At 41.7% G+C, this 144179-nt stretch overlaps 4 protein-coding genes across 8 annotated transcripts; 2 read left to right on the top strand and 2 right to left on the bottom strand.

Moving 5' to 3' along the window:
- The first annotated feature begins 23100 nt into the window (after window positions 1–23100).
- Window positions 23101–45651, top strand: ncln (nicalin). 4 transcript variants are annotated; one of them, XM_061683259.1, is made up of 15 exons: window positions 23101–23376; window positions 25274–25464; window positions 29136–29280; window positions 29437–29531; window positions 29608–29688; window positions 29765–29868; window positions 32051–32139; window positions 32233–32372; window positions 34937–35115; window positions 39411–39498; window positions 39581–39619; window positions 39785–39945; window positions 42647–42700; window positions 43662–43740; window positions 43823–45651. In XM_061683259.1, exons 1-15 carry the CDS (start codon window positions 23202–23204, stop codon window positions 43883–43885), a joined length of 1683 nt encoding a protein of 560 aa, XP_061539243.1. In that variant the 5' UTR covers window positions 23101–23201; the 3' UTR covers window positions 43886–45651. The 4 variants fall into 4 exon arrangements, with proteins under 4 accessions (XP_061539243.1, XP_061539242.1, XP_061539241.1 ...); XM_061683258.1 differs by having other exon boundaries at window positions 39782–39945; XM_061683257.1 differs by having other exon boundaries at window positions 34937–35163; window positions 43823–45650.
- A 66-nt stretch (window positions 45652–45717) lies between these two features.
- On the bottom strand, window positions 45718–86436 carry cers1 (ceramide synthase 1). Of its 2 annotated transcripts, none has more exons than XM_061683260.1 (7): window positions 85487–86436; window positions 61435–61594; window positions 57818–57998; window positions 57571–57771; window positions 54337–54472; window positions 52000–52181; window positions 45718–49218 (listed from the first exon to the last, which is right to left on the bottom strand). In XM_061683260.1, the coding sequence occupies exons 1-7, from the start codon at window positions 85718–85720 to the stop codon at window positions 49176–49178; spliced, it is 1137 nt and encodes a 378-aa protein (XP_061539244.1). In that variant the 5' UTR covers window positions 85721–86436; the 3' UTR covers window positions 45718–49175. The 2 variants fall into 2 exon arrangements, with proteins under 2 accessions (XP_061539244.1, XP_061539245.1); XM_061683261.1 differs by having other exon boundaries at window positions 57571–57732.
- Window positions 86437–86657: 221 nt separating this feature from the next.
- Window positions 86658–98551, bottom strand: cope (COPI coat complex subunit epsilon). The gene is made up of 10 exons (XM_061684349.1): window positions 98430–98551; window positions 98200–98262; window positions 97993–98093; window positions 97553–97705; window positions 95099–95152; window positions 94176–94257; window positions 93893–94048; window positions 92464–92532; window positions 90931–91005; window positions 86658–87524 (listed from the first exon to the last, which is right to left on the bottom strand). Exons 1-10 carry the CDS (start codon window positions 98529–98531, stop codon window positions 87471–87473), a joined length of 909 nt encoding a protein of 302 aa, XP_061540333.1. The 5' UTR covers window positions 98532–98551; the 3' UTR covers window positions 86658–87470.
- A 5821-nt stretch (window positions 98552–104372) lies between these two features.
- Window positions 104373–138837, top strand: tnfaip8l1 (tumor necrosis factor, alpha-induced protein 8-like 1). Its single transcript, XM_061684441.1, has 3 exons — window positions 104373–104637; window positions 132081–132360; window positions 135194–138837. Exons 2-3 carry the CDS (start codon window positions 132089–132091, stop codon window positions 135480–135482), a joined length of 561 nt encoding a protein of 186 aa, XP_061540425.1. The 5' UTR covers window positions 104373–104637; window positions 132081–132088; the 3' UTR covers window positions 135483–138837.
- The last annotated feature ends 5342 nt before the right edge of the window (window positions 138838–144179 follow it).

The raw sequence follows: 144179 nt of genomic DNA, 5'->3' as shown, positions 1-144179 counted from the left end.
GTTGCTAAGTAACCCATGTTTTCTCAACAGATGTTAATATCATTGCTCAACTGCGGATATCACAAATCTTCACCAGACACCATATAAAATCCACGAGGGAGATCCAATACAAGAGATGTATTAAAAAAAAATCTCCCTTTTGGAAGATAACGCTGAGTTATGAATGACACTGTCGGTAAGGTATTTTTTTAAACAACTTATAGCTGTTGTAGTTTGCAGTGATGGTGAATTCCACTGCATCCAACTGAGAGCAGTCTCTAAGATTTTGACCCTCTTACGTAGCGAAATAGGGTCTGCCTTTAAAGTGAGTTTAAATAAAAGTTTCCATCCATCATTAGGGTCAGGGTTGAGCTGGAGCCTATCTCAGCTGACTGGGCGAGAGGCGGGGTAACACCCTGGACTGTTCACCAGCCAATTGAGGGCCCTTACAGACAAGCAACCATTCTCACACTCACAGTCGCACCTATTGGCAATTTAGAGTTCAAATAACCTTCCATACACGTTTTTGAAATGTGGGAGGAAGTCAGCGTTCCCCGATAAACTCACCCAAGCACAGGGAAAACATGAAAACCCCACACAGGAAGGCCAGACCCAAGATCTGAGCCTAAAACCTCAGAACAGTGAGATAGACATGCAAACCACTAGTTCTGTGCTGCTCTCCACTTATATTTTCTATTTTTGGCCGTATTTGCTCATTCAGACTTTGAAATATAAACCCCATTTCCAAAGAAGTTGGGATGTTCAGAATCAGAATCAGAATCATCTTTATTTGCCAAGTATGTCCAAAACACACAAGGAATTTGTTGTGTAAAATGTAAAGAAAAATGGAATACAATAATTGACAACCTACATTCAATTGAATACACTACAAAGACAAGAAATGTTCAAACTGATAAACGTTGTTTTTTTTTTTGCTAATATCTACTCATTTTGAATTTTATGTCAGCAAGACATTCCAAAAAAAGCTGGAACAGGGGCATGTTTACCAGTGTGTTACATCACTTTTCCTTTTAACAACACTCACTAAGCATTTGGGAAATGAGGACACTAATTGTTGAAACTCTGTAGGTAGAATTCTTCCCCATTCTTGCTTGATGAACAACTTCAGTTGCTCACAGGTTTAGGGTCTCCGTTGTTGTATTTTTATGGTTCATAATGTAGCATACATTTTCAATGGGAGACAGGTCTGCTGGCAGGCCAGTCTAGTACTCACACTCTCACAAAGCCACGCTGTTATAACGTGCAGAACGTAGCTTGACATTGTCTTGCTCAAATGAGCAGGGAAGCCCTTGAAAATAATGTTGCTTGGATGGCAGCATATGTTGCTCAAAAACCTGTATGTACCTTTCAGCATAATTGTGCCTTCACAGATGTCACAGAGGTTTTTCATGCCATGGACTCTAACACAGCCCCATACTAGCACAGATGCTGGCTTTTGAACTTTAAGCTGAAAACAATCCAGATGGTCCTTTTCCTCTTTGGCCAGGGAAACACAATGTCCATGATCTCCCCCCCAAAAAAAGACCACAGAACACTTTTCCACTTTGTGTCAGTCCATCTCAGCTGAGCTCAGCATAGTAGAGTTTTAACTTGCATTTGTAGATGTAGTGACAAACTGTGATAACTGACAGTGTTTTTCTGAAGTGTTCCTGAGCCCACGTGGCAATATCATTAACACAATGTTACCGTTTTTTAATACAGTGCCACCTGAGGGATCAAAGGTCACTGGCATTCATGTTGGTTTTTGGCTTTGCCGCTTACGTCCAGAGATTGTATATTTCTTTCTATTTTCATTGTATGTTTTTATCTCTGTAAAGCACTTTGTGTTGCATTTTAATGTATGAAAAGTGCTATATAGATACAATTTTATTTTAGTTAATTGAGTGACCAGACTTCAGAGTTTTTCGAGATATGAGCTGTCGTTCGGCCGATTTTTTTGCTTTGACTTAGAAGCAAAATATTGCGATACGAGAGCTCTATGGTGGCAATGAACTTAACTCACTTCACAACAAGTAGTAGTTTGGCAGATAGTAAAAAAAGACTACAAAATATTATCGTGGCTTACAGAGGAGCTGAGACCTGCTCGATGTACAGTATATCTGCATTATACTGCCCCCAGGTGGCCAAGACGCACACCCCCGAAGGAACAGCACAATAGCCATTGGACTAAAGCAAAAAAAATTGTCAAAAACTGTTAAATTTCTCGTAATTCTACTTGCTATTTTCTTATTACAAAAGTGCTTTTTTTTTTTGGGTGGGGTGGCTGGAATGGATGAATGACACTTCCATTCATTTCAACAGGGAAAGACGATTTGAGATACGAGTGTTTTGAGTCATGAGCGTGGTCAATTGAACTAGTGGTCAGTGTAACAAATTAAACTGGTATCAAGGCACCACTGTTAATTGGAAAGAAAAACAGTGCACCAACTGCACCGCCCACCTTGCCCCCTGATGTGCATGCTTACTGATGGTCGAGACGACCTACAAAAGATTGAATTTTTAACAGCATAGATAGTCAAAATGTTGGATGCAAGTAACACGCTGAAGTAGACAAACTGCCTGGTTGCATCGTTCCCTCTTCTAGGGTGGGCCTAAGATGGAGACTGTAGGGATGCCGTGCATAGTGCCAGGAAAAGAGGAAGCCTACGCACAGATGGGAGTGGGAACAGACACACGTACGCAGACACACATACACACAGACACACACCCACACAGTTGTGCACAAATTGGCATGCACTTTTCAGCTTTTCAACGCTGCGGAATTCACTGCCGTTCTGCACTATAAAGCGGTCATGCACAACAGCTACACCGGCACTGGTTTGATCTAATACTAGCTTGAAACCAAACACTTGGACACACATGGCAAATACAAATGAGTTCCAGAAGTTCGATGGCATGTGGCAGATGCCCAGTTGTCCTGCCCACATCCTGTTTCCACAGCTCGCCCCCTCCCAAAGGGCAGCAGCGTGACTGTAAAGGAAAAAACAGAGAGGTGAGACTTCTGCAGACATTTAAAAAAAAAAAAAAGTGCTTACTTTGAAAACATTACTTTATTGTTCCTTTTAGCTGGTGCACATGTAATATTGTTTTTTTTTTTTTTTTTTTTTACAAAGGTACATTGCTGACTCCGGGCCTATCATGCATACCATAGCATTTACATTTGTCATGTGTGTGGTAAACTTTACAAAATGCCATAGAAAACTTTGCTGGTTACACTTGAAAATTGCAGTGTAAATTAAACATTTTTTTATGGAGTGGATCTCTCGGTTAGAGTGACATAAGAATCAACATGACACACAGAGCCTCTGTGATCACTTTCTGTGGGAAGATTTCAGTGGCCCTGAAGTGAAAAACACAACAGCAAATAACTAATCACAACAACAAATAACTAAACACAACAGCAAATGAAAAAAACAAATAATAATTAAACTACCGGAAAAGGTAGGTACTGGTGGGGGTGATAAGACTGATTGCTGATCGGACGAACCTACAGGAAGAGGTACGTAGTCGTGGGGGAGATAAGACTCATCGTTGATTGCACGAGAGGGACGACGACGTCTGTGCAACCCAACCTCTTTCAAATGCGTTGTCAACATGCACATACTTATTTGAATGTTGTGATTACTCCTGAGTATATTTCTCCAGTATCACCCCTTAGGTATGTATAATGGGAACAAGCAAGACTGTGCGGATATGTACGTTAAGAAACGCCACTCCGCAGTCCTTAAAAGAGGGTGCTTTGTGGCTGCTGAGCAGGCCAGTGGTGCCCTAGGTGAGATTTTATATGATAGGGTTAGGGTTACACGGTGGAAGTGTGGGTTTGAACCCCAGTGTAGTCAAAGGCACAGGAAGTCTCGCCGTGGTTACGTAACCCAGAACACAATGTGTCAAGAGTTTGGTTTTGCAAGAAGAGTCAGGGGTTTTGCCAATGTAGCTTGAATTTTGGGATAAGTGTTTAAGGTATTGAGAAAATGTGTGGAGGTTTCAAGAAATGTGTTTTAGCAATTGAGAGAAACTGTTAAAAAAAAAAATAATAATAAAATAAAATAAAAAAAAACACCAGAGATGGAATAAACTCCTGGTCAAAGCATCCAATCAAGTCCTACCTCTCGCCCAATCAGCGATGAGCCTTATCTCCCCCACCAGTACCTACCTCTTCCAGCAGCTTAATTTTGTTTTGTTTTTTTCATTTGTGGTTGTGATTTTTAATTTGCTGTTGTGTTTATTTATTTGTTATTGTGATTATTTGTTGCTGTGTTTATTCATTTGATGTTGTAATTAGTTATTTGTTGTTGAGATTTTAAATCTGCCGTTGTGTTACTTATTTGCTGCACCGTAGAAAATAAATGCCGATATCCTCTTAAAACTCAGTAAGCCGTTCAATGTGTACTCTGTTGTGTGTTGCTGAGATGATGGATAAACTAGGTGGTCAATAGTTATACTCCATTTATTTAGTTCAGTTGTTTGAAATGTTCTGATTTCTGTGCAAAAGATTATGCAAAAACTACATAAGTGATTTTTTTTCAAAACTTTGTGGAAGAAAACTTTTACGGGGCCTAAAAAAGAACGGTTTATTTTGATTGGGTTCAGCTACAAATCAATCCATATCCAAAGTACAATTCTGGTTTATTTTCCTTTATTTTTTATTTTTTCGGGCCGCCTGGTTGTGTGTTATGTACACTACTGCCACCTACAGGAGTGGAACATTATTGGCGCTCTGAAGTGTACAGTACGACACAACTAAGCTCTGTTTAGGAGAAGAAAATGACAAACGAGTGTTTCATCCTGCTGTTTTCTGACATATTGCAGTCCAGTGGTACCTTATTTTGCAAGTTTAATTATTTTCCTCAACCAAACTTGTAACGGAATTTGCTTTTTAATTTATTGAAATGCCATTAATCTGTTCCAGCCCCTAAAAATAAACACCATATATTTTGGTTGAGTTTTTAATAAAGACAAATTGCGCTACATTGTACAAGATATAATAAAACATAATGAAAGAGAACACAAACTCCACAGAGGCGGGGCCGGGATTTAAATCCGGGTCCTCAGAACTGTGAGGCAGATGTGCTAACCAGTCGGTCACCGCATCATATCATATTTGTCCAAATAAATTATATCCATGTATTTAACTTTTGGTTGAAGACACCAGCCATTAAAAAAAAGAAAGGTTTAGAAAGTTTGGCTTCAAACAATCATGTCGGCAATCCTAGTTATGCTCGCTACCATAGCACACACAGGACTTCATTTCCACTGCGGTTTAGCTGAAGCTCACACATAACTCAAATTTTGCCTCGCGACACAAAGCAAAAAATTGACCAAGCGACGGCTTGTAAGTCGAAAAGTGACGTCATTCCGGTTGGCTGGTAACCACGTAGGTTGTTCAGCGTGAGTGTTACTGCTCCATGTTCTTTGAGAGTGTTTTCATTTTGTATTTGTCTGTTTGACTATTTTCCAGTTTAATAAATGGCTTTTTCACTTCACTCGAGCACCAGCATATCTGAACAATTTTTTTTTTAGCCCTCCCACATACTTTAAACACAAAACTTGAAATTAGTAAAACACAATTTTCTTTAACAAATTGTCGATGTATTTCATTTAAAAAAAAAAAAAAAAAAAAAAAATTGCAACCATAAAATCTTTGGAAATTACTGCATGTAGTTTAGTGTTTCCGATCATACATGTGCCTTTAAGAGGCGGGACCAGGTGGAGTGGACTTAAAGAAACCAGGGAACTAAATCCAAACAAAGTGACCAGACAACGAGGAACACCTGGACAAGACACAAGTGGCTGGAAGGAGCTGATAGGTTGACACAAGGTAGAGGTGAAACTAACGACATTATCGAAGGCCCAGTTCAATTTCATTGTGCCAGTGAGCCAAGGCGGCCCCCGAGGCCTTATGAATGTTATCCATTACACCTGTGCTTTTCATTCTATTACATTATATAAGTCTCGCTGCAGGAGCCAGCATCATTTAAAAAATAAATAAATCACTAAATATTACCATACTTTAAGTACCAGGGGCGGAAATATATATTAATAAATATAAATATATATAGTCAATATTGAGATAATTAAATACATTCATTCATTCATTCATTCATTTTCCGTACCGCTTAGCCTCACTAGAAACAGAAATAAAAAATATGGATCCCATTCATGTGATGCAGCGCAGATTTATATGTAATAACGACATCTGGCAGCGAGGGAGCTTGGGGAGGGCAAATAAAAGATGAAGGCTAAAAATAAGGGAAGTGGAAGAAGAGAGCAGTCGAGAGGGAATGGGACGGAGGTTGTGGAAGGGACACTCATGCATACGCACACGCACGCACGTATGTTACATGGCTCCAACAGGCGGTCAGGCCTGTGCGAGGGGCTCGCAGGGAAAAATCGCGGGGGACTAAGTGAACTCTTCCGGGGGGGAATTCTTGTGCCACATCTGGATCACACACACGTCAGCAAACGGCATCAAACGGGGCAATGGAGAAGAAGGGCCAGTTGGCAGGTGGCACAACAACGTTTAGATACACACTAACAGGACACTTCAGAAGGTACACCGTGCACCGTCTAATGGAGTGATTCCTGACCGACGAGGGATCAGCAGATGTGCCTTATCCAATTTCACTTAACTGGTCAAAATTATACATTTATTTACAACATGATTGATTACAAACGTGATTGATAATGTAGTAAATAATTTTTTTAAATTTTGATTTCAAAATGAGACCCTTTTTTTACATAATTGCCTCCTGTTTCCTTATTTCTCAAACAGTTCCAACTTCTTTTTCAAACCGTCCCATGAGGGCCATCACCTATTCTGATCCCCAAAATAAATAAACAGGAAATGCCCCCATATTCAACAGGAAGTTCCCCCAAATCAACAGGAAGTGCCCCAAATTGAACAGGAAGTGCCCCTAATGAACAGTAAGTGCCCCCAAATTCAACAGGAAGTACCCCAAAATGAACAGGAAGTGGCTATATTTGAACAGGAGGTGCCCTACAATGAACCCTCAGTAAACCAGAAGTAAACTATTCCAAATTTTTAAAAATAAAAACCCCAAATTAAGATTGTTTTGTATTTCCCTCGTTTCCACTTCTTCACTGATTCAAACTGTTCCAACTTTAAACTGTTCCTCTCATTCCACATCATTGAAATCATCCCCTATGGTTTAATATCATTCCAAATCATTCAAAAACATTTCACATCATACCTTATTATTCAATTTCATTCCACTTTATTCCATATCGCTGCATTTTATTCAACATCATTTTATATCATTTCATATCTTTTAATATCATTCAATAACCTTCCATAACATTTCACATCATTCCATATTATTCAACATCATTCCACATTATTAAATATCATTCCGTATTCTGTAAAATCGTTCAATATCATTCCATATGATTTCATTCAGCATTTCAGCAGTCACATGCAATTTCTCCAGAAATTGCAGTCGAGTTTATCTTATACAGCGCCTTTCATGAAACCTATACAAGGTCTTGTACGAATGAAATCCACAATTTCAAGGTGTCTTGCGGTTCGCTGACTTGAAATGGTCATGTTGTCATGTTAATGAAGAGAGAAGGGGAGAACATACAGGCTAGCTACAACAGACACTAAAATAGAAAGACAGACTGTCAGACTGGCAGAGAATTTAAAGACAGTTTTGCATATTAACAAGTTCAATAGTCTTTCGTCATTTCAAATCTTAATTTTGCTGATGTGAAAGCCAGAAGGAGAAAAGTGTGACCACAAACACATTTTGCAGTAGAATGACAATATTTTATCATTGGAGCATCCTGGCCAAAAGTCACATGTAGTCAAGGAGATATTTCAATGCAAGCATTTACACACAAAAAAAGAGATTTACATTTACAAGTAGTTTTGTAAACTATAATGCTCTACACGGTACATGATAAAGAGCAGCATATAAAGGAATGATTAATAAATGGGAAAAGCTGTCTCATTGATTTTATTGTCATAATAATAATAATAATAATTGATTTGTCGAGTTACGTTTATTTGTATCAAAGGGCTTCGCAGGCCGGCAGTTGAGAAAGATCGGCGACATCCCTGACCTAAACCCTGCAGTCATTATCATTATCTTTAGCTACCAAATTTGGTTTCTAATTTGAAATGAAAGGTAGGCGTTTAGTTGAGCTACATGACAGCCTGTGATAAGATAAATTGATAAAACAGTTTGTCATCAGTCAACAGTTTGTCTTCATATAGAAATTAACCACAGTATAAATCGATTCATTTCAGTCCTTAACAGTGAGATAAAGAGAAAGAGAATCAAACAAAACCAACAAAATATAAACTATATTGATCATTAGCATACAGTCACATCACTTCCTATCAAAGTATTATATACATGCATCTTCTCAACCGTGAGCTAATGGCTGAGCCTAATATTTGGCGCCGACACTGATCTCAATTACGATGGGTGCCCATTTTTTGGCTTCAGCACCTGCCCCTGAAAATGTCTGCGCACGCTCCTGACTATGATTTGCCCCATGGTGAAATAAACTTTGACACACCTGTTCTAGATGCTCATGGCATCTTCTCCCATTCCTCCTTAACAAGTGGCACAGTGAGAGCTCTCCAGCAAACAAAATCTTTGACATGACTATAAGATGTCACTTCTGACAGTGAGTGTAACCACCTGAGGCTCTTCTCATTTGATTAGAATGTTAATCCAGCAAACCACATTCAATAAAAACTCATTTTGCTGTTGAGATGACATTCATCACCACTGTGCCATTCCTACTGATGTATGTTGCAATATATGTCACATCAACATGTAGAATTGGCACTTGTTGAACTAATAACTTTGCTGTACCAAACACATGTTAGGACATCATGGGGGCCCACTTAGAGCAGAGACCTCCCAGTGTGCTCACCTAGCTTGTTAAAGATGTTGGATAACCTATCACTCACTCTAGACTACGAATAGAATACTTGACAACACTAAAACTGAGCGCTATCATCTTTGTATCGGAAGTATTCCCTCTTGTATTAATTTGGATGATATTTGTGTGTGCGTATCTATGAATTGCAGTACCAATACTTTTTTCAAGTAACAATTATCTGTACTTTCTACTCCTTACTTCATCAAAGTGGTTACTTTTTTCACCCTCCGCGGATGACAACACGATGTGTAAATAGACATAACTAAAGAGCGGTAAGAGATTTTGATTGCGCGTAACAGAATCCAAGAAGCAAGATATTCCCCATCCATGGCCTTAATAGAACTGTTTGATGATTGAACTTCAAGAATAACTTGCTCACTGAGACAGTTGGATCGATCATCGAATACTGTAGGTACAGTATGTGACTGTTTTGAACTTCCTCTTTTTCTTACCTCACAATTTCTTCACTTCCTGTGTGTCAGCGAGTGCAAATGACGAGCGCTGTATGTGCTAAGGAGGATGTGAGGACTATTTCCTGGTGCAGTGAAACCTCTGAAGTTGAACGCAATCTGTTCTGGTACATTCCCCTGACTGTGTCAGAAAAATGTTTCCCATAAGGAAAATGGAAAAATAATCTGTTGCAGGAATTAACTGACACCATCATAAAATCTTTCTTAACTGTCCAGGCATTGTTTCAAGTAAGATTTCAATATTCTTAGATCCATCCATTTTCTTTAGCGATTGTCCTCATTTGGATCGCGGGTGGGCTGGAGCCTATCCCTGCTGACTTTGGCCATGAGGCGGACTACACCTTGGACTGGTTGCCTGCCAATTGCAGGGCGGATTTTGACAATCATTCACACTCACATTCACACCGCAGGACAATTTAGGGTCTTCAATTCACTTAACCTGCATGTTTTTAGTAAATGAGAGGAAGAAAACCCACAAGCATGGGAAGAACATGCAAACTCCACCCAGGAATGTAAAACCCTGAATTGAACCCACAACATCAGAACTGTGAGGCAGATCTGGGAACCACTTAAGCACCATGTCGCCTGGTCATCAGTCCATTTAAAAAAAAAAAAATTTGTCTGTGAGCGACAACAAACCCCAATTCCAATGTAGTTGTAGTTGTAAAATGTAAATAAAAACACAATACAATGATTTGCAAATCCTTTTCAACCTATTTTTAATTGAATACAAAGACAATATATTTAATGTTCAAACTGATAAACTTTGTTTTTTTGTTGTTGCAAATATTCACTCATTTTCAATGTGATGTCAGCAACACATTCCCAAAAAGCTGGGACAGGGGCATGTTTACCAGTGTGTAGCATCACTGTTCCTTTTAACAATACTCAATACGCATTTGGGAACTGAGGGCCCTAATTGTTGAAGCTTTGTAGGTGGAATTCTTTCTCATTCTTGTTTGATGCACAACTTCAGTTGCACAAATTGTCTCGCCGTATTTTGCGCTTCATAATGCGCCACACGTTTTCAATGGGAGACAGGTCTGGACTGCTGGCAGGCCAGTCTAGTACTTGCACGCTTTTCCTTCCAAACCACACACTTGTATGTGGACACGTGCAGAATGTTTCTTGGCATTGTCTTGCTGAAATAAGCAGTGATGTCCCTGAAAAGAGGTTGCTTGGATGGCAGCATATTTTGCTCCAAAACCTGTATGTACCTTCCAGCATTAAGGGTGCCATGGGCACCAACACAAGATGGAGTTAACATCCCGTTCTGATGTGGTGTGAGGCAGCAACATCTATAGGGTGTAGGTCAGCACTGACGTGAGCCACATGTGGTGAGGAAACAGAAGCGGAGCAAATGCATTGCCGCCCTCCAGATGACTTCCTGAAGGTTGGACCCATCATAACCTCTTCTCCCTCCGCCTTCTCATACATCTGGCCAATATTTATATTCATAACAAGAGGGAATGATAGAAAATAACTGAGGCAGTTCTATAAGGCTGCTGCCTCCCATAATAAACTTCCACCAGGCGGGATGGATTGCAGACACCTCCACCAGCCTGCAGCGCTCTGCTCAGCATCATCAGCATCATCATTGGACTGGCTTTGCAAAATGGAACTTTCCTGCATCCATCTTATTTTGTTTATCTTTTTTTTTCACCAAATAATATGAAAGCATTTTTCTTCTGGAACTGTCTGGCTGTTTTTTCACAGGGAACACGGAGCGAACGAATGGCTGTCATTCAAACACCGTTGTATGATTGAATTGTTTTATATTATGGGTACCCTGGCAGATTTGATTGGCATGCACTGCTGGATAACACATACTGGTAAGCCCACAAGACATTTTATTAGGTATGCCTGCACAGTCTAAAGGAACTTAATGAAAAGTGCCTTAACCCTTTTAGCACCATAATAATAGATATATTTATTAGTTTCACAGCTTTCAGGGGCAGTTGGAAGGATTAAAATTGCACGAAGTAGCGAGGAGTTACGGTAATTTGAAATGCACATCACCAGTGATTCACGTCGTTTTAAAAGGGTTGAGGAATTCTACATCACTGCAAACTACAACCACAATAATCAACCTGATATTGTTAAACTAAGCGCCTTTAGAGAATGAATGCTGAGTGAGGATGTCACTGAAATGAACGAAATCAATCAAAGACTATCACGCTGTAGGACACATTACAGAGTATCATAGCTATCCCCAGATAGAATGCAAATAAACGGTAAGTGAGGAGCATAGCTATGACATTGGAGCAGTCTGATTGGATGCTCAGTGGAACTTCTAAGATTGAACACAATCCATTTTTGGACACAAACTGATTTGTTTGGCTTTGTACCAGTAATTCATTTTTTCCCCATAGGAAATAATGGAAACAAAAATAATCCATTCCATTCAAACTGTTGCCATTGTAAAACTGTGCAATGTTTTTTTTAAAATTTCATTTTAACATTCTTAGCAGTCAAGTTAACCACTGTTACAACTCAGCCTTAAATTCAATGACAAAGGTGTAAATCTGATGGTGATTCAGATTTCAGATGCAATTGTCACACAAGCGTCACTGGAAGTTAACCACTGGCATTGCATACATTTGTGTGACTTTAGAGGTGTATTTATTTTTTTCTTTTTGCCATAAATGTGGCAAAAAGAAAGGACTGGTACCAGTCCTCTCGAGAGGGGTTGGACTCTCTTCCACTCTGGAGTTGCCTACGGTGAGAGGCGCCGAGCAGGTGTGGGTATACTTATTGCCCCCCGGCTCGGCACCTGTACGTTGGGGTTCATCCCGGTGGACGAGAGGGTAGCCTCCCTCCGCCTTCGGGTGGGGGGACGGGTCCTGACTGTTGTTTGTGCCTATGCACCAAACAGGCACCAAACAGCAGTTCAGAGTACCCACCCTTTTTGGAGTCCTTGGAGGGGGTGCTGGAGAGCGCCCCCGCTGGGGACTCCATTGTTCTGTTGGGGGACTTCAATGCTCACGTGGGCAATGACAGTGAGACCTGGAAGGGCGTGATTGGGAGGAACGGCCCCCCCGATCAGACTCCGAGCGGTGTTCTGTTATTGGACTTCTGTGTTCGTCATGGATTGTCCATAACGAACACCATGTTCAAGCATAAGGGTGTCCACATGTGCACTTGGCACCAGGACACCCTAGGTCGCAGTTCGATGATCGACTTTGTGGTCGTGTCATCGGACTTGCGGCCGCATGTCTTGGACACTCGGGTGAAGAGAGGGGCGGAGCTGTCAACTGATCACCACCTGGTGGTGAGTTGGCTCCGATGGTGGGGGAAGATGCCAGTCCGACGTGGCAGGCCCAAACGTATTGTGAGGGTCTGCTGGGAACGTCTGGCAGAATCCCCTGTCAGAAGGAGTTTCAACTCCCACCTCCGACAGAACTTTGCTCATGTTCCGGGGGAGGCTGGAGACATCGAGTCCGAGTGGACCATGTTCCACGCCTCCATTGCTGAGGCGGCCGACCGGAGCTGTGGCCGTAAGGTGGTCGGTGCCTGTCGTGGCGGCAATCCCCGAACCCGTTGGTGGACACCAACGGTGAGGGATGCCGTCAAGCTGAAGAAGGAGTCCTATTGGGCCTTTTTGGCCTGTGGGACTCCTGAGGCAGCTGATGGGTACCGGGTGGCCAAGCGGAATGCAGCTCTGGTGGTCGCTGAAGCAAAAACTCGGGTATGGGAGGAGTTCGGTGAGGCCATGGAGAAAGACTTGGGACGGCTTCGAGGAAATTCTGGTCCACCATCCGACGTCTCAGGAGAGGAAAGCAGTGTACCACCAACACTGTGTATAGTGGGGATGGGGCGCTGCTGACCTCGACTCGGGACGTTGTGAGTCGGTGGGGAGAATACTTCGAAGACCTCCTCAATTCCACCGACACGCCTTCCCATGAGGAAGCAGAGTGTGGGTTCTCTGAGGCGGGCTCTCCTATCTCTGGGTTTGAGGTCACCGAGGTAGTTAAAAAGCTCCTCGGTGGCAGGGCCCCGGGGGTGGATGAGATTCGCCCGGAGTTCCTAAAGGCTCTGGATGTTGTGGGGCTGTCCTGGTTGACACGCCTCTGCAACATCGCGTGGACATCGGGGACAGTGCCTCTGGATTGGCAGACTGGGGTGGTGGTCCCCCTTTTTAAGAAGGGGGACCGGAGGGTGTGTTCCAACTACAGGGGGATCACACTGCTCAGCCTCCCTGGTAAGGTCTATTCAGGGGTGCTGGAGAGGAGGGTCCGTCGGGAAGTCGAATCTCAGATTCAGGAGGAGCAGTGTGGTTTTCGTCCGGGCTGTGGAACAGTGGACCAGCTCTACACCCTCGGCAGGGTCCTCGAGGGTGCATGGGAGTTCGCCCAACCAGTCTACATGTGTTTTGTGGACTTGGAGAAGGCGTTTGACCGTGTCCCTCGGGGAGTCCTGTGGAGGGTGCTTCAGGAGTATGGGGTACCGAACCCCCTGATACGGGCTGTTCGGTTCCTCTACGACCGGAGTCAGAGTTTGGTCCGCATATCCGGCAGTAAGTCGGACTCGTTCCCGGTGAGGGTTGGACTCCGCCAAGGCTGCCCTTTGTCGCCGATTCTGTTCATAACTTTTATGGACAGAATTTCTAGGCGCAGCCAAGGCGAAGAGGGTGTCCGGGTTGGTGGCCTCAGTATTGCATCTCTGCTTTTTGCTGATGATGTGGTTCTGTTGGCTTGTGAGCTCCAACTCTCACTGGAGCAGTTCGCAGCCGAGTGTGAAGCGGCTGGGATGAGAATCAGCACCTCCAAATCTGAGACCATGGTCCTCAGTCAGAAAAGGGTGGCATGCCCTCTGTGGGTCGGGGATGAGATCCTGCCCCAAGTGGAGGAGTTCAAGTATCTTGGGGTCTTGTTCACGAGTGAGGGAAGAATGGAACGGGAGATCGACAGACGGATCGGTGCAGCGTCTGCAGTGATGCGGACTTTGTATCGGTCCGTTGTGGTAAAGAAGGAGCTAAGCCGAAAAGCGAAGCTCTCAATTTACCGGTCGATCTTCGTTCCTACCCTCACCTATGGTCATGAGCTGTGGGTCGTGACCGAAAGAACAAGATCCCGGATACAAGCGACCGAAATGAGTTTCCTCCGCAGGGTGTCCGGGCTCTCCCTTAGAGATTGGGTGAGAAGTTCGGTCATCCGGGAGGATCTCAGAGTAGAGCCGCTGCTCCTCCGCATTGAGAGGAGCCAGATGAGGTGGCTGGGGCATCTGATTCGGATGCCTCCCGGACGCCTCCCTGGTGAAGTGTTCCGGGCACGTCCCACCGGGAGGAGACCCCGGGGACGACCCAGGACACGCTGGAGAGACTACGTCCTTCGGTTGGCCTGGGAACGCCTCGGGATCCCTCCGGAAGAGCTGGATGAAGTGGCTGGGGAGAGGGAAGTCTGGGCGTCCCTGCTAAAGCTACTGCCCCCGCGACCCGACCCGGATAAGCGGTAGAAAATGGATGGATGGATGGATGCCATAAATGTAATCAAATTCAAGGTTCTACAATTTCAGGGGCATTCAACTTTAGAGGTTCCACTGTGAGTGATTCAGGGCCAATCCCATGACATCATTGCAATATCTGGCGTTTGATCAGAGAGATTGATATTTCAGAACTGAAAGTGCACTCACATTCACAACTACAGGCAATTTAGAGTTTTCAATTAACCTACCATGCATGTTTTTTGGGATGTGGGAGGAAAACAGAGTACCTGGAGAAAACCTACGCAGGCACGGGGAGAACATGCAAACTCCACACAGGCGGTGCCGGATATGAACTGTGAGGCAGATGTGCCAACCAGTTGGCCACCGTGCCTACAACATTAAAAGTAAATCTAAACTATAATTGGAAGCTTTCATGTATTAAATTACTGTCGCTCGTCAAAGAAAGAAAGAACAGTACAGTGTTTTAAAAAGGCAGAATTGTTGACACGGCTCTTGTACTGAGGGCATTGTACACGTTTGTGAATGCGGCAACAGCCCGCAGCTAGTTAGCTTAGCTCAGCCTAATGACTGAAAACAGATGGAAGTGCTTGTCAAAAAACTCCCAAGAAGCACGTGTGAAGCTCAGAACAGCACACGCCAAAAAGAAGTGATGGCACACATCCTCACATTAAGCTCCCAAATACATTAAGCCCCCATCATAATTTGCTGGCATGTGAACTAACCAAAGATTGGCAGGCAATCAGTGAGCAATCAAGCCAATCAAGGCTGCAAACAAGCAAAAACAAACAGCGGGAGGGTGAGCGATGGCGGAACAGCGCTCCCGTCGGCCCCGCCTGACCTCGGGACATGGCGGGGCCCCCATGACAAATAAGCTCAATCACACTCAGCACACTTCCTACATCCAACTCCTCAACAAACGCTTCCATTCTCTCTATCCAGCTCCCATTTTTCTCTCCCCCTCCGAGCCCCCGCCCCAGTCCATCTGCCCGCCGGGCAGGAGGGAAGCATAGTAGGAGTTTTAATTGCCTTGCATTTCTATGAAGCCAACTTGATTACATTACTCGCTGCAGCCCACACTGCATTCTTGTAACCTGCTGCAATGTGTTGTCTTTATTCAGCCAGAGGGGAAGGAAAGAGAGTGAGGGAAAGGGAGCGAGAGGGCTAATATGAGTGAGAAGGTCAAAGGGAGCATAGATGGCCACTGTCAGGGGGGAAAACAAATTTACAGAATCCGAAGGCTCGTCCAGGCACTGGATGAGGCAAAGCTGAAGCAGAGCTCAGAGGCTGCAGTCATAACGTTCAAGCATCACTTACGGAGGAATGTGGAACCTTCTTCAACAAGCCACCACAAAGACTTTCATTTTTAAACAATCATATGTTATGCTTATGCTGTCAGGAGCAAGATGTCACTGCAGTATATGATGCTTCTGTTTCATCTATTTAGTGAACTCACACTCAGGTTGAAGAGAATATCAACATATGGATTATTATTTGGCGTATACAGTGGTGCCTTGAGATATGTGTCCATTCATTCCGTGACCATGCTCGTAACTCAAAACAGTCATATCTCAAATCATCGTTTCCCAGTAAAACAAATGGAAATGCCATTAATCTGTTCCGGCCGCCCCCCAAAAAAAATTGTAATAATAAAACTTCATTATTATTATTTTTAAATGTTGGTAATGTGTTTTTAATAAGGAAAATAGTAATCTAAAATATTGTACTTTATAAGAATATACAATAATGACATGGCAGAATGTAAAGAAATTAATGTTTTTGCCACTTTTTTTTTTGTTTGAACTCAATGGACATTGTGCTGCTCCTTCTGGTGTGTGTGTGTGTGTGTGTGTGTGTGTCTTGGCCACCTGGGGGCAGTATAATGCATCCATCCATCCATTTTATTTTATACTTCAATTGCACTGAAGTTCTCTTTATAGGCTTGGAGTGTTTTTTCATGAATGTGTTTAGCTGTCTGCCTAAAGATGTTGACATTTCAGCCTACAAGGACTCCTCTTCAAACTCAAGAGCGGAAACAAAGAAAGTTCTTTTAAGACCATTTCTTGAAGCTGAATTTGCCTTAATTTATGTGATTTTATAAAGATTGAATTTGAAGAATTATGATTGTTTTAGTTAAAGGGATATTGTTGGGCAATATTTGAATCTGCACATTCCCGTTCAATATTTTGGTCTATTTGACATTCATTCTCTGATTTCAAAATGAATAAATCAGAAGTAGTCGTAGTTTTATTTAGTGAATATTATTTGGAAGACTACTATTACTTAAGTCATATTATTCTAAAGTAAAATCACTCTTACTTGACTGCATCTTTTGGCTACTCTGCCTACCTCTGCCCATTACCTTTGTTCAGATATTGCATTTCTTATTCTGCTGCCTCCGTATGGTACTGTTCATTGCAAATCAACATGCGAAGAAACTGCCTCACCTCAGCCTCCTCGCCTTTGTCTTCCTGTCATGCCATTGCTTCATATGTACTGTCAACACACACCAATATGTCCCCATTCATGAATTTTCTCTATGTTCCGCCCACTAAATGTACAGTTCATAACACATGCCTGGCAGTCAGTCATTACATGTGCACCTCTTTCACAAGTTCCCACTCGGCTGGCCTTGCACAAACCCTCCTGCCATGGTTATCAAAGACTATACACTATGTACTCCAACTTGTGTAATGAAATTAAGAGATTTGAGAAATGAATACTTCCAGAGGGGAGAGCTAATTTGAAATGTAAAAGCAGTTAAGACAAGAAAAAAGGGGCGAGGGAGAGAGCGAGAGATGTGGGGAAAAGCAGTGGCTATAATGAGGGAGTATCTGTGGAATGTAAATATGAAGGCAGATGAGGCACGCCAACCTCCTCTGAGCATATTAACAAAGCTTAATGGAAGGACTGGCTCCAAGAGGCCTCGCCATCCATTATCTGACTGTTGTCCCGCGCAACCAGATATAAACTATATTCTCTTCTTCTCATTGTCTTATTTCCACTCGTAATACTGTCATGCATCCCGAAATCAAATGACTTCTTTATGTAAAGCGGACCCTCTAGTAGGCCCCTGGAAACATATCATTGTAAAAAGATGAGGAGGGATTTGTACAAGTGAAAAGCAGTCATCGTTTCACCAGAAAAACAACATCCATCATTATTAGCTTGTGTACGGAAATCACATCAATTCAGGAAAAATTTGATCTTCCCATGAAAGACGATAAATCAATTAAACACAGAGAGACAGGTAGGCACAGGTGCTCTTCATCCACGGATCAGTCGTTTTGATTGATTGTGTGTGCGTGTGTGTGTGTGTGTGTGTGTGCGTGCGTGGATATGCGCGCGTGTGTGGTTAAATGTCAACTCCCTCGTGTGACACAAAATGGAGATCAACGAGATGATGGAACGAACGGAACTGGCTTTAAACCTTCTATAGGGCACTCACTGAAAAGGATGGTTTAAATTTTAACTCTCAAAATGTATTGTAGGTGTGCTATGCCTTTTTTGTTTTTAAGCAACCACTACCATACAGGAGAAATATATAATATTTTGCCAAAAGTATTTGCTCAACTGCCTTGACTCAGATATTAATTAAAATGACATCCCAGTCTTAATCCATTGGGTTTAATATGACATCGGTCCACCCCCTTATAACATCTCAAACTCTTCTAGAAAGGCTTTCCACAAAGTTTAGGGGGTGTGTTTATGGTAATTTATGAAAAACAATTTCCAGAATCGCATTTTGTGAGGTTACTCACTGATGTTGGACGAAAAGGACGGGCTCTCAGTCTCTGCTCTATTTCATCCCTAAGTGTTCGATAGGATTGAAGTCAGGATTGTGCAGGCCAGTCAAGTTCATCCACATCAAACTCTCTCATCCATGTCTTTACTAACCTTGATTTGTGCACAGGAAGGGGCCATCTCCAAACTGTTCCCGCAAAGTTGGAAATGTCTAAAATATTAGCCCCTGAGCTCCAGTGAAAGGAACCCTGAATGCTTTGGCATGCCAAGAGATTTTGGTCAGTCAAACAGTTTGGGAATTACACTTTCCTCGTTCCAACATATCCGTGCACCAGTGCACAAAGCAAGGTCCATAAAGACATGAATGAGAGAATTGGGTATCGATGAACTTGACTGGCCTGCACAGATTCCTGCCTATAGATAGCCGATAGAACACCTTTGGGTTGATTTCAAGTGGACAGGCCTTCTCGTCCAACATCAGTGTGTGATCTCACAAATATTCTCCTGGAAGAACAGGCAAAAATTCCCATGAACTCACCCCTAAACCTTGTTGAAAGCCGTCCCACAAGAGTTGAAGCTGTTACAGCTGCAAAGGGATTTGCATTATGGATTTAGAATGGGATATCAACTTAAAATAATACTTGAGTCAAGGCAGGTGAGCGAATACCTTTGGCAATATAATGTGTGTGTGTGTGTGTGTATATGTATATATATATATATATATATATATCATCATCCATCCATTGTCTGAGCCGCTTATCCCCACAAGGGTCGCGGGAGCGCTGGAGCCTATCCCAGCTATCATCGGGCAGGAGGCGGGGTACACCCTGAACTGGTTGCCAGCCAATCGCAGGGCACATACAAACAAACAACCATTCGCACTCACATTCACACCTACGGAGCAATTTTAGAGTCTTCAATTAACCTACCATGCATGTTTTTGGGATGTGGGAGGAAACCGGAGAGCCTGGAGAAAACCCACGCAGGCACGGGGAGAACATGCAAACTCCACACAGGCGGGGCCGGGGTTGGAACCCCGGTCCTCAGAAGTGTGAGGCAGACACTCTAACCAGTCGTTCACCGTGCCGCCTATATTTATATATATTAAGAAGACATTTTTGGGTGTATTGATTTGATTTGGATTTGTCCTTGAGAATATTACCCCACCGTCACCCTCCTCATGTTGACGATTGGCTTTACAATGTACCACCACCTACCGTCCTTTGATTATATTTCCGTTCAAGCCAGCACAGCTACTCGATAAATTAATAATAATCATCATCATCATCATCATCATCTGAGCTAAAAAATATGACACATTACTTATGTGTATGTGATTTGTTTAATATTTGTATTACTATACAGAATAACACCCAAAGTAATTATATTTATCATGACTGGCAACATTTCCTGGGAGGTTCATGAGCATTCTAGTATAAATTATACGCTAATCAGTGTTTCTCAAATCCAGTTTGATACTTTAGTGAGTAGAAGTTTTCTATAAATCCACCTATCAACTATGAATAATGTTTTTTTTTTATTAAAACATACGTATATGCCCATCTATTTTATAAACCGCTTATCCTCATTAGGGTTGCGGGTATGCTGGAGCGTATCCCGGCTAACTGCCCGCGAGAAGCGGGGTAAGCCCCGAACTGGTTGCCAGCCAAACGCAGGGCACATGTAGACAAACAATCATTCGCACTCACATTCACAGGTACGGACAATTTAGTCTTCAATTAACCTACCATGCATTTTTTTGGGATGTGCTTCTTGCATTACATCTTCAGTATTGCGTGACATGAAGTGGTGTTTTAGCAACCTGCCACCGCAGTAATAAAATGACAACATCCTTCAAGAATCTAAGGGGTAATTTAAAACAAAAAAGAAGTGGGGTACTTAAAGAGGAATGCTACTGAAAAAAAATTGCTTACCGCTAGGCACTAGTTTGCTAATCTCTTGTTGAGCCGCCGCATTTACCCACGCATACACTGACTGAACCTTTTGTGTGGTCACACAGGGGATGTGTTTCTGTGTTCCGGGGGTCAGGAGTAATGGCTGCACCAGTTTCTTTGTTGGAAAGAAACGAGGAGCACATTAAACAGCCCGAGCATTGTGTTTCACTGTGGTGTGCACCAATAGCCACGACTCCGCATGGTATTCCTCCTGTGACAAAGGAATCTCCCAAAATCCCTCCAACCATCCATTTTCTACTGTGTGTGTCCTTATTGGGGTTGCAGGTGAGCTGGAGCCTAACTCAGCCAACTTTGGGATGAGAGGCGAGGTACACCCCGGACCGGTCACGAGTCAATCGCAAGGCACGTAGAGACAAAGGACCATTCACACTCACATTTTCACCTATGGACAATTTAGAGACTTCAGAGAACCATGTGAGACTTCACCTCAGTTTGCATCTCATTAGGGATGCACCGATACCACTTTTCCAGACCGAGTTTGAGTACTCGCCAATACAGAGTACCAATACCTGATGACACAATTGGGATGAAAAGGTGTACAGACAGACGTACACTATCGGTGCATCCAAAATGGATTAACATCATCATGGGTGATTGCAACGACAAATAGTGTGATGATACACAATACAATTGCAAAAGCGTTCCCGCTACATCTCCGTTATGTCAGATGTCTTCACAAGGGTGAGTACTTTTCCTTTAATTTCGCTTTATTTTATTTCAGTGGTGTCAAATGTATGGCCCGCGGGCCAAAACCAGCCTGACAGGGGGTCCAATCCTCCCCGTGGGGATAGAGAACATATTAACTGCAATTTTTCAATAACAGTAACTGCTAATTTTGTCCACACTAACGACCACTTAAATGACATTCTGAAATTGGCTGCTACTCAGGATTTGACACCTGATATTGATGCACTTGTGACAGTTAAAAGAGGTCAGGTTTCAGGAGCAAAGTAAGTCTACTTCATATAAAAATAAAACGCTGGGCCACCTCTGCACTGTGAAGAATACAGTTAAAATTAAATTAAAATTAAAATCAATACCTCCTGGAGAAATATTTTAAGACACTGAATATTGCAAAATGTTAAACAGCTTCATTTCAAAAGGGGTTAGTTAGTGTAGTGGAACACGCTCATGATTTTTTTCCATGCACTGCCACAACTTGTGTTTTTATGTTTACATTTACAAGGCAGGGGGATAACTGTACCCTCTTTCTGAATAGTTACTTGAACTTGTTAAGATTTCCAGATGGATGCAGAAATGTATGTAAATTTAAAATCAGTAGTTGTGGGATTGATATTTTCTGTCCTTCAGTTTTCTGGGGTTTTTCTGTCTTTATTCTGGAATGTGATTGATCAGCTCAGACGATTTCTCAATTGTGTGGAATTGCTACAATTGACAGTTTCAATGTGCCCCCCAAATTGGTTTTGTGCTTTGTTTTCCGCCTCTCCTCTCATCAACCTGCATGGATTACTCATACAACAGGAAACCATGACGCCAAGCTCTATTAAGTGGGATGGAAGGACATTATATCAGCATTTATCTCCCACTTAGTAGAGCAGCCTGAGGACAGACAGAGCAATGGAGAAGGAGAAAATGTGATTTCAACTCTTCCCAACCGGACTCGGGGTTTTGACTTTTATGACTTTCTTACTAGGCTATAAAACATGGGAAGATCTTGTCAGGTCACGAACAAATTCGCTTTGCTGTTCCCATGAACAGTGATCAAGATCATGCCAGATTGTCTGCACTCTGTGCACCACAAGACCATTTCTACTTTTCCCCCTACATTTGGCATGAAGCGATTGCATTTGATTGGATAAACTGACATCTGTGCCTTTGAGGCCAGGAGGCAGTCTGTCAATTTGTTTTATTTTGCAGGGAATAAAAAAAAAAGCATTCTTTGTTTACAGATTAATTATATCTGACATTCAATGCACCACCAGGCCAAACTGGCAACATCAGTCAGAATATAGCTGTACAGATGTGGAAGTTTCCTTGTTACAGCATTTCCGTAGCAAGTACTAAATAATAAATAAAACTATATTCCAATTTGCCACCGCTGTAGCCATACAACTAGAACAAAGAAAGTATTGTAGTGATAGTGAATATAAAATGTTGATGAATTAAAAACACCTGGTATGTATTTAGCATGCAAAAAAAACTGTTAATATGAATTGTATGTATGCATGATATTGCACATTGAATAATATTGATTTGTTATCCGTAAAAATTGACGTAAATTTACTTACAAGCATGGTCATGGAACCAATTAAACTCGTAAGTGAAGGTCCTAGTAATAGTCCATCCCTTTGTCACTTATATTGTGCAGTAGCGCCCCCAAGTGGCAAACACATGGTCATAGCGTGGACGGTTGAGGTTGTCCTGGATTATGCCTGAAGGACCTATTTCCCAATTGTTTTTTTTTTTTGTTTTTTTTTGTTTTTTTTACATTTAAAAAACTCTTATAAAAATTGGGATTTGTGTAGCTTACATTTTAATAGGTACAACATGCGATTCATTTTCAATTTGTGGCCCTAAATAGTGAATGCTCTTTGCCTGATGAAAATGTTCAAAGTCAGAGCTGTCAGACAACAAGCAGGACGGGGGACGACAATATTTCATTCCCATCTGTCAACCGATTGCTGTGGCCAAAATGTTCGAGGAGGCGAGCGAAGTGTTCGATAATATGTTCAAATCTTCCTTTCCCCTCACCTTCATCGTCTTCATCCCGGCGGTGCTCATCCTGGTGTCACCGCTCCCGGCCGAAGCAGCACATGAGTTCACTGTGTATCGCATGCAGCAGTACGACCTGCAGGGACAGCCCTACGGTAAATCCCACAATCTGCCTTTATACTCATTTAGGCCGCTGGAGTTGCATGTTTTTTCGACACGAGACGTACACCGACTTGGAGCTGAATGTACCCCTTCGTTAAGGTCAGGTGTCGTCTCAATTTAGCTTTGAAATGATGGCATGTTGTGGGTTAGCTAGTGGCTAATGTAGCGCGCGTTGCTAGTAGGGGAAGTTGGTAAAGTGTTTCTTAAGCAAGAACTTTGTTGTAATAATCACAACAAATGGAATTTCTAGTATAAAGCGCGATTTACGCTCTGGTTGAGTGACAACGTTGCGTGGAGAGTCTGGCAATGTTTAAACAAACTTATATTGTTCAATGACTTCATTCGACACAATATGCCTTTTATCTATCTATTAGTTTTAGTTTGTCCACATACCCGAACAATGTAATTAATATATGAAGCTTCTTCACTATTTATGTTGATCACGGTTGGCATTGGGTCATGAAACCTCTTAGCCAATGTGGCTAAACAATATAAACATCTCCCAGCCACACTTGCGTGTAGTTAGCCACAACATCACGTGTGTTTATGTGATTAAACCTTGTCTTCACCTATATTCGATTTTGATTCGCCAGCGTGGGCAGTATTCGCTTCGCGACATCCTTTTCAATTAGCCATTGGCAGGGGGGCACACGAACTCTGATGTTGATAGAGCTGGTAGCATAGTAACTCGTGGTTGGCACGTCTGCCTAACAGTTGTGAGGTTCAGAGTTTGAATCTCGGCTCTAGCTTTTCTGTGTTTCCTGTGTTTGCATGGTGGGGAGAACATCCCATGTTCCATGCTTTCATGCTTTCTTTAGAATACTCACCTGCCTTGAACTTCATGTGACTGAGAGCAAAGTAACCAGGAATACGAAAGCATGGAAATGACCTCAGTTATTTCTGGTTAGTGCGTATGAGCCTAAAATACTGAAATTCACAGGTCCAATAGTTTGGCTATTTAAGCTGTCATAAATTGAGTCTCTAACATGGATTTAGTAGAAAAGTGTCAATTTAATTAAAAACAAAAAACACCTTGGTTTTGTCATACGAGTGTCCAGAAAAGGTCTCCTCTGACAGCTACTTCTGTTTGACCCAGTTTTGTTTCCGCTTTGTCCATATATGGCTAAGACCATCCCTTTTCCTCTGAATGGTTGCCTTCGTGTAGAAGACAGACTTGTGAGAGCACATGTTTGTCATGTTGACAGCGCTGGCTCGGGAGCGGAAAGGTAGGCGGAGATCTTCCCAAGTGACGTAGATAGGCTCGAGAAATTGAAATGACCTGATTTCATGCCTCTCGGCAGAAAAACGTCTGGGCCTCAGGAATGTGTTGGACGATTTTAATTTATATTTTACGTTTACTGAGGGACCATAGAGACAATGTTATATCCCAAATACAAGAAAAAGTTGGTTTGGTAAAATATGGCACCTTTAACACATTCTCTACCAGACCTCTCGCCCAAAGTCAGCTGGGATAGGCTCCAGCTCACCCAGCCATGACTATGAGGAGAAGCGCTATAGAGAATGGATGAATGAGTACGTGGAACCAGTTCTTTTTAGGGTCGGCTGACTTTGGATGAATTGTGGAATACCCCTTGGACTGTATCCGACCTGGGCTGGCTCATATCGACAAACTCACACTCAATGGACGATTAAGAGTTTTCAATTATGTCAACGTGGAAGGTAGTCACAGTACCCGTAGAAAACCCACACAAGACCGGTAGAACATACAAAGTCCACACAGGAAAGCTGTGATTTGAACCCAGACCCTCAGAACTATGAAGTAGACATGTTAACAACTTGTGTCTTCAAGCTGCTGTTTTTCTTTCATTCAGGGTCTTTATTCATCAAAGATGGAACTTAACAACTAAACTTGTTTGTGGTTTTCCTCAGGTACCAGAAATGCCATCCTGAACACCGAAGCTCGTACTGTGGAGGCGGAGGTGCTAAGTCGCCGCTGTGTCATCATGCGGCTGGCGGACTTCTCCTATGACAAGTATCAGAAAGCCTTGCGCCAATCGGCGGGGGCTGTGGTCATCATCCTCCCCCAAAACATGTCCACTATGCCCCAGGACATAGTGCAGGTATTCACTTGTGCACATTGTGTCACATTAAGAAAAAAAGACTTTCAGCTTATTACCTTCTTAAAATAGCACTGTGGTAAATTGTAGTAAAAATGAGGCAGATTGCAAACTAGACCCTGTTTGCTATAATCTGTTGTTTTCACTTGCGTTTTTTCTTTTGACCTCCCAGTTGGTAGCCATTTTGCAAATATGCTGCATTTTTTTCCCCCCATAACTTCACTCTTCAGCTTCAATCGACAACCTATTTTACACAAAGGTCCTCTATGTTCTGGAATTGATCCTCCTGTGTCGCTTACCTGTAAATGGAATGCAGCGCAGGAGGATATTTCCACAACGGTGTCACTTTCACACAGTGACACAGTGTCCAGCAATTAGATAATTGGGCTGCATTTACACTGCAGGTCCAAAGGGCCAATTCCAATTTATTATCTGTGTCTATTCTTTTTTTGACTATTTACATATACAGTTCAAGTGACACATATCCGATAAGGCTGTGATTACACTGCGAAAAAAAATGCAACAATATAGCCTGAATATCTGATATTTTTCAGATTTTTTTTCCCACATATGGAAAAGGCCGGCGGCACGGTGGACGACTGGTTAGAACGTCAGCCTCACAGTTCTGAGGACCCGGGTTCAATCCCCGGAGTTTGTGTGGAGTTTGCATGTTCTCCCCGTGCCTGCGTGGGTTTTCTCCGGGCACTCCGGTTTCCTCCCACATCCCAAAAACATGCATTAATTGGAGACTCTAAATTGCCCGTAGGATTGACTGTGAGTGCGAATGGTAGTTTCTTTGTATGTGCCCTGCGATTGGCTGGCAACCAGTTCAGGGTGTACCCCGCCTCCTGCCCGATGACAGCTGGGATAGGCTCCAGCACGCCCGCGACCCTAGTGAGGAGAAGCGGCTCAGAAAATGGATGGATGGAAAAGGCCTTATTCTAATCTATCCATCCATCCATCCATTTTCTGAGCCGCTTTTCCTCACTAGGGTCGCGGGCGTGCTGGAGCCTATCCCAGCTGTCATCGGGCAGGAGGCGGGGTACACCCTGAGCTGGTTGCCAGCCAATCGCAGGGCACATAGGAGCAAACAACCATTCGCACTCACAGTCATGCCTACGGGCAATTTAGAGTCTCCAATTAATGCATGTTTTTGGGATGTGGGAGGAAACCGGAGTGCCTGGAGAAAACCCACGCAGGCACGGGGAGAACATGCAAACTCCACACAGGCGGGGCTGGGGATTGAACCCGGGTCCTCAGAACTGTGAGGCTGACGCTCTAACCAGTCGGCCACCGTGCCGCCTACTCTAGTCTAAGGATATCTAATTCTCAATGCTTTTTTTACACTCTACACGGCCAGGACTCATATCAGAATTGTACCACTTAGTCGTAATCCAGCCCAAGATGTGTGACAACGTCAGCACCAGTTTTTTGTGTGACATATAAACTTTTCACTTTCAGCACACAGTCGTCATCCCACTTTGCTTACAGTCTAATCTGGTATTACTTCCGTTGGGGAAGATAGATGTTGACTTTGCACCCACATTTGGTATTGTCGACATTTATACAGAATGTCCAAAATCCTGAAAAAGGGGCTATGAACTCAAGCGCAAGCTTATCCTGGTTGGCTTTTAGATGGCATACAGTCAAACAGTCGCCTTTCGGCAAAATTCGTCGTTTTGAACTGAGAATAGGCCATTTCCGTGACTCTTACCGACCTGATGAGTTTTTCTGAGGGGAGGAGGTAGTCGCGGTCGTTGTCATCATAGACTGTTTCGTACTCCTTCAGCGCTGGCAGCTAGAGCCATTCCACACATCCGTCATCCACACACACATGTAATTGTGAATATTACTCAGCGGCGGACCAATATGCTGGCGCATCGGCCTGAGGTTCCGCCTGTGCGCTCGGGACCGGCTTTGGATAAATCACAGGAGTTGACGAGACCAGAAAAAAACACTTCCGCCGCTTCCGCTGTTAACGGTACTTTTAGTCCATTACAATGATCTAAATGTCGGTCTCTACTTTTATTTATTAATTATAACTTATTTATCAACTATTTCGTGAGCGAGACTACGACTTAGACTTCCGCATCGGCGCTGTTTGCTCACAAATCTAACGACACAAGAAAGTCACATGACCTCACACAACATCTTCTATTGGGCTTGGGAAGGTCGTCGTTACCATGAAGGCAACGGTGCGCAACTCGTGTTTACATTTTGATGAACAAAAACAACAGCTTTCATTTATTGTAGTATTTGTCTCGCACTGTCTGCCTATACGTGGATATTTCAGCTCACTTATAACTTGAGAAAACACCGTGCAGTAAATTGCAGGTGTTTTGACTGTGCATACACACACACCCACACACAGCAACATCAGAATTGGCTGAAATTGCATTTTATTTTTTAATTTTTTTTTAAATTATTGATGTTCATGCTGTGGTTAAAAAAAATCTGAAGTTACTCACTATTTACTCAGTAATTGAGTAATAATTTCACTGTGTACTATTTACTCTTACACAAGTAATATTTTGGACGACTACCTTTTACTTTTATTTGAGTCACATTATTGTCAAGTAACTATTCTTACTTGAGTACAATATTTGGCTATCATTTATTGCTGCTCTTATGTTTAAGCAATATATTTGCACTCGTCTTTTGTATTTTTGCGTTGAGGTGCTGCGGGTCGTAGCCCTGGTTGTGATCCCAGTGGAACAGCAAAGCACACGTAATTTAGGCGACATCTGCTAGTCCATCTTGTATTAGGAAACGCGCCTACATTTATCTAATTAGTTTCCGGATGTTAACGTTAAATGTATTAAACGACAGAGCGATGTTAGGGATTACGTCACAACACAGAATGAACTAACTTCAAATTTAACAATGGCCAATAAAAAAGGAAAAATATTCTACTTAATATTTTCCTAGAGGATGCATTTTGGATTAGCCATTGGAGTTGGTAATAGTGAAAAATGAAGTGAAACAGACAATAATTGTAGTCAATTCTTTTCCAGAATGAGAGCGCTTAAAGAGGAGGATGCTATTCATGTGGCACAGCTTGAAGCTGGCATCAGGTCCGGGTGGAGATGGGCCTGGCTCAAGTTGGAGGCCAAAACAAAAAAGCAATGAGGCAAATGTAATTTTAATCCTAAATTGGTACATTAACATGTACTTGAGCTGCGTAAATAAATGTTTTTATGCGTGAAGAAAATGTTTATTTTGCCTGATTGTACTCTTCAGAGTCTTCCAGATTGCTTAATTTATGTTAATATCAAAAACATTTTCTGTGGGAGCCCGGGGAATCCCCCCGACAATGTTTTTTATTTTTTGTCACATTTTTCATGCCTTTGGTGTTTGCCTGAGATGGTGGTGCTAAAGAGCTTTTCACAGCAGATCCTCATCAAGTGCTTTTATGATACAGTATGACCACTCTGTTTTGAGGCTTTTTCTCACTCTGAAGCATTTGACAAAGAATATTACTTTGTACTGTCTTTGGTCATTCCAGATTATCACATTTGAGAATGTTGCATTTGTTGTGACTTCTTAAGATCTCACTGTCCATTACATTAGTCTCTGTTGAAAGCAAAATTTGTTTTTTCGAGTAATCCTATGGAAAAATGTTTTGGCAATCTTGATGTCTTTTGAAACTGTGTTTTTTTTTTTTTTTTTTGTAGCAATTCATGGAGCTGGAGCCGGAGATGTTGTCCACAGAGACCATCGTCCCGGTCTACTTTGCCATGGAGGATGACGAACTGCTGTCCATTTACACCCAAACCCTCACTTCCTCCTCCTCCCAGGGAGCCTTATCGGCAGCTGAAGGTGAAAACTCGTAGAGTCGAGGTTTTTCATTCTGCATCGCCCTTGAAAATGTTTGCATTGACAGAATACAAACACTCATTCCAGCAGCTAGACTTAGCTTGTAATCATAAACATAACACTCTCGAAGTCCTTTAACTTTTAGTTGTTATTCTGTAGTATTGCTGCATACCGCCACTGCCAATGGCTTCCAAATGGTCACTAGTGGTGCTCAGAGCAAAGCAATGAGTGACTGGGCCATCACCAGTCTGGAGGTGAGTGAGTGAACTGACACTAGCCTGCCTTGTTTCTTACTGGTGACCAATTAATACATGTGTTGTTATTCATCAGGGCCGCCTGACTGGTGTCGGTGGAGAGGACCCACCCACAATCGTGGTGGTGGCTCATTACGACTCCTTTGGAGTTGCTCCGGTATGTCCACCATTTTGGAAACATGTAATATTGCAAAAGGATATTACTCTAGCACATCCATCTGTACTGTGTGCAGTGGCTGTCGTATGGCGCCGATTCAAATGCAAGCGGAGTGTCTATGTTACTGGAGCTGGCCCGTCTCTTCTCGAAACTCTACACCTACAAGAGGACACATGCTGGGTGAGCACACACTAAAGCAGATGAAATGCACTCAGAGGATGCTTCATTAGGTACACTTGCGCGATCCACCGGTCTTTTTTAAACTTAGAACTTTTCAAAACGTTTGCTCCTATGAGGCCTATGCACACGCAACAGGAACAGCAGATAAAGTCATGGATTGCATAAAAAGACATGTTTTTTCCTGACTTTGACATGAAATCAGACTCAACTTTTCCTCTTATAGGTCAATTAGGGTTACCAAAATTATTTCTCTTTTCTAAATGCCAGAATAATGAGAGGTTTATTTTCAGACAACGAGAATAGAAAATACAGTCATGGCTAAAAGCATTGGCACGTTTTTAGCCATAAATGTATGTATTTTTATTTTAAAAAAATTTGTTTTAATTTGTATTACTTTGACATATTATTCATATTTTTACTAATTTATATTCTGGTTGTTCTTTTAAGTTATATTTAAAGTTGAGTTTTGATAGTTGAATAAATAAAGATTTTTTAAATAAATGAGTAATCGTGTTTATTAATCATGATTTCAATATCAATCAAAATGGTCGTGATTATTATTGTTTCCATAATCGCTCATCCCTTGTGTAGCGTCTCCTCCCTCCTTCACACTGGGGAGGCGCGCAACAGCTGCGACGCAAACCCAAACAAACATGTTAGATCAAATAGCCAATAGCACTCATTCATTCATTCATTCATGTTCCATGCCGCTTATTCTCATTAGGGTTGCGGGCGTGCTGGATCCTATCTCAACTGACTCTGGGCGAGAGGCGGGGTACACCCTGAACTGTTTGCCAGCCAATCGCAGGGTACATAGAAACAAATAACCGTTCGCACTCACATTCATACCTACGGACAATTTAGAGCCTTCAATCAACCTACCATGCATGTTTTTTAGATGTGGGAGGAAACCAGAGTAGCCAATAGCACTCACCATAAATAAATGTAAAAGTTTACAGCTAATCTATTTCATAGAGATTGGCAGTGATCGCAGATCTCACTCATGGATGATTGGTACCGGAATTGGCAGCATAGAACACTGATCGCAACACGCTTAATTATACATAGTGTACACAACATCAAGACACAACCTAAAGCATTGTTGTAATGTCAATGCTAAGTAAATATTGTAATCATTTTATAATAGATTTATTCTTTGAAGCATTATTATTAATTTGTGCAATTGCAATGCCTTGATTTTAGTGAGGTTTGTACGGAGTCATCGCCATTAATGCAACTGTACTAATAATTTCTTAAAGGGGCTTAAATAATACACTGTAAAGACGGCAAATACAAAATAATCAAAACTTAACATATTATATCATGAATATACGGGTCCAGTACAAATTCTGACGAGGCCACTGCAACTTGACTCACAGTGGCCTGACAGGGCCACCACTCAAAAAGGCTTGACGTCAGACCATGCTGGAGTTGCAATCAGGTCACCATTTAGTCTCCATTTCAGTGAGATCGGGGTCTAACATCCGTAGTTTGTCTGTTGGTGAGTAACACAAATACAGACGGACTGGTATAAATCATCTTTTCCATTTAGTCCTCTCTCTTGCTTCTCTTAATTTTAGCACCGCCTCTCGTCCCTCTTCATATCGCTTCCAGGATGCATTTCTCGCTGAAGGGCTACATGTTAGGGCGAAAGGGCCTCATGGTCATCCAATTGCACCGATATTCTCAGCAAAGAAAAAATATCAGAGCTAAATCGCTGTGGTATTGCAAACAGTTTTTAGCATGAGACAAAAAGAATGAGGGAGAAAGTTAATGGAGCTGTAGTGACGGGCTGCCCTGTTATTTCTTCATAATAAATTGTTTTAACTTATTTCTACATTATACTGTATTTATTGTTTATACACACACTAAACGCTTTGTCTACTACTATTTCAATTATATATATTTCAATTTGAAACATTGCTTCTTTTGGCGAACAGTCTTATAGGCATTATTTGACCTGTATTGTAAAATCCTGTTTCAGATGTTCATGCTCAATTTGTAGAGCATTGCCAAGTGACACTCTTGACACTTATTTTCTTGTCTGAATGGAACACATCACCGTCTGTTGTCCAATCAAAATCACTAATGCTCAGTTTATTTGTTCAACTAGGCAGTTGTATTTATTGTCCACCCTCTGCCTCTGTAAGAGTTCTTTTGAAGAATGCTCTTGTGTGTTCAGATACAACCTGCTGTTCTTTGTATCTGGTGGAGGAAAGTTCAACTACCAAGGCACCAAACGCTGGCTCGAAGACAATCTGGACCACACAGGTACACATCTCTGTCAACGCTTTGTTCTCTAATCCTCTTATATCTCCATCCGATCCACCTGCAAATGTATACTCCTTTTTCCTCTCTCTGTAGATTCCAGTCTTCTACAGGACAACGTGGCCTTCGTGTTGTGTCTTGACACTTTGGGAAATGGAGATGTTCTTCACCTACATGTGTCCAAACCTCCCAAAGAGGGAACGCCTCAGTATGCTTTGCTCAAGGAGCTGGAGACTGTAAGATGTCTCCCACCTTTATAAAAACACTAGTGTGCATTCACATTCACATACAGTGGGATGTATTTGAAGGTGTGAACCCTTTGGAATTTCTTAAAATTATGCATAAATTGGTCATAAAATGTGGTCTGATCATCTAAATCACAAGAATAAACAGAGTCTGCTTAAACTAATACTACACAAGCAATTATATTTTAATATTTTTATTGAAAGTAAGATGTAAACATGCACAGGGCAGGGAGGAAAAACGTAACTGAAACACTACCCTGTGGATTCTCCCAGAGGTAACAGTCAGATGTGAGGCAACCTGGACTCAAAACAGTGAGGCACAATTGGAGGTTTGGCTAAAAGCTGCTCTAGCCGCTAGAAAGCACACGCTTGTCAAAAAGCATTGCCTTATGTGTACCATCCCTCGCTCAGAAGACTTGTAGAAGAAGAAACATTGTTGACATATAAAGATGGGAAAGGTTAAAAAAAAAATTCTTCCGCTTATCTGAGGTTGGGTCGCGGGGGCAGTAGCTTTACCAGGGAGACCCAGACTTCCCTCTCACCAACCACTTCATCCAGCTCTTCCAGGGGGATCCCTAGGGGTTCCCAGGCCAGCCGAGAGACATAGTCTCTCCAGCGTGTCCTGGGTCATTCCCGGGATCTCCTCCCGGTGGAACGTGCCCGGAACAACTCACCAAGGAGGTGTTCAGGAGGCATCCTAATCAGATGCCCAAGTCACCTCACCTGGTTCCTCTCAATGTGGAGGTGGAGCGACTCTACTCTGAGCCCCTCCCAGATGACCGAGCTTCTCACCGTCTATCTAAGGGAGAGCCGGACACCCTGCGGAGGAAACTCATTTTGGCCGCTTGTAACTGGGATCTTGTTCTTTCAGTCACGACCCACAGCTCGTGACCATAGGTGAGGGGAGGAATGTAGATCGACCGGAAAATTGAGAGTTTCGCCTTTCGGCAGATACAAAGTCCTCTGCACTGCAGACGTTACACCGATCCGCCTGTCGATCTCCCGTTCCATTCTTCCCTCACTCGTGAATAAGACCCCAAGATACTTGAACTCCTCAACTTGGGGCAGGATCTCATCCCTAACCTGGAGAGGGCACTCCACCCTTTTCCGACTGTGGGCCATGGTCTCAGATTTGGAGGTGCTGATTCTCATCCCAGCCGCTTCACAATCTGCTGCGAACCGCTTACGTGAGAGTTGGAGATCACGGCTTGATGAACTACATCATTTGCAAAAAGCAAAGATTCAATACTGAGGCCACCAAATCGGACCCCGTCTACGCCTCTGCTGCGCCTAGAAATTCTGCCCATAAAAGTTATGAACAGAATCCGTGACAAAGGGCAGCCTTGGCGCAGTCCAACCCTTACCGGAAACAAGTCCGACTTATTGCCAGCAATGCGCACCAAACTATAACACTGGTCGTACAGGGACCGAACAGCCCGTATCGGGGTTCAGTACCCTATACTCACGAACCACCCCCCACAGGACTCCCTAAGGGACACTGTCGAATGTCGTCTCCAAGTCCACAAAACACTTGTAGACTGGTTGGGCAAAGTCCCATGCACCCTCGAGGACCGTGCCAAGGGTGTAGAGCTGGTCCACTGTTCCACGCCCAAGACGACAACCACACTGCTCCTCCTGAATCTTAGATTCGACTTCCCGATGGACCCTCCTCTCCAGCACCCCTGAAGAGACCTTACCTGGGAGGCTGATGAGTGTGATTCTCACTGTAGTTGGAACACACCCGCCGCTTCCCCTTCTTAAAAAGGGGGGCCACCACCCCAGTTTACTAATCCAGAGGCACTTCCTGTGTACATCTTTACTGTACACAGTGTTGATGGTGCATTGGTTCCCCCTCCTGAGACGCCAGATGGTGGACCAGAATTTCCTCAAAGCCGTCTGGAAATCGTTCTCCATGGCCTGACCAAACACCCCCCATGTCCCGAGTTTTTGCCTCAGCGACCACCAAAGCTGCATTCCGCTTGGCCAGCCGGTACCCATCAGCTGCCTCAGGAGTCCCACAGGCCAAAAAGGCCTGATAGGACTCCTTTCTTCAGCTTGACGGTATCCTTCACCGCTGGTTTCCACCAACGGATTGGGGGATTGCCGCCACGAAAGGCACCGACTACCTTACGGCCACAGCTCCGGTCGGCCGCCTCAGCAATGGAGGCGCGGAACATGGTCCATTCGGACTCAAATGTCCCCCGCCTCCCCTGGGATGTGGGTGAAGTTCTGCCGGAGGTGGGAGGTGAAACTCCTTCTGACAGACGTTCATAGCAGACTCTCACAATATGTTTGGGCCTGCCAGGAAGGACCGACATCGGAGTCTACACACCACCACGTGGTGATTAGTTGACAGCTCCACCCCTGATTTAAATGACGATCAAACCACATTTTATGATCAATTAATGCATATAGTCAAGAAATTCCAAAGGGTCCACATATGTTTACCTCCCACTGTATGTTTATTAATGTATTTTTTTTTAGTAGTGTACAAGTGCATTGCATCTGACTGAGAGGTGTTCCTAATAATTTGGTGACCCCGCCACTCCTCCCAGGTGGCGGCCAGCCAGTACCCAGGGATGAAGTTCTCCATGGTCCACAAGAAAATCAACCTGGCCGACGACATGCTGGCGTGGGAGCACGAGCGCTTCGGGATCCGCCGCCTGCCGGCCTTCACGCTCTCGCACCTGCCCTCGCACCGCCTGGCCCAGCGCTCCAGCATCATGGACGTGCGGTCAGTGTCCCCCTTCCCTCGCTACGGAGCAGGAGAGCCCCCTGCTGGGTGGGTTCACTACTACACAAGGCCTGTTTTGCTACTTGTCTCTGTTCCCTCAGGATAACAGAGTGTTGACGTACATCATGACTAAAATTATGAACTTCAGTCAGCTGATGAGTGATAGAAATACTTTTGTCCTCACCTTTCTAGTAGCTGTCCACCCTCCTCCTCACAAACCATTTCATGATTTAATCCCTTATTGAGTTTCCCACAGGTGCTTTGCATTGTTTGAAGGCTTAAATTTTAATGTTGCACATTTTTCAGGTCTGGTTGTAGATAATGTAGGGTATTCCGTTCCATAGTCTATCAGTAACATACGCTAATGCATTAGTAAAGTCATAATTACAAAAAATATTTGTATGAAAAACACTTCTAGGACAAAAATAAAAAACAATCAAATCAATAAAAGTAAGTATGGTTGTAACTGAGCGTGCCCTCTTGAGCTGCATGGCGATGCAGGGATCTTGTTTAATGTGCATCCTGTGTCTGAGACCCACAAAAATTAGCAAGGACGCATGAAGCATATTCATACTGCATCCGTAGACGCATGGTTTAAGACCTGCCCTACGTGTGTGTGTATGTGTTGGTGAAAAGCTTCCACACAGCGAATCAAAAATACAAATCCTGTCTTGGTGCTAGCCAATCTGAGGCAGAGTACGGCGGGTTATCGTCCATACAATGGACATGGGAGTTTTTTCTGGACTCGATCAATTTTCATTGTTGTGGTAATACCTGCCACGCCGCTCACGACTCAGCAAAGCCACTGGCAGAACAGTGTTTGCTCCGTAGATGCACACAACTGAGACAAAGGGAAAGTTAACTGTTTTTTTACATTCGCTAGCCTGCTAGCTAACGAGTTAGTGAGCTAAGGGCTGCAGCTAAAAAGCTCACTCAACTGCGGTGACATTGTTAAAACATCGGCGCTCAAGGCCTCTTTTATACTCCCGCGGCCGACAACGCCTGCATTACATCACGTGACTGACGAATTGCCCCGCGCAGCACCTCTGCGTAGCTTGCCGCACACCCGTCAAAAATAGTTGCTGCGCGTCGAACGCCACGGAGATCATCTCTCGTGATTGGTCCGTTTAAGTCACGTGCTGTGATGACACACCAGGGTGCCTCTTGGTTCTACATACCATCTACGTCACCGCCTTCTCGATCGGTTTTGCAGCCTAATTAAACGTATCATCTGGTCATCTAGGTCCATTTGTTCTGTCAAGGTCGCCATTGTTGTTGTTTTGTTCCTTGTTACTGAAAGGAAAGTAAAAACGGCTACTGGAAATGGCAAAAAAAAAATGCAGAGGAAACTCCACCCTGTGGTGTCCTAGCCAAGACCAGCCGTAGCGACACCCCCGACTTGGAGGAGAACTGCAGCACACTTTCATAACAGCACGCGTGGGTTACGCTCGAGTATAAAGGCAAACTACGCGTGGGACAACCGAAGTGACGTCAGCGCGGTCGCCCTCCGCGCGAGTATAAAGAAGTGTGTGTGTGTGTGTTTTCCCCACTTAACACAGACACACATATGGGACAGTTAACTGTTTATGAACTACAACCACAGTAGCACACGTTATCAATATTCAGGCAGTAGTTTACTTCAGCGAACTCATTTTCAGCGTCATTTGATTGACAGGTAAAGGTCTCACATCACAGTCTATCAGCTCGAGGGCGGGTTTTCTTTTTCAAATGCCACGAGGCAGCAGAAATAATACAGTAAATAACACAACATTCATACAATAAATAAAAAAGAAAAGAAAATAACTGACGTTAAAATGTATGGCATTTGATTTAAAAACTTGACAAAGAACAAATGCTTTTGAGTAAATGTTTTTTTTTTAAATTCATTTAAATTTGGCAGGCTTTAAGACATTTTTTGGGCCTCTTTAATGGGTTAATGACTCTATACCTATGTGCCAAATGTTTAATATTTCAGTGCAATTTTTGCAAACGGAGCCTAGCCTGATTAATTTTTTATCAAAGATCTTTTATTATTGTTCTACATTACAATGCCAATGTTCTTTAAAATTAAAAGTGAATTGTTCTTAAAAAGGATATACTTGTCTTATTATGCTCTATATTATCATTATATCAGTGGCATAAAAAAAAAACCAATACTATCGTTTATTGTGATAGTTAGCATTTTATGCTGATCGGCTTTCATGTCATAATTCGCCGATGATCGGCTCCGCAAAAGAGATTTAGACATCCGCGTTGCCATCATGCACAGTATATTTGTATCCAAAATCTGGTTTATTTGTAGCCTTGTCGTGTGTCTTTTGACGTAGTACTGTAACTATCTGACGGCCAATAAAATTATTTAAAAAAAATAAATAAATAATAATAAATGTCAACGGTGTGGGACAGACAACACGTAATGCCCGGCCGGATCAGACTACAAGACAAATTTGCTCTTTCATGATTGCACTATGTCAGACTACTGCAATAAAATCTTGTATTCCGATACCACCGCGTCCCGTTTTTTACGATCATTGGGCTTTATCTTGTCAACTCAAATGCGACCAGATACACTCGTTACCGTGGCGACGACAACGAGAGTGGATCGCGGCGACTGTATTATAAGAACAAAATGGGGGAAAATGTGTGTTGGTGGTCACCGGTGGAAGTTCATTTAAGGCTTGCTTGAGGTATGTTCCCGTACTTTGAATACGATACCGCTCGCAAGCAGGCAACAAAACGTTATGTAGCCTACCAAGCTACTGCTAGCACTAATGGTTGTGCATAAAAATGCTGCCGTTCTGTCGAATCATGCTCTAAAGTTTCGATGTGGATGAAGTAATTATAAAGTAATTTAATTACAGTAAGTTAGCACCCATTATTTCTGTCATGTTGTAATGCTGGTTTGACCTGACTGATTAGTATACATGACCTGACGAGAGCAGTGATTTCCAACCTTTATGGAACCAAGGAACATATTTTGCTATTGAAAAATTTCACGGCACGCCAACAAACAAAAAGTGGATACATTAATTACTGTATGTACTTCCTGCCATCTAATAGAAGACCATTCATTTGTTCTGTCCGTCACTATGCCTCACTGGCATAAATAGATGAACAAAGATACATTTAAGGTAAATATAATTTTTTGAGCAATTAAGTACACAAGTATATACAGTAAATGAACAGGTCATTTAAATAGACACATTCCTCTATCTTGTGATGTGATCGGCCCCAAAAATTCTGATCGTGTAAAGCCTAATCAAAATCTGCAATATAGCGGCACTGCGAAGCCCCACCCATAGAGGAGGATTACTTTATATGTACTCCGTGATAAGTTGCAGGGACTCAATTGTTCCAGGGCTGGGACTCATTGTTGGCAGACGTGCATCCTGGGACTCATATAGTCTCAAGTGTTAAAAGATCGATGGCCACGTATCGTGTTCATTCAAACTAGGTTATTGTGTGCCATTCATCACCTGGAAACGTCATATCGTTTGTGAAACCAGTCCTGGAACCTTTCGGACACACCTTGTATTTTCCTTTGTTGTAGGCTTGTGTCACTTACTGAAGGATAGCTTTGCAGATGTCATATCTGCTCAGTTGGCGTTGTGTGTTGTGGTAAAGATTAGGCAGGATCAGTCTCAGTAAAGATAATCGTGCATTTGTAAAATGAGGAGAGGAGTCTTTTTAAAGCGCGCCACTGATTTATCCAGTGAACGAAGCACACGGCCATTAATTGAGGAATGGCATCGGTTAGCGCAGAGGCCACTATCGGGGAAAAGTAATGTGGCTGCTTTTTTTTTATACATGTAGTAAAAAAAACATTATGCAGACACCTTTCATTTGCTGTATGTGTTATCTGCTAATATGTAACAGAATATTACTTGTCTACTGCGTATTTTGTGTGTGGATTTATTTGTATAAATTTGTAGTTTACCACAGCTATGAGCTTCTGTAAAAGCTGTTATTTAAATAGTTTTACAAGTGTTTGAAATCAATTGTGGAACATGTGTACAGAGGGTCCTCAGTTTAAGACAGTGGCGACGTAACCTGTGTAGTACCGCAGTAGTAAAGTCATAAATACAGTAAATATTAAATATTCTTGGCTATGAAAACTCCAAAAGAAAAACGGTAAGTAGGGTGGAAACTGAACATGCCTTCGCTCGCCACGTGACAACGTATTCTTACGCCACTGTGCCAAGTAGTTCACTCGTTTTTTTGTTTTGTTTTTTTTCTTCCCGTCAAATTGTGGCCCTGGCCTTACTGTGTGTGTGTGTGTGTGTTGTGTGTTCCAGGCCACATGTAGACATTGAGAAGCTGAGCAGGAACACAAAGGTTGTAGCAGAGGCTCTGGCCCGCGTCGTGTACAACCTCACAGAAAAGGTGAAGACGGGCTAATGGAGAGGCACCAGTTTCATGTGTTTGGAGCTTGTCAAGTCACTGGTGTGTTCTTATACTCTCTTAGGAAGCCCCCAGCGACCTGCACATCTTCACTGAACAAATGGTGAGCAGGTTATCATCCTATGCTGTACTATGTTGACTTGTAAATCTGTGCATAAGAAGGAGCTAAAAGTAAAGCGTTCCATTGTATTTTAGTGTTGTGTATGATATCGAGTTTTCCGCAGCTTTTATGGCGCTGGATGTATTTGATGTTTATTCCGTCCAGCAGGTACAAGAGGAGCACCTGTCCGCCACGGTGGACTGGCTCACAGCACAGCCGCGGGCCGCCCAGCTGGTGGACAAGGACAGCAGTGTGGTGTCCACCCTGGAGTACCAGCTGGGACGCTACCTCAAGGATGTGAAGAAACACTACGTCAAAGCAGACAAGAGGTAAACACCGCCACACCTGCAGCGGCAAAACTTGCTTGCTAATCAATACAGTATTTCCTCAAATAGTAGACCCCAAGCCAAACTGTGTCTCAGTTAGTCAACTTGAACAGATTTAGGGATGCACCCATACCACTTTTTTGGACTGAGTTCGAGTACAATTACTATTATTTTTCTTGTTTTATGCTGTCTTTTCACTTGCCATGCATAACAATAATCGTTATTATTCAAAATTGTTGATGCAAATAAAGGCATCCGCCATCTGCAGTCGAGTAAAAGTGCATCTCATTAAATTAGAATATCATGGAATATTGTTAATTTCAGTAGTTCAATGCAAAGTAAAACTCATAGTATAAATGAACTATACACAGTGACAGATATGAATTAGATTTTTATAATTTTGATGCTTGTAGCTTACAGCCAGTGTTGCAGTTACCTTGAAAAAGTAACTTAGTTACTTTACTGAATACTTGATCTTAAAAGTAACTTGGTTACTTTACTGATTACTTGATTTAAAAAAAATAACAAAGTTAGATTACAAGTAACTTTTTCAGTTACTTTTAGCAGCTGCCAAGTTGCAGGAATATCACTTATCCAAAGTACAAAAAGAGGATTAGCTTAACCGTACCGATGACTTGGTAACATACGCCAGAATGACGTCATCAACATGAACCAATAACTTAAATATTAGTGGAGATGAAGCCACATTAAATGAGCTACTTAGTCCCGACTTGACATGCCAAATACATGCCATAAACGTAAAAACGTAAACAAGCACACCATTTTCAAGTACACTTCTCTAGAGATGGACTGTACCAACTCTGCGTATTGTTTGAGTTCTGGGGTTTCCAATTGTGCGGGGTCCATGAAGGCAACCGCTCGTGCGCGCGCACGCACGCTTGGTCGCACTATCGTCATTTTATTACAAAGAGCGAGAAAACTTTTGTTGTTCCCTGTGACAAGTTTTCGCAGCTGTTTAACTAGCACAGATGGCCAGCTGTTTCTGCAAGTCACGAGCAACAAATTAGTACTTGTTAAGAGATATTGTTGTCTCATAAGTAACTATTATTGGTTTGCGGACGTAGCTGTTAACGGTCTAATTACCTTCCCGGGTACAGTAATGTGTTACATTGCTCGCTATTCAAAAATGGAGTAACGCGTTACGAAGTAAAGTTACCGGCATCACTGCTTACAGCTAACGCGGCTTTACACGAGCAGTATTTTTGGGGCCGATCACCTATCAGCGAGTTAAAAAAAAAACGATCACCGATCCGATCACAAGATGGAGCAATGTGTCTATTTAAATGACCCTACATTTACTGTACATACTTGTGTACTGTATACTGAGTATCCATGCTGAGTACTATTCTCTAGTGTCAGTGATTCCCAACCAGTGTGCCCTGAGCTCTTTTCAGGTATGCCATGGGAAATTATCAGATTTTATTTAATTGCTCCAAAAATTATATTTATAATAAATAATGTATTTCACAACGGCATTGGAATTGGGGTTGTAAGTCACCTGTTAATTTACTGTATATACTTGTGTGCTTAATTGCGCAAAAATTATATTTACAATAAATGTATCTTTATTCATCTATTTATGCCAGTGAGGCATAGTGACGGACAGAACAAATGAATGGTCTTCTATTAGATGGCAGGAAGTACATACAAGAATTAATCTATCCACTTTTTGTGACATTTTTGTTTGTTGGTGTGCCGTGATATTTTTCAATTGTAAAATATGTTCCTTGGTTCCATAAAAGGTTGGAAGTCACTGCTCTAGTCAGATCGTGTATTCTAATCAGTCAGGTCAAACCAACATTACAACATGACAAAAATAATGGGTGCTAACTTAGTGTAATTAAATGACTTTATTGGAATTCAATTACTTCACCCACACCAAAACTTTAGAGCATGATTTGACAGAACTGCGGCATATTTACGTACAACCGTTAGTGTTAGCACGAGGCTACATAATGTTTTGTTGCCTGCTTGCGAGCCGTATCATATTAAAAGTAAGTCTGACATAGTGCAATCGTGAAAGACCAAATTTGTCTTGCAGTCTGATCCAGGCATTACATGCTGTCTGTCTCAGACAGTGTTGTCTGTCACACACAGCTGACATATTTTAAAAATGTTTGATATAACTATTGGTTGTCAGATATTTACAGTACTACGTCAAAAGACACGTGACAAGGCTAAAAATGAACTAGATTTTGGATTCAAATATATTGTACATGATGGCGATGCGGAGTAAATGTGTTATTGCAGCAGTCTGATCAATAACGTAATTGATCGGATCGGCGAATTATGGCATTAAAGCCGATCAGCCGATCAGCACAAAATGCAAATTATCGGCCGATACCGATCCAAGCCAATCAGATCGGTGTAAAGTCTACAGCTAACAAAAACCCCAATTTCACCATATCAAGAAATTAGAATGTTGAGAAAGAAACAATGCAAATAATTTTTACTATAGTAATTAGGTAGGAATTAGTCTTCTGAAAAATATTTTCCTGTTTTTTTTTTTTAAACTTCACATTTTAATTTGAACTGCTGAAATAAAATAACTTTTCTCTGATATTCTAATTTATTGAGCTATGCAACTTTATATGAGGACGAACGGTAACTTCTAGACTTTCTCTTTTGAACTCAACTGTAGTTTGTGCTAAACATGACAGCCTTGTATTTGTGTGTTTTTCAGAGATCCAGAGTTTGTGTTCTACGATCAGCTGAAGCAGACCATGAATGCTTACAGGTGAGCATCTTCTTACCAAGGTTGTTTGAAACCCCAAAAGATCATTTATACCAAGCACAACAGAAATAATTTAATTCCCCAAATTCAGAGTCATGCTAATGTTTTGCGTGATGTATTTTTCACTAAAACTTGTCCAATAATTACCGTAATTTCTCGTGTATAATGCCCACCCATTTATAATATGCACCCCCAAAGTTGACCTCAAAATTCTGGAAAACCCTTCTACCTATGTATAATGCATTTTTACAATGCATGATTTTGCTTCTACCCATATGATAAAAACATGAAGTATTATCTGTATTTTGATAGTTTTATCAGACTTATTCTGAAGTTAAGCACTTTATTTGAATATGTAATTCTTTCTATTTACTTGCTCTTATTTTGAAATTCACAGCCCTACTTTTATTTAATAAATGAGAAAACACACAGTTGTGCTCATATGTTTGATTACCCAGGCAGAATTTGTAAGATGAGTACAATTCTTTAACGAAAACATGAACGGCCCGGCAAAACACACTTAATTTTAATTTAATGGGATTCACTAAACTGTCAAGCATTTCAGAAAAGCATTATCATCAAACAAAACATAACCATAAAGAAATTAATGATGGTTGTTGTTCAGTCATCAGTCTTATTTAAAAAAACAAAAAAAAACTTACTTGTACTTATTGTACTGTATATATTATACAGTCATTTGTACCTCTGTCATATTGGAATGAAAGTGTAGGCTACACCTTTCTCATAACCTCTAGGTGGCGGTGGCATATTGGAATGAAAGTGTACAGCTTTTTCATAACCCCTAGATGGCGGCATAGATTTATAAAATGGGAAAGTTTTTTTCCATTTCCCCCTATATCCATGTATAATGCGCACCATTGACTTTTGACATGTTCCGGGGGATAAAACGTACATTATACATGAGAAATTACAGTACACTGTTCTTGCCTGTCCTCCCGACTAGAGTCAAGCCCGCCATCTTTGACCTGCTGCTGGCCATCTGCATCGCTGCCTACCTGGGCGCCATGTATCTGGCCATCCAGGTAAGCCTCGTCTATATTTAAATCTGTCAAATCAGTGAGTGATGAGATTGTGTTCAAATGTGTTTTGTCCCCCCCCCAACAGAACTTTGGAGTATTATACAGCGTGGCGCGGAGAGTAACCCAGTCCAAAGTGAAGGCCCACTAAAGTCGACGACGACACCCTCAAACCCCACAAACTTTTCCGTTCATTATTTTTGACACACTCTCAGGGTGCTTTTCAAAGCTGCCCCAATCATTCCCATCATCCTCTGCTACACACCTATGATGTCACTTCCTGTCCTTGCTGCCAACTTGAAATCTGCACGCTGTCGCAAGTGGTTTGACACTCCCCCCACCTCTTCACCAACGCACTGTTGTCCCTGGCAGCTGGAGGGATGCAAATGTGTCTTCCTGTACAAGGACTTTTTTTTATTTGGAATCTCTTGAACCAAACCGCAATCTTTTGAGTGAAACTACCTTGAATCGGTTGGATGTTTTGAAGTCATCCACCACATTATACTATGTGGACACATGATTGGGTGAAAGTCCGACACCTTGAAGACCAATACGGGGAAAAAGTTGATGATTGAAAAGCACCCGAAAGTCCGCATAATTAGTTGGCATTAACTCTTACTCTTAATTTAAAATGAGCCGTGTATTAAAAACACAAGCCCAACCGAAATATTGTTAACCAATAAAGTTAATGTGAAGTAGTATATAAGTCACCATTCATGTTAAATGACGATATCAGCTCCAGTTTGTCCCCCTTTTTAAAAAAATAAAAAGATACAGTAGATGTTAGTCAAAATTGAATCCTTAAAAGTGATTCTAATTGTGTTTGTGGCTTGTGTCTTTGTGTTGGACATTTTTATTCTTACTTTCCCAATGTCCTGTGTTTTAACACAGCTAAAGGTAAGAAGCCACAAGTCCCATTTTCTTTTCTAATCACAGCTTTGTGTGTAAGAGTGCATCTGCAGTTTGATAAATGGCTTTTTTGTTTTTGTTATCACTGTGTTATGACCTTTTGCTGATCATGGCTACTTTTTAAGGCCACAAGGTGGGTAAAGTGGTCACAACCAGACAAAAGGGGGGGAGGGGGGGTTAGTCTTAAGCGCAAGCGCATCAGTGACTATAGTGAAAAGAGAAATCTTAAGAACACCTGCAGGTAAACTTCCGTTTTTTGTGTTACTGCATGACTTGTTCTTCCCCAACTCAAAAGCCACACTTTCATGACAATTAATTTATTGAACTTTGGCACACCTGAATAATGATCTTTGCAAAAAAGCAAAAAAAAATGTGATTAAAAAAAATAAATGACAAAATAACTGTCTGTTTTTTTTTTTTCCCTACTAACTTGACCCCTTTTTATTTTAAATGAACCAAAAGAAAATCTGAATATTCAATTTAGGGGAGAAAAGTGCATACATTTTTGGTCATTTTCAAGTTAGGGGTTCAAATTCTATCTTCAAAAAAAAAATCATAACATAATTTTAGGTGAATACGGTATCTCAATTCTGATTCCAAATTAGGGTTTTACGACTGTTAGGTATTGAAAGTAGGTTTTTAAAGTGATTGGGACAATTGGGGTTTCAAACAAGTGTTGAGGATTAACACTTGGGTTTTAAGGCAGGGTTGGTGTTTCAAACCTTGGTCAGGGTTTCAAACTACTGCCACACTTAAATCACAGTTTATTGGTGTGCCTGTATAAGATCGTTGCGAAATAAATGAATGACAAAATAACACACGATTTTTTTTTCCCATCTTGACATGTTTTTATTTTTGGAGATAAACCAAAAAGAAATCTGAATGTTCTATTAAAGAGCAAGTAGTTGCATTGGGGGCAATTAAGTTTTACAGGGCTGTGTACCAGTCTTCCAAAAATGTGTGATTAAAATACAATGTTTCATTCCAACAAAAATAAAAAGGTCTAAAAAATACCCCCAATTCACTCTTCCCTTTTCTAGTATTGCTCTAACTAATGGATATTAAAAATGCTAATACATTTCAGTGCATTTTATTTTTTAATCAAAAGAACAACACCTTGCAGGGCTTTCAGCCTGACATGCAGCCTTCGTGCCTCATGATTAGACATTACAAGAGGACATTTTGGCACAATCAAAGCTTTCATTTCTACCAATTGGAGTCGCAAGTCAAACAAAAGAGAAAGATCATTGCTGCTCGTGCACCCAAATGCATTTGCCTTTTCCTCCCTCCATCCATTTACTTTGTCACATATCCTGACTTAGTGACATACTATAAAAGTCAACTATGTGAGTCACTGTCCTAGCAATTTCGCCCCTTTTACCTTTATTTCTATATGTGAACAAGCTTTAAGTACCGTCACCATCCAAAAATCACTTACACAACCACTTTTTGTACTTTGACATTGTCTTTCACCTAACTTGATAGCCTGTGACTATTGTATCCAAACTCTAAAATAATCCTGAAATCCTCTTGTTTCTACAACCCCCAATTCCAATGAAGTTGGGACGTTGTGTTAAACATAAGTAAAAACAGAATACAATGATTTGGAAAATTTGAACACAACATACCAAATTAATTGGAGTTGGGGTTGTATAATTTCAGGTAGTTATGTCACTTTCTGGGCCTTTTCCTCAAAGGAGGAGTATACTGTACATTACTTAGCTAGTTGAATAATTATATGCACAAAGCAAAAGAAAAACATTTTTTTAATACTGCCACAAGATGCCTCACTGATTTCCAACACAGCAGCCTGAGATGCTGACACCATGTCAGCCACAGAAAGAACAACATGACACTGTTGCTTCAACTTGAGAAAAGGATGAGGTGACGTGGTTGTATCTGGACACTGGATAGAGAAAGTCAACACCTATTAGAATATGTTGGGTTTTTTTTTACCCCAATTTAACAAAAAAAAAATGACACCATGATAAATAATTTTGGAACGATTTGATTTTGAAAAAAAAAAGGGACTTATACCCGTACCATTGAAATGGTAAAATGAAAATATATCTGTTGGCAGGAATATATATATATATTTTTAAATACAACTACAAAAATATGTTTACATATTTTTGCACCATTTTTTTTTTTTCTTTAGTCAAGGTGGAGGGATTTATTTAACAACAGTCCAGAGCCCAGACCTAAATTCTATATAAAATCTGTGGTGTTACCTGTAGGGGACTGTGCACACAAAATGGCCACGCAATCTGACACATTTCAAATAGTTTTGTCTGGAAGAGTGGTGAAATACTATAAAGGGAAGGGAAAGTCAAAGAACATATAATGGAGTTTGGAAATAGGGTTTTAAGACAGTAAGCGTTTCATCCCTGAGTTTAAGGTTTCAAACAGTTTAAGGGGTTTTAAGTTTCAAATGAGGCTTTAAAGCCTGATTCCAAACAAGGTTTAGGCTTCGAGCCTGCGTTAGGTTTTCAAAGTCAGGTTTCAAGACAGGATTAAAGTTTCAAGTTGGATTTCAAATGGCAGGGTTAAGTTTCGAGTTAAGTACTAGTTTTACAGTGAGCAAGCTGTATTTTCGTTAATATATGTTCCTCATAACGAACGTGTTTCATTTTCAATTGAATCGTAGAAGTTATAAATCACATGTTTTGGGAAAAAATGTGAACGTCAGAAAAAAAGCTCACTTTTTTTTGTTTTTTTTTTTTAAACTGGTGTGTACAATTCCTCTATCCACTGCACATGCTTGGCTAGCACGATGTGTCTGTGCGGCTTGTAACTGGAATCTCCCATCTTGCAGCAGACCGTGAAGATTCACGACGTGATATCGCGTGATGTTGGACAGACAGTACGCGCGGACGTGAACCGGCATTCCTGACCAAAAGGAAGAGATGACGTGAGGCTCGATCCGCGTGCGTGTGTGCGCGTGCAGTAGAACAAGACCGCTCTCCCTCTTGTATCTCATTATATCAGACTGTCCAACACAAGACAGGAGAGAAAAACAATGCAATAAAACACAAGAATAAGAACAGTGTGCTCCGAGAGAAAAAAAAGAGATTTTCAACAGCAGCAGTTCCAATGCAAATAACAATCCCCTGGACTAAAACACTGGCATCCACTTCACACAAAATGTGAGGGATTATTGAGCTTTTGTTGAAAATGAACTTAAAATTTACCGATTTGAAAAATCACAAAATTGCCCAACACATCTGTCGACAGAGTTAAGAGTAATTTCCAACTGTTTTTGATACGGCGATGCTCCACAATCTTAGCGAAAACGCTGGTCAGATAATAACAGTTTTCATGATATCAGAGCTTGTAGGTGGTCGAATTTAGGCGGAGGTAGCCACCTCCAAATTGTATGCGCAGGAAAAACACTCTACGCAACAAATTGGTGGATTACTAGTACAGAATTCAAGGGAAATAGTTTGTAAAACTAATATTCAATTCTATTTTAAAAGGTGTTCAGTAACAAAAAAACATGCTTGCAATAGCTCAACATTACTAAGAATGAAGACAAGCAGTACAGATGGATAGATGCATTCAAAAGTTGAGAGAAGGTTATGTTAAGGTCACCTGTAAAGGTTAAGGCATTTTATGTTCATTCTGAAATTTCACCCAAAAGCCAAATCTGCCTAACATTTTGTGAGTAGTGGATGCGGGAATGATGAGAGATGGCAAGGTAAACAGGAGACAAACTGTGCACCCCTCTCCAGCGCCACAAGCACGCTGAGTTTTCAAAACAAGAGCCGGAAGTTGATCGAGGTACTGAACCCAAACATGGGGTTGGGGTGGGGGTGGGGGTGGGGGTGGGGTGGGGGGGGGCATGGCATCCATGGCATGTTCCCAAAATCATTCTGCTGTCATGTGTTCCTGAATGCGTGTACAGGCGTTTTTTTTTTTTTTTTTTTTGCATGTGTTTTGTGTTTTTTTTAAATATTGTTGATTCTGATCCTTTATAGTTCTTCTGCTGGGCCTTTTTACACACATATAAAAAATGAAACTATTTAAAAACCCCAGTCAATCGATTCCAGCTCATTGCTGTCATTAAAGTAGCAGTCAGCTTGTTGGCCTTCATGTCAGTGCAACACACACACACACACACACACACATTGATCGGGGGGATAACAAGTAATATTGAGGCGAAGTGTTGTAAAAAGAACAAGCTTCATCGACTTGCTCGGCATCCTTTCTCCACTCACACGCGCACACGCTAATGTGGCTAACAGAGGCCGGAGGCCACCGCAGACCCTTGTAATGAGAGTCAACTCAAGTAAGCAAGGGGTTGGATGATTTGGAAAAGGGGGGATTCAAAAGATGATCAGATCATGTGACATCTCACTCCCCTGACAATCTGTTGCTCACGGCCTCGAAGAGGTAACATTCGCAGTGCTCGAATAAAAACAACAGGAAATACTTAAGGATGTTAAGTGTATACGTGTGTGTGCGTGTGCGTGAAGTGGTGGTGTTCCTCTCCTCTCGCGGCCTCCTGCCCGGCGGGGGCGCCGCACTGCCCTTCATAGACGCTTCTCCTTTGCGACGCCATTCTGCACGTGCTTCCTGCCGGCACACAGCAGGGGATGAGCGTGAGCGACACACGATATCAGAGGCGTTCAAGGCCACCCAGATATAAGCACACCACATAATCACGTGTCCGTTCAGGCCGTGTGGCCAACGAGAGCCTTCTAGTCCGGTGTTTCTCCACTGCATTTTCTGATTTTGTATTTCCAAGTTAAGAACAATAAAGAAATTGGACTGTTCAAAAATAGCCTTTGCAAACATACATTCAAACATTTGGGGTTTTGTTAACGCTGCCTGAAAGTTCCAAGATTCAGTGACTATCCACCCATCCATCAATTCATTCATTCGTTCGTTCTCTGTACCGGTTACCCTCACTAGAGCCTATCCCAGCTGACTGGGCAAGAGACAAGGTGCACACTGGACTTGTCGCCAAGCCAATCAGAGTTTTCATATTTGTAATTATTCATTCATTCATTCATCTTCCGTTCCGCTTCTCCTCACTAGGGTCGCGGGCGTGCCGGAGCCTATCCCGGCAATATTCGGGCGAGAGGCGGCGTACACCCTGAACTGGTCGCCAGCCAATCACAGGGCACACATAGAACCAAACAACCATTCGCACACACCTTCACACCTACGGGCAATTTAGAGTCTTCAATCAACCTACCCTGCATGTTTTTTGGGAATGTGGGAGGAAACCGGAGTGCCCGGAGAAAACCCACGCGGGCACGGGGAGAACATGCAAACTCCACACAGGCGGGGCCGGGGATCGAACCCCGGTCCTCAGAACTGTGATACAGATGTGCTAACCAGTCGTCCACCGTGCTGTGTATTCATCATTAAATTATATTTTATTAACCAATTAACTAATTTAAAAAATATTTTAGTAATATTTGTTTTTATGTAACATTTTTATTTGAATCATGAAACAATATTTAATTTAAATTAATGAACCAATTCTTAACTAAAAATAAAATGTATTAATATTTGTATTTGATTATTTACAGTAAATCAATTAACAAATTATTAAATGATTTAAATTAATAATAAATGAATAAATTCCTTTTCCATCCATCCATCCATTTTCTTCCGCTTATCTGAGTTCGGGTCGCGTGGGCAGTAGCTTTAGCAGGGACGCCCAGACTTCCCTCTCCCCAGCCACTTCATCCAGATCTTCCGAGGGGATCCCGAGGCGTTCCCAGGCCAGCCGAAGGACGTAGTCTCTCCGGCGTGTCCTGGGTCGTCCCCGGGGTCTCCTTCCGGTGGCACGTGCCCGGAACACCTCACCAGGGAGGCGTCCGGGAGGCGTCCTAAACAGATGCCCGAGTCATCTCATCTGGCTCCTTTCAATGTGGAGGAGCAGCGGCTCTACTCTGAGCGCCTCCCGGATGACCGCGCTTCTCACCCTATTTCTAAGGGAGAGCCCGGACCCCCTGCGGAGGAAACTCATTTCGGCCGCTTGTATCCGGGATCTCGTTCTTTCGGTCACGACCCACAGCTCGTGACCATAGGGGAGTGTAGGAACCTAGAACGACCGGTAAATTGAGAGCTTCGCCTTTCGGCTTAGCTCCTTCTTTACCACAACGGACCGATACAAAGTCCGCATCAATGCAGACGCTGCACCGATCCGCCTGTCGATCGCCCGTTCCATTCTTCCCTCACTCGTGAACAAGACCCCAAGGTACATGAACTCCTCCACTCGGGGCAGGATCTCATCCCCGACCTGGAGAGGGCACTCCACCCTTTTTCCGACTGTGGGCCATGGTCTCAGATTTGGAGGTGCTGATTCTCATCCCAGCCGCTTCACACTCGGCTGCGAACTGCTCCAGTGAGAGTTGGAGACCATCCCCATTATACACAGTGTTGATGGTGGACTGCTTTTCCCTCCTGAGACGCCAGATGGTGGACCAGAATTTCCTTGAAGCCGTCCGGAAATTCCGTTCCTCCCAATCACGCCCTTCCAGGTCTCACTGTTATTGCCCACGTGAGCATTGAAGTCCCCCAGCAGAACGATGGAGTCCCCAGCGGGAGCGCTCTCCAGCACCCCCTCCAAGGACTCATAAAAGGGTGGGTCTTCTGAACTGCTGTTTGGTGGCACCTGTAGCCGGGGTCAGATCGCCAAGGTCCCCGCCTTCGGCCATCGCCCAGGTCACACTGCACCCGACCCCTATGGCCCCTCCCTATAGTGGTGAGCCCATGGGAAGGGGGACCCACGTTACCCTTTCGGGCTGGGCCCCATGGGTGCAGGCCCGGCCCCACCTCCAGGCCTGGCTCCAAAGGGGGGCCCCTCTGACCTGCGTCCAGGCAGCTGAAACTTATATCCATTTGCTTTATTCATCATGGGGGTTTTTGGAGCCGTGCTTTGTCTGGTCCCTCACCTAGGACCTGTTTGTCATGGGAGACCCTACCAGGGGCGTGAAGCCCCAGACAACTTAGCTCCTCCTTAGATCATTGGGACACACAAACCCCTCCACCACGATAAGGTGACAGCTCAATGAGATTTTAATTAACACACACACATTTTAATTAACCGATTTTTTGAAGAAACAGCTTAAGTAATGCAACAAATATTGCAGAACTCTCTGTGGGAAGAACGGCGATGGCCTGCACACCATACTTGGCCCAACTCTTGACCTAAACTGAAAAAGACTGTGTGCGGTGGTTAGCACTTCTGCCCCACAGTCGCAGGTTCCCGCATTCTAATGTCCTGTGTGTAACATTGATGTACTCTCCTCATTTAAAGTACGGTTAGCTGATGTCAACAAGTCGGACGTGTTTTCCCCGCTGAGATGTCAGAAAGATCAAGTGTCAGTATCTTCTCACCCATCGTCAGAGTTGTGATGTCCAGCATCATCATTGGGGTGATCACTGTCGCGATTTGTGGCTGCCGCCTTAGGATTTCTGAGCAGGCTCGCTGCTGCCTTGGAGCCCTCCTCGTCCTCATACTCCCTGACATCGTTCACCTCATTCATCTTCAGCAATTTTACTACGAATATGACGATGAACTGTGGGGGGAAACACACAGATCCAATCATTATTAATGTCAATTTAGTTACAGTGAACCCCTGTTCCTTGTGGAGGTTCCAGAACCACCTGCAATAGGTGGAACACTGCAACATAAAGACCATATACATTTGTTTTGGGGAAATAGTAAACACATTTACACGTATTAAAACATACTTTTAATTTTTTTTTAACACACATTAAAAATTGCATGCATAAAATGTATCGAAAGTATTGTATGTATTGTAGTGTCTGTGTTTTAGATGTGTGCCTTTTAGAGGCGGGTCCTGGTGGGATAGTCTGCATGTGAGTGACTGGGCATGAGCTGTGGCCGACAACAGTCACTGCCTGAATGTGCTCATTGTGTTTATGTGTTCCTGAAAAGTGCATCAGCAACTGTGTTTCTCCTTTCTCACGTGCAAGGGCGTTAGGGCTGCACGATATTTTATTTGAGCATCGTAAATGCGATGTACGTGTGTGCAATAGTTGCATCGCAGGGTCTGCTGCGATGCTGGTGTACTGTAATATACAGTGAATCAACGGTAATATTAAAAGTGACCGGCAGAAGGACCTGTTTGGACATGCTAATAAGATTAGCACCCATGTTACCGTAAATTATAACGCTTCAAACAACACGTAGCAGCCCAAAGTGTTACTTATCTCCTTGTATGATAACTACTATGAATAATCATGGACATCCATCCATCTATTTTCTGTCCCGCTTATCCTCACTAGGGTCGCGGGCGTGCTGGAGCCTATCCCAGCTATCTTCAGGCGAGAGGCGGGGTACACCCTGAACTGGTCGTCAGCCAAATGCAGGGCACATATAAACAAACAACGATTCGCACGTACATTCACACCTACAGGCAATTTAGAGTCTTCAATTAACCTACCACACATGTTTTTGGGATGTGTGAGGAATGCTGTATTACAAAAGAACATATTTCCTCTCATTTCGGCAGTGTCCCACAATGCACCTTGCGCACTTACGCAGCTGCCGCATGCCTGCCGTTTCATTCTAAAGAGCAAAATAGGATTTTTTTCCCCATGTCCTCATTCAGGCGGGACGATGACTATTGTAATGGTCTTCTGACTGGACTCCCCAAAAAGAGCATTAAACAGCTGCAGCTCATACAGAATACTGCAGCTCGGGTTCTGACCAAAACAAAGAGGTCAGAGCATATTACTCCAATTCTAAAGTATTTATACTGGCTCCCAGTCAGCTTTAGAATATATTTTAAAGTTCTGCTACTGGTCTATAAATCACTAAATGGTTTAGGTCCTGAATACATGAAAGAAATGCTAATGGAATACAAACCCAGTAGTGCTCTAAGATCGCTAGACTGTCGTACTAGAGCGGCTCAAACTACCGGAGACAAATTCCTTGTGTGTTTCTTGGACATACTTAGCAAATAAAGATGATTCTGATTCTGAAGTGACATAAGCCGTGACATAAGCCCCAAGTGTGAATGTTTTTAAGTCCAGGGTTTCTCATGCTTTTTAGAGCATTTCCACATTTACATTATATTTCCTGGGCTGTTTTAATTGTACTTTTATTTTTTTCCTTTGTTTTAAGTTTAGAAGCTGTTTTTTCTTTGTTTTTAGATGCTTTTAGTCATGTAAAGCACATTGAGTTACCTTGTGTATGAAATGCGCTATATAAATACATTTGCTTTGCTTTGGTTTGCTTAGTGTAAACTGAATGTGTGGCAACACTGGAGAAATGAAATGCCAGTATTTTGAGGGTACTAGCCCATCAGCAACATAATGGGGGGAGGACAAAAACCTGTGAACTTAGTTCAAATTTTGAATTATGAACTATGAACTGAACTACTTCATGTTTGGAATGATGAACTGAACTTTGAACTAGTTCGCATAGAAAATGAAATTTACCAACACTGATCCTGTGTTATTACACATTGCAATATACATTGCAGGTTTAAAATAAATCTTGTTAATTTTTTTCCAACATCGTGCAGCCCTAGTAAGCGTACTATAAAATCCCATGAAAAGCAATTGCTATAAACTGCAGATTCCTGTGATAATAGCAAGAATTCCCTCAATAGACATGTAGAAACGTTCCACAATAAAATCTGGGATGTAGCGGGGCCGTGGTAGGTGAACCAGGACATATCAGGGGAGCACAGTATTTCTTACCAAAAACCAGTAGATGTTCATGAGCAACAAGGCGAGGAGCAAAGTGTTGAAGAAGAAGTAGAAGGGAATGTTGGGGACTGACACGCAGGTAGCATACAGCACTTTGAGGGGGAACCAGTACAGACGGAACCAGAACCTGAGGGAGGAACAGAGAAATGATGATACAAAAGAACACATACATCTCCAAAATCAGATGGAATCATTGTGTGATGGTACTATAGTACATGGCATGATATAAAATTATTATTAATCTAAAGCAGTGAGATTCAAGTGTGGTACGAGTACCACCAGTAGTACAGGGGCTCCCTCTAGTGGTATGCTAATTAATCACGGAATCCATCCATCCATATTTTTCCGCTTATCCGAGGTCGGGTCGCGTGGGCAGCAGCTTAAGCAGGGAGGCCCAGACTTCCCTGTCCCCACCCACTTCGTCCAGCTCTTCCGGGGGGACCCCGAGGCGTTCCTAGGCCAGCCACCCTGCGGAGGAAACTCATTTCGGCCGCTTGTATCCACGATCTTGTTCTTTTGGTCACGACCCACAACTCGTGACCACAGTTGATGGTATGACCGGTAAATAAAAAGCTTTGCCTTTTGACTCAGCTCTTTCTCTATTTCCAATCCGCCTGTCCATCTCCCACTCCATTCTTCCATTATCAACACACCGAGATACGTACTTGAAGTCCAACACTAGGGGCAGGATCTCTTCCACGACCCGGAGAGGGCACTCCAGCCTTTTCCAACTGAAGACCACGGTCTCAGATTTGGAGGTGCTGATTTTCATCCGGGCTGCTTCACGCTCGGCTTCCAACCGCTCCAGCGCGAGTTGAAGGTCACGGCTTGATGAAGCCATCAGAACCAAGTCATCTGCAAAAAGCAGAAACGCAATGCTGAGGCCACCAAACTAGAACCTCTCAACACCTCGGCTGCGGCTAGAAATTCTGTCCATAAAGGTAATGTCACAATTGGTGACAGAAGGCAGCCTTGGCAGAGTCCAAGTCCTCACTGGAAACGTATTCAACATACTGCCGGCAATGCGGACCAAACTCTGACACCGGTCGGACAGTGACCGAACAGGGGGGTCAAGTATCCCATATTCCCGGTCGAACGCCTTCTCCAAATCCACAAAACACATGTAGATTGGGCGAACTCCCATGTCCCCCTCCTCTCCAGAACCACTGAATAGACCTTACCGGGGAGGCTGAGGAGTGTGATCCCCCTGTAGATGAAACACACCCTCCGGTCCCCCTTCTTAAAAAGGAGGACCACCACCCTGGTCTGCCCATCCAGAGGCATTGCATTGTCCCCGATGTCCATGCGCTGTTGCAGAGGCATGTCAGCCAGGACAACCCCACAAAATCCAGAGCCTTTAGGAATTCCGGGCGAATCTCCTCCACCCCCCGGGCCCTGCCACTGAGGAGCTTTTTAACCACCTTGGTGACCTCAAACCCGGAGATAGGAGAGCCTGCCCCAGAGCCCCCAGACTCTGCTTCCTCTTGGGAAGGCGTGTCAGTAGAATTGAGGAGGTCTTCAATGTACTCGGCCCACCGACTCACAACGTCCCGAGTGGAGGTCAGGAGCACCCCATCCCCACTATACACACTGAGATGCTGGATGGCCGGTGGTGGGAGTTGAAACTCCTTCTAAAAGGGGACTCTGCCAGACGTTCCCACTCGACCCTCACAATACATTTGGGTCTGCCAGGTCGGACTGGCTTCTTCCCCCACCATCGCCAACACACCACCAGACGATGATGGATTGACAGCTCTCCAGCAACACCGCCAAGGACTCCATGAAGGGTGGGTACTCTGAGCTGCTGTTTGGTGCACAGGCACAGACAACAGTCAGGACCCGTCCCCCCAGTCGAAGGCGGAGAAAGGTTACCCTCTCCTCCACCGGGGTGAACCCCAACGTACAGGCACCTAGACGTGGGGCAATCAGTATGCCTACACCTGCTCACTGCCTCTCACCGTGAGCAACTCCCGAGTAGAAGAGAGTCCAACCCCGCTCGAGAAGACTGGTACCTGAGCCCAAGCCATGTGTAGAGGTGAGCCCGACTATATCCAGTTGGAATTTCTCGACCTCGCACACTAGCTCAGGCTCTTTCCCTTCCAGAGAGGTGACGTTCCACATACCTAGAGCCAGTTTCTGTAGCCGGGGGACCGCCAAGGTTTTTGAAATTTTCAATTCAGGTGAGATTTTCTGTAGTTTTGACAAAGATGAAAATGTTCCTCAATTTCGGCGTTGAAAATCATAAGTTCATGGGATTCGGACACAATAAAGACCTATATGGACGTGATTCACTATTATTACTAATCTTGATTTGTGTAGTTTGAAGTCAATCTGACGATGCGTTGGCTCTCAGTTTGACCTGGAAAATGAGATGGCTCGAGCGGATGCCGCCATTGAAAAATCGGAAAATGGCCTGTTTAAATATCACATTTTCGTCTCAACTAATCAGAAGCATCTGTGCATGTTTCTACCAAAGAGTCAGTCACACATTCCCTACTGATTTACATTGATTTCTGTAAAACTTGGGCCGATTTGCGACATAAAAAGTGGCATAAAATCCTTAATCTTTAGCCGATTCTTACAAAATAGGGCTCATTTTATGTGTTTCTATCCTCTATCGAATGATATAGTCTATTTTGATATACAGGTGGTTTGAAAATTTTAGTAACATACCAACTATAGGTTAGCATTTTTACAGTACTTGGCTACCGAACTTGATATAAAATCTTTATCAATCTGCTTTAGACTACTGTTGTTTAGGCCACCTACGATTGGCTGACGACCAGTCCAGGGTGTACCCTGCCTCTCGCCCAGAGTTAGCTGGGATAGGCTCCAGCATGCCCGCGACCCTAGCGGGAGGGAAAATGGTTGGATGGATGGATGGATAATTAGGCCACTATCTTGCGATACAGTATGCTGCTAGCATGTTAGCATTTAATCAATTGTCATTTGTAGTAGTACGCTACTAGAGTGCATGATATAAATTCATTGGTCACCACCTTGTGACATGTTAGCAAAGCAATTACTTATGGCTAGTATGGTAGCATTTTTTTCAATTCTCATTACAAATAAATGTCAAAATATCCTTTTCAATCTACCTTGGCACTTTTGTTTCCCAGGTCACTATGTTGCTGTATCTTAGCATAGAAACTATTAGCAAGTTCCCATTTTATCAATTGTCATTATATTACTTCTATAATATATCCCATATTTCCAAATACGTACCAGGTGATGCTGAAGCTGACCGAGCCCATGTTGGCGAGCACGTCATTAAGTAGGAAGTAGCCTCCTCCTCTTGACTTCAGGTAGACGTTGAGCTTGGTGAACTCCAGCTGGATGTCATTGACGTCATGGAGGAACAACACCAGGATACCAACGTTGTGGTACCTACAAGGTGTTACTACGGCTTGTAGACCACAGGTGTAACTGCATGTAAAAATGTTTGATAGTAATAACAACAACAATAAACTACCTGAAGGCATAGGAGAAACAGATGAGTGCCAGGGTGATGATGTGATGCACCACCATGACAGCAGAGTCCTTCCTCCAGGCATCCATGTAAACTGTGGCATAGATGGAGTGACCATAGAAGCTGCCCTGGATCAGGTAGGCGATTGCGATGTCTATAGGCACTGACATTCCACTCTTCCAGTCTGTGGGGACACGATAAGATGACGTCAGTGTCAGATACACACTAGATACATATAACATTAACTTGGGAGAGCAACTGAATTTCGGACTGGATTCACTAACAATGCCTGAACAAGATGTGAAATGGCAGTTTGGTGTAATAATTCCACAGTGTTTTCCTACAAATTGGATTTTTTCCCCCACAAAATAAAAAGGTTAAATAAGAGAATTACTTGTAAAATATTGCATCTGAAATAACAATACACAATCTATACTTCAAAATGAACAAACAATAACTATGTGTGGTTTGTGGGAGTAAATTTTATGCAGCTACGCAAAACTGGGGCAACGTGGTGGCCTAATGGTTCATACGTCTCCCTCACACTCGATACATCTGGGCTTTGGATTGGAGATCCAGCTCCGAGTTTGCATGTTCGCCTCATGCTTGTGTGAGTTTTCTCCGGGTATTCCAGCTTGCTCCCACATGCCCAAAAAAATGTATGTTAGGTACACTGAAGACTCCAAATTGTCCATAGATGTGAGTGTTAGAGGTTGTTTGTCTATTGGCTGGTGACCAGTCCAGGGTGTACCCCGCCTCTGCCCCGAGTCAACTGAGATATGCTTCGGCTCACCTGTGAGCAGAATGAGGACAGGGGCTATAAACATTAGATATGGATGGATGGATACAGACTTTGTGTGTTTACCTCAGTACCACAGACAGATATTACTGTTATGTAATCTTCATAGTATCCTGCGGGAGTGATTTCAATCACATCCATGTGATAAAAAGGGATTTAGGTGGAATCGTGGCAAGCAGCTCTAGCTTTAGTCACATTTAGCGTACAATTCTAATTACTATTAAGTACAATCTTATATGCTAACTTGCTGGTCTTTAACATTTACACAATACTGTAGTCTACCTTCTACACTCAAGCACACTGACACAGAAGTCTTTATTAATTTTGTCGCATGCTTCTTTTACATGCCATCAACAGTGCATGTTTTTTTTTAATATACTTTATCTTTGCTAACACAACAAAAGAAGAAATCTTTGGGGTGAGGTTAGGTAAATATGGTAGCCATTCAACTGGCCCTTATCGACCTATCCATCTCTGGGGTAATTCATTCTATGGGGTGATAAAGAAGGTAAAATGATAAAAAATATATATTTTTTATATTTTTACCTACTTTTGCACCCCCCTGTCTATAGTCGTATTTTTGGCAGTACATCATTTGATCATCCATTTTTTGTAGAGCTTGTCCTCATTAGAGCAAACCTGACTGCGCAAGAAGCGAGGTACAACCTGGACTGGTCAGCCAATTGCTGAACACATGAAGACAAACACATATTCACATCTGTGGGAAACTTATAATCTTCAAAGAACACAACATGCATGTTTTTGGAATGTGGGAAAAAGGCGAAGTACATGAAGAAAACGCACACAAGCAAGGGGAAAACATGCAAAATCCACACAGGAGGGCCGGACTCCCAACCCCGAACTGCCGAACTATGAGGTATATGTGCTAACCACTAGTCTATTGTGCAAGCCTAATTTGATCATGGACAGCCAAAATGGGGCTATTTGTATGAGTATACAAAGACAGCACCTTCAGAATGGCAACAGGCTGCTGTTTCATACACACAAACAAGATGTCTGCAGCATCTCATCTCTCCAAACTGTCGGAAGCAGCCGGCTGGCTGGCCACCACAGGCATCTTATGCACCGGTTATGTGGCCAACAACTACATCTTATGGGAAAAGTATGGAAATTATTCTGTTTCTGCTGAGAAAAAGTGGCTTCTCTATTTTCTGATGCTGATCAAATACTGTAGAAATGTCTTGACTTGACTTCTCTACCTCGAGGAGTTACGTAAGAGACGGGCTTGGTAACATTGCGATGAAATATGCATTTTTCCTGTGCAACTAAACTCATTTGACTCTTCACGAGGTACACCTTTACAAAGTATCCATCCATTTTCTACACGGGTTATCCTCACTAGGGTGGCGGGTATGCTGGAGCCTATCGCAGCTAACTGCGGGCAGGAGGCGGGGTACACCCTGAAATGGTTGCCAGCCAATCGCAGGGCACATATAAACAAACAACCATTCACACTCACATTCACATTTATACCGACGGACAATTTAGAGTCTTCAATCAACCTACCATGCATGTTTTTGGGATGTGGGAGGAAAGCGGAGTACCCTGAGAAAACCCACGCAGGCACGGGGAGAACATGCAAAGTCCACACAGGCGAGGCTGGATTTGAACCCGGCTCTTCAGAACTGCGATGCGGATGTGCTAATCAGTCGTCCACCGTACCAACCCTTTACAATCTAAAGAGATCCAATACAAGAGAGCTCTCAGACCAAGACGTTCAGTCAATTCAATTCAAATTAAGATTTTACTGTGAAAACGTCAATATTACCATAAAGGTTGCAGCTAGCCATTTTCTATTCCGCCTGTCCTGATTTCTCAGGCGAGCTGCAATCTATCCCAGCTGACTTTGGTCTATAGGTAGAGTACACCCTGGACTGCATAAGAGGGAATGGCAGGGCACATGCGAAAAAGCATTTACACTCACATTCACACCTATGGATAATTACAAATATTCAATTGTACAAATGCACTAATCAGAAGCAGCCTGTGATTGACTGGCGACCAAGTCCCTGGTATAGAGTGTCACGACTACAAAATATCCCACTTGGCATCAATTAATTATATGTGCAGTACGATGTACCATAAACGTTCCAGTTCCAGTTGACACCCTGGACTGGTCGCCAATCAGTCACTGGGCAATTCACATTCAAACCTATGGACAATTTAGAGCAGGGGTCACCAACATGGTGCTCAGTTTAGAAAATGTCTTACCAGTGAGATGATTTTTGGCTGTTCTTTTTTAAAATCACACATTGATGTAAATTTGGAAATGACAGTATTGTAAGCCTAATAGCATAATTGTCTCATAGAATTTGAACCTACTGTCACAATATTAATAAAAGATGCTTGCTAAAAAATAGTTTTTCCTTTACATCTATCCAGGTCATGGAAATCATCAATCGTCATGGAAATCAAGACATTCCAACAGCTTCTTCCCTCTTGCCATTAAATTGCTTGAGGACTCTGCATCATTTGCACAACTGTAATTGTATCAGCATGACCGGTAACCTTTTATTGCTATGTGACTCTCTGTAGTGTGTTTTTAATGTTTTTATGTCTCAAAAGTATTTTTTGTCAAAATGGCTATCTATTGTCGTACAAGAGCGGCTCCAACTACCGGAGACAAATTCCTTGTGTGTTTTTGACATACAGTGCAGTACTTGGCAAATAAAGAGGATTCTGATTCTGTTTGCCAAACTGCTGATTATTGTGAAGGAGTTGAATTGAGTTTACTGCCATCATACAGAGCTTGTAGCGAACCGAGGGATGTGACTTTACACCAATGTGCCCTGTGACTTACTGTAGAAGACGGAGGGTGGGTTGTGGAAAAAGGGGTAGGAGGTGAAGAAGAGCAGGTAGGTGCTGTAGCACCACGACATGGTGTAGAAGACCAGCTTCCACGCACTCTCCGGCATCTTGGCGGCATCTTTGGGCAGCAACCTGCACCACCGTGCCAGAGGCTGCAGAGACAGACAAAACACAACAGTGAGACAGAGAAACAACAGGTAAACTGCGACTCATACTGTATACAGCATGTTATCAGTAGAGCAATCCTCTCTCCGCTGCATGTGATCCTACATAATGGATGTCGGCATGTGTTACATACAGTGGCACCTTAAAAGCCAAACCTGCACTTTGAAACTAGTTGACTTTCAAATTGTTCTCATTCAAAACCCCAATAAACAATTGTCCCATTTTCTAACGATGGCTTAATAATGAAGTTTCTTTGTTTAAACCTCCTAGTTGAGGACAAACTGTCAAACACAAGTACACACACAGCAATGTGTTCACGAACTACAGAAGAGCCAACGACTGGCTTCTGATGCTGATGATGCTGGAATGTTGTTTATATGATCAAAGATATAGTACCCGATGCTTTTCAGGTACAGTAATCCCGTGGTATTCGCGAAGGATAGTCACCTAGTCCTGCCTTGAACAGCGAAAAAGTAAATCATGTGCCCTCGAAAAAGGTTTATAATTGCCTATAATAATGGTTTAGACCACAGATTTACGACAAACTATGATCCCAAAACGCTTTAATATCATTTCGACTCATTTTACGTTAAAAAGAAAGTGATTACAGATGATTTGATTTGAAAAAATTGCACCTGAAGTGCACATGCAGCAACGATGGTGCAAAATCCTTGTCTCAAAGAGAAGGAGTCCTACTTTTGTCTTTTTTGGGCATTTCATAAAGAGCAAGAGCCTAATGGAGAAGAAGTTAAAAAATATCAGCAAATAGTGGAATTTGCGAGAAAGTGGGGGGAAACTGGACTATTCACATAGTGCTATACAAATGAGATTTGTCGACATTTTACATGTATTCATTCTTTTATCTATTTAAAGTCTAGAGCTTCAAACCTTTTACACCCAAGTACCACCTCAAAAAATATTAAGCTCTCCAAGTATCACCATAATGACCAAATTAAAACATTACAGTAGTGTACTTTTTTCATTAAAAATGAGGAAGGGGTTTAATCCTAAAGTTAAGTACATTTAATATTGTAATCCACGTGTGAACATTAACACTGTGCTTAAATATGAGGAAAATAAAAGATTATAATCAAATGCATTGTACTTAAAAGTTACAGCAAATACAACTGAGCTGTACTTAAAAATGTGCTGTACTTGCAAAGGAAAAAATGCACAAAATAAAATACTGAATTATTCCACAATGTAAAACACGTGGCTTACTCGCACACAGATATTAACTTCATAGAAGCAGAAATAGAGAAAGTGGAGGAGAGGCCTGCTGACATCCTGATGGAGTCTGATAACAAGGCACCACCTCCTTATTGGCGGGGACAGTCACCAGCTTCCACCTCGGCAACATTGCGACCACCTCTGCACATAAACAGGCTTATTCAAGAACTCCACAATGATGTAAATTATAACTGCAAGATCACATGAAATGAAATCTCACAGGACGTGCACATTTAGACAGGTAAGGTTCGGTAAGAGTGCAGCATAAGACAGGCAGGGTGTTTGTATCGTGTCTCAACTCAAACCCAGCTTTGTGACTGCCTCCTAAATAACATTCACACACAAACACGCCACTTTGGGCTTCAAAGTGAACAAGTGGAGGCTGCAGGAAAGAGAAAGATGCCTGCCTCATGCCTCAGCTATCCAGTCCATCTGAGTCAGTTGTTAGCAGTCAACAGGACATGATCTGATAAGGCTCTGATTACACCATAACTTCATACAGGAAGTGTGGCTACGGCTAAATGTAAACTGTGAGTCGTCTGAAGGTCACAATCAAATGATTCCCCCTTTATTATCATCACATTACATTATTTTATACAGTATATTTACTACTGCTCTAATAAGATATCAAGCTGTGATGAATGGCTGAGTGTGCTGTCAATTTGAAGATATATGTTTGATTCAAGCTTGATTTGCCACAACTACAAATACACGTATTTGTTCAAATAAAGTCTTTCTCTGGAATCTTGAACTCTAATTAACGTCAGATATGAAATAAGGTACATTTAGTGGTTGTGTGACCCTTGAGTCGGAAACAACAACAGGGAAGGAATCTGACAGGCCCACGTAGATTGAGATCATGCAACAGCGACACTCTGGGTTGTGTGGTCGTGACAAATCACATGTAACTCAAAAAAGAAAAGAAAATAGTACGCAGAGAGCGCATGACTCATTGACATGCAGGCTCAGAACAAAGCGGACAGCAGACTCTCAGCACATTGTGTTGCATATTCTAGCATATCTATCAGCCCCCTCCTTCACTCTCAGCTCAACTGCGCACTTGCTTCTCCCTCTCAGTCTGCCCCCTGCCTGCGACATTTATTTATAGAAGCCATCTGTCAGCATTGCCCCCTCAGTCTTGTTCCACATCGCTCGAACCCCCCGTCCGCCTGCCACAAAACAGGCCCACACTGGCTCTCCAAAGCCTGAAACACATTGGTCACTGATAGTGCAAAACTACACTTGCCTGCGCATCTCATACTCGACCAAACCAAATCGCACTATAGGTGAAAATCCATGATTTTTACCATTCCCGCACACTTTAAACACATTTAAACTTATCAAAACACAATTTTGAAACACATTCTAACATATACAAACACACCAAACAAATTGCTAATATAAAATGTATAATAAATATTGTAATTCATTGGCAGCTTTGGCTTTCCTTTCCTACATGCAAGGGCATTTCAGTAAGCATACCATCAAAAAACGCAAATTAGTGGGGATTTCTGCGACATATACGTTCCACCAAAAAAATCTACAATATAGCAAAGACGTAAACAATGAACCGCGATATAGAGGGGAAACACTGTAAACTACAATCTCAATCATGCGTTCTTAAGATAGTGTTCCAGAGTCCTGCATGGTTTGTTCAACACCATTCACACAGTTTCTTTCATGTGGATGATTTCCAGTATCTCTGCTTATGATCTCACAGTGAAAGGCGACAGTTTTCAGTGTCAGCGTTTCCTTTGTAACTCATTGGAAGTGCAATCAACTTAGAATGTACTGACAAGAGTAACTTTTTCCCACAAAATTGTGCTAATGTTTGATACATTTTGCACTTCTTTTGTTTAAAGTTGTGAAAGGTACCAAAAAAACCAAACAAACAAAAAAAAGATCTGTGACATGATACTTTCCGGATACAATCTCTACATTTTGTGTATACTTACAATATAACCAGATGTCGGTTTACCATATCAAACCATATCACAGAAAACTGACCCTTGCAGCTTATTGAACACACAGCTATCAATTGCCCCAATTCAGGTGCTGCAGAAATTTAATTCTGCAGTCAAGGGTCTTAAGGTCTCACTGAGTTATCGACAGGCCTGCGATATGGACAACTACATTTTTGGGCCTGTCTACAAAGACAGTACCACAAGGCTAAAAGTAGTTTCTACTTAAAACGGAGCATGTGAGTCTTAGATTTAGTTTGAAGCAATCCCACATAGTCACTGAGCATGAGTATGGCCAAAGTCCTATCATGTAGTGCCATTTATGACAGTGGATGAAGGACACCGAGATAATCCTTGGGACCTGTGTCAGATAAGTGGCCTTGACCTCACCTTTGAGCGTTCAACTCTTTCCCCAATCAATCTCAGGAAGACAATTCATTGGATTTCATTCCAATGTCCTCCTCAAGCTCTACTACCAGAGGGGGGCTCAGGTCACGACTCGACTCGAGTCAGACTTAAGTGGGCAATTCTAGGACTTGGGACTTGCTTAGCTTTGCTTGACTTGGTATTCGTGAGACTCGACTTGACTTGGACTTAATGCATTTGACCAGACAAGTCTGCTTGGTTTTCAAGATAGTCAGCCAGGCAAACCACCAGTATGATGGAAAATTCAAAGGCTACCTCATGAAGAGAGTATCACAGAGGGAGGGCCAAAGATACAGTAACTACATTTGGATTCAAGGATTATGTTTTTCATCACATTGGGAAAAACAGAATGGTAAATAGTAACAGATAAAAAACACAACTACGATATTCAACTTCATCCATCAGTATGAAACCCACTAAGGCAGATAACCTAAATTAATTATACAGTTTAGCTCACCGTGAGCTCGTCAAACAATAAATGGGCTTCATGTCGGTTGTGCGTCTAATTGAGAAGACAAAGTACTGCAATAGACATATGTAGATTGCTTTGGGACCATTAAAAACGAATAATGAGGGTGAATGTTTTAGTAGATATAGGCCTCCTGAGTGTAAAGTGGCTAATGTGCAAATACAGTATATGTTGTGACTGATCAAGGTTGTATGACTTGACTTTTTTAAACCAAGTAATAACTTGACGCAAATTGTGTGGAATTTTGTTTGATTTTTGCCGCAGTAACTTGGGACTTGCTTGAAAGTTGAAGGTTAAGACTTGACACTTATTTATGACTTGCACATATGACGACATTATTTACTCCCATCTCTGCTTTTACACTTGTTTTAAAAAAAGAACCGAGGAAATAGGCAAGAAACAGAAAAAAATCGGAGCTCGTGTGAAGGAGACCAAATGACAAGTGGTTCCCTTGGCTCCTTCCAACTCATTCCTCATTCTTTCTTTGTCATTTCCTTTAGTTCCCCGCTGACATGCAGCTGCTCTAATTACTGAACCCTCCATGCTCTAAAGATCTCCTTCCTTCCAGGAAGTAAGTGGTGAGAGACGACAGAGGGTGAATGGACTTCATTAGGCTGTTGTATAAGCAGATAAACTGGGCCAGTGAGTCAGGACACTGGCTCATGTGGTTCTGCTCGGAATGGTCCACTTTCATCCCTTTGGATTCTTCCCGCTGGATTCTTTCCAGTTCAGTATGATGTCACCCAGACACTCTCTTTGTCACATTTACACACATGCAAATTCTGTCAGTATTCAAATCAGCTGATTATGACTTATTTATATTTTATTCATATGTGATCATCATAAAACTGGATTTGTGGGGTTTTGTGTCCTGTTCTGTTTGTTTCCGTTTTCTTTTCTTTGTAGGTTGCAATCAAAAGGTTTGACCTGGGTTTGCCCTTGGCTGTCATCACACATCCAAAGTCAAACAAAGATTAGCAAATAAGAAAGTGATGAAAGTAAATGTGAGATTGAAATTGCAACCAAACCACAGTGAGTTTGTGTCGCTTGACCGCGCATGTCACATTTAGGTTTTATTTAAGGACAAATATATTTTTTTAAATATTTTATAGCATAGTATTTCATAGCAATGCCCCACAAAACCACTGTAGCACAAAACAATTATTTTGACAGCCATCACAGTATATGTTTAATGCAAGGTGTTGGAAAAAGATATGCTTTTGCACAAAATGTATTCTATGCTAATTATGACTTCATATAAACTTTTGTTTTAGTGTGAGGATAGGACAAAGCAAGATTTCTGTGGATTGGGGGCGCCAGTTGCATTAGGGAGATGATAACTGATGTTCATGTGTGTACTGTGTATGACCTTGCCTAAGGATAAATAGACAGCCACTTCTTGAAGCCATCAGGTGTACTCTCCTTGCATGAAAGTCTTTAATCAATTGTATTTCTCTTTATTCTAAAAGTGCTCCTTGTCCTGTCTCCTATCTACTCAAGAGTTAACGTGTGTTAAAATAAAAACGGTATCCTTAGATATGTTGTTTTAGCAAGTGTATAATTAGCGTATGAAGAGACAGTTGTTTACCAAAAAAAGATGAAAGCCAAATTCCAAAAAGATTGTGCCATGCCATTCATCGTGTACTATGAACTTTTGTTGAACATGTTAAGACAGACCCAATGACTTGTTTTAACAAGATAGAATTCATAATTGTAAAATTTGCATGTCTTGGTATATTTATCACACAATAATCCAAATGGATTCATAATATTTTGGAACGTACAGTATATCACTATCATGTCACTCAGTGTAAAACAGAACTGTTTCGTTAGTTAACAAGCCACTTTCTTCTACATGGTGATGACTAACAGAAGGCTTGTTGCCATTATGATTCAGGAATCAGGGCTCGAAGTTTTAACGATTCCCGATTGCCCGGGGCAACTGAAAAATACTCACGGGCAAGCGAGTAAAACATAACATTCCGATCGGGCAAGCGAATGAAAAATAATATTGTCAGATGTAGGGATGTCACAATAGTTTTTGAGAAATTAAAAGTGCCTCAATATCATCGTGGCCTTGTCTCTGCATAAAATAATGAGCCGTTGTGCTTAAAATGTTGTTTTGTGCCGACTATACGAAACCAAGCCGCTTAGCCAGGGTGCTACATCGCTTCACTTCCTCACTTTTACACTTTCTGTGTAAACGCACTCGTTTGGACGCGCAACCCATGCCACCATGTGTACGTCTAAAGAAATACACTGATTGGCCCGTGTGACTGCAGCGTTGAGAGGAGTGCGTTAGCATTGCAACTTCTACGGCGTACTATGCTTGTCGGAGCATCGCTTCACAATTGAGATAGAGGCACCTTGTTGTTCACACTAGCCTCTGTCCCCTTCACGAAGTCAGCATACTGGCTCGCGGTGGCCGCCATCGGGAAGCCCCCGTGGGTCGGATCGCCGCGTCTCACCGCTGACACCTCCTGTCCTCCACCGAATAGTTTAAACACATTGTAACAGTATCACTCTTTAGTGGTGTACTAGTGAGTTGAAGGTCATAGGTGATTCAACATCACACAGAGAGGGAATAACTATTCTAACTCCCGTTAAAACATATACAGTACCTCCGCAATTACATTCCATTAGTCCCAAAAACTTTAAAAGCAAATAAAATAATACCAAAGACGCATGTATAAAGTGTGATGATGGAAAATCAGTATGGTGGTCCTTTGCTTCTCTGCCCTCAATCGCACCCACTCAGACACACACTATGCTCTCTGGGTCATTTAAGTTTAATCATCCACATCTTGTATGCTCACTGGAGCCAGTTGTAGCCGTCCACAGAGCATCTCAAGATGGGCCAGCTGCAATTTTTTATTAGACTATATAAATGAAAAAGAATTGGGCCTGCACGAATTAGTTCACGGTGATGAGCATGTTGATGGAAAAATGCAGAGTTAATAATAGAAGGGGAAGCATGAGGTAAACAAATGTTTAGGGGTTACATGTGGTTTCATTTAAATGCATAGCTCAGTACATCAAAACACAGAAATCCCCATTTGTGTGCAAGGAAGGACAAAAAAATAGTAGTCTCCTTTAAAAGGAATGAGTTCCACAGTGCGTACACTTTCCATTCCGTCAAACAGCAAAGAACCGTCCACGGGCACAAAGTAATGAGGACGTCTGAATGAAAACTGGCCTAACCCGGGTTCAAACGTGTTGCCTTACTGCAAAGTCCTGTCCTGTCCTGCCAAGAAAACTCACATTTCTCAGAGGGGCCAGCCCAACACCAACGGAATACTGATCTCCAATCACAAGCTTGTCTTAAATACATACATACATTTAATGTTGTTCCCGTTATTTTGCTAAGGCCCTTCTGTCACAGTGCAAGCTCACGATGAATACCATACTGCATGGAACAAACAGTCAAACACACAAATACAAAATTGTAATTGTAAATTGAAATTGTTGTGTTTCAGTTTTCCTGTCTTCTGCTGAATTTTTGTACATGGCTCCACAGTCACCTTCGGAAGTGCTGGTGGGCAGAGATGCCTTGTCACACCTGTTGGCAAGCATTGCCATTCTGTATTTAAACTCAGTCACAGCGGAAGGAAGGTCGCGCATTGCATCAGATTGCTTGTCACCATTGTCACCTCTTTTTGTGTCCTTTCTTTCTGTCCGTCAGTTCTGTTTTTGTAATTGTAGGTTTTTGTTTCATTTTTGTACTTCTGCCTGTGTAGGTTAGATCCTGTTTTGTTTTACAGGAGTACCTTCCCTGCGATTGGCTGGCGACCAGTTGAGGGTGTACCCCGCCCGAAGGTAGCTGGGATAGGCTCCAGCACGCCCGCGACCCTTGTGAGGATAAGCGCTATGGAAAATTGATGGATGGATGGAGTATCTTCCTTCCACTGTAGCTCTGTCCAACTCTATTAGTTAGTTATCGTATAAATTGCTTCGTTTTCTCGTTGACCTTTTGTTATCGTTTTCTGCTTTTGTATTCTTTTGTTCTATATTTCACACTTCCATGCTCCCTTGGTTTTGAATAAAGACTACTAAATTGCTCAAAGATTGTTGTGTCTGTTTTTGGGGTCCACCATACAGCTGAAGCTGACTATTACAGAAATAACCAACCAACCAACCAACCCGACTCGCTCCATCAAGACCAACTGACCAGGCCATTGGTTTTCAACTGTTACCCAGGGAACCAGATTTTTTGATTGTCGCAATCCACTTTTATAAAGGTTAGGAACAATGAAAATCATGTATTGTTTAATATGAGCAAGGATCTCGTATGATGTGCATCCTGCGTCTGAGACGCACAAAAATTAGCAGGGACACATGAAGTACATTTAATCTGCATCCATTGACGCATGGTTTAAGACCCGCCCTGCGTGTGTGTGTTTGTGTGCATGCGTGCATGTTAGTGAAGAGCTTCCACACACAGGTGGTAGCCAATCAGAGGCAGAGTGTGGCGGGTTATCATTCCATACAATGGACACAGAAGTTTTTTATGGACTCGATAAATGTTCATTGCTTTGGTAACACCTGCCACACTGCTCATGACTCAGCAAGCCATTGGCAGAACGGTGTTTGCTCCGTAGATACACACAACTGGGATAAAGGGAAAGTCAACTGTTTATTACGTTCGCTAGTCTGCAAGCTAATAAGATAGTGAGCTAAGGGCTGGTGTTAAAAAGCTCACTCGATAGCAGCGACATCGTTAAAACGTCAGCGCTTGGAGTTGTGTCTGTGTTCCCCACATCACACACACACACACACACACACACACACACACACATACGGGAAAGTTAACTGTTTAAAAAGTAGTTGACTTCAGCGAACTAATTTTCGGCATTTTTGATTGACAGGTAAAGGTTTCACATCACAGTCCCTTATTTTACATTTTGTTTGTCCTTTATTTAACCAGGTAAAATCTTATTGAGAGATCAAATCTCTTTTTCAAAAGAGGCATCAGAAATTATATCGTACAGTAACACATCAAAATTCATACAATAAATAAAAATGAAAATTAAAAAATAAGAGTGATATTACAATGTATGACATCTGATTTAAAAACAGTGACGAACCCCAAATGCTTTCGAGTACAACATAGATGGTGTCTTTTTATTCATTCACATTTGGCAGGCTTTAAGACATTTTTGGGCCACTTCAGTGGGTTAATGACTCTATAACTATGTGCCAAATGTTTAATATTTGTTTAAGTGCAAACAGAGCCTGAGTCTGATTTATCCAGCCATCCATTTTCTTTACTGCTTATCCTCACAAGGGTCACACGGTGCTGGAGCCTATCCCAGCCATCTTCGGGCGGAAGGCGGGGCACACCCTGAACCAGTCCCCAGCCAATCACAGGGCACATAGAAACCAGTCGCACTCACATACACACCTACGGGCAATTTAGTCATCAATCAACCTAGCACGCATGATTTTGGGATGTGAGAGGAAACCGGAGTACGTTGAGAAAACCCACGCAGGCACGGGGAGAACATGCAAACTCCACACAGGCGGGGGCCGGGATTTTATCGTTTAACGTGATAGTTTCGTTTATCGTGATAGTTTCAGGGCAAATATATCGTCCTAAAAGATTTGCTCTTGTGGCAAGCTGAAACATAATATATTGAGAGAGCGCAAGAGCAATGGCTAAAATATTATACAAATTGTACAAATAAAAATCTGCAATACAGCGGGACCACGAAGCAACAACCGTCATATAGCGGAGGATTACTGCATCTGTACTCCATGATGATAAATTGCAGGGACTCATTGTTTCCAGACAATGAGTGCATCCTGGGACTCAGATAGTCTCAAGTGGAAAATGATCTATGTATTAACCTTTGAAAACATCTGAATATCATAATTTTAAACTTACTTACTCATGCTTACATGTTTATAGTACCTTTAAGAGCACCTTATTAACACAGTCACTGCCATTGACGGCTTTAGAAGTCAAATATCAATGTTAACTGGGAAGGCTGGCAGTTAAGAAACTAAGGATGAACATAACTACATGTAGAAAATCATGTATCGATAAAAGAGCATATGTCACTTTCAATGAACAGCATCGTTGTGAAAGAGTCAACACACCTTATGGCACAACTGACTCCACAGTTGGCCACACAATTGTCACAGGTTAAGCAAATTTACGGAACACCTGGTCAGCGTCAAAATAGGATGCCTAACTGCTTTTCCTGAACGTATATAATTTTTTTTAAAAAGTGTCTAGTGGTTGGAAACGACTTAAGCCTAATGACTCACTTCTTGAATTAATTTTATCTCAAATTCCTCAATCCTATGTAATACAACAACTATGGCCAAATTACGTAATCTGGATTTCACAACACATATCGTGAATTAAATCAGAGGACAAACATGTACTGGCTGTAACTTCAGCAATATAAAATGAAATAAAAAAAAAAAAAAGTGATATTAGTGACAGAAAACGCTCATGTTCATTAATATTATTCTAAACATGTGCACAAGGTACCAAAGTATGTCTTTTCTTTGACTATTTCTATTCCTAAATAGTGTTCTGCCCACTGCAAAGACATCAGACATTCTTCGAGTGTTATACAGCCCATAGCAAAAAAAAATAATAATTTTGTTTCAGCGTGCCATTGGGGGGTCTCATGTTGTACGGTCAGGTGCGCTTTATTATTTGATCCCAACCTAAAAATGTATCTCCTAATTGCTATTACGCATACGGAAAAAAGAAACTGTTCACGCTAATGCAATTGAAACCCTCTGTTAAAGCAACATAAAGAGAGAATTCATTCTCGGCTAATTGTTAAACAACTCACTCTCGCTGGCATGTTAGGAGACATATGGCTGTTATTCATAATGCAATAGTCGTGCCACAGATAGCATGGAGAGGAAAGAGGGCTGATACAATGAGTCTCTGTCTTCAACAGACAATAGGGTCATTCAAAAGCTCGCCATTATGAACAACAAAGCTTTCTTGAGAACAAACCTTAAAGTGAGCCACAAGTAGTGTATAATCTGGATAGTTTTTTTTTTTTTTTAAATGGTCAATTAATGGCAGCACATCTAGGAGTTAGCATCTCTGCCTGAGGTTCGGACCTTGGCTATGGCCTTCCTGTCGAGAGTTTGCATGTTCTCCCCGTGCTTACTTTGTTTATTGCAGGTAATAACCCTTCCTCCCACATTCCACAAACATAAATTAGGTTAATTAAAGACTACATTTTCCATTTTTGTTTGCTTATATGGGCCCTGTGATTAGTCATCCATAGTCTTGTTGGATAGGCTCCAGCTCACCAATGACCCTAATAAGGACAAGAACTATAGAAAATCAATGGATAGATAGCTTAACTCAGGGTACTGCATAACAAGAGACTGATTAGAGGTATCCAGCCACATAAAAGTGGAACCTCCAAAGTCGCACACAAGATTCATTCAAATCTGGAACATACATAATAATGGCAATACAATTCAGATGGAAATAGAAATGATAATGTCATACTGGGAAAAATAAAGTTCTTACTTGTCACACATGTAAAAAGACTAGTGATGTGTATGGTCAGGCAGGAGTCTTCCTGCTTTGCTTTTGAGTTGATTTCTTTAAAAAATAAAAATAAAAACACATGCTGAGAGTTCATGCTTTGTTGCTTGCTGGGTTGTACGCTGAGATGTGCGATATGTTGGCTGATCTCAAGTAATGTCACGTACAAAAAATAAATCCACAATACGAAGCAAAACAGGCGGCACGCTGGCCGACTGGTTAGAGCGTCAGCCTCACAGTTTTGAGGACCCGGTTCAATCCCCGGCCCCGACTGTGTGGAGTTTGCATGTTCTCCCCGTGCCTGCGTGGGTTTTCTCCGGGCACTCCGGTTTCCTCCCACATCCCAAAAACATGTATAAATTGGAGACTCTAAATTGCCCGTAGGTGTGCATGTGAGTGCGAATGGTTGTCTGTTTGTATGTGCCCTGCGATTGGCTGGCAACCAGGTCAGGGTGTACCCCGCCTCCTGCCCGATGACAGCTGGGATAGCCTCCAGCACGCCCGCGACCCTAGTGACGATAAGCGGCTCAGAAAATGGATGGATGGATGGACAAAGCAAAACACATACATGGAATTATTACAACAATGCTTACTGAAATTTGGTGTGCAATACCAATCATAATGTATTGTATCATACAATACATTATGTCCAAAGGGAAACAATGAATCGTTGTTTGTTCAAGACACACCCACAATAAAGGAAAATCTGCTAAAACATCCACGGTAGGTTAATTGGAGACTCTAAATTGTCCGTAGGTGTGAATGTGAATGTGAATGCAAATGGTTGTTTGTTTCTATGTGCCCTGCGATTGGCTGGCGACCAGTTCAGGGTGTACCCGCCTCTCACCCGAAGAAAGCTTGGATAGGCTCCAGCACGCCCGTGACCCTAGTGAGGATAAGCGGAACGGAAAAGGGATGGGTGGATGGATCTTTTTAAGTTTTACCCCTCCTACATGCTTTAAACACGTTCCAACTTATTAAAACACAATTTTTAAACATATTGTAAATGTATTAGAACACAAAACGTTATTGCCAACATAACGTATAAAAAATGCTGTATGTATTGTACTATCTGTCTGTCTGTGTCTTTAAGAGGCGGGGCCAATTGGGCTTTCATGTGACACAGCGAGCAGGAGGGAGCTGGGCCAGTTGGCTCAAGCTAAGACAGTCAGAGTGTGTCGGGCTGAGAGCTGTGGCTGACAGCAGCTCCCGCGAGAGAGTGTTCACTGTGTTTGTGTTTTACTGTTCTCCCGGCGTTCAATAATTGGCTGAAAAGTGCATTGGTGACTGCGGCTCTCCTTTCATAACTGTGAGAGCATTACAGATTTCCACGATATAGCAGGTTCCAATCGGTTCTCGATTCTCGATGCCCACATCCTAATAAGATACCATAATATAAGGAACACATGCCAGTGTTCTCAAATGAATCCTTTTAATAGCACCACACTTTAAATTATCTGAAATGACTATTAGCAACAAAAAAGGGGTTTATTGCAGGGATGCTATTGTGACTGTACTATTTTTTTCTTATCAAAATGAAAATATTATGTTCATTATAGCATGTTCACTAGTGAGTAACACTGATGAAACGCTTGAAAGGCTTTCAATCACAGAAAGGGCATACATATGAGAGTCTAAATGGATGGCTGTTAGCGTCCGAGCAGGTCGGGTCCCTGGTGAGTGCAAATGCTCTTAACACTGCTTAGGAGGGAGGTCACATGACAGTACAGGTGTGTGTGTGTGTGTGTGTTTGTCTGTGTCCGTCCGTGTGTCCATGTGTGTGTGTCGGCAAGTCACGTATGTTGTCACCTGGAGTCCTGACTCTTCTCTGTTAGCTGCAGATTTACACAGGCTGCTGATAATACAGTCGGCCATCACATTGCAGACAGTCTAAACCCTCTCTTACGCAGAGATTGTACAAAATTGCTCTGCCAGTGCACTGTTATGCTGTCTTACTTTCATTATCAGTGTGTGTATTAAAACAGAGGCGCTCCAAAAGTGAGTGTGGAAAATGAGCTGCCAAACCAATGCGATTGTCCACAACAGAATTTAGAAATATTTCATGATAAAAAGATGGACACTGTAATTAATGGTAAAATATTACTTGAAATATAGTGCTAATAATGAATACAGAGAACCCCCGTTTATGGCAGGGATACGTTTCAGAACCACCCACAACAGGGAAAAAAATCCAGAGGCCAAAATGTTTTGTTTTACCCCTCCTACGGCCTCCAAACTTATTAAAACACACTTTAAAAGTATTTCTTAGAGCCTGCTCTTACTTCCTCTCTCTCACAGTTCACAGTTGTTCATCAAATAAGAGGAAGCGTTCTTGCTTTACATTGTTTGACATTTGTCACTCCCAGTTGTTTACTGTAAAACTGACACATAAATCAAGAAATAAACTTTGCAACTTTGTAAACACCAAAATGTGCGATCAAACCATGCAATTAAGCCCAAGGAAAGTCCAGCAGCTTAATTCTAACATATTATGTGAAATGTTGTAGACGGGCTATCATAGATGTATCTGTAATTACAAACCTTAAAACAACTGCAACTTAACGGAGCCGTAACACATACAAACTGTGCATACAGCATTACTCACAGGCATATTCTCTCTGGTTTCTGAGAACAATGAGTATTACTGGAGCTCAGTCTTTTTCTAGCTGTTAATTTAAATCTCTTCCAATAGACCTCATTGGGGAACACTATCCAACCCCTTTCAAATGTAAGGTATTTATTCATTTCTTCGTGAATGCAAGAACAATTGTAATGTAAAATTTAGCTTTGCCACACTTTCATTAGTATGCACTGTACAAATTTTTGCATCCATGTTCTTGTCCTTGTTTGGGTCGCGGGTACCTGAACCTTATCTGTGCTGACTCTGGGTAAGGGACAAGGTACACCTTGCATTGGTCACCTCACCAGTCAATTGCAGTTTTTTCGACATTAAATGAAATTAAATTTTTGTATGTGTGAATTGACAAATCTGATTTTAAATCAATGAGTATTTTCTAGTATCATGAGGCATATAAAATATTGATCAGAAAACTATTGCTACCTCTCCTCAGGAAACAATGTAACCTTCTAAGTAAAATACATTCAGTCTTAAGATCCCACCAAAATATACTGTACCTGTATCTGTAAAATAAATCATATGATGCATGGAGGTGTAATAGTACAAAAACTGATCCAAGTCTACTCAGTGAATTCTTGTGAGATCTCACCCATTTCCAAAGAGATGAGCAACCAATTCATCAGTAATTCCTGGTGCAAACTATATCATGCATGCATGCATGCATACTAGTGCACAGACAGAATGAAGTTGGTTTCCGCAGACTACTGCAGCCTAATACGCAGTAATAGAATGGCCCAATTGGAAACAAGTGTGTTTGGGCCTCATAAAAGCCTGTACCCACAGTTAGTATAAGGTTAAATAAGGCGAACAGAAGAGGAAAATCAGTTAGTGGCTGGCCACAGGAACTCGGGAGCGGTCAAGGCCTCACGGCACATTCCAGCTGCCCAGAGGAGGGTTAGACCATCACAGTCAGCAAACAGTGTTGATTCATGATACTGCATTGTGGAGGAAAAACATGGCTGCTCTGTGATTCACCACCTTGAAAAGCACGCAACCACTGACTCCACTTGTTTCTTTGGTTCGAGTAAAATCTTCCGACACCTGCTGACTGGACTGCATCCATGAAACACCATAGCAAATTTCATATTGCGTGTTGCACACTATGTAGTGCACAGCCGTCTGCTAAAATGTGCAAAATTTCTTCACCTTCTCTCTGAAAGAGGCAACAATCTGTCACTTGAGCCAGCAGTGAGTCACTTGCTCAATGTTTACTGTTAAGTGCTGAGTAGGTGGTATTTAGGAAGTAGGCAGAGAGAGCTTTTTTTTCTATGGCATGAGCTGTTTGTTGTTTGTTGAAGTGCATTTCAAGCTGGAGGGACGATGCAGGCACTATTAGCATAAGACAATTAAAACAGAGTTTTAGGAAACATCGAGTTGGCGCTGTCTTGTGTTTTCTTAATAAAGTGGTACCTTGACTTTGAAGTTAAATTCATTCAGTGACCAAAATTGCTACTCTATACTCTATTTACTGAATAAAAAAATACATTTCCCCATTGAAATTATTTTAAATGCCATTATTTTGATCAGGTCCCCTGGAAAACACAATTTTTTTGGGCTTATTCAATCAAGACAAATAGCAGTGTTGTATATCAAGACATAATAAAACAACAAAAGTGGAAGAAATAAACTGGTTTTATAAAATGTAATTACTCTTCAAACTGTTAGCATGTATGATTGTATGTGAGCTTCTGGGCGTGAGTTGTGGCCTACGGCAGCTCCTTGCAAATGATCTCATTCTTTGTGAGAATCAGAATCAGAATCATCTTTATTTGCCAAGTATGTCCAAAAAACACACAAGGAATATGTCTCCGGGAGTTGGAGCCGTACGACAACAGACAGTCAATTGACAGAGAACACTTTTGAGCACTTTTGAGCATTTTACATTGACCAAAAAAAGCCACTGAGCAATAAAGGGTTGCTAGTTATCTGGTAATGCCGGTACACATGTTTTTGTTTTTTGTCCTCTAGCACTTAGAGCAGTTTGAATGACTAATATAGCAATAGTTCGGTGCAATGACCATTGTGCAAAGGGCGCCGACACTTCAAGGAATGTATGCAGTTTAAAGTGACTAGTACTGCGATAATCTGGGACAATGTTGATTATGCAAATGTTGCAGATACTCCTCAGTCAGTGTGCAAATGGGGCAGATGCTACTCTGGTATGAGTGGCCAGTATTGGTAAACAACAGATATGCAAATAGTGCAGCGTGGCGAAACTACTACAGGGAGTGCACGAGTAATGTATAATTGGCCTGACAGAAATGTGACGACAAACTCAAATTCGTTCAAACGACTGAAAGTGCGGTGACTCTGGCTTTCCTCGCCCACAGTACCTTAATTGCTAAATTTTTTTATTTTTTTCCACTTTACTTGAACGGCGATATATCTGCAGCTTGCTCGAAACGTAAATTTAGGCTCCGCGACCCTTGTGACCCTTGGAAAATGGATGGATGGACAGATAAGACGAGCAGAAGACGACACCCAATGGCATATACATGACAAGGAACACATGCTGTTTAGGTGATGGAATTAGATTACAGTACCATTGGCAATACATGCAACTCACATTAGCTGAACTTCATTGAAGGGTCGGAATTCTAAGGCATCCACCTGAGTGAGCACTTTTGGCGTAATGGACAAGCACTTTCCCTGATCACAGTTCAAGTGTCGGGTTTCTCCTTGCGGCTCTAATGCAATAAAAATGAGCCAGAGGAGGAAGGTGATCGTGTATCTTGTGGTTGGATAAACTTGTTCAATCTGAGGCCGCTTTCACTTTTCGGTCCACGGAGGCGTTTTTGTAACTCCTCTGCTCTGCACGGAGAGATAAGCTCTGCAACACTGGCAAGCACACTCCTGCACTCACAGTTCAGTTTATAACAATTACTTTGTGCGTGAGGGGCTTGATTGAAATGAAATTGGTTATAAACTACCATACTGTAGTGCTGCTGCTGACAGATTTTGAGCCATGCATGCCTTGGTAGCCACTACTTGTGTGTAGAATGTGCTGCCAATGATGAAAGTTGCATGGTGCTCAAGTTCTTCTAAGACCACCAACATACGTGCGTGCCTGTGTATGCACGCTATTGTGTTAATGATTGGTTGCTGCAATGCCGACTCAGCAGGCCTTACTTCTGGCCACTATTCCTTCCGTTCTCGTCTCTCTCTTCTCTTTTTGGCCGTACTTCCATGTGATCAACAAACCTCTCTCAAGCTTTACTTAAAGAAAAAAAAAAGTTCAATTCACACTGGAGTAGGAAGGACTGGCTGCACACGAAGTAGCTACAGCATAAGAAGTCTACCCAACCCTGTTCAAATGCCATTTTGTCATAGTTACCATTAATAACATACCTTTTGGAATTATGGCTAAAATATTCAACCTTGGTTTCATCAGACTAACATATTTTCCCACATGTTTGGGAGGTTTTGTTATGGTCTACTAAAACCAAGGTTGAACGTCCATCCATCCATTCTCAGAGCCGCTTCTCCTCACTAGGGTCGCGGGCATGCTGGAGCCTATCTCAGCTGTCATCGGGCAGGAGGCGGGGTACACCCTGAACTGGTTGCCAGCCAATCGCAGGGCACATAGAAACAAACAATCATTCGCACTCACAGTCATGCCTACGGGCAATTTAGAGTCTCCAATTAATGCATCTTTTTGGGATGTGGGAGGAAACCGGAGTGCCCGGAGAAAACCCACGCAGGCACGGGGAGAACATGCAAACTCCACACAGGCGGGGCCGGGGATTGAACCCAGGCCCTCAGAACTGTGAGGCTGACGCTCTAACCAGTCGGCCACCGTGCTGCCAAGGTTGAACGTATTTGCCATAATTCCAAAAAGTATGTTTGGCGCAAACACCATAACTTCAGTAAAGCATAGTGGCGGCAGCATTATGCTTTGAGGTTATCTTCAGCGGGAACTGAGCCCTTAAACTGGTGGAAAGAATTATGAACACTTCAAAATAACAGTCAGTGTTAGCACAAAACCTTTCGGCTTATGCTAGAAAGCAAAAGACATTTCAGGAAAAGCTTCTTAGAACATCTAAAATGTATCTGGTGTTAAGCCGAGGCACTTCATACAGTGGCAGGTATGGGCTGACTTCTATTGAACATGAGTTTGAATGTGATTGGTTAATTCTAAACACAGCCACATCCAGTTATAGGAGAGCGAACACACTTGTGCAGCCACATTATTTCAGTTATTTTTACGTTTACTCTGGAAAAGATTAAACAAAAACAATAACTGTTGTATAGGTTACAGGTCACAATAATGGTGACAAAAGTAATTTTTAAAAAAAATATTTATCTTGGTCTCAATTTTTTCACAAAAACCTGGCATTGTAACAGCGGTGTGTAGACTTTTTATAGACACTGTACAAATACTTTCACACTTGTTTTTACATGTGATCTGTCACATGATTTCTGATGGGCTTTTCAACAAAGACCACAAAGTCTCTAGTGTGCACATGGGGAAAAATGTCTTATCAGTTAAGATAAAAGAAATAACTTGCAATTACACTTCATCGATATAGCATGTAGAAGTCGCATAACACAGTATAGCAAACTATAAGTACCCTGTGACACCAGCCTGAAAGGGGCTTACTGGCTTACTGTATGCTTAGTTTAGCATCTTGAACAAAAACCAACAAAAAAATCCATAAAAACCAAAGCTTAGTGGCCGCCCCAGTTTGGGTCTGAGGTAGTATGGTTACAGTAACACTGAATCATTTATAGATTCACATCTATTAATATTTGATTGTGTAGTAGAAGCCTTGAGAAGGACAATTTGTCTTTAGGGTGGTACTGGTACCCCACTAGCCACCTGTCATCGGGATACATCTTACTGAGGTTAGCAGTTCAACCATGGCACATTGGTACATGTAGAGTATTTAATAATAGTCTGATTTCTCTCGTCCGAATTAGTTGGTTCGTCCTGGTTCCGTTCCTTTCCACATGGTATAAAAAAATCTAAGCGAACCAATATGCAGGACCACAAACCATGTGAGATCGCTCTCTTCTCTTATTGGTCAGCAGCAGGTGCTATATTGTAAACAGGAAGCAGATGTGGTATAAAGTTAAGTTAGTAATAGAGCACACACAAAAAACACCTGATGTAAAATTGGCCTTCGTTGATATCTTTAACAATTATCTGGACAATCTACCAGGCTCCAGTACACCACCAAATAGCATGTGCAGTACAGTAGTACCGGTAATTGACAGTAAAAAATGGTTTTGTTTTTTTTAGTTTTCTACTGAAGTACATTCAAGATTTTGTACTTTAATTTTACTTAAAGTAAAGGAATTGAATCAGTACGTCGACTTTTACCGAAGTATTTTTTACACGAGTATTTGTATTTCTACTTCAGTACAGAGTGTGAGTACTTTTGCCACCTTTGTGTATGACAACAGGCTACCCGAATACATGCTTTATGCTATTCTATGATGGCCGTTTGCTTATCTCACTAACCTCTGTTTCTAATCTAATCAACTAGTTGAGGCAGATGGCCACGTCATAGTTCTTCTGTCCAAAGTTTGAAGGTATGTAACTTTTGTTGGGAAGCAGCTCTGTTCTGTAACATAACTGCTCTTCTCGACTAGTTCCTAGAGGATTAAGGTCACATGCTAATAAACAAATGTTGAATTATATAGAAATTAGGAATGGACAATGGCATAACAATCTATTGAGTGATAAATCATATTGTGAAGCAACTGATGCAGAAGTGCACTACTTGGATGCAATAGCACAGGCTAAAGTACTTTGTAGGCTAATAAACACAATTATGTCAACTATGGGAAGCATACATCCATGTGTCTATACCCATGAAGACCTTTAAACATTTAATCAATTGACTGTTTATTTTCCCCCTTGTAAATAAAGGAAATTCAAGCTTACAGCCCCTTCCTAATAAACACTAGTGTGCTACCATTGTGCTCCCACTATTTGAGAGCCAATTACTGTAGTCTTTACACAATGAAAACTGCACATTTGTTATTGCACAGTGAATTTATAACCTGTTTTGTCAACTGACATCCACACTTTCAACCCCAATTAGGTGTGTTTGCACAGACTGTATGTGACATCATTAATTCTGTTCCAAAGACAGCTCAGCCACATCTCCACGAATCACAGCTCATTGAGATTTTGTACCTACACGGAGAAATCCACGTGTTTAACTTGGACTGAAGGAATACACAAATGTTTCAAGATGTTCGAATACAACAAATGCTTGTGGAATCTTCTCTGCCTCGGGGATCCGCTTATTTAACTCATTCAATGCCAGACCTGCCAGTTTGATGTGTGTACGCCTTGAAGAGGGCGGGTGATTAGTGTGACGTAAGTGAAAGGAAAAGTCAGTCTGGGTAGATGTTATTGGCATGAGCTATAGCCGTCAGCAGGTCGTACGTTTGTGATGTTCGCGTGTTGCTGTGAGTTCAATAAAGCAACTGAAAGTGCATTAGCGACTCCCTTCCTTGACCACTTTTGAAGGCATTACAGTACTATAGGCATGTACAGTAGCTGCCTGTAAATGGCAGTAAAGAGTTCATTGTCAAGCTGAGACACATCTCACAGTGCTTAACAAACGCCCTGAATATGTTACGTCACGTTATAGTCGCGCACAATGTAGTTGTAGATTATGGCCAGTGTACTACCATCGTATTTCCAAGTGGCTACATTTTGAGTCAAGTACTGTAGGTGAAAAAAATTATTGTGAATGGCAAATTTGTGAAAAATGTATTAAAGTTATATTTGTGTTTCCTATCAAGGTGTCTTAATTTTCATCTTAATTTTAGTTAAGTTAGTCCAATCTAAACTAATAAACGCACAGCCACGAACCCACTGTATTATTTATTATGTCACATCCTAAAATGCTAGCTGTTCAGTTGAAGTTGCACAACAGGCTCCTTATGCCTTTTATAATTATTTGCTTATGTTTTATTTATTTTTTTACTGTACTGTACTTACAAGAAATGGTAAGAATGTTAAGAAGAAAAAAAATAAAATTTTAACAAATGTATGTTTTCTTGCCTCACTGAAAATATTTCTAGACAAGAAAATAGTTTGCTGCTCAATTTAAGAAATAAAACAGCTAATTATCTTCAAAAAAAGAAAAACTATTGGTTGTTTATTTTTCAGTGAAATGGCGTTTTTCATTTTTATTTATTTTTTCTTGTGTATTCATAATTGGTCTTTAAACCAAGCAAAAATATAATTCATCTGAATACTCAATAAAACATTTTTGTAGGATACTCGAATACTAAAATATTCGACAGCTGCACCCCTATATTTAACCATTACTGACACGTTAATAAAAACACTGTGACTTAATAAGCAGTCAATGCAACAATAACCTTGTTTGCTCAGACCAGGATCAATTAAATGCGGTTGGAGTCATCTGGCAATCCAATGCAGATTTCAAATATGAAGAAGCAATACTTGGGCTGCATTAGCCGAGCACGCATGACCTAGCACTGAGCCAATTCTGAATATTACACATGCACTACATACCGTAATTAAAAGCACAATGACTGATACTGTATGACATTGTTTTACGTCCCTCATAGAGACAGAAAATGTAAACCAGGCCTCATTCGATTCCTTCTCTTGTCACATCTGGCATCATCCCCACAGCATCCAACACATGTGCACGCTCCACTCCCCGCTCGTCTGGATGGCAGAATAATAGGCCAGAGCCCGCAATGAAAAGGGCCGTGCTGCTCGGTAAAACCAACAGGATTGGAGGCACTCAGGACGGGACATGTGAAGGAGAAAGAAGCGCCTTAGAGCTTTTTTGTGCATACACTGTATATCCTTAAACACCTGACTAATGACAAGGGCTTCTACTCTTATAGCAACTCCAAATACAGTATACAGAAAACCTACACAGCTTAAAAGCAGTCAGCAAAGAAATATTCAGCACAAGTGAGAGATATTGCAAAATCGAGGATGTTCTTGATGTAACATTAATGCTTACTGGGAATTCATTTTGGTGTTCCAGAAAATCCACTTACAAATTTGCAGTAGTGTGCATGCTAAGTAGTTGCTGTGTTTCCCGAAAATGGACGTTGACTGATAACAATGCATTATTGTGTAGGTGTAACAACTCAACCCAACTTTGTTTATTTAGCACTTAAAAATAAAAAATAAAAACACACACACACACACAGCTATAACAAAGTGCTGTCACAGCCGTACTTAAGATCAACTCAGATCAACAAAATATAGGGATGGGCATTTGATTAAACAAGTGGTAGGCCGGCTGGCCTAAACACTATCTAAGCACTGAACTACAGTACTACCCCCATCCTTCGACCTCGCCAATGCAAAACTCCCCCACCCCCGGACAGCATTTGGACCCCAACCACCAACCAAAAGGGACCATGTGAAGAGACCATTAATGCTGAAAGGCACATACAGGTTTTGGAGCAACATATACCGCCATCCAAGCGAGATCTTTTTCAAGATGTCCTAGCTTATTTCAGCAATGCCAAGCCACATTCCACACTTTACAAAAGCGTGGCTTCGTAATAAAAGAGTGTGAGCCGTGGCCCAATGGTTAAGAGTTAAATGCAGAGAACAAATTTTGTGTGCATGCATGCATGTTCATGACAATAAAAGATTATTCTTCTGATTCTTCTTCTAAACCGGCCTATTGAAAATGTGTGGCGCATAATGAAGCGAAAAATACGACAGCGGAGAGACCCTGGACTGTAGAGCAACTTAAGTTTTACATCAAGAAAGAATGGGAAAGAATTCCACAAACAAAGCTTCAAAAATTAGTGCCCTCAGTTTCCAAACACTTATTGAGTGTTGTTAAAAGGTAAGGTGATGTAACACAGTGGTAAACATGCCGCTGTCCCATCTTTTTTGGAACGTGTTGCAGGCATCAAATTCAAAATGAACAAAAACAAAATACATTTAATCAGTTTAAACATTAAATATCGTTTTTGTAGTGTATTCAATTGAATATAGGTTGAAAAGGATTTGCAAATCATTGTATTCTGTTTTTATTTACGTTTTACACAACGCCGCAACTTGGAACTGGGGTTTGTACATTTCCCCAGACCTCAACACAATATGACATATATGGCACTATAAGTCTTTCGATTATGGCCATGTACTGTAATCAGCTTCTCATACACTCAAAGGAGAATGGACACTTCATTAGGTACACCGTCACCATCTTTCCATCCAATTAATATTGAATAGTGCTTGTACTCATTCGAGTCACGAGCGAGCTGGATCCAATCCCGGCTGAGGGAACTGACTTTGGGTGAGAGGTGGGATATACCCAGGACTGGTCGCCAGCCAATCGCAGTCACATACAAACAATTGATGGCGTCTTCAATACACATAGCGTACATGTTTCTGTAAAGTGCGAACATGTCGGTGTACCGGGAGAACGTACAAAGTCCGCACAGGAAGGGGAGCCGAGAATCGAACCCCGAACCTCCTAACTGTAGGGCATACATGCTAGCCACTAAGCACCGTACCAGAGTCATGTAGCTTAAGGTGAAAATGAAAAAATTGCTCTACCCGCTACTTACACCTGTTGTGCCCTTGGGGAGCAATTGATGCCACAATAAAGGATTTGAGGAAAAGTTAACTTGTGCATGTGCGTCACCCACCTCGAACAGACTTTCTGTCAACCCCCGCCTGATCTGCGTCCACAAAAATGCGCAAAAGAGGAACAGGGCTATCTCGGTCCAGGTGACGTACGCGTGATCCAGGAGTGTCCGTGTGGTGAGCTCCACACCGCAATGGCTGCAGTCTCTCCAAGATTTCAGCATGACGCCGGAGGCTCGGTTGATGAGCTCCAAGTATCCCGGCATGGGCTCCACGTCCCCGGTGTGAGCGCCCATCGTAACGGGGCGCTTCGAGAAGGGAAAAAAGGCAGGAAAGCAAATAATAAAAAAAATAAAAAGCGGTCGGAATGGGGGATATACTCCGAATGAGGGACGCGGAGATCCCTATCGAGACCTGGCCGTGTGGCTAATCCGCTAACAAGCTTGCTAGCTGATTTAAACAGAAAAGCTTGATCCGGCACCCCGCTGTCTCGGTCGGGTAGCCTTATTCTTTGCTGTCCATATTTTTACGGTGTGGGGCCGCTCATTCTTCGCCCAGCCACAATCATAGCAAAAATGGAACCATGTGAAAGACAATTAACGGGAGCCACGGGCCACACCATCTCTCGTCGTCATAATCATCATCATCATCATCTCGCTGCCCACCGGCAGAAGCGCGGCGTGTTGTTGCTAGGCTGGCGAGCTAACTTCAAATCACTCCAGAGGAAAAACACGGGCATTGGCAGTGGCTCCCAAGCCGGCTAAGTCACTATAACAAAGACCCCCGATCGCGGAATTAATTCCAAATAGGGTCCATAAAGCGCGGCGTTGCGGTCGACAGACAGCACGCGACTACTAGTGCCATTACGGGGCAGTTACGTCGCGTCTCATCCCTTGACCGTTACTTTGTTTATATAACGCATCTTTCAGGTTTAAAAGACAAATAATGCCACACGAAGCGACAAATTAACCGTCGGTGGTCGATCTTAAAAGCGCGCCCAGGGCTCAAGCGGGACGCTTATGCGATTAAAAAAAAACAAGAGGCAGAGGGGCAGAGGTACGTGACGTAAGTGGGGACCGCTATCTACACGCTGAATCGTCGGTTTAAAACCTTTGCGGATTAGACAAGGCGCAACACACTGCAACACGCACTCATATATTAGTGAAAAATTAAAGCCAAGTGCCGCTTTACGTTTGCTTCACCGACCCAACAACAAAAACACACACACTCATGTACATGTTGAGCTTTTATTAGCACGTCAAAGGAATGTTACGTCAAACGCAGTTTAATTACAGGAGAAATGTGCATGATGATTTACACAAGTGGCCATATTGGGTCCACCAGCATAATCTAACGGCATCCGAAAATGCCCTTCTGCAGGTCACTTCTGTGTTGTATACAGTAGTTAACAATATGTATTGATGTGGATGTGGTTTGCAGTGGTGGAGAACAGTACAGCGTCTTACTGAGAGCAGTTTGGTGAGAGATCAGGTGGGCTGTAAAAAAAAAAAAAAAAAAATATATATATATATATATATATATATCCAATTTCACTTATTTATCGATGCCATCAAGATGTAGTGACAGGCACAAATATTAAATGATCTTCCAGTAGATGTAAACTAACTTATCAATATCCACATTTTGTGACATTTTTGTTTGGTGATGTGTCATGAGTTTTTTTGTAATATAAAATATGTGAGCTTGGCTCATATAATTTTGGGAGCTGCATTGATGTGGAGGGGCCCAAAGTGATATTTTCCCCTCAGACAGCCCTACATCCCAGTCAAGACCACTGCAAACACAACTATAACAATAAACATTTTGTTAAATACCTCTCTTGACAGTGAACCTTATTGTATTTGGGAGAATTTCTGACACATTGGCTCACCAGTAGACGTATATAGAATGAATAGAGAATAAAGAGTTTCCTTTCATCTGGTGGTGTACGTTTCATTTCAATACATTGTCTTCATATAAAATAAAATCAATCCAGGTATGCACATTAAAGACAGGATGAAAAGTATAATGTTAACGTGAGGGCCATTATGCGGTGGCGGTGGGAGCGTACTGCATCGCTAGCCTGTCAAAGTCATTCTCCTGCAGGGGGTAAAAAACAAGAAAAGAAAAAAGTCAAGCAACAGCTGTGCATAGCATGATTTGTTTGGTAATGTGTGGATAATCAAGTGTTTATGTACATCTGTGCCATTGTGCAATTACATGTGTGACAAAGGCCAAAGACCAAGAATACTCTTTGGAAGGGCCTGCAGCAATTCCACAACAACAAATGGCCAGGTTAAGCAAGGTACACGAATACAGACAATTGGGCCAAATTTGAGCATTTTCCATCCCGTGCGGTTTAAGTCAGCAAAGGCCCAACTGTCAAATGCCTCTGAAAGATTAACCTAAGCGATTATTCTGGGTGGCGGCACGGTGGTTGACTGGTTAGAGCGTCTGCCTCACAGTTCAATCCCCGGCCCCGCCTGTGTGGAGTTTGCATGTTCTCCCAGTGCCTGCGTGGGTTTTCTCCGGGCACTCCGGTTTCCTCCCACATCCCAAAAACATGCATCTTAGGTTAATTGACAACTCTAAATTGCCCGTAGGTGTGAATGTGAGTGTGAATGGTTGTTTGTTTGTATGTATGTGCCCTGCGATTGGCTGGCAACCGGTTCAGGGTGTACCCCGCCTCTTGCCCGATGATAGCTAGGATAGGCTCCAGCACGCCCGCGACCCTAGTGAGGAGAAGCGGCTCAGAAAATGGATGGATTATTCTGGGTGTGTGAAGAGTGCTCTTTCCTCCCCGATCTGCTCAGAAAACCTCTAACCAGTGACTCTGTGATTGTGACATGAAAGAGAACGATAGCCAACTGGGAAGCTCACGCTGTTGCTAGACATAGAGGAGTGAGTGGTTGTGTTGAGTGTTTATATAATGTCACACAAGTAATTCACCACAATAAAAATACACACAAGTAGGGGTTCACAGTATAATCAGCAGAAGACATACATTTGGACTTAAACAATCACGATGAAACTTATTGACGACATCATCGTATCTGTCTCGGTATAAAAATGGCTCATGCGCGTCTGGTCATGGAGTTCAGAAAGGAATATGGGAATGCCCACTTGTGCTGTACCAGCCAGCACAGTACGATCTGCGGCTTGATAGCGAGCAGAGCCAAAGGTCTGAGGAGAATATTTTAATAAAGTCCGGGAGTTCGCACTGGTGTACTACCTAATCCTCGCCTGAGCGCCTCCATGGCGGGTAACAAGCAACATTTATGAATGTATTCTTATCAATACAGGAGGACAATAAGTAATTAACGTAAGAAAGACGCATCATCACCTAGTTTCTTGCCAGCTAATGGCAAGCAAAGATATGCAGCAAAGCTTTTTGAACATGTATCCCCAACACTTGTCCAGCCTGCAGCATCCAGACTGATTATGTGTAAGGTTCTACTTTAAAAGATTTGTACATGTATAACAACAAATTACTCATGAATTAAATCTTAATGCAACTTGCTTTTACATATATGATATTATTATTTAGACTTTACACCGATCTGATCAGCTTGCTCGGTATCGGCCAATAATTGTATTTTATGCTGATCGGCTTTAATGTCCTAATTCGCCGATCCAATCAATGACGTCATTGATTGGCTCTGCAAAAGACATTTACTCCGCGTCGCCATCGTATACAGTATACTTGAATCCAAAAGGTAGCTTATTTGTAGCCTTGTCGTGTGTCTTTTGCTGTAGTACCGTAAATATCTGTCCGCCAATAAAAGTATTTTAAAAAATAAATAAATAAATGTCAGTGTGGGACATCTGAGACAGACTAGTAAGGCCTGGATCAGACTACAAGACAAATTTGGTCTTTCACGATTTAACTATGTCAGACTACTGCAATAAAATATTGTATTCCGATACGACCGCATTCCATCTTTTACGATCACTGGGCTTTATCTTGTCCACTCAAACGTAACCGGATACACTCGTTACCATGGCCACGACAACAACAATGATTCACCTCGTGTGTATTATAAAAACAAACTGGGGAAAAACGTGTGCTGGTGTTCACCGGTGCTCGGGAGAGGACTTTCATTCAATGATTGCTTGAGGTATGTTCACGTACCTTTAATACGATACGGCTCGCAAGCAGGCAACAAAATGTTCAGTAGACTAGCAAGCTAGTGCTAGCACTAACGGTTGTGCGTAAACATGCTACCGTTCTGTCGAATCATTCTCTCAAGTTTCTGTGTGAGTGAAGTAATTCTAAAGTAATTTAATTACAGGAACTTAGCATCCATTCTTTCTGTCATTTTGCCATGTTAGTCTGACCTGACTGATCAGAATGACCTGAATAGAGAATACCTTTGAAGATACTCAGTATATAGTACACAACTATGTACAGTAAATGAACAAGTAATTTCAATAGACACATTGCTCCATCTTGTGATCGGATCGGTTATTGGTTTTTTTAAACTCTGTGATCTGCCCAAAAAGTCCTGATCATATAAAGCCCAATATTATTCATTCATTAATTTTCCGTACCACTTATCCTCACTAGGATCGCGGGCATACTGGACCCAATCCCAGCTGACTCCGGGCGAGAGGCTGGGTACACCCTGAACTGGTCACCAGCCAATCGCAGGGCACATATAAACAAACAACTATTCACACTCACACCTATGGGCAATTAAGAGTCTTCAATTAACCTACCATGCATGTTTTTGGGGATATGGGAAGAAATCGGGGTACCCGGAGAAAACCCACGCAGGAGAACATGCAAATTCCAAGGCCAGAATTGAACCCGCATCCTCAGAACTGCGAGGAGGATGTGCTAACCAGTCGGATACCGTGCTGCCTATATTATATTATTATATATTTACATATGGAGTGTAGTCAAGACTGTTTTTGTCATTGCTATTAGTGCCTAATATGAACAATATTAAAGGTTCAAGATGTTTGTCAATGCCACGGCGCATCAAGGCAGTGATTAAAGCAATGGGATTCCCAATTAAGTATTGAAGATTAACATATCGCTTTGAAAATACCATATTTTGATGGAAATTAGGATCATATTAAATCATTCTTTTTTTTCTACAAAAACTGAGAAGTAAATGGTGATTGCCCCTGGTGCATGAGGATTGATCAAAAAAATAACGTGAGTACATTGTTAAATACTTCAATAAAGTACAACCAAACTCAGTTTTGCTCCCGCTGCATGCTAGCGTATGTTTTAGCGTGCATGCATGCTACCCTATGTTTTAAACTATCGTATGTTTTACCACGCCTGCGCCCAATAACACGGTGCGCTATGTATGTGTTAAATACAGAAACAGACCCCATAACTGAGACTGCGCCTTTTAATGCGGCGCGCCTTATGGTCATGAAAATACGGTATTGCTAATCCAAGGCAGTAATGACATACAAACTTTCAACCAAGTAATTATAAATATCTTCAGTCATGTTGACATAATGCAGAGCATTAAGACAAGTAGGTTACCTTGGAAAAATAATCTTTGAGGAATGGATGGGCCCGGTGTGCATCTTTGAGTTGAGAGAGGTAGCGATTGGTCACCTGTGGACAGATTGGATAAAATTGAAGAGAAAATGGAACAAAAACGACTCAAAATAGTTTCAACTCAGGTTTGGCTATTGGACAACAGAAATATAGTGGAACATCTTGCGGTCAAACACCCTAAATGTGGTATATTTTGGAGTGTAACCAAAATGCTCTGGAGATGTACGCCTCAAAACCAAACAAAACTTTGAAGCTCAAACCAACATCGCGCATGACATCACGAAACATCAGCAAATGTGAGACTTCAGTTCAGGAAGCAGCAATGGGTTTCAATTCCTAAGTGTGTGTGTTTTGTATAGAAGCAAATAAAAGATATACATACAGTGTAATATACTGTACTTCACAAGACTTTGTTTGTTTGTGAAGTACTTTATCCCTTTGCATTATGTTTGTTGGGCGTCTTCAAAGGGTAAGTAGTCTTTCTTTGTTTCTGTTTTATTATACAATGGTGCACTTGTTCTACCGACATGAAAGTTAGAAGGGAATAAAGGTTAACTAACAGTGTCTGTACAGTTTATAAAGGTTTTAGAATGACCGTTTGAACCTGCAACAAATTAATTCACTTTAATCTCTGTACAGTTTATGAAGATTTTGGAACGGCCATTTGAACCTGGAACAAATTAATTCACTTTACATTGCTCCTATGTGAACGCTGTGAATTCCTATGTTTTGAAATTACAAGAACTTGGAAGTCAGCCCGTGTCAAGGAATGGATTATGTTCGGCTTTAGAGGTTCAACCCCAGCTCAGAAAGAGACTAACCATCCCCTAACAAACACTCACACTGGCCTCAACATTAGGCACCCCTGCATGAGCTGATTGAATACATGAGCATTCTGTACAAAGATCAGTTTTAATTACCATAGTCTGAGGGCTAATTAATTTAACACTGTTTATGTCTTATTGTGGCTGTAATTCAAAATAATAAAGAACTCCACTGCATCATGCTGAAAGCTGTTTCAAGTATTTGGGTTACCTAATTTAACTTCGTAAGTCAAAAAAGTAAACACACACACCAACAGTGCCAATTAAAACAGGCAGAATACCAAATACCTAATCAAGTGTCCGGTAAGTGTTGCACAAAGTTTTAACCTTGTAAAAGATGTTATCAGATGTTATCTCAGAATAGTGATGGCTTGGATTCAATGGTCAGCACTCGGTTACACTCTTATCAAGTCTTTGTCTTATCGATGTTTGTAAGAGTGCAATGCAAAGCACAGGCGCAGCAGTAAAAACAAAGATATGATTAGAAGATGTCTTTCATTGTAGGATAAAAAAAAATGCAATCATGAAAAAAAGCACAGCTAAATGCCTTTGGTTGAGAACTACATGTAGTCACCAAAATGAAGCTATCCCAGTGAGAGTAGGTGAGATTGTGTTCATCAGTAGGAAATGACAAAATGTGTGACTGTAAAAAAGCATTTCCTGGCTCGCAGCTTAAGAGCCAAAGTCTAACCTCAGGGGCTTTCCCGAGGTGCTGAGTCAGCACTACCAGGTTGATCAGCGTCTCAGGGTGGCTGCTGTCCTGTAAATGAGAATTAACAAAGAAAGAAAGAAAGAAAAAAGCACAACACGAGATTTGTAAATACACAAGGAAACTGATCAGTTGCACTGCATTTTGGCCTTTTTAGTATGACATAACACTGCAAAAGGTTAATCACCTGGAGTAATAACTTTACCACCGCCAGCATCAGCCAGTCATTGCATCATAAACCTTGAGTATTATTTATTACCGTAAAGCACATTTACTACGTGAACTCATTAACAATTGTCTCATAAAAGGGTTTAAAATCAAAGTTAACCTGACATGAAATGTCAAGCACAAGTGTGCATCAATGCACATAAGTCAACCTGCCTATCCAACAATTAATAAATGAAAAAAGCTTTGGCGCCCTCTGCTGATCCAACAGATATTGCGATTAGTAAAGTTTTCTGAACATCATTTTGAATACATTAAAGCAGGGCTGGGAACCTTTTTTCCAACCAGCGGCAATTTAAGAAGTCCTCTCAGGGCCAAATGAATACAGTATAGAGTATATAAAAAAAATCTGACCAAGCAAATATTTATTATTATGAGCATTTGTGGTGTAAATGTTTTCGATCTCTCTCTCTTAACGCTATACTCTTATCGATATTTGCAAGAGACAGAGCTGCCCCCCAAAAACAGAGTGATTTGAACCAGTCCGTGGGCTGGGCGATTAATCAAAATTTAAACATGATTTCCATTTTGGCTTCTCATGATCGTAAAAACAAGTAATGTGCCTTGAAACGGGCTGTGTATGCAAGTTCCTGCATTGTAAAAGCGCCCTGAAGGCACCCCGTGTTGCTTGCAGTAAGCGTGATTTACAGTATGTTATTCTGTCCTCCCAGAGCATGCTTCAAGCCGTTTAGTTTGAGTTTACTGTAAAACTAAAATGCACAACAAATTATTATGCTATTATATTAATATTATTTTTCCTTGTTATTCATTTATTTTGTGGTTGTTCTTTTAAGTTACCGGTATATTTAAAGTTGAATTTTGGTAGTTGAACATCTAAGTTTTGAAATCAATGAATAATTCTGTTTATTAATCGTAATTTCAATACCGATATTGGCCCAGCCCTACTAGATAGTAAAAAGTGAATATTATGTGTGCTGTAATTCTTTATCCTTTGTATATTTTGAAGGAAGAATGTCGGAGACCTGTCATTAAGACACCAGGTAATTGTTTTAAATTGTGAATAAAAAAACTGCATTATCGTTGAAAGGGAATTTTTTTTTGCCTAGGTTCAACTCTGTAGTCACACAGCACCTCTGGCGCATTCATTGCGGATTATCGGAAAGTGAGGTTTATCTGGATAATTTGGTTTAGTGAGATTCTCACAAACCTAACATTTCCATCTAACCTTGTCGAGTGCCTCCTGTAGGACTCCCTCGGCCTCCTCCCACTTGTTCTGACCCATGTAGCAGGCTGCCTGCCCATTGAGAAGCAGCAGCGTCGAGGAGTACTTATCTGACATCTCCTGGAAAATGTAGTAGGCGTCTTGCAGCTTCTCTCCGCCCTGGGACGATAAGCAGCGGGTGATTAAAAGTATGCAAAAAAGTGTAAAAGCATTCAGCAAATGAAATGGCAATTATCAGTGAAGATCTTGGCTGTTAAAATAAGCATTTTAGTCATGATCTGCTCACCACAGCCAAATTAACCCAAGCAGTGGCTAGCTGGGTTAGCGTAGTATCCTCATCTTGCTCCTGCATCTTCTTCAGTTCCTTCCTGTCACAGAACACATTTGTTATGATAAGAGGCCACAAAAACATGCTTGCACCACTGACATGAATCATGCAAGGAATCCGCATTTTGTACACCGCAAGCATAAAAGGAATGATTTTGGATGTGTGCTTTGCTTCTTCTTTGGCTTTTTGGCAACATGTAGCTGGACCACGGTCGACAGCACAGAATATTGTGAGACCTCAGTGTAGCTCACGTTTGGTCTCAAATGTTTTGCTTTGTTCTGGCTTTTTACTTTGCATTCTTCTCGAAAATAAGGACCGGCCTGAACAAGGGCTCTGCAGTTAACAGAAGAGCATGAGAAGAAGAATATACACCTGAAATTAAGTAGTAATCCTCACATTCAAAGCAGCCAGACGCCAGCGTTAACTATGAGTCCTTACTTGTAGACAAACATGGTTATTTTTACAGTGGTTAACTTCATTTTGCACTTGCATGACAATTAATGTGCGATACGTATCGGTGAGTCACTATGCCACACCTTAATCATTGAAACCCAGACTGTTATATCCTTTTTACTAATGGCATCGGTTATTTTTACACTTGTATGACAGTTGGGGATAGTAAAATGCTATTTTAAAAAAATCATTTAGAAATCCAGATTGGCAGTTTAACAGTGAGTCAGATGGATTGTGCTCAACATTAGAAGTTTCACTGGGTCTACTCAGCAAATAAAATGTGGGTTTAATGACAGGATTCATGTTTAAAAAAATAAATAAATAAAAACTAAAACAATTTTAAAAACCGCACAGATTTTCTTTTTTTTTAATAAAATAAAACTTAACATTCACATCAAATTGTCTATTGTTTATAGCTCACTTCTTACCTCGCCAGGTCCACACGATCCAGACTCAGCAGCACCTGAATTGTCATGGCCATGCTGAAAAATAAGTTGTATTAGATCAGTTTGATATCCTTAGGTTAAACCCCCCAAATTAAAAGAGATGCACTAAAAAGCATCACACTGATAAAATAGCCAACAGAAGCAAGCTTTAGGCCTGCAGCACACTGGGCAATGGGACTGAATGCAACTGAACTGGCAAAAAACAAAGTCAACTCAGCAACTCACACCTGCACACCAGGCGAGTGAGTGGCCCTTGCACAAATGTGACAAAAACAATCGGAAGTCGCAAGGCTGTGTTTTGAGCTAAAGCCCATAAATCGTTTACTATGTGAAAAAGATAGATTTTCAGATGATTCAAACACCAGAAAAATAACATCACTTCTCAGTGTCATTTGATGTGATTTTTTACCTTAATGTCTTGGGGAAAAAAATGGCCTTGAGAGGGGACAACAAAATCTCCATGAGAAAAGTCAAGACAACGATGAGAAATTGACAACACTAATCGGCTGCTGCGGCGCGCAAAACAAGGAAAACCACGTAATGCTATCAACAGAAAGCTTGGGGTTTTCTCTAGCTGCAGATTTAATTCAAATGTACGTCATTACACGTATGAACCAAAAAGCAGCTGTAATACAGTGGAAACAAAACATCCTTCCTGCTAGGCTAACGCTGAAACGGTGCTTCCAAGCTTTAAACAGACATATCTTCACCAATTATTACCTGATTACCACAATCTATAAATTATTGGAAAGCAGTTTTAATGCCTTTTAGGGAAATGTATATAGCTTAAAATATGGCAACATGGCAGAAAAGCATCCAAACTAATCAGAAGCTTCATCATGCAACAAGACAATTACACAAAACACATTCCAACACAAGGGACTTAATCAGGGGGAAAAGTGGAAGGTGTTAAGAATGGCCAAGTCAATTACCAGACCTTAACCAAACAGCATGTATTTTACCTCCTGAAGAGGAGACTGAAGGGAGAAACCCCCAGAAACAAACAAGAACTGAAAGAGGCTGCAGTAAAGGCCTGGAAAAGTATTTCAAGGGAAGAATGCAACAGTCAATGGATCGCAGGCTTGATGCAGTTATTGCAAGTAAGGGTTCATCCAGCCATCCATTTTCAACACCACTTATCCTGGTTAGGGTCGCGGGGCGCTGGAGCCTACCCCAGCTGACTTCGGGCAGAAGGCGGACTACACCCTGAACTGGTCGCCAGTCAGTCGCAGGGCACAAAAAGACACGGACAACCATTCACACTCACATTCACACCGCCAGTATACAACAAAAACAAAGGAATTGACTTTTCCGTTCAAATACATTTGGAAGGGACTATATGCCATATTAGCATTACGTACCTACAGCTAAAATGTGCTGCTCATATTCAACGTTTTGTCAATGTTGCATTATCTTATTTCATACTATTTACTCATACTCCATTTCCATTCATATACATAGATCTTACACTTTCTGCTCTCTTTGCACTTCTGTGTAGATGCTAAGTGATATTTCGTTGTCTAAGTACTTTGTGCAACAACAATGAAATTGAATCTCTCCATCCATTTTCCGTACCGCTTATCCTTACTAGGGTCGCGGGCGTGCTGGAGAATATCTCAGCTGACTCTGGGTGAGAGCCGGGTTACATCCTGAACTGACTGCCAGCCAATCGCAGGGCACATATAAACAAACAACCATGTGCACTTAAATTCACACCTACAGGTAATTTAGAATTTTCAATTAACCTAACGTGCATTTTTTTGGGATGTGGGAGGAAACCAGAGTACCCGAAGAAAACCCACGCAGTCATGGGGGAGAACATGCAAACTCTACACAGGCGAGGCCGGATTTTAACCCGGGTCCTCAGAACTGTGTGGCAGATATCAAATATGGCTGTCATATGTCTATTTCAACACCAGATGGCAGTATTTAGTGTTTCAATGAGGCCTCGAGGAATGAACCTTTTCCTGAAGCAATGGGCAGGAAAGCCTCAGTGGTTCATGGGGCCTCACCTGCCCATCACTAGGGCTGTTACGATAATCACAATATTCACTTATCGTTCAATAAATAAAATGGACACAACAGTTTTTCCAGACTCGATAAATTATCATTGTTGTGGTGAGACGGCGTGCGGATCACACAGTGAGCAAATTGGACGGCTGTGTCATTAGTCGCTATTGGGCTCACGGAACGCCCGCAGACCGGTACAAGCTTACCGGTGTTGGCTCTGTCCACTACTCCACAGCCTTGCTCCATGTGCAATGACCTAGCGAGGATTCAAATATACTGTGCACGATGGCGACGAGGAGTAAATGTCTTTTGCGGAGCCGATCAATGACTTCGGCGAATTGTGACATTAAAGCCGATCAGCATAAAATGCTAATTATCGGCCTGATACCGATCAGGCCGATAAAAATCGGTGTGAAGTCTACTTACCACTCCAGACTTTCTCCTTGATGAAGAGTCCTGAGAGCAGCATCAGTGTCCATCGCATGGTGGTAGATGGAGGCTGCCATGAGGAGAAACGTGGTGTTGGCAGCATCCACACTCTTTGCCATTTTCTTGTCAAGATCCTCCACAATGGCATCCCTGCATAGGAAAACAACAGTAGAGAATGGCAATTAATTTTCCAACATGTCCTGTACTTCAACCATTGAAATTATCACTACATCTGTCAGCATATTCTCCCTTTAACCTGTGAAATTTCTTAAAATACGAATGTTACTCTTTTTGCAGAGAACTACTTCAGTTCAGTTGGGAATGGCTAGAGTAATAAAATTACACCCTTAAAAATTACTAAATAATTGTACACTTCTTTCATACTTGTGGAATATAACTCCTCCAGTTGAACAAACAGCTTTGCCATACTGTTTTACCTTGTGTTTTCACTTGACAAATACTCCGCAAACATCCTGACAGCTTGAAGCTCAGGAGAAGAGTTGGCCTTGATGTCATCCATGACGACTGCATACTTTCTCTATAATATAATACACAACATAAAACGTGAATAAGACTGAGCTTTGTATTCTATTTATCGAAACTGACACTGGCGCGTCAATTCATTACATAAATGCGCTGTTTACCTGGGCAATGTATGCTCTGTACAAGAACGTGTCCCGTTCAGTCTCCTTTTCTGGTGTTGAATTCTTAAGATAAAATCAAGGCACATGTCTGTTTAATCTTTTTTTAAATTAAATGATAGAACTATCAGCCACTGTTTCATTGCGTTTTAGTTGGTAACGTTCAGAAATGGAAGCAAGGAGCAAATGATCGTATTTTAAGCTATTAAAATACTTCACAAAACTTGACCTACCTTCACCTTTTGGGCTTCGTTGATACATTGCTGATAACTGCCGATGTAAAAAGCGTTTTTCACATCGAACAGTTCGTCAACATCAGTGTGCTGCGCCGCCATGTTGGACAGAACAGTGCTTCCTGACACGTCGCAAAAATACGTCACTTCCTGTCGTGAATGGCGCGTTGTGGGAGATGAGTTCAAAGCATAAAAAAACATAGTCTCGGAACATTTTAACAACTGTTCACGTTTTCAATTTCAATTTCAATAGTCAGAAAAAAATAAATACCAATTACATCAACAAAAATGTTTCCTATTGTTCTCCAGCTGAATTTTATTCAGTAATTAGACCAACCAGTAGAGGGCGGCCCAAATCAATTTTAATACCATTCATTACCTGGATGGCGATTAACGACATCAATGTGGGCGTAGCTTGTTTTTGTTGTTGTATTTGTTTTTTGTTTTTTAAGGGAGAGTTTTCAATTTTTTTTTTTTTTTTTTTTTTGAAGAAACCACTACACTCGAGGAAGAACAACCTATCAGATACAGAAGGCGTACCCGACGTGGTGTCAATCATTTGCCATGCCCCCGCGTGCGCACTCTCAACCGGTTACCCGCACACCCCTGCAGCCTCGCATTGACCTGTTAGCATAGGGTTCAGGAGCTTTGCTGGAACTATTTTGGAATATCCACCCCTTAAAAAATGCCTATACCTCGGTTGCTAACAATTGGCCATAAGATTAGCAAACAGAAGAAGAGCAACAGGAACTCCAGCAAGATGGCCCTTAGGAGTATTGTTTGATGTTGTTGGCTCCTAGAATAATTTGTGGCAAATACGTTGTGTCTGGTGTCTGCCTAAAACCCACCAGTTTGTCTAATCTGACAAAAAACACAGAGGTAATGTGTATTTTTTTTCTGTGCACCCATCCTTCCATTTTCTACACCGCTTATCCTCACTTGGGTCACGGGTATGCTGGAGCCTATCCCAGCTAACTGCGGTCAGGAGGCGGGGTACAGCCTGAACTGGTTGCCAGTCAATCGCAATAGTTTTTTCTATCATCATTAACTTATTTAGCATGTTTTTATGAGTCAATCAACAATGATAGTAAAGCTATGGGAACACATTGGTTTGATGGCACTAAAGCTCGAGCCAATGCTAGCTAGCTTTTTTTCTCTCGCAATACAAGCACTAGAAAATTTAATGGAGGGAAACTATAGTGTTTCTTATGTTGTGCTCAATTAGCAAAACGGGTATTGTATATGGGTATTGAACAGATTATACATTATTAAACAGATATTTTGAAAGACCTTGTGTCAGTGATCACCTGTTCGTCTCCTAGTACTTTCATCACAAGTACCCACATCATAGTTATGGTTGCCCGTAGCGGACCGGTTGTAATCAGGAAAGCACATGAATGTATAATCATTAGGGGTGTAATGGTATGTCAAAAATCACCGTTTCTTCATTTGTGCATCTGCTGCGATGGAGCGAGGACCGAACGCTATTGCGTCTTGTCGCATAGCAACACGCAAGGTGGACGTTTGCCGTCGCGACGCCGTGCCTTGAATTAAAAAAAAATTCAATTCAAGAGAAGTGTCGCCATGACTTCATCGCTCCCAATATGTGAGGGTTTGGTGGAGTGAGTTCAACGTGCTAACAGCAAAATATTTTGCCGGACTTGTACAGTAAAGAGCATGGAGAAAATGGAAGAAGTGATAATACAGTTTCTTTGTGTCCAGAGCTTTGGTTCAAAATACGTTTTTTTTCTTTGAGGAGCTGTTTTGATCATCAATGACTTCATTTGAGGAGCAACCTTCTAATTTTGCTTTTCAATGTGTTTTTATGAAGTGGAAAACGCAAATTAATTAATTCATTTTCCAAACCGCTTATTCTCACTAGGGTCACGGGCGTGCTGGCGCCTACCCCAGCTGACTTCTGGGCGAGAGGCAGGTTACACCCTGAGCTGGTCATCAGCCAATCGCAGGGCACATATAAACCAACAACCATTCACACACACATTCAAACCGACTGACAATTTAGAGTCTTCAATTAACCTACCATGCATGTTTTTGGGATGTGGGAGGAAACCGGAGTACCTGGAGAAAACCCACACAGGCACGGGGAGAACATGCAAACTCCGCACAGGGTAGGCCGGATTTGAACCCGGGTCTCAGAACTGTGAGGCAGATGTGCTAACCAGTCGGTCAAATGGATTTGAAAATTGCGATGCAAATCCACGCATTTCAAGCCTTGGAAGAGAAATGACATCGGTGTATTTCACGTCCAAACCAGCACTAAAAGCCTCAATGCTACTTCCTGGTAGGCCACTAAGCTACCATTCCAAATTTGGACAAACTTGCACCAAGGCAGCGTCATCCCTGCGTGCTGCCCCATGGTGAACAGCAAGAAAACCTGAATGCAGTGGGAAAAGGCCTTTAAGTGATCATCAACAAACAAGACAAAGACTTTATTACTCAGTATATTTCAGATTTTTGTAAGCCACTGTAACATTATGCAGTTTGAACATTAACACTGTGCTTAAAATACAGTATAGGAGAATGAAAAAACTCCACTCAAATAATGATTCAATTAAAATATAATAATGCACATAAAAGTTCAAAAATAACTCTACCTAAACGCTTTTTAAAAAGTGGTTCCTAAAGATTACATTCAAATACATTGGACTTAAAGTGAAACCAAACGAGAAAAAATAAATTAAGTTTGACACATCACAGAGAAGAGTCTTGTTAACAAGCCTGACAATGACTGAATGAATTTAAAAATTGCAAAGTATGTGAAATCAGTCTTCAAAATGGTCAAGAATGAAGACATTCTTTCAGTTTGCAGACGCTGTGGGCGTGTTGCTAAGAGCTCTGAAAATCCCGCCTCTCCTGGCCATTAAATACCATCCTCGTGGTCCTCTCACGGCTCCTTTCCACTTCAGCGACCGAGATATCACATGCTTTCCAACTGGCTGCAGAGAAGCAACCTCTGAGCCGGCAAGACACGACGACCTAATAAATAAATAAACAAAAATAAAATAAATAAAATAAAATAAAAAAAACATTACACTTCAGGAAAGACGTGTTTTTCAAGTTGTCGGCTTCATGGGTTTCATGTCCAGTTGCAACGCTGTACAAGAAAGTGCAATTACACCAAATGACCACTGCATGGAATAAGGGCGCTTAGTGTTTATATCAGAATCACGTTTATTTGCCAAGTATGTCAAAAAACAACACACAAGGAATTTGTCTCCAGTAGTTGGAGCCGCTCTAGTACGACAACAGACAGTCAATTGACAGAGAACATCTTTGGAGACATAAAGACATTGACAAAAACAGTCACTGAGCAATAAAGGGTTGCTAGTTATCTGGTAATGGTATTTTATTTTTTTTGTTTTGACAATTGTGCAAAAAGATGCAGGGTCCTCTAGCACTTAGAGCAGTTTAAATGACAAATAGAGCAGTAGTCCGATGCAATGACCATTGTTCAAAGGGCGCTGAGACTTCAAGGAGTGTATGCAGTTTAAAGGGACTAGTAGCGCGATAATCTGGGACAATGTCCATCCGTCCATTTTCAACACCGCTTATCCTGGTTAGGGTCGCGGGACGCTGGAGCCTATCCCAGCTGACTTCGGGCGAAAGGCGGACTACACCCTGAACTGGTCGCCAGTCAGTCGCAGGGCACATATAGACACGGACAACCATTCCCACTCACATTCACAACGTCACTGAGTGGGAACTGAACCCACGCTGCCCGCACCAAAGTCAGGCGAGTGTACCACTACACCATCAGTGACTCTGGGACAATGTTGATTGTGCAAATGTTGCAGATACTCCTCAGTCAGTGTGCAAGTGGGGCAGATGCTACTCTGGCATGAGTGGCCAGTATTGGTCAACAACTCTTATGCAAATAGTGCAGCGTGGTGAGACTACTACAGTGAGTGCACGAGTATGTATAATTGGCCCAGCAGAAATGTGACAACAAACTCAAGACAAAAAAATAAAATAAAATTGGCTGCATGTTGCAATGGAATTGTAGGTTAGCTGTTTAAGAAGTTGATGGCAAGAGGGAAGAAGCTGTTGGAATGTCTGCTAGTTCTAGTTTGCATTGATCGGTAGCGCCTAGCTGAGGGATGGAGCTGGAAGAGCTGGTGACTGGGATGTGGAGGGTCCAAGAGGATTTTGCACGCTCTTGTCTTAGTTCTGGCAGCGTGCAAGTCCTCAAGGGTGGGTCGGGGGGTACCGACAATCTTTTCAGCAGTTTTGATTTTCCGTTGCAGTCAGAGTTTGTCCTTTTTTGTAGCAGCATCAAACCAGACTGTGTTGGAAGAACACAGGACTGATTCGATGACCGCTGTGTAGAACTGCCTCAGCAGCTCCTGCGGCAGGCCATGCTTCCTCAGAAGCCACAGGAAGTACATCCTCTGCTGGGCCTTTTTGAGGACGGAGTAGATGTTGTTGTTGCCTGCTGAATTTTCAAAGACACTCTAGTCTGTGCAGTCTAAATAGCTTTGAAGTTCTATCTTTACTTCATTGGTCCACTTTTTCACTGTCGGCTTCACGCATTTAAGTTCTTGCCTGTATATAGTGGGGTCTTCGCTCCAGCCCCGTGACGTCACAGGGCTAGTTTGTGGCCCCGTCCATAAAATCAGGACAATTTAGAAGGTGAGAGAGTTTTAAACCGTATCGCAACAATTCAGTACTACATTGTTCTCAGTCTTTGCACTCATTATCTTTAAACATCCATCCATCTATCCATGCATCCATTTTCTTCCACTTATCCGAGGTCGGGTCGCAGGTGTAGTAGCTTTCGCATGGATGCACAGACTTCCCTCTCTCCAGCCACTTCATCCAGCTCTTCCGGGGGGATTCTGAGGCCATCCATATATTCTCTACAGCATGGGATGTGCCCAGAACACCTCACCAGGGAGGCGTCCGGGATCTTCCAACATATTAATGTATTTAGAAACAAAACACAAAAAACGAGTTTGAAAAATGATAGCGAACAATTCTAAAAAGAGGCTTCAAGCTATTTATCACCACTACAAGTTGGAGTTTACTGTCAAACTAAACGTAAACACAAATAAACCTTGTGTCTATAAAACAACCAGACAACTTGGGCTTAGAGTTGTCCAGTATCTTAATGCGAACAAACAATGCATAATGTCATAGACGGGCTAACGAATAGAATTAGTTTTGCAGCGTTATAACCCTTAAAGCAACTGATATTTCAGTGGAGCAACACATGTAGACAGATAATATAAAAATACCCACAGACATATAGTGTTTATCCTCTGCGAAAAAAAGACAAATATTACTGCAGCCCACTGAGAAGCTGTGACCCCCCTCCATGTCTACTCTCCCAGGTGGCCAAGGCTCACACACTGGACAGAGCAGCACAACAGTGGCAAAAAACGGTTTCGATCTTTTCATTTTATTTGATGATGCCATTTGTGTATGTTTCTATAAAGTGCAATATTATAGAGTGCTATTTTTCCTATTAAAACACAATACAGAAAATGTAGGATTTTGGGGAGGCAGGAACGGATTAATGGCATTTCCATTCATCTTGCTAGTAAAAGATGATAATAAAATGCTACCATACCAAGTTATGTTGGAGGAAAAAAGGGTGCCTAACGAGCGGTTATGGTATTTCCCCGTGAAGGAAAAGCCCCTAATCCCCGTTCCTGCTCATTGTTCCCTTTGCTTCGTTTCCTCTGTGAAATTTCCAGCCTTGGGACCGGGACCTGGACTCGGATAATTACTGGAAACCTCCATGGGGGCAGGGAATCCGCTTGACCGTCAATGATCCTTTCTTCGGGCCTGATTGGGCCGTACCAGCGGCCATGTTGCGCCTCCATTGGCCCAAAACCACATCAATCTGGTCATTTCCAGATGCCCCCTCAAGTTTGAAACTTTGTTTTTTTTCTCTCTCTCTTTTTTTTCTTTTACGAGCAGGAGTCGGGTTTCAACTAAACGAGCTCTGGCAACCGAGTTCACTCGCGGCCGAGGGAAGAAAATACTCTTTGAATAATTCACACATCTGTGCCTGGCATACGGTTATACAGAGAACAGGCAGAGGAGGACCCGCGGCGACGACAAGGAACAGGCGGGCGGGCGGGCATGCGGGCATGCTGCCGGGAGGGATGAAGACCAGATAGATAAAGTTGAGATAAGTTAGTCTTGTGTCCGGCTGACCGCTCCTGAGTGGATACAGAGAAAGGTGAGCCTCTCGTCTCGAACGGGGTTTCATGAAACATTTCATCAACAGACTGAAACCGCCTGGTTGTTGGTCAACCGCTGTCAAACGAAACCCACTTTTGACACAGTCGATTAGTTTAAACGGGGGAGGGAGGCGTTGTTGTGTTTTGTGGCAGTTTTCACAGTTGACAGTACTTTGCAAGCACATCGGCCAGGACATGATAGACAAGGGTCGTTGAAACTGCCACCGTGTTTTACTACATTACAGAAGCTAAGGTCATATCGTTGTTTGACTGCTGAGAGACTAGCATTTACACTTACATTGGTTACACGCCAAAACCTCCTGTGAGTTAGTAACTATGTGAATGCTTAAAGAGCCAAGTTTCCACACTGTTGCTTTTTGTGTGTCAAAAACCTTTGTTTCACAGAAATGTAGTCTGTCAACGGTTTATTTTGTGGGTGCTGAGACCACTAAGAGTGAAGCATATTTACACTGATGTGTGTCTGATACAGTTTGCTGGGAGTCGAGCTTTCACATCAGTGGTTCTGTGTGTCAAAAACTCTTGATCGTGTGAATGCTGAGTCAAATACTTCTACTGTATGGCGGCTGACAATCAAGCATTTGTACAAATGCTATTTTGCAATGAAAACCGTTTTAATGTGCGAATTGCCAAGAGTCACACTTTCACACCTGTCCTTTTGGTTTTAAAATATTTTTAGGGTCACCGATGATAGTCAAACATTAAGCAGTTGTGCGTCCAGTCTTCACTGTGTGAATGGTGTGTTCCAATAGCCTTTTTTGTTTTATTTTGTATGCGAAAACATTTTTGGACGACTGCTGAGAGTCAAGCATTTTTGGTGAATATTGTTGTGCATCACCTAGGAATTAAAATAACTCAAAGAAAAGGGTTAGGTGTGATCTCTCCGTTGAAGCCCTCAAAGTGGTCAAATGAGAAAACATCATTGCAACGGTTGCATGTGTTGCACTATATGTGGGATTACCATGATATGCTCCCACCTGTCTTGTCATGTCAATTAAATACGTTCTTTTTCATTTTGCCTGCTCGTTTCTCAGCATTTGCATGCGATTTCTAAAGGAAGTGCATGTCCTAGGGAGATGGTCATGTCCATACGATCAATTTGATTGTGAACACCTAATAAGTGTGTGACAGTCTTGATATAGAGGTCTAGATAGTGTGAATGCTCTGAGCAGATGTTGTGTATTATTGAGAAAGGAAAAGAGGGGTGGGGGAAGAAGAAACTCAATGACTGGTAGTGCGTTTTAGATGTTGACTATGAAAGGGGGGTTTGCTTCATGATCGTATATTAGTTGTTTTTCAAAATAAAACATCATGTCATTGTCAAATGGTTTGCCACAATTCACATTTGGTATGTACAAGCTTGGAGCCTAATATTTCAGACAGGATGGTACAGAGAGAAGATACATATTTTGGATTTGCAGAAGAGTGTTATGTTTAACATTAGGCATTACAAGGAGCTCGCAGGAAGCAGAGGAAATGCAGAAAAAGACTAGTTTCAAATAAGCGTCCTTGCAGTCACAGGCTGGCTAAATGTCCACTAAGATTAAAAGGCTGAGATGTGTTTTGAAAACAGTGATATGTTTTGTAACACATTGCAATGTTTACAATGTAAAGCTTGGTTCCGGAACAAGGCTCAAGTGTGAATGAATGGCTTCACTGTTCAGCCCAGGGGACTGGGCAATTTACTGCCCACGTTATCTTGTAGAGCCTGTACAGACAAGTCTGATGAATTTGGTTTGAATCTTTGGACTTCTTGCATTACCTGCATCAGTGGTTTAAACGATGAAGAGTTTCACTACCTCTCTTTCAATTTCTCAGGCTTTATTTTTGTGTTTATTGTTTGTTCTAATAGTCAAGAAGCCACAAGGTAGAACAAAATGTCACAAGAGTTAGAGAAACTCATTTAAACATCTGAAAATAACAACAAAAGTATGAGCCAACAATTTTAAAGCAGTCACACAGGAACAAATTCCCCAAAAAAGTATTCAGTATAGTGATGGGCATAATAATAAATTAATTGTGTGGAATGGAGTATGGCAGCTGTGGCCCAATGGTTAAGATCATAGCCTGCCACCGTGGGGGACCTAGGTTCAAGACCCCGACTGGACCATCCGCCAACATCCCCCGGACTCACGGCTGTGGTGTCCTTGAGCAAGACACTGATACTCCGAAATGCTGCCCGGGTGCTTCAGTGCCCCCTGCTCCAGTGTGTTCCGCTAACATGTGTATGTGTTCGCTGATGGGTAAAATGCAGAGAACAAATTTCGTGTGCATGCTCATGACAATAAAAGATGATTCTTCTTCTTCTTCTACTTGGCTGCAACCAGTAGAGGTGCTGTTGATTCAGTCTTAGCTAGTCTGTTGTATAAATAACAATAACGTGACATCAGTGAAGGAAGCTACATCCATGCAGCATTATTCAATACAATATTGGCCCTGAAAAAGGATGACATTAATTAGAGCGACTCTCCCATTCAGAATGTACTCATTTAATTAATTGTAATTGTCATTTGAGCAAATTTGGGTGGGTGGGGTGGGGGGGGGGTTATTGCCATCACTAGTTGAGGCATTTTTTTTGCAAAGCCAATGTTTACATCGAAAGACAAATTTTAGTTTTTTTATTTTACATTTGCCGCTTTTTTTTGTTGCCTAATTTAACCGGCCATACAATAATGAAATAAGTGTCAGTTTCCCATTTATGCCATGACATTTTAAAATTGTAAAAGTGGAATAGAGTTCAGAGGAAGTGCAGTTACTCTGCTTATTTTAGATTTCATCCATGGCCACTTTTAATGAGCTTTTTCTTTACCAATATTAATCTTAAATTTCTGCTTGGGCTTCCTCGTTTTTCAGGCCCCAACATAACTGGAAGAACATAAATAATGACGTGCAATAATGAGCCATTAAGTCTAAACAGAAGCTGGTTGGTGGGTCTCCTCTGAGTCATCCAAGATGCTCCCCTCTGAGCGTCTTTATGAACAGGACAATAAAGTCACACCACCATACTGTCCCTATGTGGTGTTGTTATTATCATTAAAAGCTAGAAGGTGTGAAAGCGCTGTGGTAGTAACACTTGAGATATTGTTGTTCTAGCTGAGTGCAGTCCAAGGTAACTTATTGACCAGCCAAGTAGAGGTGTTTGACCCAGTTTTACGAGCTTGCAAAGTTCAGCTGACCTCCAATTTCCCTGGAAACCCAAAACACTCCCTCACACAATGGCCACTGCATTGTTTGGAACAGAATGAGCGGGAGATTGCAGTCAGTCCTCCATCACGCCACCCTGCTTGGTTAGACAAACGTATCAAAATGTTGGCCCAGCTTGTGTTCAAACATAGGCTCTTTTAACTGACTTATATCAACAGCTGTGTTTTTAATGAGCTGCTCCAACTGGTTCTGGTCATCTCATTTTACACAGTAGAGGTGGGACTCCAATGTGCCAACAAAAGCAGTAATATCAATTTATTTGCTTTTCAAAGCCATCGGAAATTAGTGTTACAAAAGAGTTGATAAGTTGATAATTCTCGGATATTGGAGTACAATTTTCGCAAAGAAGATAACTGAACGCTATTCTTATCGGAAAACATGTTTTCTCGCGTCTGGTTTAAACCAGTGACACAAAGGCTTGTCAAGTTAGTGCTTTGAAACTGATTAGAAAAGGGCAAGCAGAAGGAAAAAAAAACATGCAGGAAGCTTAATCCATTCTTTCATTTGGTATACCGCTTGTTGTCATAAGGGTTGCGGGTGTGCTGGACCCTATCCCAGCTAAATTCAGGCGAAAGGCAGTGTAAATCCTAGACTGGTTGCCAGCCAATCACAGTGGAACAAACTTGACTGGATAAGCTTCCCGTTTGTCACATTCATTAACTGGTTAAAGGTAAATTGGCAAGCCTTTGGGGGAAGCAGAAAGTCAGTTCTCCTGTGTCACAGGTTTAAACAAGCGTGATGAGTGAAAACACCAACAAGAATAAGCCACTGTGCGTTTTTTTTTTTTGTTTGTTCATCTTTTAATCTAGACATGTTAATCAGTTGTGATAAAACATTTTTAGTAATCTCTTTGAAGGCATTTGTTTGCCACACACCATCACATAGCTACCACTGCTATCTTCATTAAGGATGAGAACCGGTCTCCTCATCGGTTTGAAGCTTTGACCAGGTATATTTGTAAGATTTCATGCCTGTATTATCGCAAATCCAGCTGTCATGCTGGATTTGATATTAGGGCAATTGAGGACAAGTTTCCGAAATGGATTATCCGAGGAGAAATTATCAGAAAATCTCGTTTTGTAATGCTAAATTCCGATGGCTTTGAATATCAAATAAATAGTTTTTACTCAATTAAATATTTCTTCCAAAATTAAATATTCCAACAATCAGTTGAACAAATAAACATTCACTCCTTTGTTTAAAAAAAAAAAAAATAGTGGTCCTTATAAAAGCAGTGTAGCCCGAGGCCCTGAGGTCGACTCGCTATGTTACAATGCAAAAGTCAACATTATCAAAACGAAGAAACACCAGCATTATAGTTCTTGTTTGGGTAAAATATCGTCCGTCCAGCAACATAAAATGTTCTCACTGGTTCCACACCAAAGTTTAACAACAGTTTTGGGTAGGCTTTACATGATCAGGATTTTTGGGGCCGATCACCGATCAGTGAGTTTAAAAAAACGATCACCAATCCGATCACAAGATGGAGGAATGTCTATTTAAATGACCTGTTCATTTACTGTATATACTTGTTTACTTAATTGCTAAAAAAAATATGTTTACAATAAATGTATCTTTGTTCCTCTATTTATGCCAGTGAGGCATAGTAACAGACGGAACAAATGAATGGTCTTCTATTAGATGGCAGGAAGTAAGTACAATAATTAATGTATCTACTTTTTGTGATATTTTTGTTTGTTGGTGTGCCGTAAGATTTTTCAATTGTAAAATATGTTCCTTGGCTCCGTAAAGGTTGGAAATCACTGCTCTAGTCAGATAGTGTATTCTAATAAGTCAGGTCAAACCAACATTAGAACGTGACAGAAATACTGGATGCTAAGTTACTGTAATTAAATTACTTTATTTTTAATTAAATAACTTCCCCCACACCGAAACTTTAGAGCATGATTCGACAGAACAGCGGCGGTTCGTGCTACTGCTAGCTTGCTAGACTACATAACATTTTATTGCCTGCTTGCGAGCCGTATTGTATTCAAAGTACGTGAACATACCTCAAGCAAGCCTTAAACGAACGTCCTCTCCTCTCCTGAGCACCGGTGACCACCAACAGATTTTATTGCAGTAGTCTGACATAGTGCAATCGTGAAAGAGCAAATTTGTCTTGTAGTGTGATCTTGCATTACGTGTTGTCTGTCTCAGACATGTTGTCTGTTCCACACCGCCGACATTTTTTATTTATTTATTTTTTAAATAACTTCATTGGCCGTCAGATGTTTACAATACTACGTCAAAAGGCACGCAACAAGGCTAAAAATAAACTAGCCTTTGGATTCAAATATACTGTGCACGCGGCAACGCGGAGTACATGTCTTTTGCGGAGCCGATCAATGACGCTGAATTATTAAATTAAAGTTGATCAGCATAAAATGCTAAATGTCGTCTGATACCGATCAGCCGATAAAATCGGTGTAAAGTCTAGTTTTGGGAGTCCTACAAGTTTGAACTGAATTTGCACCCACTGCCGATTCCTTCTTGGCAGTCACACTGATCAAAAGCCACACGATATACAAGATTTTTAAGCGGCAGTAAACAACGGTTGATTAGTCATGCCAGTCGCTTTATCCAGAGTGGTGAGGCATAACAGAAATGTGACCTTTCCATCCTAGTTGTGTAAAAGCACTCCTTACCAATTTATTAACCAACTTAACAAATTAGGCTGTATGGGCTGGAGGTGAAATAAAATTAGTCATTATGTGACTGGCTTTTGCAGTGTTCTTAATTAAATGTCATTGGCTCAGACATCAGTCATTACTCCAGCACCGGAATGAATTAAATTTAATATAGGGCTGCAGCTGTTGCTTATTTTTTAAATAATGTGTAATTCAAATTTGGACTTGGCAGTCAAAGAGGGGAAAATGTATTGAATTTGTTCTGTGTCAGAGCAAATCAGGCAAGTGTGAATATTTGAATGGAAGAACAAATGTCAAAACATGTTGTACCCTAAGCCATTGAGGTTTATTATAAATGCACATTAGTGACTTGTTTCTACATTAGGGCCATCAGATTGCAGCCACTGTCACGCACTGTGTGCTGATCCTCACATCTTTGCGTCAACCTGTTGCGGCAAACCTCCCTTACTTGCCCTTGGGTCTATTTTGGTCCAAATCACCTGGCTGAATTATTTATCAGTGAGCCATTATATTATTTTGTTTTAATTATTAATCGTTCACTGGAATGTGGTAGATCATGAAAAAGGGGAATGGGGTCTGATGGTGCACAGCGTCTGATTGAGAGGCCTCCAGTTCATGTAAGACTTGACAGACTGCGTGGGAAGATGAGAAAGCGGCACCTAATAATCATGCTGCATTCAAATCGCGCATGTTGAACTGTGGCCACATCGGAGCACTTTTCAAGTAATTGCATGAATATTTCATGCATTTACTGTATATCATCCTGGTTTATGCAATAGTTAAAAACATCTGTGGACAAGCCTGTGACAAAAGTTGACGAGAGATTGAAATTGCAGCCCGTTCTCATCCGCATGTCCTGCTATTGGTGACGCTCATTTGAGTGCTCACTTGTGAACACAAAGCACGGATGCACCTTTTATATAACTAGCATGATTGTCTATTGTTTCTTTCTGAGTGGAGGGGGGATTATGTCATGCAGCCAGGGCAGAAGCTTGTGGATGGGAGCGTTCTCATTCAGGATTTCTCGCTAAAACTTGAATCACGATCAAACATTCTGGCTCACCCTCAGCGCTCCTAATCATTGTATTTATTAATTCATTCATTCATTTTCTGACACGCTTCTCCTCATTAGGGTCACGGCCGTGCTGGAGCTTATCCCAGCTGACTCTGGGCGAGAGGCGGGGTACACCCTAAACTGGTCGTCAGCCAGTCTCAGGGGACATATAAACAAACAGCCACTCGCAGTCACAGTCACATCTACAGGCAATTTTGCTTAGCAGTCGTCCACCGTGCCGCCTCATTGTATTTATCCCTCAGAATAATCAATCACTTTAAATGAAAAGTTTAACCAAGTTGTTCTTTATTCAGTAGATCCAGCCCACATTCACAGTCACATTCATGCAACTCAAACTGTAATTCAGAATCATTCAATGCCCTTATCCCATGATTATATTCTTCTTTATTAGGCTTTACACAATCAGGATTTTTGGGGCCGATCAGCGAGTTGAAAAAAAACACGATCACCAATCTGATCACAAGATGGAGGAATGTGTCTATTTAAATGACCTGTTCATTGACTGTATATACTTGTGTACTTAATTGTCAAAAGAAATATATTTATAACAAATAATGTATCTTTGTTCATCTGTTTATGCCAGTGAGCCATAGTAACAGACAGAGCAAATGAATGGTCTTCTATTAGATGGCAGGAAGTACATACAGTAATTAATATATCCACTTTTTGTGACATTTTCGTTTGTTGGTGTGGCGTGTGATTTTTCAATTGTAAAATATGTTCCTTGGCTCCATAAAGGTTGGAAATCACTGCTCTAGTCAGATCATGTATTCTAATCGCTCAGGTCAAACCAACATTACATGACAGAAATGATGGGTGCTAACTTACTGTAATTAAATTAATTAATTTTTAATTAAATTACTTCACCCACACCGAAACTTTAGAGAGTGATTCGAAAGAACGGCGGCATGTTTACGCCTAACTGTTCGTGGTACCACTAGCTTGCTAGGCTACATAACGCTTTGTTGCCAGCTTGCGAGCCGTATCGTATTAAAAATACGTGAACATACCTCAAGTAATCCTTAAACGAACGTCCTCTCTTGTCCTGAGCACCGGTGACCACCAACACACGTTTTTCCATTTTGTCCTTATAATACAAAGTCGGCGTGCTCCACTCTTGTTGTCGTCACCACGGTCAAGAGTGTATCCTATCGCATTTTAGTTGACAAGATAAAGCCCAATGATGGTAAAAAACGGGATGCGGTTGTATCGGAATACAAGATTTTATTGCAGTAATCTGACATAGTGCAATCGTGAAAGAGCAAATTTGTCTTGTAGTCTGATCCGGGCATTACGTGTTGTCTGTCTCAGACGTGTTGTATGTTCCACATCGCCAACATGTTATTTATTTATTTAAAAAAAAAATAACTTTATTGGCCGTCAGATATTTCCAATACTACGTCAAAAGACGTTCGACAAGGCTAAAAATAAACTAGCTTTTGGATACAAATATACTGTGCACGATGGCGACGCGGAGTAAATGTCTTGAAGTATAAACACTACAATGGCATTGTAGTGTTCATACTTCAATTTACTTTTAATGGGAACAGAGTAGTTTTGTTGATCACCTTTTTTTTGACCGTGCATCTCAAAGTCTGGTGTTAGTTTTGTTGTGGTAATTCTCAGAACACATCTGAGGTTAATAACTCAGCTGGGATGTCTTCATCACACTAAAAGTCTGTTCACACACATGTAGAGCCAAACACCACCAGCATCCTCTGTGCCATCTTCTGGATTTTTGGAAATTTGTCTGCGCTTAATGAAGCATAAAACCCATCCAGTTTGAGAGTTGAACTTCTCTTTTAAGACAATATCACATTGGAGATCAATCAGTTACATCTGCAGCTCCCATGGCGCTGTTTCAGGATCTTGTGTGACTGAATCTTGGCTGGTAGTTTATCAGATAAAAGTGTTTTGCTGAGCCTGCAAGCTTGATTTTCTGAGACGTAGCCATCAGTTCCTGCATTGATTGGCTGTTAGCGTAATCAGCATGCTTGGTAGAAAAGTGACTGTTATATTCCTCTAAAACTGCAATGGTTCGTTAACAAATTAGATTTACAGCTTTTGACCAGACTTCAGTGAAAAAGTATTTAGTAGTCCATTCTATATTAAACACTCGGCCCTCACTGTCTACTTTTCTTTTCTTTGGCCCACTCAGGGTTGAAGAAGGGTTCAGAGGAGTAGCAGAATAAAAATAAAACAGCCAAAGTCAAGCCAGTGTATCACTGTACCAACTGCGCTACTTGGTGGAACCACTGGCCATTACAGGACAAGGTCAAATGAATGTAGTCATGATTTTGATATGATTTGGGCGATTCTTTACCAATCTTTGGCAGGCCGCATTGAAATGATCAACGGGCCGGCTGTGGCCCGCAGGCCGTATTTTGCCCACCCCTGCTGTACGCTGTCTAAAAATACTAAACCGAAAATTTAAAATCAATCATCAACCAAATAATTAGACTTTACACCGATCTGATCAGCTTGATCGGTATCGGCCGATAATTAGCAGTTTATGCTTATCGGCTTTAATGTCGTTATTGATCGGACCGCAAAAGACATTTACTCCGCGTCGCCATCGTGTACAGTATATGAATCCAAAAGCTAGTTTATTTTTAGCCATGTCACATGTCTTTTGACGTAGTACTGTAAATATCTGACCGCCAATAAAGTTATTAAAAAAAAAGATGTTGGCAGTGTGGGACAGACAACACGTAATGCAAGGATCAGACGACGAGACAAATTTGGTCAGCCGACTGCAATAAAATATATTCCGATACCACTGCATCCCGTCTTTTATGATCACTGGGCTTTATATTATCAAATCAAACTCGGCCAGATACACCCGTTACCATGGCGACGGCAACAAAAATGGTTCGTGTCGTGTATTATAAGACCAACATGGGGAAAAACGTGTGCTGGTGGTCACCGGTGCTCGGGAGAGGACTTTCATTCAAGGATTGCTTGATGTATGTTCACATACTTTTAATACGATACCGCTCGCAAACAGGCAACAAAACGTTATGTAGCCTAGCAAGCTAGTTCTAGCACTAACATGCCGGCGTTACGTCGAATCATGCTCTGAAGTTTCGGTGTGTGTGAAGTAATTTAATTACAGTAGGTTAGCACCCATTATTTCTGTCATTTTGTAATGTTGGTTTAACCTGACTGATAAGAATACATGACCTGAATAGATGATAATAATACTTTAAGATACTCAGTATACAGTACATACAGTAAATGAACAAGTCATTTAAATAGACACATTACTCCATCTTGTGATTGGATCGGTGATCGGTTATTGTTTTTTTAAACTCGCCGATCGGTGATCGGCCCCAAAAATCCTGATTGTGTAAAACCTACAAATGGGATAGGAGAATCTCTCTGTCCTGTTTCAATGCCAGTGTGTATTGGGTCGAATAATGCTGACATATTTTGGATACACTGTAGCGAAGCGATTGGTTAGCACGTCTGCCTCACAGTTCAGAGGATCGGAGTTCAAATCCCGGGGCCTCGCCTGTGTGGAGTTTGCATGTTCTGCCCGTGCCTGTGTGGGTTTTGTCCGTGCACTCTGGTTTCCTCCCACATCCCAAAAACATGCATGGTCGGTTGATTGAAGACTCTAAATTGCCCGTAGGTATGAATGTGAGTGTGAATGGTTGTTTATTTATATGTGTCCTGTGATTGGCTGGCGACCAATTCACGGTGTACCCTGATTCTCGCCCGAAGATAGCTGGGATAGGCTCTAGCACGCCCGCGACCCTAGTGAGGATAAGCGGTAAAGAAAATGGATGAATGTAGCTAGCTCCCATAGCGTTTATTGGCCTTCTATAGATTGCAAATTGGTAGACTGAATCAGCACGGGTGCAGTTGATTCTTCAGGCACTCTATTTTGCCTCCGTTGCTCAAGAACACAATTAATAATCAATTCCACATAATCAGTATAATTCGTATGATCAATTATTGTTATTATGCTGTTTCCTGCTTACAAATCATTGGGACTGTCAACCATCCATTTGATTTATTACCTTATGTTTTCCGAGCTAGGCCTTGTTTACGCATTTCCCTGAGGGTTTTGATATTTAAATTTAATAATCAACATGGAAATAATGTCTGTGCCTTCACAAAAGCTTGCCTCTGCCCTCCATTGATTCTGATTGTGTGTCTCTTGAGGCTCTTGACATTATGCTATTTTGTATTTATCAAGTTGTTTGCAGCAATGTTTCATGTTTTTGGAAAGATGCTGAACAAAGGAGGAGTGATTTTATTTTGATACACCAGGGGTGAAAAAACAAGATTTAAGATGACCTTAATATGCTGAAGTCATCCGTTAGCAGAAAAAAAAACGGTCGCTGTCAGCAGCTGGTTGTAGGCTTTTTTTGTGTTTATGGAGTGCATAATTCTGAAATGATTTATGACTCTTGAGAATGTTATAGCAGTAAATCCTCATAAACACACTATTCTGTGATTCAAGGACTGATGTCTCTTTCAGGGTCATAGTGCCCTGGTCCACGTGACTAGAGTTTCCTCCAAGAGCATGCAAGTCCTAACATTTTCTGCTGCCATCAACCAAATCACTTGTAACAAAGCGTCAAGGGATGTCGGTCCTTCAATGCCCCCACCCCTCACCCGGACTGTTTCTCGTGGGAAAACACAAGACGGAAACATTCCTTATTGATTTTGTCATTATGCTGGTTCGTTTTGAGCATCTATGTCATTCTAGAGACCTTCTGCTCTTTTGTCACCTTTTATACAATCGCAATTCCAATTAAGTTGGGAAGTTGTGTTAAACATAAATAAAAACAGAATACAATGATTTGCAAATTATGTTCAACCTATATTTAATTGAATACACTACAAAGACAAGATATTTAATGTTCAAACTGACAAACTTTATTGTTTTCAGAAAATAATAATTAAATTAGAATTTTATGGCTGCAACACTTTCCAAAAAAGTTGGGACAGGTAGCAAAAAAGACTGAGAAAGTTGAGGAATGCTCATCAAACACCTGTTTGGAACATCCCACAGATGAACAGGCTAATTGGGAACGTGTGGGTGCCATGATTGGGTATAAACAGAGCTTCCCTGAATTGCTCAGTCATTCACAAGCAAAGATGGGGTGAGGTTCACCGCTTTGTGAACAAGTGTGTGAGAAAATAGTCCAACAGTTTAAGGACAATGTTCCTCACGTACAATTGCAAGGAATTTAGGGAATTCATCATCTAGGGTCCATATTATCATCAAAAGGTTCCGAAAACCTGGAGAAATCACTGCATATAAGCGGCAAGACCGAAAACCAACAAAGAATGCCCGTAACCTTCGATCCCTCAGGTGACACCCGACATCAATGAAGAAGAAACGCAGCTGGCTTCTCTGGGCCCGAGCTCATCTAAGATGGACTGATGCAAAGTGAAAAAGTGTTTTGTGGTCCGACGAGTCCACATTTCAAATTGGTTTTGGAAATTGTGGGCGTTGTGTCCTCCGGGCTAAAGAGGAAAAGAACCATCTGGACTGTTATGGACGCAAAGTTCAAAAGCCAGCATCTGTGATGGTATGTGGCTGTGTTAGTGCCAATGGCATGGGTAACTTACACATCTGTGAAGGCACTATTCATGCTGAAAGGTACATACAGGTTTTGGAGAAACATATGCTCCCATCCAAGCAACGTCTTTTTCATGGACGCCCCTGCTTATTTCAGCAAGACAATGCCAAACCCCATTCTGCACGTGTTACAACAGCGTGCATTCGTAGTAAAAGAGTGTGGGCACTAGACTGCCCTGCCTGCAGTCCAGACCAGTCTCCCATTGTAAATGTGTGTGTAAAAACAGAGACCCCGGACTGTTGAACAGCTGAAGCTGTACATCAAGCAAGAATGGGAAAGAATTCCCACAACAAAGTTTTACCAATTGGTGTCCTCAGTTCCCAAACGTTTATTGGATGGTGATGTAAAGATGATGTAACACGGTGGTAAACATCAGAATAAGAATCATCTTTATTTGCCAAGTATGTCCAAAACACACAAGGAATTTGACCCTGTCCCAGCTTTTTTGACATGACCCTGTCCCAACTTTTTGTGAAAGTGTTTAAGCCATAAAATTAGAAATTAATAATAATTTGCTAAAAACAATGAAGTTTATCAGTTTGAACATTAAATATATTGTCGTTGTAGTATATTCAATTAAATATAGGTTGAACATGAGTTATTTATGTTTAACACAATGTCCTAACTTCATTGGAATTGGGGTTGTACCTCTGTAGAGCTCTGATTGACAAACAAGTGTGACTGATGCAGACAGAAGATGGTTGTTCTGCTTCGTGGTTTGTGTTAGTGTCCTGCTCACATCTATTTATCCCAAAATATGAGTATCCATCTTTTTAACAACAGTGTTGTTTTTGACACTGCTCCCCCCCCCCCCCCTCCTCTTTTCCTCACTTGACCGGTAAGCCCATCTTTTCTCACAGCCTTGAACATGCTGTCTGCACCTGCATGAGGGCGTGAGTCTGTGCCTGTGACCCAGTTTGCTGCACTGTCACAAGACATCCATGCCCCCGTGGGAGGAGGTCAGGTATCACTTCCATGAGAGTCATGTTTTCGAAGCTATTCTTTAACTGTATACATTGGTGCAGCTGCAGGCTACTGCTGTTTGTGTTTCCATAACATTTTGAACATTGTTGATTGGGATGATCATTGCATGACAGGAGAGGTGCAACGATTCATTGAGTAATTGACTACTATCCATCCATCCATTTTCTGAGCCACTTCTCCTCACTAGGGTCGCGGGCCTGCTGGAGCCTATCCCAGCTGTCATCGGGCAGGAGGCGGGGTACACCCTGAACTGTTTAGTCTCTCAACAGTAAATATTAATACAGAGCTGCCGAATGTTACGGAATGTCCATATTTTGTTACAGAAATCACTGAACGTTGACTCGTTATAGCCGTGATTGTTCCGGATATTGTAAAAATAAAATAAAATCTGTCGTCTGACCTTACCAGCGCATCCACATTGAACAGCTGCTTGGTGCACACTATTTTACTGCACCCCCTCCCCCCCAATCCAATTAATCTTGATTTGGTTAACCCGTTACAAGGTTGAAAACAGAATTGGCAAAAGTGGATTAATCCACAGACAGATATGTTTGATGATGGAATGTCTAAATCTCTTATACTGGCACTTTGATTCAGGTTTCAACTGTGTCCACCATCACAAGGTTGATATAATAAAAACATTTAAATGACAACTGTTGAAGCCATAATTTATTAAAGATTATGATTATGAGTGTCGCACCAAAATGTTTTTGACAACATTTTTAAAATGTGGAAATTCGGACAAATTGTTCTGCAAGTGAATTTTTATAGGTTGGCAGTTCTGTTAATAACTATATCATAATAAAGGAGGCTGATCAACTTTGTGTTACATCAAAATTAGACATTTTCAAACATATTTTACTTTGGAAAACAATTAAAATTTTTCCCTATTTTCTGACATTTTATCGACCCAAACCAGTAATCGAACATAATCAATTTGTTTGTGCATTTTCTGCACTGTCAATTTGAAAAATTGTCCTGTTTTTGAATAGGAGTAGTATTTTTAATCAGATTCATTGATTAATATGAAACATCATTGGCAGATTAATCAGTTGTTAAAATAATGCTGACCAGTATGAATTTGAAGTCAGCATGACATTGGCCGGCACAACAGCATCAGCCAAACGTGCATATACTGTAATTCCATAAGCAGCAGCATCTTATTTGTATGATCTATACAGTAGCCTACTAAGTGCTGGGGAAGTGGGGATATGACAGTCAGCTAATTAGGTAGCAAAGGAACCACATGGCTACTTAAGCATCTGCTCGTCCATCTTAAGTACTAGTAACTGTGACTGCTAATTTTGGAAGCTCTGTTTGTTGTCGATTGAATGAAGACGCATTGCCGAAGAACTTGTGTTGTGTTGTGTCAGCACAACTGCAATAAGTGCAAAAATCTGACTGCAAAAAGTGAAAGTGACTGGCAAACGACAAAAAGAACGCTGACAGACCTCTAATTTGATCAGAGGTAATGACGTCTACAGGAATACTTTTCAGATTCTTATGGGGTGATTTTTTTTTATTAACATTAATTAATGTTAATAACGTTTAGGCCTAATGACGTTTAGGCTTGGGCATCGAGAACCGATTGGAACCAGGACTAACCTTCCGGTTCTCCCGGAACAGTTAAAATTTAAAAAGTTCGGTTCTCAGTTTCGATGCCTCGTCCTCCAGCTGCGAAGAAGTGGCGAAAAGCAACAGAAGAAGTAAATCTGACGATGCGCTTGCTCTCAGTGTGACCCGGAAAATGAGATTGCTCGAGCGCATGCCGCCATTGTTTGTTGTTTCTTAATATATCTGTCAACCTTTTTTTAAAATATAATTTATCTGTTCTCAGATTCCTTTGTCTTAAATTTTTTTTAATGTCTGTGAAGAGTATTTTTCTTTTTCCATGCATTTCAGAAACCCTGTGTTAGCCACGGACATGATATTCTTGTTTAGGTACTGACGGATTGAACAATGATATAGTGATATGAATAGATCTAAAAAATGTCTATATGCTCTCTGTCTGTTTCTCTCTGTACAATGTATTCCAATCTTGTACCAATAAGACAGAATTTAATGAATCCATTGCTTGTTCTGTACGTAGTTGTTTCTAAGTTATTTCGTCAACAATTTCCTTTTTCTTATGGTAAAAATCAGACTGTGTGAAAACAGGTAAATGTCATGTCGCAAATTATTAGTCCACTAACAGTAGTGTGTTCAATGTTATTTGTGAAGATATTGTCTATGAGGGTGGTGCTATGTGATGTAATTCTGCTGGGTCTCGTCATACTTGTGTATAAATTCATACTGTACACTATACTGGGAAATTCATCTGTAATTTTATGTTTAGTTGGGTTTATCAAATAAATATTGTACTCGTCGCAGATAAATATGGTTGTGTTCCTTCAATTCATCATAACATCATGCATAACATTTAGGCTTGGCCTACAGGAAAGAGTGGTTTATTTGTTGGCTATATCCAATGTTGTGTTGGTTATACTATAGAATAATGTATTTCTTGTTTATGGAATAATGCTGAAGATAACAAACTTCCTCCCGAAAAATTGGATGCTAAATCGCATTGGCAGTATATGTTTAAAAGAAACAAACAAAAAACCCTCACAATTAAGAGTATTTTCCCATATCATTCAGCCCTACTTCTGATAAATGACTAGGTACTTTTAATTGGGCCCACATTGCTAAAGCTTATCGGCTTCCCAGTGACGAGGACTGGCTAAGTGTTGCTAAAGCAGTGCTTTGCAATTATTTTCTGTTACGTCAGCGTAACTGGGGTGTTCTATATTTAAGTGCGTTATTTGCCTTCATGCTGTCCGCTGCCACCATTTTTAGACACAGTTAACGAGTATTTCCTTGTCTCCCCCCGTAGTCACAATGAAACCAAACGCTACATACACTTCATCATATTTCTTCGTCTTAGCTTTCGTGAGACTTTCGTTTTTATTATCTCCGTTTCCTTCTGCTTTTCTTTTCATTACTGTTAAATATTTTTCCATGGTGTCTCTTCACGGTTTGTTCATTGCACTTCATATCTTCTGCTGTGCTTAGTGCGTGCGCATGCTCTGTGCAAAAAAAACCTACACCATGGGCACACTCTGACAATGAGATCGCCACTGCCACCTACTGTAGTGGACATGCAATTACATTTTATTCTCCTACGGCAAAAAAAAAAAAGCATGTTCCCCGGGGTCACACACGCCCCTCCTGGCATCGCAGGGGGGTACCCCACTATTTGAGAAGGACTGTGCTAAAGGTTTAGCCACATAAACACACATGATTTTGTGGCTAACTACACAAAAGTGTGGCCAAGAGATTTTTATACTGTTTATCCACAGTGGCTAAGAGGTTTTCATGACCCACTGCCAAACTTGGCTTCCAAGTCATATAACAAGACATAATGGGCGCACAGTCAAGACATTGTGGGGACAATGCAGAGACATTGTTGAGATATTGTGGCGACATTGTAGAGACACTAGCAATCTTTTGGAGACAAGTTTGAAATAATGTGGGGACACTGTTGAGCCATTGTGATTACATAGTGGAGATAATGTGGTGACAGTGGAGATAATGTGGTGACAGTGGAGCTCTTGTGGGGACATTGTTGAGACACTGTGGGGACATCGTGAACAGTGTGTCAGGTTCACACACATTGTCAGAGGATAGCTGTCTGAATTTGGCCTTAAACACAGTCATGCTGCTAAGTTACCAGAAAACATCCAAAGCCTTTTCATCATTTTGAGCACTTGTCCCATAGGGGACATTTTTTCCCCCCCATTAAGTCTTCATTCTTCTCACCATAGGGCGATAGAGGATGGGAAGTGTGAGCCATTTTGGATTTTATTCCATCCTCAGAAGATTATACCTGACATATAGCACTCGTAGGGTGTAAGTGTTTGTATTTGTGGCTATAAAAGTGCATCCTTTCCTCATCCTTTTTCCTTTTGTTCATCAACAAGCTGTGATGAGTTGACAGCTTAGATGACAGCAGTCCCTGGCGAGGGTGCATTAAATGGAGCACTGTGAATCTTAAGAGACGAGGTTGTGCAAACATGATCCATTATCGCGCTTTCTGACGCGGTAATACATCCGTCAGGAAGGCTGCAGCGATAAGGTTGGTACTTAGTCTATGTGTTCCAAAAAGTGACTCCACTTTTGTAATTTTAAAAAGGGGGAACGGTGACTTATCACACACAATGAGAGCAAATGCAGTGTTTTTTTTTTTGTCAGTCGAATCATTAGCTTCCTCCTTATCTGTTTCTCACACATTGCATCAGTGGAGGATTTCCGGTAACAAGTGCAGCCTGATGCTGAGGCACTAGATGATCTTCGACCAGCACATGCAAAGAGAGAGGAGAGATTTGAAAGTAGATTCAGCGGGACACTGTATATAAGCGACCTCTCAATCAACACCAAGGTTTCCCTCCATACTGGCTCACAATTGATATGGAGCACCTGACCCCCACCAGTACCATTCAAGCCCCTTCTCTCTAGCTATCTGCCGCCCTCCCTTTGTGTCTTCTTCCCTGGGAAGCATCCTGCTGACACTCTCCAATGGTTCTTATTGATATTCTTGGAGAGTCATTGCAGTGAGAGAGAGAGAGGGAATGAAAGTCACGCTGAAGTAGCACCTTCTAGTACTAACCATGTGAATTAAAAAAAAATTATAATAATCCCAATCGACTACTTATTTTGGCTGCAATATCGGTCTGAAACATGCACATGGATGGAGAATTTGCTCATCATACAATATTGAAGCTTTCGAATGACATCCATGTGTTGTTTCTTTGACTGTGGCTGGCATCCATAAAACAATGTTTAGCATGTCAAGGATGTATCAGGCAAATGAGATCCAAGGGTGTTCTACATTTTTGGCCCCGGGGAGGCCGAGGATGTTTCTCTTCTTTGCCTTTGCTGCTTGTCTTTGCCGTTGCATGCAAAGATGCATATTAACACATTGTTTAATGCCTTGCTCCGAAGGATAGCCTGTCGCAATCATGCTTCTGCTTCAACTGATGACAACATTGAAGACAATAGTGCCATTAGCTCATTTGCTTATACAGTGGTACCATGACTTAGGTGTTTAATTTGTGCTGTGACTGACCTTGTAACTAAATTTATTCACATCTAAAATTGTGAGTGAAACGTGGGATGCTTGGCGGATATTGTGACGTTCGCTGCCGCCATCTAACAGCGCCATATTTGAAGATCCCTCATACCTTAAATTTTGGCTTGCAACACAAAGCAAAAAATCAAAACAGAAAAATAGCTGCATCCATCCATTTTCTACCGCTTATCCGAGGTGCGACAAGCATTAGAGGGACAAGCATTAGGACCACGCGGAGAAAGCCCACCAATTACAGCAGCATTGGTTTTTAGTAGGCTCGTGTCTGATGTGGTAGACACCGGCCTCTATTGATCTTGTCTTTAGGGCCTGGTCTTGTGCTGCCACGATTAGTGCCGCCATGTTGTCTTTCAGTTCAGCCTCTTCCAGCCAGTGGTACATTTTCTGTATGTCAGCCACTTCTTCAATTTGTCGGTGGTACATGCCATGCAGGGGCTTGTCTTTCCATGACATCCCATCTGGCTCTTTCTCCTTACTGGGCTTCTGTGACCCGAGGCATTAATTTAGTGTTTTGTTCCAGGGAGCCATCTTCTTGATGTATTCTTGGAGACCTGTTGTTTCCTCTTGTGCTTATGACACACTCTAGTCCTCGCCTGCCCTCTTTCCGCTTAGTGTACAGCCTCAGGATGCTGTCCGAATGACATTCCAATGTCATTGCTGTATATCTTTGTGAGGTGGATCGGGGAGTCAATGTCGCACTCATTCTTGGCATGAAGCTTGATGTCATCCATGTAGAGGAGGTGGCTGATCATTGTTCCACTTCAGATGATACCTGAAACCACTCTTGGTTACGATCTGACAGAGGTGGTTCAGGCCTATTCAGAACAGCAGTGGGCACAGAAAATCTCTTTGGGATATACCACATTTGATGTTCACTTGTGCAACTGGCTTTGATTTGGCTTCCAGAGCTGTCTTTCACAACCTCATTGAGTTATTGATGAATGTTCTTAGGTTCCTGTTGATCTTCTACAGTTCCAGGAACTCCAGTATCCATGTGTGTGGCATTGAGTCCTAAGCTTTCTTGTAATCAAACCAGGCAGTGCACAAGTTGTTACTTTTGGTTTTACAGTCTTGGGTGATTGCCCTGTCGACCAGTAGCTGGTGTTTGGCTCCCCTTGTGTTATTAACAATGCCTTTCTGTGCTCTGCTCATGTATTGATCCATATGCCTACTCATTTTAGCTAGTCTCAAGTGCCCCGGCTCTGGACGTCTTGTTGTATTTCTTGGGCAGTTCTTTTAAGTTTTACACCTTTTGATTTACTCTGTTAGGAGGCTAACTTCTCTCTGGTTCGCCTTTATTTTTGTCTCGAGCTTTCTCTCCCATGGAGGTTTCCCTTGCTCCTTCCGCTTGTTTATCTTGTTTAACAAGCATTTCTAGGATAACTGATGCCGCTGCATATATCACCAGATTGGTCCCGGTGATGTTCTTGGTAGGGATGCTTAGCTGTGCTGTGTTGATGTCGTTCAGTAGGGATTCTAATAGTACTTATTTTATAAGCCTTGGCAAGCAGGAGATAGCTGAGTTCCCCCAGGGCTTCACGATCTCTCTCAGGTCAATTGCTCTTTTATTGCGCTGTTCTGTTTGTGGGGCTTGGAACCCAATCTTGATGTTTGGGGGGTGAGTGTGAAATCACCCCCACAATGACCTTGTGTCTTGGCTCCTCCCTTGACGTAGCATCTTTGTACCGCAGCTGAGGTACATTGTACTTCATCTATCCCCAATTGTGATAGAAAGTTCCTCTCGCTGATATTCGAACTCTCAGGCCGTAGTAGTTTCTTTCTCAATGTGGAAGTGTGGTTTCGAAGAGTCCATTCCTTCCACATTCTCTGCATGTATGCCATTTCACTACTCTACTCCACGGACGTTTGCTTCATTCATACTTGTGGGTATTTACATCACCCCACAGGCTAACACGAATGCCGCACTGCAAACGCTGGCTGACCAAGTCAACAAGCTTGAAAGAAAGCACCCACATTCACCTCACATTTTTCTTGGGGGCTTTAACAAAGCAAAACACAACCACAAATTCCCTAAATACAGGCGGCACATTGACTGTCCCACAAGGGAAAACAAAACTCAAGACAACTGCTATACCACGCTGAATTACACGTACCAATGCTATTTCTCATACAACTTTGGGCTCGTTTTATCATTGTTTAATTCACTTAATATCAACATACAGGCACAAACTCAAATGTGTCAAGCCTGTGGTGAAAACCGTGAAGAGGTGGACCAATGAAATTATGGTGGAACCTCAAGACTGTTTAGATTGCAAAGATTGGAGTGTCTTTGAAACTTCAACTGCCAGCTTGGATGAATATACAGACACTATTACAGCCTACATCACCTTCTGTGAAGATGTGTGTACCAACAAAGACATTTCGCATATTCAATAACAAGAAGCCATGGTTCACTGCCAAACTTCGCCAACTTCGCCAGGCTAAAGAGGACGCCTGTCGAAGTGGGGACAGATCCCTGTACAACAGGCCAGAAACCAGCTGTCAAAAGAAATTAACTAGAAAACTGGAAAACCAGTTTGCTGCTAACAACTCTCCATCAGTTTGGCAAGGATGATAATCACTGACCAGCTACCAGTTTGCAGACGACACCACAGTATTCGGCCAAAGACTGTGACGAGTCTGCTTATCGACAGGAAGTGGAGCGACTGGAGCTTTGGTGTGGCCAACACAACCTGGAGCTGAACACGATAAGACTGTAGAAATGATCGTCGTGGACTTGCGAAAACATCCTTCGCTACAGCTGCCCCTCACACGAACTGTCCTGTGTCAACCGTCGACACCTTCAAGTTCCTGGGAATTACACTCTCTCAGGACCAGAAGTGGGAGACCAACATCAACTCCATCCTCAAAAAGGCCCAGCAGAGGATCTACTTCCTCCGGCTTCTGAGGAAGCAGAGTCTCCCACAGGAGCTGTTGAGGCAATTCTACCCAGTGGTCATTGAATCGGTCCTGTGCTCATCCATCACAGTATGTTTTGGTGCTGCCAGAAAGGAGGACAAAATCCGACCGCAACGGACAGTCAAGGCTGCCGTAAAAATTAGCGGTACCCACCTTCCCACTCTTGAAGACTGGCACGCTGCCATAACTAAGACAAGGGCATAGAAAGTCCTCTTGGACCCTCCACATCCTGGTCACCACCTATTTGAGCTTCTTCCCTCAGGTAGGCGCTATCGAGCAATGCAAACAAAAGCCAGCAGGCCTTCTAACAGCTTCTTCTCTCTTGCCATTTAACTTCTTAAACTGTCGAATTACACTTTCATTGTAACGTTGCCAATATTCCACGTCTGTCGGGACATTTCTACATTATTCGTACACTCAGTTTTATCACGCTGGACTATTTGCATACTGTTGGTGATGACTACTGCCCAAACTTTTGTGTTTGAGAACTCTCTGCACCATTTGCACAATTGTCACTGTACCAGATCATTGCACTATTCGTCACTTTAAATTGCTCTAAATAGCTTGAGGACTGCATCATTTTCCCAATTGCCATTATATCAGCATCACCACACCAGTGGTACACTTTCATTGCGCAATGACTCCCCATACACCTGTTTTTTATGTCTTAAATGTATATTTTGTCATAGTGGCTGTTTGTTGTCAAATTCATTGTGTTTTGTAACGTAATTGGCCAATAAAGCTGATTCTTGCTGATTCTGCTGTCTTATGCATAATTGTTTTCCATGGACCCTCAAAGTACACTACTTGATGCATTTAAAATTGGGGGAAAATAATCATTTCCACCCCCACTTTCACACCAAAGTTATGCCACTGCTTTGTTTTTCTACTGTATCTATGCCAGGCAAAAGACACAATAAACCTGTGTATCCACCTGTTGCCGTTTTTACAACAAAATAAATCACAGCTTTCTGTGAGAATGTCAGCTTTGTGTTCAATTAAACAGGCCCACATTTAACAATAAGACTCTTCACGCGGCACATCAATTCTGATCACCCCCCCATGTGACTTGATTTAAAAAAAATAATAATTTAATCTCTGTGTGCACGGTACAATTCAGATTTATTTATTTATTTATTTTTATCTGACACAGGCCTCTTTCATATGTGGATATAAATAAGTGTCTAACGCGAGTGAGTGCAGTACGGAGGCTCACAAGACGCGCATCCGACCTATACGTCATCAAAAGTCACAATTGTTTGACAAAACAGACCTGCTTCAAAATGGCAACTGCGGACAAAGCAGCAGAAACCAGTCAGTGGTGAAAAAAATGCTGTAGAATGGATAAATATAGGAAAATGTTGCTTCTGCTTGCACAAAATCTTTGAAATTGCCACAAATGCTTCGTGACGAGACCTACACGAAGGGCCATATTTACTTCAGTCAACACGACACCTCGTGTTTGTGCGCATGCGCAATGCAACGTCCTGTTACAGAAACCAGTCAGTGGCGAAAAGATGCTGTAGAACTGATAAATATAGGAAAATGTTGGCTCCGGTGTCACAAAATCCTTGAAATCATGATGAGACCTACGGGACCTCTGCCTCGGCTCAATAAACGTTGGGAAACACTGCCGTAAAGGGTCAACCTTGCAGAAAAGAAAAGAGTCATCATATGGCAAAATGTAGTGCAGGATATAAATTGTGCAAATGTTTTAAGCCACCATTAGTTTTGTTGTTTCAGTAAGGCTATAGCGACCTAATAGAGAGGAACCTCCTACAACTCCTTTTTTGTAAAGAGTCAAAACCTGTACTTTAAAGCATTTTTAAACATCAGCAAATATTGCGACTTCCAGCAATTCCAGTGCAAAACGTCACCAGGTGACAGTAATGCAAACATGCCCGTTTCACGTTGTCTTGTTTGTTTCTACAGTGTTATACAAAAATTATTTTTTCCGCTTCTATGACTGTTAATATTGCTTGTGCGGTAAATAAAGGTTTTCTGGTGGCTCAAGTTTTGTGGAACAAATTATTTCACTTTGTATTATTTCTTGTTTTGAAATAAGAGCAGCTTGAATGTCAAGTAGTATAAAAGAACATATTGCGTTTGACTTCAGAGGTTCCACTATACGGGGGTTCCTGTGGTTATGAGTTCCGTTCCTCCAACGATAACGCAACCCAACTCAATCACTAACCTAGGCTAAGTAGTGAAGTCAAAATTTCATTCAATATTTGTATGAAAAATAAATTTAGGTCTTAAATATAAAAAGTTCAAATGAAAAACAGTAAGTATGGCGGTCACTGAACGTTCCTTATTGTGGCGTGTGACCAGGTATCCTTAAGATGCTGCTGCTGCACAAACTAATTCATTGTGAGCCATTCGTAATATCAAACGTTGTCGCTAACGTCGTAAGGATGTTGAGTGGTCTGACCATGACCTCTTTCTTGCTAGTTTAGTGTTATAAAGTCCCTGATAGTCATAGTCCAGATACTGAAAATGAAATAGACTGGTTTTCTTTATTCTGTGGCCATCTGAAGGAAGCTTCTGACTTCCACATACAGTACAATTCTACCATCTTTATATCTTTTTATTCATTCTCTTTATGCTGACATTGAAAGGCCCTTCAGGGGAAAAGGGTTTTGGTTGCCTATTTATTTTCGTGTACTATTCTTGGAGATCTGTGTGCGTTATAGAGGGAGTTCACAGGAAAACCGATTTTATTTTTCAAAAACGGAATGTACAAACCTGAAGTGATGACCCGCAGAACGCTTTTGAGTCACAGCTGCCGGGATGATGGACTGCAGACTCATTTGATTTGGGAGATGAAGAGGAGGGGGACTGTGGATGCTGGCAGACACACTGACCCCTCACTATTTCTGAGCTGCAATTGTGTGCACAATCGCTGAAGTAGCATCATACATAAATCAAGCAGCGGAGAATGAATGACGCTTCTGTCTCCTCTTAACTTCCCCTCACACATCTAGGCCTCGGAGTATGTTCAGGAGATGAGATGTCCACATGCATTATAATTCCTTCTTCTCTAACTAGCTTGTAGGCTATGAGCCAGAAGGTGGCGGGGTCTCATTTGAAAGCTGTCACCGCTCATTATCTTATAAAGACGAATGCTCTCGGCCCGGTACTTTATGCAGCGTGTTATTTGCATCAGCCTCACACATTGCAATTCTCAAGACCCATTTGTACCACTCAGTGCAGTTCCTGTTTCCTTCGGTATGAGCACATTACTTTTCAGGGATGGGGATTTGACTACATTTCTTTGAGCAACTATTAGGAAAATGAATGATTGATTGATCAATTGTTTTTCAAAAAGTTTTATTTCTTTTAGATGGCACTTGTTTTCATGCTGTGCAAGAAATACTATAGCTGATGTTATTCTATTCTGCAAAGTTGTGCGGACTTGAAGGGAGCCTTTGCAGTTTAAAAAAAAATAAATAAAAAATGTTAAACCTGTCTGTATGACCTGACAGTAGAATATGATTAAAATGATCTTTTGAAAAATCATCCCTGTCTGGCCCCACCTAATGCCTCTAATTTAAAATGGAATTATTATTTTAAAACTTGGCATGGCAGAGACTGTAGAGACAGGAGGGATGGCAGAATAGTCTGTTAATCATTTGCACACGCCCGCCGTGGACATGAAGGCTTGTGGGGATGCACCACAGCCTCACAAAAGAGACTATTAAAGTTTCTTGGGCGGATTATTTAACTGTGGTTTGCAACAAATGTTACAAAGAAGGGATCGGACAGCTCTTTCTCAAGACAAATCAACGGTAAAGAAATACTATATTGGTGGCGTCCTATATGCATATGGCTTACCTTGGAAAACCACCATGTACGTTACACCACCATTCTCACCTAGTTGTTGGGTAAGTTATATTTTTAATTGATTGTACATTTCAAATAATATAACATCAAACCGTTAACATTTCGTTGCATGCTTGTGGCAAACTGAGGGTCACTCTGAGGCAGCCAGGCGAGCAAGACGCACTGGTCCCTTCCTCCAGGCCAATGCCAGCAGGCCGTCAACATGCTTGCAGCCAACTAAAGTGCACTCTCAGGCGGCCAGGCGAGAGCATGGCGCACCTGTCTCTTTCTGGATGTTTTTTTCCCCCCCAAATTTAATAAGCTGAGGGGTGTTTTTTGGTCAGAGTTGTGAGGGGGCGGGAGTAGGGAGTGAATGAGGCTAGATTCAAACCTTGCTAGCAGTTTGAAAAGTGCATACTATACCTTTTAATCAGGAGTGCATCTGCCATTTCCGGACCTCAGTTGCCTCAAGGTAGAACAACAATCAATTCCACACAACAGAATTCTTAACGACCAATCAACAAACTGATCGCTCTCCCTCTCCATTGTCACAAATATGGAAGGGTACAAAAATATCCAAACCTTTGTGGATTTCTTTTGGGGTAAATCCTCAATTTGGAGCTAGATCCGTTGATTTGTCGAGAGACTAACATAACTAACATTGAAGTCTGCTTTAGTTTCAGCAGCAATAAAACAGTTACCACCGGTACAGCAAAGTAATTCATGAAAACACCACAAACTATTGGACAACTTTAGCACGAGAAATGTAAATCTATTTTCTTTATAGCCATTGATGTATGTTTTACATTTTTTAAGTGGACTTACAAGAATGTCCACTCAGGTAATGGTTATGATGGCTTTCTATACTAGGGATGGGAATCGCTAAGATTTTTACGATTCCGATTCCATTTTCGATACTGCTTAACGAGTCGATTCCTTATGGATTAGTTTATTGATTCTCAAATTTTGTAGTTTGGGGGAGAAAAAAAACATCCAAGGTACTTTAAAGAGAGAAAAAAAATTAAATGAATGAAATAAAATGCCCGCTGGATATTATAACCAGGCTTATCGCTATAACGTACTGTATAAACGTTCTAATCGAAGAAAAATTACTGTGCTGCGGCTCGGGTTGTGTATGCAAGTCCCTGCGTTGTAAACGCACCCTGAATGCACCCTATGTATCTTGCAGCAAGTTTTGTAATGCATGGTCATTGACAAGAGCCAAAACAGACGCAAAAAGGCAATGCATCACCATTACTATTTTATCCAATCAATACAAAATTGAGCTGACGAAACCCATTTATATATGCGGAAATTAATCTGTCCATTATGTGGACGGGCTGAAATTTGGCCGAAAATTAAATATTTTATCAGAAAACCAGCCTAAAATTACTACTGAGTCTGTTTTGGGGGAATTTCTTTTCAGACATTATTTTTAAATCCAGAACTATGGAATAAGTGCTAGTGTTCACAGTATTAGATAGGTCCAAGGATAACAAGGTCTTGCAGGGAAAGTACATACTTTGGTCTCCCTGTCCCTTATATATGCACACTACTCATAAAACGTTTGGGTATTGGGGTTTTGTGTGAAAGTTCAGGATGAACCTAAAAGGCACTACAGGTATAACCTTTACAGGTGAACTTAATTTGACCTTCTCTAAAGTTTTGATTGGACATGTCCAAATGTTTCAGTAATTTTTACACAACTTGGTGTTCAATAACAAGGAGCTGAATGGCAAAAATCACAACAGGTGTTTCAGGGGTTGTGTTGCTTCCTGTCTCCCTGTATCTTTGTTGCAACCTGGTGATGAAACTCTGTGACACTGTAAGCACAGTGGTCACTTCCCTCTGAGAAATATCCTGCTTTGAAGCCTCGCAATGGCGAGGTACTGTTGATCAATTGTATGGTGACGTCAAACTCTAAACAGCGTTATGATAGACTGTTTAAATACCTGTTCTAATTGAACCAGGAAATGAAATGGTCAAGTATAGTGAACGCATGCACAGTCGGTAACCATTTAACTTCCTTTCCTCTCTTGTCCAGAGTTGACCATGGACTCCTTTAGCACAAAAGGCTTGGCCCTGCAGGCGCAGAAGAAGCTGATGAGCAAGATGGCCACCAAGAGCATGGCTAACCTTTTCATCGACGACACCAGCAGTGAAGTGCTGGACGAGCTGTACCGGGTCACTAAGGAGTACACCCGCAACCGCAAAGAGTCCCAGAAGATCATCAAGAACCTGATCAAGATGGTGGTAAAGTTGGGGGTGCTCTATAGGAACAACCAGTTCAGCAGCGAGGAGCTGATCCTTGTGGAAAACTTCAGGTCGGCACCAAGGATGACAAAGCACTTAATATTAGTATTTATCAGTATTTTATTTGTTTTATTGAGCAGGGACAATGCAGATTAATAAACATTGATGTGCATGTGCCAGAGTTGGGGAAAAGTCAACATTACTTTTTTAAGTCATTGTGCAAAAAAAGTAGGAAATAGTTAATTTTACACCAGGCCCAATGTGTGTGCAGTTTCAAGAGTTTTTGTGCATGTTAAGGTCAAACATTATTAAGAATTAGTTTTTGGACGGAAACTATGAATAATAATAAGAAGAAGGAAAATAATTTCTTTCAAAACAATAAGGACCATGCAGCGGTCGCTGCTCGTGCCCTAAATATGTAAACATGCAGAACCATAATAAACACAGTAAAGAGAATATTAATGTTAATAGAACATTTGGGAGATCCTACGCTGAAAGGTGCTAGTTAAAACATGTAACATTCCCTGTTAGAACACAAGATAAAACAAGGAATATTGTTAGTTAAAATATGGATGAAATGAACACTGTATTGTTAGGCACTCAATGAACCATGACAAGCAAGAGTAGAAAAACATACGTATATGTATACGGTATATACTGTACGTTTAGTTACTACAGCGTCTTTTAAGAACTTTTTTAGACATAATTTTGACCCAGTCTTGAACCTTTTCAGACCATATCAAAACCAACAAACCAGAAGTGATAACCAGTGGTCTTATCTGTAAATAAAGCAGGTTAACACGGATAGCATGTACTGTATTGCAATTTGTAGAGGGTTATTCAATACAGCCGTACCTTGACTTATGAGTGCACCAATTTGAGTTTTATCTTTTCCTAGCTGTCGCTCGGTCGTTGTTTGGCTTCGTGTTATGAGCCCAAATTTGAGATACGAGCAGGTTTCAGATACTCACCCTGCATCTCACTCACAATTTGAGATATGGTTAGTTTAAATGAGTTATGAGCTCAGTCACGGAATGAAGTGAACTCATTAGTCAACGTACCAAATAATCAAATCAAATAAAACAATGCTAAAGCTTGAAATTCCCATTAAGGACCTTTTTAAATTCTAGTTCAGTGCTCAGTTCAAAAACTGCACATTTTGTTGGCCACAAGTCAACTGCTCACACTGTGCATTCAAGTCCTTATTTACTGTTTGACTTAAACCCAGCAGCTGTCTGTAGTGTTTCCAACTGTTGCTGACTGAGAAACAAATGACAATATATTCCTGCCATCTGGAATACTAAAGGAACAACATCCTTTTTTCCATGCTTTTTGTGCCAAAAACCCATAGAAATAGACATAAAGTAGATTTATATTGATCACCCATCATAACTTTTTTTCTGAACACCGCTAAGTGAGAGGATAATGGCTCAGCGTTTGAAAAATAAAATTTTAGTGCTGCTTCAACTGTGCAAGATCAGTATCGCGAATGAAAATTCTTAGAGAGAGAAAAGCAGACCAAGACTATCACACTACCACCACCATATTTGACTGTTCGTATGATGTTCTTTTTCTGAAATGCTGTGCTACGTTTACACCAGATGTAACGAGACACTTCTTCCAAAAAGATCAACTTTCATCTCGTTAGTCCAGATAATATTCTTCCCAAAAGTTTTGGGAATCATTAAGATGTTTTTTTTTTTTTTTGCAAAGGTAAGACGGGCCTTTGTTCTTTTTGGTCAGCAGTGGTTTTCGCCTTGGAACTCTGCCATGGATGCCATTTTTGCCCAGTCTCCTCCTTGTTGTGTCACACTGGCAATGGAGGCCTGCAGTTCTTTAGAATGGTGTCCTGAGTTCCTTTGTGGCCTCCTGGTCATCCTTAGTCACTGCTGTTCACTTGGGGTAATCTTTGTAGGCTGGCCACTCTTGGGAAGGTTCACCACTGATCCATGTTTTCTCCATGTGAGGTTAATTGCTCTCCGTATGGTTCCCTGGAATCCTAAAGCTTTAGAAATGGCTTTTGCAACATTTTCCAGACTGATAGATGTCAAGTACTTTATTTCTTGACTGTTCTGGATTTTCTTTGGACCGTGTCATTTTGTTGCATCTTTTTTAGATCTTTTGTCTGACTTGATTTTCTCGGGACAGATTCTGTTTAAGTGATTTCTTGATTGAACAAGTCTGGAGGTAATCCGGCTTGGGTGTGATTGGTGAAAATCAACCAAAAATTGTGATTAGCCACAATTAATTCATGATTTAACAAGGAGGGTAAATACTTTTTCACAGAGTGCCAGGCGAAACTATGCAAAAAATATAAGAATTGGCAAATGGAGCCAATACTTTTTCACAGCACTGTACAATGACAGCGTGAACCCTTAAGCCTATGTAGGCTCACACAGAATGCCTTCCGGGCGGCACCCACCAGGACCAAACACCATCACTCCATTTTACTTTTCATTACATTTTAAGAAGTTCAAGGCCCTCCAGGCTTTAATGTCTTGAAGACATAATAAAAGTGGTTTTAAGGAGAAGGCATCCTCTTGTAGTCTCACTCATTGCGGGTGGGTTTGGCACATATCCCCTGTGATAAATGGGGTTTCATTGTACATAGAAATCGATCCATCATTTTATAAATTTTCCTTCGATGGACAAAAAAAAACCCAGGCACACTCCAACATCGATTAGAAAGTCTTCACGAAAAAGTGGAAACTTAATCATATTGGTAAAGGGGAGACAGTATTGGGAAGGGGAGGCAAACTCAATGTTTTCTTGCATTGACACTTCCTGTTGATGTCTAAAGTTTGATCAAGAAAAGAACAAGGCAGCAGTTTCTATTTATAACCAAGTGATCTCACTGTGTCAGGGCTCAAAATTGACAGCCCGTCTCCTCCCTCTGTCTCACAGGAAGAAGGTCCACACACTGGCCATGACGGCGGTCAGTTTCCACCAAATCGACTTCACCTTTGACCGCCGCGTCATGAGCGCCCTGTTGAACGACTGCCGCGAACTGCTGCACCAAGCTATCAAACGCCACCTGACAGCCAAGAGCCACTCGCGCGTCAACCACGTCTTCAATCACTTTGCCAACTGCGACTTCCTGGCCGCTCTCTACGGGCCGTCCGAGGTTTATCGCGCTCACCTGCAGAGGATCTGCAACGGCGTCAACAAGATGCTCGACGAGGGAAACCTTTGACCGCTGCTTGCGGCCCCTTTTTTACATCTTCGCAAGCCTCTCTCTCCCGATCACCTCTCATCTTGGAGGATATTTTGAGTTTAAGATGACAATCGGGAACTTTTCTCCACGTATTAGTTAGTTTGTGCGTTCCTCTCAAACATTATCATAACACTGAAGTGCTTTTTTATTTTTTTATTTTTTTTTTTAATACCCAGTCTTTGCTTTTCTTTTTGCTTTTGTGTCAAAGCAAACAAAGCCCATGCAAATGAATGTAAAATACAACTGTATAGGAGCCTCTGTGCCTTAAACGCCTTCCTACTCATTCCAAGGGCACAATGCTCGCTGTCTCACTGAGTTGAGAAGTGAATCCCTGAACAGGCAGTTTTATCTCTGTAAACAATGGGTTGGAAAGGAAAGAAATGTCTATACCATTTCCAAATACCCAAGACATAAAAGCTCTTTTTTTTTTACATATATATTTTTTTAAACTACTATTGCACTCAAGCCTGAATAAGCGCTGTACTGTACTTTTTCCTGCCTTATTGCAACTATTTGGACCAGAGCAGATTAATCTTGCTTAGCCTGCTTTTAAACATCTTAACATCAGTGTTGAGGCTGGACTTTTTGTTCCAAAGTCCTCAATAAAACCCTTCTACTATGGTTTAAAAAAAAAAAAAAAAAGTCTGGTTCCTAGCCAGCACAACAAAGATGAAGTATTTAGGTCATAGGGGACCTGGAATATAAAGGAGTCTGTGCTGTGCGTGTTGTCTCTGCACTGACTCAGATGTCTATGTTTGTGAGTCAACATTGTGACTGTAATACACTCTGTGACAAAGCTATCTTCACTTCTACTACCTGTACTCTCTAATGGGAAACCACCTAAACAATATCAAAAGGAAAAGTCTGATTAATTTATTGTTTATGATTATAATTAAAGATGATTACTACTTTTTTTTTTTTAAACAATATTCACTTAAAATAATACAATCTGGCTGAAAATGCACTGGCTGAGAGGGAGAAGACTGCCTAGCGGACTGTTACTCAAGTTTGTGTAATTCTGTATTGTTGGTAACTGTAAAGACGTCCTGGTAAACCTGGCAAAATGTAAGTTTCATGTGATTAAGCCAAAAGTGACCAAAAAGCTCACTTTCACAACTAAGTGATCCAACAATAACAGTTCAATTGTAGCTGAAAACTCACCAACTAAGAGAAGACTTGGTTGCAGACTTGTTTGCTAACCAAACTAACAGCTTATTTTTGTTTGTCGGTTGCTATAGAGACCTACTGGCGAAACTATGGGGGCGTGTCAGTTTCATGTGATTAAAACAACAGTGATTTAAAAAAAAAAAAAAAAAAAAAAAACCTGGGTACTAAATTGTCTATAGGTTTGAGTGTGAATATTTGTCTATATGTGCTCTGCCATTCACTAACGCCAGTCCAGGGTATACCCGCCTTTTGCCCCAAATCAGCTGGGGTAGGTTCCTGTTCTCCCACGACCGTAGTGAGGATAAGCGCTATATAAAATGGGTGGATGTCAGTACAGTTTTTTTCATGGCGTTGGAGCTGTGTTTTCAGAGTGGCCTCTTTTGTTTTCAAGGGGCTGAACATTCTAGCCAAGAGGGGAGAGGAAATAATGCAGAGGTCGTTTTGTTGCTAGCCCGTAGCCTGCTGAGCAAGTTGCTTTACTTGTTTCTGTTAACATTCTTTCCTCCAGCCAGTGTTTTCTGCTTTCCTTGGGCTGTCTACCACTGCTTTTAGTTCCTATTGAGTCGCTGTTGTTGGAGAGACTTACGTAAAAGGAATGCCACATATTTATCACATGTAAGAGAAAAGAACTGGTAATACCTGAAACTGCTCCAGTGTGACACCTACATCTTTTAGAATAACTACCATCATCAATTTAAAATAATAATAATTTCTCTTTACCTCCATGGATTTTCTGTGGCACTTGACTACAGTAAGGTTGCAGGTAAACTGTAGTCTATCCTATCTGACTTTGGACTAGAGGCGGGGTACACCATGGACTGGTCGCCAGCCAATCACAGGGCAATCTCACTTTACCTTTCATTGTTATTTTCTTATTAGAATGGGGCACTGCTCGCTGTTTCTTTTTTCAGTTTGTGTCCCAAAATTTAAATTTTGGTTTCTTCCCCAAATATCACCATATAACTGTGACACATCCTGTACTTAAATGAATGATAAAGAACACATAAGACACACATTTATGACAACAAACCTAGAAAAGGTGTGCCTGCTTGATAATCTACAAAAAGACACTTACACTATTAGCACCAATACAATTTTTGAGACCTTGGGTCCTCACCCTTAGTTTGGGTAACTGTGGTTAGGGAATACAGTACCTGTACAGGTAGAAGAGGTGAAGAAGTGTTGTGATGTCATGTCGACATTGCATTATGGGGACAACACCTCGTGATATCAGGTGTAAAGCTTGAAAGCAGGCTCTGTAGTAGTCATAATTGACTTGCGAAATGAGCTCCGTTTCATTTAGCCACGTGTTCCAAAGAAGTGTGACTTAAAATCAATGTTGCGTGGTGAAAAGGCTTTTTGTGTAGGGGGAGGCAAGGCTGCATGTGAACATTGGCCACACAACACTGTACCTGACTGTACTGTTTGACTGTTATTGTAGCTCCCCACTCTGGGGTTGTTCTATTGTCCTTATTCCTAACCACTCCATTTCGACACACAGCAACCTCACTTCTGCTTCTGTGTGCTGTTTGGGGCCCACGTCACTTAATGCAGTCAAAGGATGTTTGTTGTTTGTCTTTCACAAAGGAGATTTGGCTATTCCATAATGGCTCTCTTTGTTTTTCCATCACCCGAGCCTGTCCCTGAGATTGGTCTGTGCCTCGGCCTAATTTCGTATTCCGTGAGTGACTGACTGTGTGTGTGTGTGTGTGTGTGTGCGTGTGCATACCTGTGACAGAATTGGAAATTGAGCAGTGTAATAAGCGCTGTATGTTTCCCAGATAGGATTGCAGAAACTTTAACTTCCTCTAACTCAGCCGCTCTGCCAAAGAGGGGGAGGAGGAGAGCTGCTGTTACTCAGCACGTCGCCTCTTCCCGGGGAAGCATTCACAAAACAATATGCACTTGATTATCATAACACTCATGATGATGAAGATGTGTGGGGCTTGGGTTTTCATCTGAGGCCATCTCAGGGTTCTCATTGTTTATCAAACCAGGATAGAATACGGTCTGCAATGATTCATTTTACTGAAGCTCTTCGTCCTATTCTTGTTGCATTTTTATTGCTATTGTGAAATGTTTTTCATTGTATGTACATATGATTATTATTTTTGTGTTCCCTTATTGTATCCAGACGCAGCAAATACATTACTTTTCATAAAGGTTACTTTTTTTTTTTTTTTTTTTTTTTTTTTTTTTTTTTATAATTAAGTTGTACATCCATCCATCTTCTGTAGCACGTTTCATTAGTGGTGCAAATGAGCTGGAGCTTATTCCAGCTGACTTTGGGCGACAGGTGTGGTGCACTCTGGAATTGGTCGCCAACTAGTAGACATAAGCCATTTACACATACTGTACAGATAATTTTGTCTTCAATTAACCTAACATGCAAAGGCTGGTTGGAGCTGTTAATCAATATTCTCTCTCATTAGAATATTATATCCACACACACACAACTCTTTCCCCCTCCCCCTCGCCGACCCTCGCGCAGCTCCCAGCATTGTGAGGAAGCCATGGAAATAAACACAAACCCATCTGACTCACAAGCAATTCAAGTTTAGGTCATTTCTTTCCACTTCCTTTAGCGCCCACGCAACAGGCGATTGCCAGCGCAGGAAATTAGTCCGCCACAGAGACTTGCTTCTGTTTCTGGGATATTTAAATTAATCACTGCACTGCCTTTATGAATTCAGCGTGAAGTTTAATCTGTCATTGACACGGCTTGGACTACGGAGAGATAATTTGGCCCGTAGCGTGTCTGAAGATGGTCCCAGCGGCACACTTGAAAGGCTTTCGGCTGGTCCCAGCGCCCAATTATCCTCTAATGGTCATTATCTCTGCTTGTGAGTTTTGTGAATACACCCTCCGCTTCTGTTGGCCGTCGACTGACTTGAGGGAGCTTTGCTACCGTCACGTCTCATTGTTTCTCCATGTACTCCATGTTTTTTTTTTAAAAACCTAATAGTGCTGCGAAAACAGCTAATCTATCATGACATTTTTTTGTGAGCCAAAAGGCAACCTGTGCTTTTGGGACTTGTTTGCCAATGTTCTTTCTGGCTGTGCTCTTCTGTACACCAGTATTTCTTTTCAAAACACATTTTTGACCCCTTTATTTAGAACGAAAAATTACTAACAACATTCTGAAGGGCATTCTCACACTAGGGCCCAGTGACGTCAAACTCAAAAGACCAGTTTAGACCCAAGGTCTCATTTGCAATGGTGAGTTGGCCAAGCAGTAAGAAGTATACAAAACACATCACAAATACAAGTAGTACATAGAATGGGTTTACATAAATTAATAAAAGGCAGTTGTGAATGCAGTAACAATTAAAAACACAGGCACCGTCCAATGGATTTCCCTTGTCTGTGTTATAAAATAATAATAAAATATTACTAAATGTATGCAATTGTCCATTCAATGCATTAAATGCACATGCAAATACATTAAAGCAGATTTGTTGAACATACAGTAAATGCTTGTGAAACTGGTTGAAGTGAAGAAAAGTTACAATTTCAGTACATATTTTTGTGCCAAAATTAAAAGAACAAATACATTTAGCAAGAAACATCATGGAGACGGGCTTTTTTTTTTTTGCTTTAGCGGGCAGCATAAAATGATGTGGCGGGCTGTTATATGGGCCCTGGGCCTTGAGTTTGACGTGTGTGACTAGTCTATTCAAACCGCACTTAAGACTTGAAGTCTTGACACTTAAAGTCTGGTATGTTTGCTGATGAGTGCTCCCATCTGTACTTAGTTAGTAAAATCAGCCTACACACATAAAGTAGACGTGTCACACAATTTCAGTAATGCAGTCGTTCCTTGCCAGTTAGTCATAACTGCCAGCTTACATGATAGAAATACATAGAAAAAGTCCACGGAACGGTCACTTAGACGCATGGCCCACACGTGGACACATTAATCATGACCCGTACACTCGGCCTACATGGTGTGAACGCTCTTCTCATCAGTTATTAATGATAAACGCAACCCTGCACAATAGAAATAAACAGCCTGCAGTGTTGTACGCTGATGAGTGAGTGATGGCACACCAAAATGGGTCAAAGTCCCAATGCTTGAAGGACAGTGTAAGTGCAGCTCGGGGAGGTAGGAGAGGGAGTGTGAATTGCCGCCAAGTCCAGCATGGTCCTAATGGCCGAATGTGAGTAAGCCCTAACTGACGTTCATAGTCTGTCAAGTGCCTGCCAGGGCAACAGGTGGCAGTATAGCCCCTAACAAAGGGCCATTTAGGCCAAAGACAATCCTGAAGAAAGTCATTTCTAAAAAAGGCACTCGCGTCCTCATTAGGGTCTTGGGTGAGTTGGAGCCTACCCCAACTTACTTGGGGCTAGAGGAGGGGTATACAATTCTGGTTGCCAGCCAATCGCAGGACCCATATAGACAAACATCCCATTCACACTCACACTCATATCCACCTTCAGACCAACACCCATGGAAAATTTACAGTTTCAAATTAACCTAACATGCAGATTTTTGGAATGTGGGACGAAATCAGATCAGTAGCCAGTGTTACCTCTGTCAGCACACTCTAAAGTGAGATAGATTCGAACCCTGAACCTTTGACTCTGAGGCAGACATGCTAACCATATACTTTAAGGACTGTTAAGGATGTTGTCAGGTCAAAGGTTTACTCTAAGTTAAACAATAAAATAGTCATGCTGGAATTACCTAATTAACATCTGTATTGTCGGCCAAATTGTCACACTATTGGAGGGGGGTGGGGTAGGGTGGGATGGGGGCGTGGGATTTTGACATCTACTCGTTAAAAATTACAACCATATTCTTGTAGTTTAAAATATATATATTTTTTAATTCGATGTGATAAACCACAAGTTACATGTGGACTAAAATTAATATAAAATATAGCATGCATTTCCTGCCGTGGTCCAGTAGTTGGCACTAATGCCCATCCATCCATTTACTGAGCTGCTTCTCACTAGGGTCGAGGGCGTGCTGGAGCCTATCCTAGCTATCATTGGGTAGGAGCGGGGTACACCCTGAACTGGTTGCCAGCCAATCGCAGGGCACATACAAACAAACAACCATTCGCACTCACATTCACACCTACGGGCAATTTAGAGTTGTCAATTAATGCATGTTTTTGGGATGTGGGAGGAAACCGGAGTGCCCGGAGAAAACCCACGCAGGTACAGGGAGAACATGCAAACTCCACACAGGCGGGGCCGGGGATTGAACCCCAGTCCTCAGAACTGTGAGGCTGACGCTCTAACCAGTCGGCCACCGTTCCGCCGCACTAATGCCCATTAAAACTATATTATATTTTGCACTCCAGTGCTGTCTGCTGGATCTGACAGGTCACTGCCAACAAAATAACAAGGCGTTCTCGGTTTACAACAAAGTTCCGTACCTTACGGCGGTGACGTCACATAACCCAAATTTGTAATAAACATAAACGCATAGGTAACTCATTTTAATGACATAATCTATGCTGCTGAGCAAACTTGTCCATTGTGTGCCATTTATAACCTCAAACTGTCCTATGCTTGTCATGAGCGGCACAAAGGACAGGACCCAAAATGCACGACTCCAATTCAAATGGACAGTTTCAAAAAGAGAGGTTTAATCAACAGGCGGAGGTCGGTACACAGGCAGGCAATCCGAGACGGCAACAGTATCCCAAAAACCTGAGGCAAAAAGGCAAGGTCAATAATCAGAACAGGGTCTAGGCTTACTATATGTCGGTGACGTGGAAACAAGGTACAACGAACTGGCGACCAGAAAGAATGAGACACGAGGTTAAATGCATTGGGTAATTCTGGTAAGTGAGGCACAGGTGGGGAAGATGCTCTCAGGAGCAGGTGTGCACGAGAAAGGGGGAAGACAACAACCACAACACACACCCATGACAATGCTGGGTCATCAGAAGGTGCTCGGCCATTAACCCACCGCTCACCATGAAGACATAATAAAAACGAAATAATGAAATAAAGATATTTTGAAATATTTGGACTGTATATCTTTGCGATTGACTGGCAACCAGTCTAAGGTGTACCCCAAAATCTGCTGGGCGAGGCTCCAGTTTACCAGTGACTCAAGTGAGAATAAGCTGGACAGAAAATGGATGAATATGTACAGTATATCTATTTTTAGATGAGAAGGATTAATATTGCATAGTCAGTGCGGAAAAAAGTTGCCTCATTAATTTGTGTTATTTGAATTGTGACGCATGTTTCCGGTCTGGGGCACTAAAATATTGATTATAATACGGTACATATGCTCTCATTAAAAGTTGCACATGTGCAGTACGTGGTTTCTTGACATAGGAGTTTCATGCGTAACAAAAAACACTCATATCTCAAATCAGCGTTACCCCTTGAAATGAATGGAAATGCCGGAAAATGTGCGTGACAACAGCCGATCAGAGACGCCATTTTCCTGCTCCACTCCGGTTTGCAAGTAGAAACCGCGTGTCCTTGGCTGGCTCGCCGCCTTGCCCTGTAGCGAGATCGAGAGTCGGCAGCCACCCGTCCTCGACGGAGCCTACGTCGGTTGGGTGGCAGCGTCTCCGAAGCGACGCGGAGAAACACTATTAATTCGCCGATGTGTAAGGTACGTCGGGTCCCTCAAAAACTGAGAACACTGTGTTTATTCATTTGAAGAAATGCCAACCAAGTGATTACGTGGAAAGCAAAAAAAAAAAACAAGCAAAAAATAATAATAATTATTTCAATGGTTGTTGTTGTTTTTTTAAATGCAATTGCAGTCAGTACAGCCTGTTTCTCCCTGTTGCTTGCAAGTAAGCAGCTAGCAGCTAGCAGTTAGCCACTGCTAGCGGTGAGGCCTCCAGTCCAAAGCAACAACAATCAATCGCGTCATTATTCAGGTGGTTTGTAAAATGACACAACTCGTTCGTCTGTATTGTTATGAAAGATGATGCACATTTGGAATTGGCAAGGGGTATGTAGCTTTATAACTGGGGAATGATAATGTTTACACTTCTAGGTATGTTCACTATCCCCGAGGGAGCAGTTTCTTTATCTTCTATCTCCAAAATTACACAGGACTTCGAACTAGTGTTATATTTTTCTGTGTTATACCTTTGCTGCAAAAGTTGAGTGAAAGGTGGTCCTATATTTTTGTACATGTATTTTATTTGGTGAGTTTACTGTTATAATTTACTGTTGTAATTATTGACTATGAGGAATGTTGTTAACGAAAGGCGTTAATAAACAAAACTACTCAGAATCAGCTATAGTTTTCAATACAGATCCTTTAAAACTGGCTGTCTAAAAACAATATAAAACAATCGTGATAATAATCGAGATCGGTCGATATGAAAAAATATATGGTTTTTATTTTTTGCCAGATTGAACAACCCTACAAAAGAGACATAAAACAGTTTTGACATTACAAGCTAAAAACATTAAGATAATGTCATAATACAACAATCAGCAGTTTTACGAAGCAAAATCCCACCTCTTTGAAAGCAAACTAAATGAAACATCGACCTCCTGATGTTTCAGCCTCCA

Source organism: Phycodurus eques, chromosome 8 (assembly GCF_024500275.1).
Source record: "Phycodurus eques isolate BA_2022a chromosome 8, UOR_Pequ_1.1, whole genome shotgun sequence".
NCBI classification, from domain to species: Eukaryota; Metazoa; Chordata; class Actinopteri; order Syngnathiformes; family Syngnathidae; genus Phycodurus; species Phycodurus eques.
Note: the sequence above shows the minus strand (reverse complement) of the source record. Positions and strands in the feature narration are given on the sequence as shown.

What these genes read in the sequence shown, in the direction of transcription:
- ncln (XM_061683255.1), top strand. Translation starts at nt 23,202, where the DNA reads ATGTTCGAGGAGGCGAGCGAAGTGTTCGATAATATGTTCAAATCTTCC. An exon ending in CCTGCAGGGACAGCCCTACG is followed by an intron (nt 23,377 to 25,273) that starts GTAAATCCCACA and finishes GGTTTTCCTCAG; the next exon opens with GTACCAGAAATGCCATCCTG. An exon ending in ACTCCTTTGGAGTTGCTCCG is followed by an intron (nt 29,689 to 29,764) that starts GTATGTCCACCA and finishes TACTGTGTGCAG; the next exon opens with TGGCTGTCGTATGGCGCCGA.
- cope (XM_061684349.1), bottom strand. Translation starts at nt 98,531, where the DNA reads ATGGCGGCGCAGCACACTGATGTTGACGAACTGTTCGATGTGAAAAAC. An exon ending in CAAGGAGAAAGTCTGGAGTG is followed by an intron (nt 95,153 to 97,552) that starts GTAAGTAGACTT and finishes CTTATTTTTCAG; the next exon opens with CATGGCCATGACAATTCAGG. An exon ending in TACAGGAGGCACTCGACAAG is followed by an intron (nt 92,533 to 93,892) that starts GTTAGATGGAAA and finishes TCTCATTTACAG; the next exon opens with GACAGCAGCCACCCTGAGAC.
- tnfaip8l1 (XM_061684441.1), top strand. Translation starts at nt 132,089, where the DNA reads ATGGACTCCTTTAGCACAAAAGGCTTGGCCCTGCAGGCGCAGAAGAAG. An exon ending in ATCCTTGTGGAAAACTTCAG is followed by an intron (nt 132,361 to 135,193) that starts GTCGGCACCAAG and finishes TCTGTCTCACAG; the next exon opens with GAAGAAGGTCCACACACTGG.
- cers1 (XM_061683260.1), bottom strand. Translation starts at nt 85,720, where the DNA reads ATGGGCGCTCACACCGGGGACGTGGAGCCCATGCCGGGATACTTGGAG. An exon ending in CCCACCCTCCGTCTTCTACA is followed by an intron (nt 57,999 to 61,434) that starts GTAAGTCACAGG and finishes GTGTCCCCACAG; the next exon opens with ACTGGAAGAGTGGAATGTCA. An exon ending in CATCACAACTCTGACGATGG is followed by an intron (nt 49,219 to 51,999) that starts GTGAGAAGATAC and finishes GTGTGCCGGCAG; the next exon opens with GAAGCACGTGCAGAATGGCG.